Source organism: Pipistrellus hanaki (genome assembly GCF_964339955.1).
Source record: "Pipistrellus hanaki genome assembly, chromosome: 2".
Classification (NCBI taxonomy): Eukaryota; Metazoa; Chordata; class Mammalia; order Chiroptera; family Vespertilionidae; genus Pipistrellus; species Pipistrellus hanaki.
The window spans coordinates 146,714,401-146,858,579 of NC_140504.1; the positions used below are offsets into that span (position 1 = coordinate 146,714,401).

General features: G+C 38.6%; 3 protein-coding genes and 1 pseudogene across 6 annotated transcripts in view; 2 read left to right on the plus strand and 2 right to left on the minus strand.

Annotated features, from left to right (window-relative positions):
* Positions 1–255: 255 nt before the first annotated feature.
* On the minus strand, positions 256–84,105 carry MIGA1 (mitoguardin 1). Of its 2 annotated transcripts, none has more exons than XM_084872173.1 (16): positions 83,996–84,105; positions 75,549–75,662; positions 64,951–65,128; positions 63,464–63,600; positions 59,712–59,838; positions 56,907–57,040; positions 53,823–53,946; positions 34,394–34,494; positions 19,580–19,698; positions 19,241–19,313; positions 18,240–18,326; positions 17,017–17,115; positions 14,774–14,908; positions 13,115–13,168; positions 6,926–7,042; positions 256–3,973 (listed from the first exon to the last, which is right to left on the minus strand). In XM_084872173.1, exons 2-16 carry the CDS (start codon positions 75,645–75,647, stop codon positions 3,755–3,757), a joined length of 1,803 nt encoding a protein of 600 aa, XP_084728299.1. In that variant the 5' UTR covers positions 75,648–75,662; positions 83,996–84,105; the 3' UTR covers positions 256–3,754. The 2 variants fall into 2 exon arrangements, with proteins under 2 accessions (XP_084728299.1, XP_084728298.1); XM_084872172.1 differs by having other exon boundaries at positions 84,003–84,092.
* LOC311617448 (small ribosomal subunit protein uS17-like) lies at positions 25,218–26,159 on the minus strand (annotated as a pseudogene). Its single transcript has 2 exons — positions 26,142–26,159; positions 25,218–25,651 (listed from the first exon to the last, which is right to left on the minus strand). The product of its transcript is annotated as a small ribosomal subunit protein uS17-like (transcript).
* On the plus strand, positions 54,698–55,994 carry LOC311616614 (BCL2/adenovirus E1B 19 kDa protein-interacting protein 3-like). The gene is given in 2 exon segments (XM_084872198.1): positions 54,698–54,842; positions 54,844–55,994. Coding segments are annotated over 2 exon segments (663 nt in total). The 5' UTR covers positions 54,698–54,764; the 3' UTR covers positions 55,429–55,994.
* A 13,037-nt stretch (positions 84,106–97,142) lies between the features above and the next one.
* Positions 97,143–144,179, plus strand: part of USP33 (ubiquitin specific peptidase 33) — a 56,503-nt gene continuing 9,466 nt past the window's right edge. Inside the window, exons 1-20 of one of the 2 annotated variants that reach the window (XM_084872132.1) lie at positions 97,143–97,386; positions 112,313–112,444; positions 112,635–112,688; positions 113,310–113,372; positions 114,183–114,335; positions 117,821–117,923; positions 123,559–123,628; positions 125,371–125,484; positions 127,395–127,473; positions 130,118–130,532; positions 132,675–132,815; positions 134,090–134,211; positions 135,391–135,563; positions 135,688–135,758; positions 136,632–136,665; positions 138,275–138,320; positions 138,989–139,169; positions 139,882–140,008; positions 140,986–141,155; positions 143,393–143,474. In XM_084872132.1, coding sequence (XP_084728258.1) covers positions 97,348–97,386; positions 112,313–112,444; positions 112,635–112,688; positions 113,310–113,372; positions 114,183–114,335; positions 117,821–117,923; positions 123,559–123,628; positions 125,371–125,484; positions 127,395–127,473; positions 130,118–130,532; positions 132,675–132,815; positions 134,090–134,211; positions 135,391–135,563; positions 135,688–135,758; positions 136,632–136,665; positions 138,275–138,320; positions 138,989–139,169; positions 139,882–140,008; positions 140,986–141,155; positions 143,393–143,474 — 2,369 coding nt within the window. In that variant the 5' untranslated portion in view covers positions 97,143–97,347. Of the gene's footprint in view, positions 97,387–112,312; positions 112,445–112,634; positions 112,689–113,309; positions 113,373–114,182; positions 114,336–117,820; positions 117,924–123,558; positions 123,629–125,370; positions 125,485–127,394; positions 127,474–130,117; positions 130,533–132,674; positions 132,816–134,089; positions 134,212–135,390; positions 135,564–135,663; positions 135,759–136,631; positions 136,666–138,274; positions 138,321–138,988; positions 139,170–139,881; positions 140,009–140,985; positions 141,156–143,392; positions 143,475–144,179 lie in introns of both variants that reach the window. The other variant, XM_084872133.1, reaches the window with a different exon arrangement.

Sequence of the window (144,179 nt, forward strand, 5' to 3'; positions counted from 1 at the left end):
AGAAACATCAATGATGACAGAGAATCATTGATCGGCTGCCTCCTGCAGGCCCCACAGAGGGGATCAGCCCTTACAGGGAATCAAACCATGACCTCATGGTTCATAGGCCGATGCTCAACCACTGAGCCAGGCTAGCTGGGCCGTCTGTGTTTTCTATGCCTGTATATGTGAGATCTTATGGGACTGACAGTGCAACCAGTGTGACCTTGCAAACATACAAGTATTGCATAAAACATTCAATACATCAGCAAGATATACCATCACTCTTTTATTTGGCAGCAGTAGAAATACATCCATGTTATAGTGCTTATTTTGGCTAAAGAGCCAGTGCTATTTTTCTGCTACTGTAGTGTTTCACTTTTACATAAATTAGTTAGTGCAGTCCTTACATTTAGGAAACAGACACATTTACTCATATCAGCCAAGTAAAGCTAGTACATGTTTGTTCTCAAACTATGCAAAACAATATCATAATATAATCACTAGGAACCAAAAAAGGAAATCCTTATTTCCATTAATCACAGATCATACAAATTCCTATGCCTCATATACAGAGATATTTCTAAGTTTGATTAAGCAAATAACCAAAAATTTGAATTTAGCCTAATTCATATAATCACTTTGAAATGTATATTCCAAATAATTTCCAATGTGTTCGCATTACAATAAAAGCAAATTATGTTACGAACATAATTTAAATTTCTGATTCTGGAAGGTCACAGAGAAGTATGTTAAAATGTTACTTTGGCATTTCTATTTCATTCTGTTTAAAAGAATGATAAAGTATTCTTTTGTAATGCAAATAATCAATCCTCAGGTAATCATTTAAGTAGAAAATGTTACATCTCAAGGCAAGAAAAAGTTGTAAATATTTTTTATAGTCAGTTAATCCAACAAATTATTCTAATCATAGTAAATAATTGCAAAGAAAGAATATTACTTTATGTAAGTTCTTTGTAGCTGACTATAACAGTATGAAAAACAGCTTCTTTTTAAAAAGAAAATCTCCTTTTGACATTTAACAATCATATTGTAAGTCTTAGAGAAAACAACAACTAGCCTGTTAAAGAAAAAATGTTGAGAATCCAAAACAGAAAAATAAAATTACCACGTATAAATCACCTGAACATTTATCTTTGTCTTCCAGAAAACACAAGGGAAAAGAATCCATTTTCTTAGGACTAATTCAATAATTTACATGGGGAAGTGAGTGGTAGGACTCCTCTGGCAATGGCAATTTTCCAATAATGCTACCATGAGTAAATATTAAAAAGAGTTAATACTAGAAGATTTTAAACTAGTACAAATAATTTTTTTTTTTTAAATACTACTTTAATTGTTTAAGCCGATGTCAAGGCAAACTGAAATTGATGCATATGTCTTAAGAACTCTTCTGTGGTCAATAATTTAAGTCAACATTTAATGACTTAAATTATTATCTAAAGAGTTAAAACAATTTTAAAAGATGTTTCTTTTAAAAGGTCAAGTTTCTTCTCTTACCATAGAAGAGTTTTTTTCCTGTACGCATTACCTGAACTTCTGCTTGGTCACTCCTGACTCTTTTGTTAAAGGCCACAAAGAGAACATCTTGCTCAAGTAGTAGCTACTGAACTGACCAAAAAATTAATTGAATGGAAGCTCTTAATTAGACAAACCAACTTCTTGAATATAGACAACCTTCCTCCTGCAGGCCCCGCACTGGGGATTGAGCCTGCAACCTGGGCATGTGCTCTTGACTGGAATTGAACCTGGGGCCCTTCAGTCCTCAGGGTGACACTCTATCCACTGAGCAAAACCGGCCAAGGCTGGGCAACTTATTTATTTATTTATTTTAAAAAAGGTGAAATATAAAAGCAAAAAAGAAAAGAAAAACACCTTTTGGAAAGCCACTCATCTTACCTGATGAAATAAATTACTCAATTATCTTATGTAGTAGCAGCATTATTAAATAGTGCAATTTTTTCAGAATAATTTTCAAACAAAATCTTCCTCAAATAAAAGAGTCCATTTAGCACCCCCCAAACAGGAAAATTAATATAAGCAATAACTGTTTTGCCTAGACAATAATGGGAATGTGTGTGCACACATATGTGTGTATGTGTTTGAATCATTCAAGGCCAATGATATCTCATCAAGAAGCTAGAAGCACAAGATATAAATTTAAAAACTAAACATTACATAATGCAATTTTTAGCTTTGATGCTTCTAATCATACTCCTCCATCAATAATCCAAAGTATAAATAGCAAATTCTTAAATTAAGAATATATGTAAGAAAAGTCAAGGAGCTATATACTAAAAAAGGCATTAGAGCAATATTTCATATTTTTAATGCTATAATCTGTACATTATGGAACAGAGTATATGCAAATGGAGAATAATGCTGAATCTCAGTTTCTGTAACTATCGTTACCCAAACATGGCACATACGCAGATTTAAAACCATAAAAGATATGCTCCCATCCCATTTTTCATTTTCTATTCCTTAAGCAGAAACTAGGCACTTTAATCTAAAAATGCATTCTAAAAAATATATATTTAAATCCTTCTGGTAACACACTAAAATGAATAAAGCCTATTTTAAAAACGAAATCAACAAATCTAATCCATTTATATACTGAGATAGCCACTCCAAATAAGTGGTATATAATTTAGACACAACTCTAAAAGTACTTAATATACTATTAAAGAACTTTACTTACATGAACAACCCATTTGTTCATACATTTACCATAAAGGACATGAAATATATGTCTATACCATTAAAAATATTTGTTCTATATTCACGGGGGGGAAAAACCCTTCTTTAAAACCACACTAAGATTCAAATAATATTTTTAAAATATGGATGTATTTACTAAGTTCTCTGTGAGAACAACTAAAAACCAGTTTTAGAGAAGGAGAAAGGAGAAATGACTTTACTGTATTAAGATTAATAACTTCTGGTGTTGGGAAGAGAGTCTCAAAACTACACAGAAAAAAATTTTAATTGCCTGTTTTAGTTAATAAATGTTATCTTTTTAATCGATATTCATTGAAGATAAAAATGCTCAAATTTATAAACAGATAAAATAAATTTCTTAATCTCTCTATTGTAACATAGGACCAACAATATATTTTGGAAACTGCAGTAAACCTAATATAAAATTCTAACATAAACGGCTCAGTGTCAATTCATTTAAATATTTTACAATTTCTATGATTTAAATACATAAGCAAATGCACAAGCAATAATGTAAGCAGTACATATTAAACACCACTACTGTCTAAACTTGATTAAACAAATGAACAACTTTACAATTAAAAATACATTTTCAGGCAAAAGTTTGACACTATGAGTAATATATTCTTGTGTGTGCAGGCCACATAGGTCTTAGCTAAAGTGTGTTATTTCAAGGCGCAGAGCATAAAAACGGAGTTTTTGAGAATGAGACTAGACATTTCAGACAGCTTCAAGACGACAAATCAATTAACGCCCAAGTACTGGCTTCAATTCAAGCAAAATGTGCTGTGTAATATGCAACGTTTCGTGACTTCAATTATCACCTAAAGTCCGTGAAAAGCTGCTTTGGATACATTACACAGGGGTTCAATGCCAGGACTTCTGTGTGAGTACGGTACGGTCACTCATTCTTTACTGGATTTCTCTCCCTCCCTGAGACCACTTCCACCAATTCTGTGTAATATGTGTTACAGAATCAACAGTTATCTTAAGACATTTCATAGCACACCCAAGCCGTCTGATTTTAAGAGACTTATTGAACTTTGGCTTCGACCAGGCCAGTGGACACGACCTGGCCATGACTGCTGATACAGCTGCTGGTGTGCCGCAGGGCATCGGCTCCGACATAGGCCATCAGGAGCTCGGTGCGGCGCATGAGTAACTGCAGGAGGTCTTCGGCCAAGGTCTCGATGCTGGAATAGCGTACTTTCTCGAAGTCAAAAATGTCTTTGAGAAAGAAAAGAACCTGATTCTGGAAAATAAGCACAAAACAAATTGGTACTTACTAAACCAAATTTATATTACCTCTAAATAGTCACTAATGTTGTCACATACGTTGAATTAGGAGTCGGAAGTCCTGAGTTCCAAGGCTAGTTTCTTATCCCATTGGAAAGGGGTCATTGAACAAATGATTAGACCTCTTTGGGTCTCATTTTCTTTTACTGTAAAGTAAGGGACAATATTTCATGTCCTTTCTTTACTACTCAAGGTTGATGTTATGATAAAACAAAAAAACAAAAAAACAGTCTGTAGAAAATGCCTGTAAACCCTAAAGCACTGCATAAAGGTAAGGAGCTATTATTAGTCCTTTCCCAATAACCGAGTTTCCAATGTTACCTATGAGCACTGGTGCTACTTTAAACTATTTCCAATAATTATAATGTATACGTTTTAAATGTACACTTTTCTGTACAGAAAAAAACAGGATACATGCAAAATAAAAATAATTTCAGAAGCAAATGGAACAGACTGGAATCTCAGAGGGAAGGCAGGGGATGGATGGGTGGGTGAGTGGAAAGAGATCAATCAAAGAACTTCTATGCATATTTACATAATCCACGGACACAGACAATAGTGTGGTGAAGGCGAGGGTGGCCTAATAAGAGGGTAATGGGATGGGGGAAAAAAGAGGACATAATGTAGTACTCTTAACAATAAAGATTTTTAAATAATAAAAATATTTCATTGCAGTAAGTTAATATTTTTTAACTCTTTTTTTTTTAATTTTTTTTACAGAGAGGAAGGGAGAGAGATAGTTAGAAACATCGATGAGAGAGAATCATCAATCACCTGCCTCCTGCACTCTCCCTACTGGGGATGTGCCTGAAACCAAGGTATATGCCCCTGACCGGAATCGAACCTGGGACCCTTGAGTCTGCAGGCCGATGCTCTATCCACTGAACAAAACCAGTTAAGGCCAGTAAGTTAATATTTATGCTGAAACTCATTTTAAGCAAGTTGTATACTACTAAGTATTAAGTTTCTGGCTATTATGCCAAGATGAAAATTAAAGTAATTCCAAAAAGTAAAAACAGGGATATTTAATTTCTATCCTATAGAAATCAAATGTTACGAAGGACTAAGAAGCCCAGAGGGCTGGTGTGGCTCAGTGGTTGAGCGTTGACCTATGACCAGGAGGTCATGATTTGTTTCCAGTCAGCGTACATGCCTGAGTTGTGGGCTCGATCCCCAGTGTGGGGCGTGCAGGAAGCAGCCGATCAGTGATTCTCTCTCATCACTGATGTTTCTCTCTCTTTCTTCCTCTCCTTCCTCTCTGAAATCAATTTTTAAAAAAAATTAAGGAAAAAAAAGAAGTACTAAGAAGGCACACCTTTCAGAATCACCAGATGTTGTAACCAGAAGGCTCATTAGCAATTGATCTGTCAATTTTAATGAAGAAAAGGAGGACAAGGCATGATTTTCCCAGAGTCAGGCTGTTCACTATGACAGACTTAATTCCCAGGCCAGATTTTCCCCACTAAACACATAGTTTACCTTACATTTGGGAGGTCAAGTAAACTTGTCAAAAAATAATGAGTTTTAAATGATAGTAAAATAAACATTTCTTAAATCATTTACATAAATGCTATGTTAAGGCACATAAACATAATTTTATTTTTTTAATGAAGGGTATAGTGAAACAGCCAAACTTTCAAGCATCAAACACTTTCCAATTCATACTTGTTATATTTACTTTTCTATTTGTTCCTTGAAATTCAGCCTCAACTGAAGGCTACTAGAATAGTGAGACTTTCTTGGCACTGTGCCAAGCAGGAACTTCAGCAATGAGCTATATAAATTATTATTTGGCAAATTTAAACTGCTGATGGATACAACTCTAAGCTCTCATGTTATTTCTCACAACTGGGATTTTGTCATTCATATTACCTTGAACCAGAACTTCTTTCTAAATTGCCACATGAGCAATAAAGACAAATATTATTTATTTTATAAATTTCAAAAAGCATTCAGGTATGAAGAACAAGCTGTCTTCAGCAATCTATATACAGAAAACCCTAATATGCAAATAGACTGAACAGTGGAACAACTGAACAACTGGCCGCTATGATGTGCCCCGACCACAGGTTGGCAGCAGGTGGCAGAGACCGAACATGGTGGCGACAGCCATGGCGGGATGGTGGAGCAGGTGAACAGGGGCACCAGACCAAGATAGAACGCTGGTCACTGTCATTGGGCAAGCCTCTGGTGGTTACTGAAAATTCTCTGCTCCCGTGCACTGCGGTCCTGCCTGGTGCTCACAGCTGCTGCTGATGCTGGCCCTCTTTCACTTGCTGCTGGCACCTGGCACCGACCCAGATCACTTGGCGCCATCAGCGGGGGCCAGCAGCAGCTGTCGGTCACAGTCACCCCTCAGGGCTTCTCCACCTCCACCTACTCCTGAGGGGAGACTGGGGCAGCAGCCACCACTCACACCGGCTGTTAGTGCCAGCCCCCATGGCTCTGCGCCGTCAGTGGGTGCGAGTGGGGCTGGCGCTGTCAGCATGTGGGAGCGGTGGTGGTGGGAACAGGGCTGCCGGCAGACAGGGGACCAGGAGTCTCAGCGGGAGGACCTGGCGGGACACGGAGGTGGGCCCTGTGCCCACTGCAGTCTTGCAGCCCACAGTTCATTTCAATGAATTCATGCATTGAGCCCTAGTTTAACTCCAACATCATGACTCCACCCGAGATCATGCATCTATCACAGATGCTCAAGGTGATGAACCTGCATTTACTGCAGGAAAAAGCACCGAACTATATAATACCGATCTACCTGCACTAAACACTGAATTTAGGTGACATTGCAACTTCACCTTTAAATAACATTCTCTCTTCTACAAATGCAAACAAACAAACAAACCAAACAGAAAATATCTTACTGGATTTTTTATTTAGAAAAAAGAAATGGTTCAATGACTGGACATACCTTAAAGAAGCAACATAAATCATAGAGAGAATTTCTAGGGCCCAAAAAGCCCCAGGCTAGGACAGGACTGATGTGCTCACAAATGGCATAAAAATGAGCAAAAAATCCATCAGGGATCTGTTGGGAAGTAAAAGAAAATCGAGTTATTTTTACCTTTTTGAATCTGCTTTTTCTTTAGAAACCTAAATTGCTATCCATCATCTTTTGAGGGGAAACCAAATTTCAATGATGAGCCAGCCTAATAAGAAAATAAGCTTACAAGTAACTTTCAGTCATAGAATATTTTCTGTGAATTTCATAACCTAGCCAATAGTTTCAAATATGCTGAGAAGCAGTATTTCTTAAAGGCTTTTTCACTTCATAAAAAAACAATCATCAGTGTTGTAACCAAATAAAAACAAGAATGGCACAATGTTCCTTAGCAGTATAATTTTTAGGATTAAGGAGACCGCCATGGTTTCAGCTATTAAAAAATTCTACTCAAGCACTTAATCAGATTATCTGAAAAAGACTAAAACAAATTTTAAGTGATTAAGTACAAAATAGTGCTCACTAGAATCCTAACTTTTCATTAAGGAACCAACTAATATTGAAGCATTTAATTGTGAAATTGCCTCTTGTGAAACAGTAAAACATAGAGTTGTGATTTAGGAAACTCTCTAAGATTATTAATAACTTGCTGAATGCCCCTGGTTAAATAAGGTCCTATGGGATTTGTCATAGCATCTATGGCGGATAACTATGCCCTAAGGTTCTGCCTCCTGGCGGGGTTATTTTCTATTTTATAGGTTCTAGGACATCTTCTAAACCTCAATTTAAGAAACATATTATAGCAGCAATTACCATTTAACGAGTACTCATTATATTCCAGATAATGTGCTAGGTCCAGTTAATTTAATAAAACGTTCCTGAAAAAGCAGGTCATGTAAACACTTTAATATGTAAAATGTGATACTTCAGAGAGATTACCCCGCCCTAAATCACACGTAGCTTACCAATGAAGGCCAAAACGTTATATGGGATGCATTGAAGTTATTACTACAGGATGAGATGTTCTGCATAAATTAAAATTTTAAACCCTACACAGATTCTAAGCGTAATAGGCTTTCAGATAGTTAGCATAGGCTGAAGAAGAAGGGTCATGCCTCCCAAGGAATAATTGTTGAACTGAACTAAACAGCAGGTAAGATTTATTTAAGAACAAAGACTAGAGTATGGCATTCCAGGTATAGGAAATAGTTCCCCAATAGGTTTCTGTGGATACACAAAGAAGACTAAGGCCCAAGATTCATGCTTTAAAAAAAAAAAAAAGTGAGATATAAAGATAATGTTATAATTATGGAAACTATAATTATTAAAATCTTTGTAATAGTTACTCTTAATTTTATGTTTAAATTAAGCTTATTGATATAATCTCATTTCATCCTTAGAACAGCCCTATGAAAGAGCATTAACTCCATTTTGCAACAGGAAATCTGAACGTCAGCTGATAGTAACTTCCCCATCATCAATCGTATGGGCTATGTGAGAATCATACCCAGTCTACAAGTCTGTCCCCCAGACCAGTGGCTCTCAAGCATTACAGTTTATAATCATCAGTTAGGGAATTTGTTTAAAACACCAGGTGTTTAGAATCATTTTAAATAATAATTATTGGCATTCAAGCAGAATACAGAAACCCTCCCAGCTGAGACACTTCTGATCCTCATAGCCAATTGGCTTGGAGATCAACACCTCACAGTGATACCAACAACAAGTAAGGCTTAACAACAAGACTGCACACACAGTTCTCAAAGGGCTACACCAAGACTGTCCACCTCAGGTAATTGGGAGGCTGACTCACTGAACCATATAGAACATCTTAGCACACAAAGCCACCCTACCAACTCAGGGAAGCTGTGAAAATGTCAAGACAAGGAAACAGATCACAAACAAAAGAAATGGAGGAAAAGAAGAGACTGGATATAGAGTTCAAAACTACACTTATAAGGTTTTTCAAGAATTTCCTAGAGCCGAAGCCAGTTTGGCTCAATGGATAGAGCGTTGGCTTGGGAACTGAAGGGTCCCGGGTTCGATTCCAGTCAAGGGCATGTACCTTGGTTGCGGGCATATCCCCAGTAGGGGGTGTGCAAGAGGCAGCTGATCGATGACTCTCTCTCATCGATGTTTCTAACTCTCTATCTCCCTTCCTCTCTGTACAAAATCAATAAAATATATTAAAAAAAAAAAAAGAATTTCCTAGAAAAGGTCGGTAAGACCTATGAGGATATGAAAAGGGATCAACAAGAAATAATAAGGGATCAACAAGAAATAATAAGGGATCAACAAGAAATAAAGAATACATTGTCTGAAATAAAAAATATTATACAGAGTCCTAAAAAACAGAATGGAAGATCGCAAGAATCAAGTCAAAGATTTGGAACACAAAGAGCCAGAAGACACTCCTCTGCAGAAGCAAGAAGACAAAAAGAATCCAGAAAGTTGAAGATAATCTAAGAAACCTCTGGGACAACTTCAAGCAAACAAACATCAGAATTATGGGGGTCCCAGAAGAAGAGAGAGAGCAAGATACCGAAACATACTTAAAGAAATTGTGACAGAAAACTTCCCCCACCTGGTGAAAGAATTAGACTTACAAGTCCAAGAAGTGCACAGAACTCCAAACAAAAGGAATCCAAAGAGGACCACACCAAGACAAATCATAATTAAAATCCCAAGAGCAAAAGACAAAGAGAGAATATTAAAAGCAGCAAGAGCAAAGCAGGTAGTTACCTATAAAGGAGCACCCATATGATTGTCAGCTGATTTCTCAACAGAAACCATGCAGGCCAGACGGGAATGGCAAGAAATATTCAAGGTGATGAATAGCAAGAACCTACAGCCAAAAATAATCTACCCAGCAAAGCTATCACTCAGAATCAAAGGCCAGATAAAGAGCTTCACTAATAAAAAAAAGCTAAAGGAGTTCATCACCACCAAACCAAAATTATATGAATTGCTGAAGGGGGTTCTTTTGGAAGAGAAAGTAAATAAAGATAAAAACTATGAACAACAAATACGTAACTATCAACAAGTGAATCTAAAAACCAAGGGAATTAAAAAAAATAAAATCTGATGAACAATATTAACTGGTGAATAAATAGAATCAGAGGTATGGAAGGGGAGTGAACTGATAATTCTCGGGGAAAAGGGGAGAGGGGGGTGTGGGAAGAGACTGAACATAAACTGTGCACCTATGGATGAGGACAATGGGGGGTGGGGAAAGGGCAGAGTGTGGGGTGGGAACCTGGTGGAGGGGAGCAATGGTGGGGGGGATTGAAATGAGGAACATTTGTAATAATATGAACAATAAAGATTTACTTTAAAAAAAAAAAGGAAAAAAGAAAAGAAATAAATAAATAAGAATTACTCAAAGACAGGCTCACCAGAATTATTTTTAAGAAGCCCCTTCTGAAGATGCTGTGAGAACTGTGTTTTGAAAACACTGTCCTTGGCAATACCATCTCAAAGTTACAAAAATAAGACTGAGAAATATAGATATAATTTTTAAAAAATAACAACACTACAGGTAAGTATGCAAATAATAATAATAATAATATAATAACCAATACTTGCAAAATGTACTATGCCAAACATGGTTGTAAGCACTTTATCTTCAAAAACCCCATGTGGTAGATACTATATTCTTTTTGAGCGATGAGGAAACGAAGGCACAGAGAGGTTATGGTTGATAAGTGGCATTTGAACCAGCCAGCCTCCCTCCAGCGTCCATGCCCTTACCACCGGAGTGAATGCTGAGAGCAGCCTGCAGTGGGCGAGATGGGCTGAAGGGTGTACAACGTGGAGGCAGGATAGAAACTTTGAGACTTATTTTTGTGGAGCCTCTCATTTGAATAAGACAGCTATTAGAATCAAATCATTATTTCTCAATTGGATTACATAAAGTGGAAACCAGTATATTAAACAATTTTTAATTGTTTAATTCAGACTAAAAAATAATCCTATTTACCATCACACCAAAAAAAAAAAATTAAGATACCTAGGAATAAACTTAACTAAGGAGATAAAAAAAAAGTTTTCCTGTACTTGGAAAACTACAGGACACTGTAAAAAAAGATAGAGGAAGACATAAACAGATGAAAGAACATACTATGTTCATGGATTGGTAGAATCAACATCATTAAAATGTCCATACTACCCAAAGCAAACTATAGATTCAATATAATAACTATTAAAATACCAACAGCATATTTTACAGATCTAGAACGAACTCTCCAAAAATTCATCTGGAATAAAAAAAGACCAAGAATAGCTGCAGCAATCCTGAGAAAGAAGAACAAAGCAATTGGGATCTCATTACCAGATATCAAGCTATATTATAAAGCTACTGTTCTCAAAACAGCCTGGTACTGGCACAAGAACAGACATATAGACCAATGGAATAGAATAGAGAACCCAGAAATCGACCCAAACCACTGTGCTCAATATTTCACAAAGGAGGCAAGAACATACAATGGAGTCAAGACAGTCTCTTCAATAAACGGTGTTGGGAAAATTGGACAGATTTATGCAAAAAAAAAAAGAAAAAAAGAAAGAAAGAAACTAGACCACCAACTTAAACTATACACAAAAATAAACTCAAAATGGATAAAGGACTTAAACATAAGATGGGAGACCATAAAAATACTAGAGGAATCCACAGGCAGCAAAATCTCAGACATATGTTGAAGCAGTGTCTTCACTGATACAGCTCCTAGGACAATGGAAACTAAAGAGAAAATAAACAAAAGGGACTACATCAAAATAAAAAGTTTTTGCACAGCAAAAAAACCCATCAACAAAACAACAAGAAAGCCCACTGTATGGGAGAATATATTTGCAAATGTTATCACTGATAAATGTTTAATCTCCAAAATTTACAGGGAACTCATACAACTTAACAAAGGGAAGATAAACAACCCAATCAAAAAATGGGCAGAGATATATGTACTACTATATGTAATGCTTTAAACAATAAAAAAGGGGAGGCAACAAACCTAAATAGATACTCTCCGAAAGAAGACAAAAGGAAGGCTAAGAGACATATGAAAACATGCTCAAAGACACTAATTATCTGAGGGATGCAAATCAAAATGACAACAAGGTACCATCTCACACCTGTCAGAATGGCTATCATCAACAAATCAACAAATGACAAGTGCTGGTGAGGATGTGGAGAAAAAGGAATCCCCATGCACTGCTGGTGGGAATGCAGACTGGTGCAGCCACTGTGGAGAACAGTATGGAGTTTCCTTTAAAAACTAAAAATGGAACTCCCATTTGACTCAGTAATCCCACTTCTAGGAATATATCCCAAGAAACTAGAAATACCAATAAGAAAGGATATATGCACCCTTATGTTCATAGCAACACAATTCACCATAGCTAAAATTTGGAAACAGCCTTGCCCATCAGCAGATGAGTGGATTAAAAACCTGTGGTACATCTATACAATGGAAAACTACGCTGCAGTAAAAAAGAAGGAATTCTTACCATTTGCAACAGCATGGATAAAACTAGAGAGCATTATGCTAAGTGAAATAAGCCAGTCAAAGATAAATATCACTCGATCTCACTCATTTTTGGAATTTAATGAACAACATAAGCTGATGAACAAAAACAGATCCAGGAACAGAGAAGCATCAAATCAGACAGTAAAACCTTAGAGGGAAGGTAGAAGAGGGTGGAGGTAAAGGAGAGAGATCAACCAAAGGACTTGTATGAATGCATATAAGCCTAATCAATGGACACAGACACCACGGGGGTGAGGGCATGAGTGGGGGTTGGAGGGGCAATGGAGTGATAAGGACACATATGTAATACCTTAATCAATAAAGAAAAAGAAAGGCTTAAAACATCATTAAGTGGAAAAAACAAAAATCAAAACTCTATCCAAAGTTTCCAACCCTGAACCCTCTCCCACTTAGCAGAAACCCCATGCATGCCTCAGTACTTGCTATATGAACTCTACAGAAAGTTAAGGAAGAGAGAAATAATTCAAAAAAGAAGAAGCCAATCATGTACCAATAAGTCTCTCATCTAGCTTTAAAGACGGTCCTTATGACCCACCATTCCCACTTGAGAATGGACTTGGGTGTTTTTTTGACAGGAGCCTTGAATTACTTAACAAAGAAGTCCAAGGTATTTTACCTTCATCTGTTGCCTTTTCTGTTTCAGCACCGACCAACAACTTGAAGCCACAGCCTAAATATATGCAGATACAAAAAAATAAGTCTTAAATTCATAACTATATAAACTTTCCATTTAGAAAAGAGTGATTTTTATTAGAAATTCAAAATTGATGGGTCTAAAATGTTCAAAACATTAACTACTAATAAGAACTAGTCCAAGTTCCTTCTATTGTCTGCAAATATTAATATACTAGTAAAGGTTTTGTCTTTATAAATTTAACAATTAAATACAAACTCTCTAAAGAAAAAAGGCTGAACTATGGTACCAAGGACACTGGCAATTAGAATTCAACTCTCAGAGTTCTTAAGTTCTGTTCCTATGTGAAAAGAATACATATATATCTATAATAATAAAAGCATAATATGCTAATTAGACCAGATGTCCTTCTGGACAAAGCCAGGGCTGCAAGGGAAGCCAAGGTCCCGGGTGCCGGCAGCTGGGGGAAGGAAGGCCTACTCTTGCGCGAATTTTGTGCATCGGGCCTCTAGTATACGTGTGTGTGTGTGTGTGTGTGTGTGTGTGTGTGTGTGTGTGTGTGTATCTCCCCCCAGAGATGCACATATACAATAAGAGTTTTGTGCATAACAATGAAAACAAAGTACTTTTTTTTTTTTTCCTTTTTTTTTTTTTAAGAATAGCACTGCTGGAAATAACTGGGTAAAGCTAGCAGTTTTATCCAAATTAAAAACTAAAAATACAACCATAATGGTAGGGACGAAACACCCACCTGGATCCTGAAGAAATCTGACCCTACTCTGGCATGACGCCACTTTAATCAAGGTCAGTTTACCAAAGTAGTTATGGAAATGGAGATAGCATGTACCTCTTGTGGTTAAAACATACTTTGACCAGAATCGAACCTAGGATCCTTCAATCCACACGCTGATACTCTATCCACTAAGCCAAACCAGCTAGGGCTGTTTTAAAATTTAATATCAGGAATTTGCAAAATAATTATGACATAGCCCACTGAACATTTTATTAAAGGTTTCAAACTTCATCATGAATATCTATTCCTTACTTCCAGGTACACGCTTAAAGCCCAACCAAAAAAAAAAAAAAAAAAAAAAAAAAAAAAAAAAGTCAAATAGAGATTTGAGTATGAAAAACAACAGAAACTAAAAACATTCAAAATTTATAATTTAAAAACCTGTTTTTTGGGGTAGGGGCACATGCCTGCCTACTCCTTCCCCTAATTTTATAATATTTGGGAACACGAATCTCCATATTTTACTTAAAAAAAATTATATATATATATATATTGTCTTTTGACTGCAACTGCTATATTTCAGTTTAGTCATGGCGCCATTACAGTTACAGACAATTTTTTATTAGGTCCAAAGTAGTCTGAAGCTTGAGGTATTTTGTTTTTATTTTTAGATCTAAAGAAATACTGTCTATTTCAGGTCAAAGCAAGGACTGATAGAAAAGCGAAAAAGGAAATTTCATCTGAAGACATATATTCTACACATCTGATCCCAATATGAAAAGATGAATCACTGTCCACACTAGTCATTCTATAGGTAATATACATGTAAATCTTATTAATCTTCCCAGTTCTGACTGTTTTTCATTAAATTTACATGGTTGAGAAAGAAAAACACACACACTACTTACAGTTTCTTTGAAGGATGAGTTTAGCCAGCGATTATTTACTACATTCTGTATGGATGTGGGTGGGTTTTCTAAATCTTCAAAGGAATCCATTAATATAAAATCCAGAACAACATCATAAAAATTTAGATTTTTGACCTGCATTAAATTATGAGTTAAAACAGGAATTATTATTATTACATAGATCTTGAATGAAATCTGAGCCAGGGCTTCAGACTTTTATAACAGCTGAGTGCTTTTAGTTGAATCAGATTATATTTCTGACAAAAAGAGAGGAAGAGGAGAGACCAATATGAAAACAACTCAACCCCAGAAATGACACTTCCCATGACAGGTGTTCCTTCCTAGATCCATCCCATCAAGTGAAATTAATCTTCCCTTTCACTCTATGCTCGGAGTTCTCTGTTCCTGCTTTCAGTATGGTATCCACAAAGCTCACTCTGCGTTGTCACTGAGTTACTGGTGTATCTGTCCTGCCCATAACATCACGAACCTCTTGCTCTTTCATTCATTCATGCATAGTGTACCAGGTGCTCTGACTTCTACAGTAAGCAAACCAGATGCTTAGTTTAGTGGGGGAAACAAACAGCAACAAAAAATCCCACAAAAACACAGTTATAAACTGTGATAAGGACAGTAAAGGGAAAAGTACGGGGTACTATGAGAGGCTACGGTGGAGCCTCTAACCTAGACTGGATGTCACAGAGGGCTTTCTTTAGGGAGGCATCCAGGTACAGAACACACCTCAGCAAGGACTTTAAGGTAAGAAGGAACGCAGTGATGCTGTGTGCTACGGCTCGCTATAGCAGAGAGCACAGAGGCACACGGAGGAGGGGGCAGCTCCGGAGAGTTTATGGCCCATGTGGATGATTTTGGATTTCATCTTCGCAGTAATTTAGGGGGCAGTGGTGGAAGAGAGAGGGATGATTAGGTTGTGTTTTTTAAAGACCGTTTGGCAGCACTGTGAGAGTGGAATGAAGAAGAGGAAGAGTGGATGCAGGGAGGGGAGGAGTAGGCAGGGAAGACTGAGGTAGCCCAGGAAAGCCTGTAGTTACTCACACCACAATGAGGCTGGCAGGAATAGAGAGAATTTGAAGAAACTGAAACTGAAAGATATTTAGAAGTTAAAACTGACAAAAAGCAAGAGAGGAATACGATGAAGTAGGTGAGGACCAGGTCTCAGAAGGAGGTGTGAAGGGGGAGTCCCAGGTCTCTGGCCTGCACAACGGAATGGTCACCAATTCTATCACCAAGTGAGGGAACACTAGAGAAGGAAAGATTATGCCTCTGTGTCTCTGTACCTACTGTTTTCTCTGCCCAGAAAGCCTCTTTACCTCTTGCAAGCTCATTCTTTAAGCTCCCATCACAACAAAATGCTCCAGGCTCATCATGTACTTTCCCTATCCCAGTGCTGAGATCAGCCATTTTCCCAGAATTCCCTGCAGTTGTGAATGGAACTTAGAAGCCAAGATCTGTGTGCCCTTGAGGAGTCATTTCTTTAAGGTGTAGCTGCTCCCAAACCTTCTCAGTGAATAGAGCTGAGAAGTACATATATTTATTTCTATATCTATTTATACTTATTATAAACTATGAATTCATGCTATTAGCTCCAAGTCTAGCCCTAGCTTTTTATACGTCCCTTCTCCGACAGTAAGTAGCCTGACTCCAATTATTCTCAATTTACACTCAGTGGGCAGATTAATATGATCTCTGAACACATAATAATCTGGTCACCCAGTGTATATCCTATATGCAAAGGCTAATATGCAAATTTTGTTCCCTTGATCAAGAGTTCGACCAGCAGCCAGGCCGGCCAGATTATTATGCGTTCAGAGATCATAATAATCTGGCCACTCGGTGTATTGTATGTTTGATCCTGTATATGTAGCCAAAACCCTGCCCATCTGAAACCCTCTCAGCACAGGCCACCCCTACTGCTCGGCTAAGGCCTGCTCCTGACCTTCAGAAGGAAGTGAATAAGGAAGGGAAAGAGGAAGGGAAGAGAAAGGCTTTTAAAAAAAACAAATACTTTTCAACTGTTGCCCCAATGTATAAAGCCTATTGCTGCTATTGTTTATGTATCTGCCATTACTACTACCACACAATTGGTTTTACTATCATTTAACAAGGACAAAAAAACACAACCCAAAAAACCAAAACCAAAACCAAAACTCAGTGGCCTCAAATTATGTAAATATTATGTGTAAATAACCCAGGGGAATATAAGGGAAAAAAATTGAACTTACTCCTTTAGCAGCAAGTTCCATTTCAGTACTATCCCAGTGATCAGTCTGTTCTAAGAAATAGATCATTTCATCAAAAACATCTTCAAACTTCTTTGGATTCTGCAGAAGAAAACACACTTTAACCCTAAAACTCAACCTCATAACAAGGATCAAGCCTGCAAAGTACATGAGTTACTTTCAAAGTCAATTTTTGCTAGATCTCCACTCGATTAGGTTACTGAGTTAAAATACATTTCCCAGGTACACCATATTCATTTGGTTTAATATTTTGTTGCCCCAACATTTTGAAGAAGCAAAAACTACAAACATTTGTAAAATGTCATAAGCAAAGTGCCTAATACTCAAACATGTACGCTTATCTAGGTCAGCCCTTTCGGTGAAAGCCTGGTCACAGAGGACACCATCTGATGCTTTTGAGGCACTTCCACTCTTACAGGAGGACTAGTTCAAACCACCTATCCGCCATGGAAGGCCAAGAAGGCACCATAAATTGACAGTGGGAATTGCAAGTAGGTGATATCATCTTTCATTCATTTTACACTTTGTAAAAAAATTTGTGTTCCCAATTATCGTTTCTTTAATCATCATAAGAATCCTCTGAAATAGGGTACCATAAATATAATTTTCTTATTCAAATGATGGGATTGAGGTTCAAATAGACTGGGTCTGAAAGCCAGGTGTTCAAACGGTTCAAGGAAAGCCTGTTTTAGTTTGGTTTTCTTCATCATCCGGACACACCTTGCATTCGGAAAAGTGGTTCCTTATAGTTTTAAAGAAGTTCTTTTCGTTGTTTCTGACTCAGCCAGCCCCGTGAAGATGAGGGAGAGGAAGAGGCAGCTCAATTTGCATTTGCAGATTTCTGAGATCTATATTATTTCCTAGAAGCTTCTTAATGAACAGAATTAAGGGAGGTAAGAGAAGAGGTATTCAAAATAATAATAATGGTGATTGTTAGCAGATCTAATGATGATGCTCACCATAACATTCATAGATCTTATGGCAAAGTAGGAATAATTTATGATAAACAATTGGATCAAAACAGAGTGGGCTTTATACATAGAAAACAATTCAGCCCAAGCCGAAATCAATGCTCTTTGGGTTATTTTATGTGAACCTTTGCAACTATCTACAAAAACTATTTTTTTCTATTAAAAATTAAATGCATTTTAATCATCAGTCCAACAGAAACAACTATGAAAATACTTGCCAATAAAACAAGTTACCTTTCGTGCTTTCACAATTAACGCTGATAAAATTTTCCTTCCACTCTCAGCAAGGAATATCCTATTGGCTGTTTCTGAAAGAATAACCTGAAAAAATATCCATCCCCACACAAAGAAAAAAGAGATCTGTAATGAATTTGAATAGACACTTGACTATATGGCACAGTGGTCGGCAAACTCATTAGTCAACAGAGCCAAATATCAACAGTACAATGATTGAAATTTCTTTTGCGAGCCAAATTTTTTAAATTTAAACTATATAGGTAGGTACATTGTTATTAACTTAATTAGGGTACTCCTAAGCTGGCCTTTGCTAAAACCTCAAGGGGCCAAAGAGCCACGTGTGGCTCGCCAGCTGTGGTTTGCCAACCACTGGTATAGCACATCTAAGCACAAATAACCCTAATACAGTTAATGCATTGTATGTGGCACTATTGCAGACCACAGAGAAAGCTCTAATTTACTAAAATAAAATGAGTTCTTAAAACCTATAATAAAAGAAAAGATTAAAGGGAGATAAATCTGATTTTAAATTCTGTTCAATTTAATATTAGAAAGTCCAAAATAAATGATACATAGCCCCAAAATGTAAGAAAATAAAGATAATTTTGTTGTTTAACAACTTTATTTCATTTTAAGGAAACCAATAATTTTACAAATGATTCAAATAAAAAATGATCTAGAACACATAATAATTGGTAATTTTAAAAAGTAGGATTTTTATTTTAAGCAGCCATTTGTACACATCTGCAGCATCAAAATATCCTGTTTTGACAAAGTGGGGTGGGCCTGGGAAGCTATGGGAGAGGACAATGGCAAATGAAGCCAAATGAAGGGAAACAGGAGGCAGGAAACATAAACTTGGTGGACTTTATATTTGCCGTCAGGAATAACAATAACAAGAGCAAAGAGCTGTCCTGTTTATATGCGGCTGGACTCTATAGCATGGGGGGGGGGGAGTGAGTGGCTGGGTAACGTCACTTAATGTTTAAAAATAATACCTGAAAAGCCTGTCGTATGCAGTGAAGTTTGGCAAGAAAATCACTGTCTCCTAGGCACTCCAGCATTTCAGTTCTAAGTAAATAAACAGGGGAGACAACTGTTACACTGCATTCAAGATCAAGGCTACTACAAATTTGGATTCAAACAAGGCTTAACCTCAGGAACTTAACATGAAACACATGTCTTTTCAATACTGACAAAATATGTTTAAAAAAAAAATTTTTGAGCCTAAAAATATACTTTTCCCTATTCTCATTAACATTTTAAATAAATATCATACAAACATAGCAATAGTACCTTAACATTTTTCATAAGCATAAGCAAAACTGAAGCGGTACCTCAGCACTCTTGAGTAAATTTTTCCTTCTTCAACTAAATGCATGGCTTCTTCATAAAAAGGGCAGTGGCAAAGAGACTCCAGACTGTAAGAATGCCGGACTTCTCTGTGTTCTGCAAGCTAAGCATTACAGTGGGTTAGAACAGACTGCAATGATATAGGGAAAAAAACTATGAACAATAGAAAATCAGATCTCACTAACATCAAAAATACTCAATTTGATAAAGTCATAAAAACTATTCAATAAGATTTCAAAGCTATCATTTAGAATGATAAAGAACTTCCAGACAAGAAAAAACTAGAGGAGTTCATCACCACCAAATCAGTATTACAAGAAATGTTAAAGACAAAGAGCTTCCCAGATAAGAAAAACTAGAGGAGTTCATCACCACCAAATCAGTATTACAAGAAATGTTAAAAGGTCTTCTTTAAAAAGATTTAAAAGAGGTAAAAAATATTAATAAAATGATAATAAGTACTTATCTATTAACAATTACTTTAAATGCAAATAGATGAAATGCTCCAATCAAAAGACATACGGTAGCTAAATAGATAACAAAACAACACCCTTACATATGATGTCTACAAGAAACTCACTTTAGATCAAAAGACACACATACTGAAAGCAAAAGAATAGAAAAAGATCAGAAAAATGGAAACAAACAAAAAAGCTATGATAGCAATACTTAGACAAAATAGACTTTAAAACAAAGAATGTAAAGAGACAAAGAAGGACCCAGCAATTTCACTTTTGGGTATTTACCTGAAGAAACCCAAAACAGTAATTTGAAAAGACATATGCACCCATATATTCATTACAGCAGCATTATTTACAATAGCCAAAATATGAAAGCAATCTAAGTGTTCATCAATAGATGAATGGAAAAAGAAGCAATGCATATATACAATGGAATAGAACTCAGCCATAAAAAACAATGAAATCTTGCCATCTGAAATAACATGGATGGATTCTAGAGGGTATTGTGTTGATTGAAATAAATTAGACAAAGAAAGACAAATGCCAGACAATTTCACTTACATATGGAATCTATAAAACAAAACAAAACACAATAAGCAGAGCAGAAACAGAATCATAGATACAGAGAACATTTTGACAGTTGTCAGATGGGAGGGGGAATTGGGCAAATGGGAGAAAAAGGTGAAAGGACTTAAAAGTATAAACTGGCAGTTACAAAATAGTCACGGGGGTGTAAAGTACAGCATAAGGAATCCTATAAATAAAAGGCTAATATACAAATAAACTGAACAGCAGAACAACCAAACAACCGGTCGCTGTGACATGTGCTGACCACCAGGGGGCACACGCGTGGAACATAGTGAATGTTGGCAGCAGGCAGCAGAGCGTGGAGCATGATGGGCATTGGCCACGGAGGGATGGTGGAGCAGGTAAGCGGGAATGCCTGACCAAGATATGGCGCTGGTCGCTGTCATCGGGGTGAGCCTCTGGCGGTTTCTGAAAATTCTTTGCTCCTGTGCGCTGTGGTCCTGCCTGGTGCTTGCCCCTGCTGCTAGTGCCAGTCTCGCTCACAACACTGTAGGCATCGGAGCTGCCACTTGCACCCACTGCCAGCGCCTGGCGCTGGTCCTGATTGCTCAGTGTAATCAGCGGGTGTGAGCAGCAGCTGTCGGCCCCGATCACCCCTCAGGTCTTCTCCACCTCCCTCCGTGCGCCATGGTCCTGCCTGGTGCTCACACCTGCTGCCAGCACTGGCCCCACTCCACCCGCTGCCGGCACTGGAGCCACTGCTTGCACCCATTGCAGGCGCCTGACCCTGATTGCTCCTGAGGGCATCTCCACCTCCCCCTGCTCCTGAAGGCAATCAGAGCAATAGCTGCACCCGCTGACAGCGCCGACCCCATTCGCACCCACTGCTGGCGCTGGCCCCAATCGTTCCACACCATCGGCAAGTGTGAGTGGGGCCCAGCATCATCAGCATGTGGGAGCGACGGCATTGGGAGCAGGATTGCTGGCAGACAAGGGGCCGCAGCGGGAGGGGCTGGGCATGGATGCGGAGGATGGGCCGAGACCCACCCCTGTGCTCACCGCAGCCTTGCGGCCCACAGTTCCTTTCAAGGTGCACGAATTCATGCACTGGGCCCCTAATGTAGTCAATAATATTGTACTAACTATGTATGGTATTAGATGAATACTAGATTTATTGGGCTATCATTTCATAACTTATATTAATGTCTACTCATGATGTTGTACATCTAATACTAATATAGTACTGCACATCAACTGTAAATTAATTTTTTTAATAATAATTAAAAAAAACAAAAACATCAAAGTCAACCAGAGATGAGAGGTTAGGAAATTCTAAGCTTTTTCCTGCACACATGCATAGCCCTGCCACGTTTGTGGCTGTCTAGATTCCTAGAAATATGCTGGAGCTTTTCAAAAACCCGTATAAACATCTCATTGCCCAATGTTTTAAGTTTTTAGGTCAGCCTCTTGCTAGCCCTAGCTGGTATCACCAACTCAGTCAGCTGCAATGTTAAATTATCACTAATTGTTTTCAACAAAGGCCCAAGGGACAGAACTCTTTGTACAGAGCAAGCTCTAAGTTAGGTCAAATGAAAGAAAAGTCTTGAGAATGGTGCTTTGCAAGTCAAATAGTGACAATTCTCCAGGGATGGGGCTTTTGAGAAGCTTCAAAGCCACTAAGTTTCTTCCAGTGGCTGCTGAGCCTCTGCTTTCAAAGTTTCCATAGTTGTGAGACTGTTGACTTTTAAGACTACTGTGAAGAAGGAGATGGGAATAAAGCAAGTTAAGTATCCACAAAGTTCACTATTCTTGAGATTCAGCCATTTTTTAAAAAACAATGGTCCTTGAATATTTACAAGTATTTTATTAATTTTCAGAGTTCTGAAAATTATTATTTTGAAAAGTTTTGCTAATGTTTTTATGCTTTTGTGGAGATATTTAGAGGTTTTTATTCTACTATTCTAAAGTATTTCTCTACGCTATAATTCATATTCACTCATTGCTGTGCTAAATGCCTTACCCTGATTATATCATTTATCCTTTCCAATAACTCATAAAATAGATACTTTTATTATCAACATTTTACAGATAAAAAAAACAGTGATTTAGATTAGCAGGCACATGCCCCAAGTCCCACAACTAAATAGTAGAAGTTAAATTAAACCCAGGCATTTATACCAGAGCTTATACTCTTTTTTAAAAAAGATTTTGTATTGATTTTTAGAGTGGGGGGGGGGGGAGAATCACTAATGTAAGAGTGAAACATCGACTGGCTGCCTCTGCACCCCCCTACTGGGGATCAAGCCCTAACCAGGAATCAATCCTGCAATCGCAGTGCTCGGAATGATGCCCAACCAAGTGAGCTACACAGGCCAAGGCCATAGTCTTAAATATCAAACTGTACTCTCCTATCAGCTCTATTCAGAAAGCCAAGGAAGAAAAAGTTTAAGCATCATCAATATTTAAGGTAATATAAATATGACTATTAGACCAGAAGCAAAAGGGGAAAAAAGGTAAATGGAGATAATAATATCTGACATCATATATTTTCTGCTTTTAAGTAGTATTTCCCTTCACAGTTTAAGGAAAATATATTATGCTACTGGAAAGTGTTTGAGGTTAAAAAAGAACAAAAACATAACGGGTTTAAAGAAATAACTTATAATGAAAATTATTTAGATATTGAATAGTTTAAAGTTTTGAAACACTGTCAAAACAAACAGGATCTATGTACTCCTACCAGTAGGAAAAAATTTTGAGGAAACTGGAGCTCCAATTAAACTCTCCACATAAAATAATTCATACTAATAAGAAGTGAACAAATCCAACAAGATTCCAGAGTCAAGTCTTGATTTATTGGTCTACCTTGCTTATTTGTTGGCTTGGCTGAGGTGATCATTTAACTAGGTCTCTTAAAATAGGATTGCAGCTGTGAAAATACATCATACTGAAGATTGGACACTGGCTAACGTTATCATCAACTCTTCCTAAGAGACAATAACTCAGAAACATTTATTGAATAATGAATCTTGAGTTTTTTACAGCAAAAAGCAAATCTAAAACAGTGGCTTAAATTCTCATTTTAGAATATAGTTTCTAGGAAGGATTTTTTGACAAAAATTTCCAAAAACTTTTTTAAAGGCTTCCAAAAAAATTAACATTTTACTAGAGTGAGATGTATCTTCTGAAGCAAGTCAGTAACATGGTTTAAATGGGCAATTTACCATGAAAAGGGGTTCTTTTTTTTTCTAACTGAAACTTTTGAAATGTCCTTTACTTCTAAGTCATTCTTCTCTCAAAAAAAGCATATATTTCAAGAACTTATTTAAAATTTTTCAAACAGAAAAGTAATACTTATTGGTTTCTACCAAAGCACCATTCCACTTTATTAGTTATCTCCCATAGTTCACAAGTACCATAAAATGTCCATGTAAGGAATCAAGTCAATAACAACAGCAATAAAAATAGATAAAACCCGCTGAAACCGGTTTGGCTCAGTGGATAGAGTGTCAGCCTGCAGACTGAAAGGTCTCAGGTTCGATTCAGGTCAAGGGCATGTACCTTGGTTGTGGGCACATCCCTGCAAGAGGCAGCTGATCGATGATTCTCTCTCATTGATGTTTCTGACTCTCTATCCCTCTCTCTTCTGCTCTGTAAAAAATCCATAAAATATATATTTTTTTTAAAAAAAGATAAAACCCAAAGATGTACCAATGAGTACAAATAATGTTTTGGAATTAGCTGAACATTTCAAACATCCTGAATTACTTCTCCCTTGCTAGCCCTAGCTGCAAGAAGTACCAGAGAGGTTGACCCTCATCTTCCTTGGCAAGCAATGATTGTGCTGAATGTAAGGTAATATGTTTTAAAGCTTTTATATTTTTAAAAGCCTCTGAACAAACATCAAAGAAATGTCAAAAGTCTCAAAACTAGTACGGGCCATGAAATAGGCTAAGTTCCACTTTAATATGGACTATTTTTTTTTTTTTTACATGTTTACGTGTTCCTTTAAGATAAACCACCTAAAATTACAAATAGAATTTACTAGTACAGTTAAAGAAAGCAGGCTAACTATATACCGTATCTCACTAGTAGAAAAGAAATAGAAAAGAAAATAACAATAACTCCAAAGTGGCCCTCAATGATTCTCTCTTCCCAGTAATGTCTCATTCCATGCTGAACAGGACTAACATGTGTAACTGAGAGGATATTGTAGAAATGATAGAGTGTGATTTCTGAGGTGAGATCTTAATAGTCGCTGCTCCCATCTCACTCTCTTTTGGGTCACTTCCTCTGGGGGAAGCGAGGTGCCTTGTTGTAAAAACACTCAAGCAGGCCTACAGAAAAGACCATGTGGTGAGCCAGTTCAGTTTTCTGCCTTAGGCAGCACCAACATATAAGTGAGCTATCATAGAAACAGGTTCTCCAGCCTCAGTTAAGCCTTCAGATGACTGTACCCCAGCCAGCATACTTGACTATAGCTTCACAAAAGACCTCAAGCCAGATATGCCACTTCCAAATTTTTGACCCTCAGAAATGGTGAGATAATAACAGTTTATTGTTGTCATCACTGTTGTTTTTAAATGAAAAAAAGAACTTTGTTTTGTTTGGGGAAATGGGTAGGTGTCTGGTCTCAGAACTTCTGGAACTGCTTCTTAGTGCTGGCGGCCTTGGTGACCTTGAGCACAGTCAAGCAAACAGTTTTGCTCAGGGGCCAGCACTCACCAACCATGATGATATCACCCATCTGGACGTCCCTGATAGAGGGGGACAGACAGGTGTATGGATATGGCACTTCTGCAAGTGGTTGTACTTAGGGATGTAGTGGAGGTAGTCTCCGCAGATGACAATAGTCTTCTGCAACTTCATCTTGTTCAACACACCAGGCAGGACCCACCCTTGAGTGGAGACATTACCAGTAAAGGGGTATTTCTTATCAGTGTAAGTGCCCTCAATGGCCTCCTTGGGCATCCTGAAGATCTGACCCATGTTCTTGTAGTACTGTAGGAGCTTTTTCTTAATAGTTTCTTCAAGCAAGACCCTCTTCTTACTCTGAAAGGTGGTGGGCTACCCAGCCAGTGTGGCTCAACCTATGATCCAGGAGGTCACAGTTCAATTCCCAGTCAAGGCAGCACATGCCTGAGTTTCAGGATCAATCCCCAGTAGGGGGCATGCAGGAGGCAGCCAATCAATTATTCCTTTCCTTTCCCTTCCTCTCTGAAATCAATGAAAATATATTAAAACAAGGAAAATAAAGATGGTGGACTGCTCTGGATAGTCATGTTCAGTCTAAGAGTCCTCCTTATCTTATGTATACAACTTCAGAATTAAATACCTAAACAACAGGCCTTACGGCTCAGCTCTCACGGGACTAACTGTAAGGCCCAAGATCCAGAAAACCATCCACAAACCTTAAATATTAAGAAGGTAACTTCTCAAACACTTGAGCCTCCACTAACCCCAAGTGTGGAGGTCTCGGGATTTAATCTAATCTAGATTAAGACAAAGACATGTACCTCTGCCTGACAATCTCCAAATTAGGGTGCGGGGGTCTCACTCTCAAGGATGCACACATGAGGCTAAGGGCAGGCCCCTCAGCTTCAGCACCAGTCCCAAGCCTGCACCTGAATTTTATTATTGTTTTACGACACTAAATTTTGGGTAATTTATTCAACAGCAACAAATAATAGAGGAAATCATACTAAGAGCAGCAAAAAGACACACAAATTTCCCCAAACTGGAAAGCAAATGCAAGTATGTGGACAGATAACACAGATGAGGAAGCCACAATCTAGAATAAATTCAGGAGGAAAGACATTTGTTGAGGGTAGACATTTGCTAAGCAGCATCCGGAGTTGGCAGGTATGAGAGTGGGATTGAAGAAGAGGGACCAAAAATGGGAGATTAGACAAAAGTCTGTATCCAAACACCTACAGTAGTTCCACATCTCATTCTCCTCCCTGCCCCTTTCCCTCCATCCCTGTATAGGAAGGCAGTTTGTAAAAAAAAAACAAAAAAAAAACTCAGCCAAAATTATTCAAACTGAAGAGAGTAAATTGGCTAGGGTGCGTGATGGCCCTGCCCACAATAAGGCCCTCTGCATACTATATCCAGGTGTGCCCTGCCTGCTAGGCTATTTTCAGGACATTAATCCTAAAGAAAAGCCTGCCAATCAACACAACTTAACGAAGTAAATGAGCCCCATTTGCTCTCCTGTTCATCTTTTTGTGGGAAAAACAAACAGAAAACACTACAAACCCACAAAATCTACCTAAGAAAATCAATCCAGTCAACAATTACACTTTCAAATTTTTTTTTTTAAATATATTTTATTGATTTTGTACAGAGAGGAAGGGAGAGAGATAGAGAGTTAGAAACATCGATGAGAGAGAGTCATCGATCAGCTGCCTCTTGCACACCCCCTACTGGGGATATGCCCGCAACCAAGGTACATGCCCTTGACCGGAATCGAACCCGGGACCTTTCAGTCCCCAAGCCGACACTCTATCCATTGAGCCAAACCGGTTTTGGCTACACTTTCAAATTTGAGAGAGAGAAAAAAACACACAAAACTGTCAGCACAAGAATGAAAACCCAACATAAATAGACAAAATTGATTCCAGAGAAAGTAAGATAATTCAAGAAATAGAAATTTACAATGGCAGATATAACCCTCTCTTTTCAGATTATGATTATTCTGAATGTTTATCCTTGTCCCATTGTATATTATTGTAGTGTATCATTTTGAATTGTTATAAAGTGCTAGCAAGTCAGAGGGGGGTAGCAAAAGCTTTCATTAGTAGACATATTTGAATTATCCTGCACTAGAGGCCCAGTGCATGAAATCCGTGCATAGGAGAGTAAGGAGGGCCCCTTAACCCAGCCTAAGTCCTCTCAAAGTCAGGGACCCCTCAGGGGATGTCCTACTGCCAGCTTAGGCCCAATCCCCTGGGGATCGGGATCGGGCCTAAGCTGGCAGTAGGACATCCCTCTTGCAGTCCGGGGCTCTCACAGCCCAGGACGGCTGTTCCTTACCGCACACCTGCAGCAGAGGTGGGAGAGGCTCCCGCCACCACCATTGTGCTCACCAGCCATAAGCCCAGCTTCTGGCTGAGCGGCACTTGCCCTGTGGGAGCACACTGACCACAGGGGGCAGCTCCTGCAATGAACATCTGCCCCCTGGTGGTCAGTGCGCATCATAGTGACTAGTTGTTCTGCCTTTTGGTTGATTTGCATATTAAGGTTTTATCATATAGGATGGCAACTGAATCCACTGATCCCCACGGTGGAATGGGCCTAAGCAGGCAGGCAGACATCCCCCAAGGGGTCCTGGACTGTGAGAGGGCACAGGCCAGACTGAGGAGACCCTCCCCCAGTATACAAAATTTCATGCACTGGGCCTCTAGTAAAAAATAAAATTTTCTCTTTAAAGAGCAACTTTCAAAAAAAGAGCCTCCTACAATTTATGTAGGTGTTAACAAATATATACCTTAAGGAGGGGTAATTCTAAGAAAAATGAAATCTAAGGTTACAAATTGTTCTCTCTGTAATATTAGTTTCTATCTATTAACAGATGGTAGAGTTAGAAGAATACTTAATACAATGGTATCCTACCATTGAAAAGACTTTTCAGAACATGAAAACATGCTAAGTGAAACAATGTCAAATACAAAAGATCACATACTGTATAATTCTATTTATATGAACTGTCCAGAATAGGCAAATTCATGGAGATAGAAGGTAGATTGGTAGTTGTCAAGAGCTTGGGGGAAGGGAAGTGTTAGCTGAGAAAAGGGAGTAATTACTAATAGAGTTTCTTTTTAGAGTGATGAAAATATTATAGAGTTAGAAAGTGGTACTAGTTGTACAACTCTGTGAATATACTAAAAACCACTAAATGATATACTTTAAAAGAGTAAGTTTTATAGTGCTAGAATTATATCTCAATAAAACTATTATTTTAAAAATAGACTTTTCAGAGAAAAACGGCTGTAGTTCCAGACCAATGTTTGGCAAAGCTTATATAGGAAAATCCTGTTAATCACTTTCACAAACGACTGACCAGGCTTTGAGAAAAGCCTATGCCAGGACTTGTTTTAATCTAAAGAGGCAAGAACTCTTTCTGGTAATTCTGAATAAAGCTTCCAAATGATCACAAACTTTAACTTCCCAAGCAGTTCTGATATTATTTTCTTACTAACTTTCTTCATTAAAGTAGTTTTCCCTAATTTAAGGGCGTGGCATATAGTAAATGCAATTAAAAATAATTTAACAAACATTTCTTAGTAAAGAATTTATCTTGGATCACATTCTGAGATCATATATTTATACCCTAGAAGCATTCCTAGGAAGTTTCTCAGACATTGAGTCCTTCTTGTGGTATTCATGCATTTTGTTTTCCATAGGATTTAAAAAGAAAAAAAAAATGACTTACAACAAATTCAAAGTACAATGAACACTTGTCAAATATTTTCTTAAGTTGTACATTATAAAGGAACTTTAGAGCAATTAGGCATATCCTTCTTCCTCGGGGGGAAAATGCAATTATTCTCCCTATAAACCATCAAGGAGTTAAGCATCTACAGAACATAAAGATAAAAAGCACTTGACAAAATACATCCTTTAATGATAAAAACTTAAGATTTTAGGCATCGAAGGAAGGAATGTACCTCAATACAACAAAAGCCATATGTGACTAGCCCACAGCTAACATGCTCAGTGGTGAAAGGTTGAAAGCTTTTCTTCTAACAGGAACAAGACAAGGGCGCTCACTCTCACCACTCCCATTCAGCATAGGAATGGGAGTCTCAGGCAGAGGTGTTAGATAAGAAAAACAAAAAGGCATTCAAATTAAAAAGAAGTAAAACTCTCAGAACATGATATGATCTTATACAAAGAAAATCCTAAAGATTCCACCAAAAAAACATTAGAACTAATAAACAAATTCAGTAAAGTTGCAGGACACAAAATCAATATACAAAAATCAGTTGAATTTCTACACACTAACAATAATCAGAAAGAGAAATTAAGAAAACAGCCTAACTGGTTTGGCTCAGTGAATAGAGCATCAGCCTGTGGTTTGAGTTTACCACTTTCTAATTCTATTTAGAATCAAACAAAGGTTTGATTCCAGTCAAGGGCATGTAACTTGGTTGTGGGTACATCCCCAGTAGGAGGTGTGCAGGAGGCAGATGATCGGTGTTTCTCTCTCATCGATGTTTCTAACAATCTCTCCCTTCCTCTCTGTAAAAAAAATCAATATAATATATATATTTTAAAACAAACAATCCCATTGATAATAGCTTTAAAAAATAAAATACTTAGTAATAAATGTAAGTAAGGAGGTGAAAAATCTGTACACTGAACACCATTAAGATGAAAAAACTGAAAAAGACAAATAAATGGAAGGATATCACATATTCATGGATCAGAATAATTAATATTGTCAAAATGTCCATATTACCTAAATGGATGAATATTTGGATAAATCTGAAATAAATCAGATTTATAGATTTAGCCATCTATAAATTCATTGTAATTCCTATCAAAATTCCAATGGTATTTTTTTCACAGAAACAGAAAAACAATCCTAAAATGTATATGGAGCCACAAAAGACCCCAAAGAGGCAAAGCAATCCTGAGACAAAACAAAACTTGAGACGTCACACTTGCTGATTTCAAACTGTATTACAAAGCTACAGTAATCATACAGTGGTCTACTGGCATAAAAATAGACACCGAGACCAATGGAACAGAATCGAGAGCCCAGAAATAAACCCTTGTAATAGAGTCAATCAGTATCTGACAAGGGAGCCAGAGTACTGACTGGGAAAGAATAACGTCTTCACTGTGGTGGCAGAATGGCAGAACCACATGCAGAAGAATTAAAATGAATCCCTATCTTACATCACTCAACAAATATTAACTCAAAACGGAGTAAAAACTAAACATAAGACCTGAAACCAAAAAAACTCCTAAAATAAAACAGAGGGAGAAAAGCTCATTGACACTGGCAAAACAACAACAATAACAAAAAACTCCTTGACAATAATTGTTTGAATATGATCACAAAGGCATAAGCAACAAAAGCAAAAATAAACAAGTGAACTGTATCAAAGTAAAAAGCTTCTGCACAGCAAAAGAAACAACAAAAAGAGAAGGCAACTTACAGAATGAAGGAAAATATTTGCAAACCATCTATCTGATAAGGGGTTAATATATAAGGATCTCATACAACTGAATAGCAAAGACAAATAAACTCAATCTAATCTTAAAAATGGACAGAGGGTCCTGGCCAGGTGGCTCAACTGGTTGGAGCATCGTCCTGTACACCAACAGAATGCAGCTTCCATTCCTGGTCAAGGCACATACCTAGGTTGCGGTTCAATCCCCAGTTGGGGTGTGTATGAGAGGCAACTGACCAATGTTTTTCTCTCATATTGATGTTTCTCTCTCTCTCCTCTTTCCTCTCCCTCTAAAATCCATAAAAAACACATGCTCCCATAAGGATTTTTATTTTTTAAGAATATATTTTTATTGATTTAAGAGAGGAAGGGAGAGGGAGACAGAGATAGAAACATCAATGAGAGAGGATCATCAATCAGCTGCCTCCTGTGTGCCCCCCACTGGGGATTGAGCCCACAAATCCGACATGTGCCCTGACCACGAATTGAACCATGACATCTGGTTGAACTGTAACATCCTGGTTCATAGGTCAGTGCTCAACCATTGAGCCACACCAGCCAAGCTCCCATGAGGTTTAAAAAAAAAAAAAAAAAAAAAAAGACAGAGGATCCAAATAAACATTTTTCCAGAGAAGACACAAATGGCCAAATAGGTGCATGAAAAGTTGCTCAGCATCACTAATCATCAGGAAGATGTAAATCAAAACCACAAAGAGACACCACTCAGATCTGTCAGAATGGCCATTATAAAAAAGACAAGAGATAACAAGTGTTGATGAAGATTTGAAGAAAAGGGAACTCTTCTGCACTGTTGGCGGGAATGTAAATTAGTATAGCTACTATGAAAACAATATGGAGGTTCCTTGAAAAGTAAAAATAGAACTACTGGGTGATCCAGCAGTCCCATTTCTGGGTATATATCCAAAGGAAATAAAGTCACTATATTAAAAAATCTGTACTATCCTTTGTACATTGCAACATTTTTTAAAATAACCAAGATATGGAAACAACTTAAGTGTCCATCAATGGATGAATAAAGAAGATGCAATATATAGTATATATACAATGAAATATTCATCCATGAGAAAGAAGAAAATCCTGCCATTTGCAACAATATGGGTGAAACTTGAAAACATTATGCTAAGTGAAATAAATCAGACAAGAAAGACATATCACATGCACGGCATCACTTACATGTGAAATGCAAAAGGGCCAAAAACAAAACAAACAACAACAAAAAAGGCCAGTCCTATAGAAACAGAGAGTAGAATGGTGGTTGCAAGGGGCTCAGGGGTGGGGAAAATGGGGAGATATTGGTCAAAGGGTGTAAACCTCTGGTGAGAAGATAAGTTCTGGGGATCTAATGTACAGTATGGCAACTATCCTAAATAATAAAAGCCTAATATGCAAATCAACTGAATGGTGGAACAACCAGCAGAACGACCAGTTGTTGTGAAGCGCACTGACCACCATGGGTCAGATGCTCAACAATGAGCTGCCTCCAGCCCGGAGGCCCCAGGCCAGCCAAGGTATAAGCAGGGGCCCCCACATCGCCTTGCCAGTTGCCCCATTGAGGGAGGCAACCGGCTGTGGAAGCTAAGGCCGGCAAGCAGGTGGGCCAGGCCAGCCAAGGCAGGTGCAGCAGGGGCCTACAGATTGGCCCCGATCACCAGCCAGGCCTAGGGATCCTACTCGTGTATGAATTTCATGCACCAGGCCTCTAGTAGATAATAATACTGTATTATTTACTTAAAAGTTGCTAAGAGAGTAGATAGATCTTACATGTTCTCAACACACACACACACACACACACACACACACACACACGCACGTACACACAAAAAGGTAATTATGTGAGGTGATGAAGGTGTTAACCAACCTCACTGTGGTAATTACTTCACAATACATGTGTATTAAATCATCACGCTATACACTTTTTTATATTTTTATTTTTTTAAATATATTTTTATTGATTTTTTTACAGAGAGGAAGGGAGAGGGATAGAGTCAGAAACATCAATGAGCTGAAACCGGTTTAGCTCAGTGGATAGAGCGTCGGTCTGCGGACTGAAAGGTCCCGGGTTCGATTCCGGTCAGGGGCACATACCTTGGTTGTGGGCACATACCCAGTGGGGGGGGGGGTGCAGGAGGCAGCTGGTCAATGTTTCTCTCTCATCGACGTTTCTAACTCTCTATCCCTCTTAATTCCTCTCTGTGTAAAATCAATGAAATATATCTATATATATTAAAAAAAAAAAAAAAAGAAAAAAAAAGAAAGAAACATCAATGAGAGAGAAACATCAATCAGCTGTCTCCTACACACCTCCTACTGGGGATGTGCCTGCAACCAAGGTACATGCCCTTGACGGGAATCGAACCTGGGAACTTTCAGTCTGCAGGTCTATCTACTGAGCCAAACCAGTCAGGGCCACACTGTACACTTTAAACTTACACAATGTTATATGTCAATTATATCTCAATAAAGATGGAAAAAACATTTTAAAAAGAGCAGAAACATAAGCCTGTCTATATCAAATAGCAAAGAAAAAGGAAACAGCTTTTCCATAAAACCAGTAGGTATATTTTGTCTATTGCAAACTTACAGGCAAAAAAATATAACAAAAAATGTAAATAATTCAAGAGATGATACAATAAGCTGCAGTGACAATATACATATACAGAAAAATCTTGAGAGGATGAAATATTATGGTCAGTAGAAATTTTAAAAAGGCAGAAACAAGACGTAGGGCCCAGGGTATTGGGTAGCATACCTAAAGCTTTCCACACTACAGCATGAATTCAATTACAGATGTGTGATACTATTTATATTTTTAAAACAGCATTAATATCCAAAATCTATCATAAAAATTAAATTGTTCTACGATAAAATTGGCCATTGGTGATTTTTAAACCTGTCTTAAGTAGAAAAAATTTATAAAAAGATGATCACTTTGTAAGCATTCTTTGGTACAAAATTTAAATCTCAGTAGAAAACAAATTATCTATAAATTTATAATTCAGTGACCACTTTTATTTATACATTAGTGAACTTTTATTAGTCTGTTTTCTCTGCCTAAATAATTAAATACCACACACGTTTTTCTTTCTTTTCTATTTCAAAATCACATACTCTTTATATACTACCCTTCTCACTTAATACATGTTCCCATGTCATTAAAAATGATTAGGAACATATTTATGCCATTATAATATTTCAATTATGATGTTCCATAATTTAGCATTTGACTGTTTCCAGTTTTTCATTATTATTAAAATGCCAAAGTGAATGTTTTTATATATAAATCTTTGCATCTAATCACTTTAGAAATATGATTTCTGAGATAAAAAATCTTAACTATTTTAAGAATCTTGATATAAGGTCAACGGCTTTCCATAATCCATAGTATATAAAAGTGCCTATTCAAAGGATGCGTTTACATGTCCACCTCTGTACAGAGATTATGAGCTCCTGTGAGAACTTTCACTCGTGCTATTTTCATCTTTGTATCCTAGTATCTACCACGTGCTAAATAAGTGGCTACTGAACTGAATTACAGCACAATGGCAAACTGTACTCTCCAGCTGACAAAGGACGTGAATCCTCATTAGGAACACACATGACCTACCTCTGCTGCTGAAGCAAAGGAATCGGTTGAAGCAACGCTCAAGGTGTCTCGAAGGCCACAGTCGTCCACATTCCCCCTCACGGTAATATCTGTATCTTTATCTTAAAAGTAAAAGATGAAAGGTTTAGAAACTGATATTCCGTGTCACTATCATATTTTATACCCCACCGTTGGTTTTTCTTTTCTTTATTTACTCCAGCTTTTCTTTTGATAGACTATTGGGGTCTAAAAGGAAAATAATACAGCCCAACCAGTGTGGCTCAGTGGTTGAGTGTCAAGCCATGAACTAGGACAGTGGTCGGCAAACTGTGGCTCACAAGCCACATGCTGCTCTTTGGTCCCTTGAGTTTTTGGCAAAGGCCAGCTTAGGAGTACCCCAATTAAGTTAATAACAATGTACCTACCCATATATAGTTTAAGTTTAAAAATTTTGGCTGTCAAAAGAAATTTCAATCAATGTACTGTTGATATTTGGCTCTGTTGACTACTGAGTTTGTCGACCACTGAACTAGGAGGTCACAGTTCGATTCCTGGTCGGGGCACATGCCTGGATTTCAGGCTAAGTACCCAGTAGTGAGGCAGCTGGTCAATGATTCGCTCTCATCATTGATGTTTCTCTCTCTCTTCCTCTCCCTTCCCTGAAATCAATAATAAAACAAACAAACAAAAAACTTGGCCAATATTTTTTTTTTTAAGTTTGAAAAGGAAAACAATACAAATCAATGGAACATAATCTGAAAAGACTCTCAAAGTCGATTCACTGTTTAACTGATTCTGAAACACTACAAAGCAGAGAACAAAGTGCTATAAAGTTGACCTTTTTGCTTTAACAAGGAATTAAACTTAACTGTGGATTAAAACTTTTTTAATATATAATAAATTAAGATGGTATATAAGAACTGAAGTTGGATAATCTACATGGTATAATCAGCATATATCAAAGACAGTTTGAAACACAACAAGTTAGAATGAAGGTTCATTCAAATTAAAAGAATATTAACATAAAATGTTGCCTGTCCTATAGGTTGTGATAAGCTGATTAATTATAACAATTCCTAAAAGATATCTCTGAGTTCTCTTGCTCTTTAAGGCCACTTGAAAACACTAAAAGGCCAAAAATGATGAGATAGATCTAGATCCCTCACACTTACTGTGCTTACCTGAGGGTCAATGATTTTAAAGGGCTGGAAAGTTTAAATATATTTCCAAATAGTCAATGTCTTGACAGGCTACCTATTAGCAATACAGAACATTGGGAATGTGGATGCCAACATCTTCACATACTATCATCAGGAATCTGTTAACATTAAATTTTAAAAGAATATTGTACTTCCTTACAGATGTGACAAGACTAGCAAATAAATGATATGCTTCAAAATTTATCACAAGTATGAAAAAGAAAACAAAGTACATGTAGATTTTTCTTATTTTTATTCTCAACCTGTTAATTTTGTCAGAAACTTTATCTTCTTTAAAAAGAAACCAGAACTCTCTTTGGCTTTCATTTATTCAAATTTGTATTCAATCATTTTTCCTAAAATAAAATTCATTACCTTTACCCAACTACCAGAAAACACAGACATTTTGTGATTATACACAGGAAGTGTAAAGTTTTTAGAAATCCAAACCATTAATTCAGTTTAAACTAAAGTTTTGCAATCAATTTATATTCCAAGTTCTAAGCCAATCTGAAAAAGCAAATAAACCTTAATTGGCACAAGGTTGATTCCTATTAAGTATCAAAAATAACCATGCACATAGCATATTTTTCTGCTACTGTGGATGAAAGGGGCCACATGCTAACCTGACAAGCTCAGGGAAGGCCTACATGGCAGTCTTGCAAATTCAAAGACCTAAAGTAACCACAAAGGATGGTCTGAGATTAAACTTTAACTAAAAGCAAGAAGTATGTGTCTATCATTTTACTAGTTATCCAATCCCAGAGGTTTCCTCCCTTTGCTTTCCCCTGCCTCTCTACGCTGTCACCAAATGGATTTCAAGTAACACACCTATGCCTCCTCCTTTGGTTGTAATGTATAAAACAAGGTAAAAAACGGCCATTCTCCGAAGCATCATCCCAACCCGTGGAGATTCTGCTTCCTGGCAAATGTTGATAGTTTGGCTCAAGTAAATTCACAAAAATTCCTTCTAGGTTTGAATGTTTTTATGTTAACACTACTCTACATTTGGTGAGACCATACTTAACATTTCAACCATTTATCTTCTAACTTTAAATTATAATTGTTTTCAAATGAAGTTTACATCAATCCTTTTAAAATATCTAACTTGTCAGCTTAAAATCCTACTATTAAATGACTATATAATGAACCAAAGTCTGAGGTTAAACCATTCTATTTTTAAGTATACATATTCTATTAGAAATTTAAATTTTCCATCAAATTTGGTAGTTTTATTTTGTGATTGTTTTTTATTGATTTTTTAGAAAGAGAGAGGAAAGGAGAGGGAGAGAGAGAAAGAAACATTGATGGGCTGCTTCCTGCACATCCCCTACTGGGGACTGAGCCTGCAAACCAGACACGTGCCCTGACCGGGAATCGAACCAGTGACCTCTCATTGCATGAGACAATGCTCAACCAACTGAGCCACAGAATCCAGGACTAAATTTGGTATTTTTAGAAACACAATTTTATCCAGAAAGTTTTCAATTATTCTCTTTTAGTGCATATGAATTTTTAAAATGCACACACAAACAGATCAATTATTTATAAAACTGAATTGGCATTTACAACTTTCAAATCTTTATCTTCTTAATTATTTTTCCATTGTTAGTATTAATTGTGCAAAAAGAAATCACAGTACAATTTTTTTTTTCCAAAGCACTTTTAAAGCAGGATTATATTACTAGTCAATTAAGTTAAATCTTGGTTCCATATGCCTTTTGCTATTTTCAGAATGAAACACAAACATTTATCTCATGTCACTTTACCTTTCAGACATTACCCACAAGCTGTTAAAAGTCTGTTTTACTTCACTCAACAGAAACCAGCCACTCAATGTCATCCAGATCAGTTATAATGTTTGTACTTTTTTTTTTTTTTAATCTAACAAGAAAAAAAATGGCTCAGAGGAACTGGAAAGATTTATTCATTAAATCCAACTTTGTAAACCACAGACCATACCTCTCATCTCAGTACTTATTATGATTCTTGGAATGGCAGCTTAAAGCAGTAATTATGACTAGAAATAATACAGCTGTTTTTCGCACAAGCCAATAAAAAGTATAAAGAAAGAATATTGGACAGTATCTCAAACTAACTGCTTTCATGCATCCAATTAAAATGTAAAATAACTTTTGAAACTAATACAAAATAATATTGCATATAAACTGTAATTGAAAAATATAATTTAAAAATATTTTATATTACTCTTTCTAAAAAGTATCAACTCTTGATTGTAGTACTGAAAGACAAGGACAGCACAGAAAATTGGAAACCATAGTTAATATTTCAGAAATATTTTCCTACCAAATTTATCTTAGCAGAAAAAAAATGTTAAAGTCACAATTAGATATCATTACACAACTACCAGAATTATTGAACTAGAAATTTTTTTTTTGTTAAGGATGTATAGCAATGGAAATTCTCACACACTACTGGTGAAATGTCAATTGGTAGAACCATGTTGAAATTTTGGCATTATCTATTAAAGTTCAAGGCTGCTTTCTCTATGACCTAGCAATTCTATCCTTGGTGTGTTTTATAGAAATGCATGCTTATGTGCATAAGAATGTTCCTAACAACATTTATAACAGCTCCAAAATGGAAAAAACAAAACAAAACAAACCAATGTCCATATACCATAGAACACACAAACTGAGCTACATTCATACAATGAAATACCATACAACAATAAAAGTGAATGAATTGCTGCTAAATGCAAGAATATGGATGAATCTCACAACATGTTGAGTGAAGAATTACATGCATTTCATTCACATTAAAATTCAAAAACAGCCCAGGCCAGTATAGTTCAGTTGGTTAGAGTGTTGTCTCATGCACCCAAGGGTTGTGGGTTCAAATCCCAGTCAGGACACATACCAAGGTTGCAGGTTCAATTCCAAGTCCAGGTGACTACAGGAGGCAACCGATCAATGTTTCTCTCTCACATTAATGTTTTTTTCTCTCTCTCCCCCTCCTTTCCTCTCTCTCTCTCTCAAAAAAAAAAAAAATTAATTAATTAATAAAAACATATCCTTGAGTGAGGATTTTTTTTTAAAAAATTCAAAAACAGGCAAAACTAAACAGGCTACACACTTAGTTGATAAGATTATTTTAAAAGCCATGAAGTAATCAGCATTATCAAAATACCAATGGTTAATTTGGAACAAATATTGATGGGCGAGGGGGTAAACAAGGGGACTTTTTGAGAATTTGACAATGTTTTATTTTTTTACTTATATGATAGTTACACGAGGGTGTTATAAATCACTGTATTTTTTCATTTTGTGCACTTTCCTCTAGGGTTTAGAAGGAAAGAAAACAATAAATCTATACATTTTGACCCCAAATGGCTGAAAACAGAAAAGACAAATAAATACTTTCTGTATTTCAATGTTGATAGTAAAGCTGCAAATTACTATTAGACATGATAGTATTCCCTGGTAGAGGGAGCATCTATAATGATGCTAGGTTCAAAGTGAAAAGATCTGATGAGTCTGTTAAGTACAACAAATTGAAAATATTACCTGCACCCTATAGGGAAATACCGGTAGTAATAGTGGAAGCTAGTGCCACACATATATCACTCACAACCTTTTTTCTCCTAGCTCATCAATCTTTCTTTGCTATTTAGTGATTGGTTTAGAATTTTAAATGTTTGGGCGAGGATAATCAATCATTTGCAGAAGAAAGACATGGAAAATAAGAGACGCTTGCTATTTAACAATAATAAAAGTGTGAGGAGATTAATCAACACTTATTTTGCATTTATTACTTGCCAGAAACCAAGTTACATGCTTTACATATATTGTTTCATAATTCTCACAATAATCCTTTGAGGTAGGTGATATATATTTTTTTCCATTTTATATATTAAAGAACCTAAGGTACAGAAAGGTTATAAGTAACTGGTCCATATCAATACAGTTAAGAAATGGAATGGCAGGATTCAAAACCAAGTCATCTGACACCAGATTCCATTCTATGAAACTATGGAATTATGGTGTCCAATATGGTAGCTGCTAGCCACATGTCTATCAAGCACATAAAATGTGGCTGACAGAATTGAGATGTGCTATAAGTGTAAAAAACAAAATAGATTTTGAAATCTTTGTACCAAAAGATATAAAATCTCTTATTAATAAACACTAAGCTTAAGAAAATGTTATTAATATGTTATTAAAATTAATTTCACTACTTCCGTTTTACTATTTCACGTAACTACTAGAAATTTAAAGTTGCATTTCTATTATTCAGCACTATTAGAGCATTCCTTTCTCAAATCTTATCTTCAGTGCAAAGAATTTACAAATTCTTTAGCGGATTTAGATTCAACTCATATTTTTTGAGTGACTACTATGTTCCCTAGACTTCCTGCTAAATGCTTTCACAAACTATTTATTTCATTTAATATAGGTAACTGCTAAATAGACTAGCCTAATTATATACAAGAATGTCTTATAATAACTAGAACAATAAAGGTCATTTCCTAATCAAAATCTTCAATGGCTCCTTATCTGGTTTTCAAAGCTTTCCATAATCTCAGTCCAACCTACCTATACAATTTTGTTTTCTATTAATTACTGAAAGACTTCTCAGCTTTATCTGAGTAAATTTATTACACCCCCACTTACCACAGATAAATGCAATGGTTAAAAGTTTGGGCTTTGGAGTCAGCCAGCAAGCATTTGGATTCCGATCCTAGCTTTGTTGTTTACTATCTGGGTAAACTGAGGATAGCAATATTGATTTCACTGAGTTGTCACAGGATTAAATGGGAGACTTGTGTAGGCACAGTCCTTGCTACACAGTAAGTGCTAAATAATTTTTCACTAGTAGTCTCATTGACATTTGCATCCTTTACTCAAGCTTTTGGTTCTTCCTGCATCTTTTCCAAAATACAAATTTCTCTGCTTCTGATCCTTCACCCCATGCTACCCAAGAATACATACTGCTTTATAATTTGCAGCTTAAGTACTATCCTCAGTAAGTATCCTCCAAAAATTAGCTGTTTTATTCTATGTGAGGCAATACAGCCAAAGTGTTCAATCATGGGTCTGGGCCCATACAGGTTAGATTCAGATTCTGACTACTCTTTATTAGCTGTGTAACCTTGGGTAAGTTTCTTATCTCCTCTGTTCCTCAGTGTTCCTGTTTATAAAATGGGGGTAGGGGGGGAAGGGGAGAAGGGAGCAATCTACCTCACATAAAGTTGTGTGAGGATTAAACAAGTTAATATATGTAAAATAAGTATTCAATACGTGTTAGCTATTCATAGTCTTATGCAAAAGGTAAGTATGTACCATTTAATATTCTATCTGAATATTTATTTAACTATTGCCTGAATATACAACTTGTCTGTCCTAATGGACTCACACAACTTAAGTGGATGTACTTTTTCAAATTTTCTCTTTATTTTCTTTTTCTTTAATTTTTGTTTTTCCTGATGGTTCCTTCAGTTCTCAATCAAGTTTGGAACACGTTGTAAACACTTAAATATTTGTTCATATAAACAAAAAGAGAAAACTTATTATAAACTGACCATCCCCAAGTCATGGAAATCCCTAATTTAAAAAGCCTCTCATATATAATATTTCCTCTGGCTCATTTTGCCTGCTGCACGACTTTAACTTGTTTTCAGAGCCCTGTTAAAATTCTTCTGTTTCTAATAGCCAGATCTAAATTAATTAAACTTATGACACCATCTTCCAAACCTAAAATATGCACCATTAGTCCCTTAACGACTCATCATTAACATTCAATTGCCTAAAAAGAGCTTTTCACATAATTGGGTGATTAAATATGAAAAATGTGCCATGAGTTACCACACTGACACTTGGCAAGGTAGCTCTTTTTTCCCCCCTAAACTTTTAAAATCGTAAATCTAAAAAATTTTTAAAACACTTACCTGTGTCCGATACCCAGAACCTTTAAAACATTCATCCTAGACATAAACTATGTTTTTCTTTGGAAGAACATTGAAAGCATGTTTACTTTTAACTAAACAGTTATATATTTTAGGCCAAAAATCTGACTGGAATCAAGCCTTCCTCCTTCTTTCACAATTTCCTAATTCACATATTACTTAAGTTTTTTCCAAAGCAGAATTTGCCTGAAAGTTAAAAACACACACACACACACACATACAAAAAAAAAAAAAAAAAACACCTAGAAGACCCTTGAGCCCTGGCGCTTCAGGCCTAGTCCTGTTCCTTTAAACCAGTGCAAGAGGGCTTTCTGCATGCCCCGCTTTGGCCATCACTAGGCACATTCTATTTTCTGTCGCTTAGAAGGCATCAGGTCTATTTTAACCTCAGCAGATTCTAGCGGAGATTCCAAGGATGCCACTCCTCTTTTAAAATCGAGGCTGTCCCCTGTGGGTTTTGTAACGCCAGCAAGCGGAGGAAGCCTGCCAAATGTCTCAATATCCGACTTCTTTGTCAGCAGCTATTCTCCAGATGATTTTTGGCAATTTAAATCTGATTTGGAATCTTGTCTTTTCTATGGTCTTATTAAAAATGGAAAAGTTCCCTCTGCCAAGAAGATAAGCAATTTCCCAACAGTCTGCTATAATGTTAAAATAATTAACAAATCTAGGAAACTACTGCTGCTCTTTATGTGCCTTGTATGACTATCTGTCCACCCCTGTTGTGCTTACTTTTTATTCCCATTTGTTTTAAAATGCTATAGTAAAGTTTGAGACAGAGAGAAAAAAAGTTGAACATAAAAATAAAAAACAACACAATTTCAGATGAAAAAGCTAAGATCTATTTTCTTGATTCTCCTCTCGATGTACCTTGACATTGAAAGGACTAACAAAGAAATAAAAGAAAAAGTTGTCAGTTCTTGATGTGTTATGACTTACACAGTTTTGCCCATGTGAAATAATACATATACAAAAACAGCCAGCTACTATGACACTACCCAAAAGGAGCCTTCCATAAGTTATAATTTTTTTAATCCTCACCTGAGGATATTTTTCCTATTGATTTTTACAGAGAGAGAGAAAGAGAAACATTGATGCGAGAGAGACACACTGGTTGGTTGCCTCCCCGATTCACTCTGGCCAGGGCCAGGTATCAAGCATGCAACCGAGGATCTTGCCCATGACCGAGAATCAAACCCAAGACCCTTCAGTCCTTGGGCCAACACTCTAACCACTGAGCAACGGCTAGGGCAACTTTCCATATTTTATCACAACTTCCTATATGCCACAATTGGCCAACAAAACAACTATGATTCCTAACTGGGAAATACAGCTGCCAATGCAAAATGAGTAACAAAAGGAAAGAAAAAAGACCAATAGCATTTTCTACTTTTTTTTTTTTTTTTTTAGAAGAAGAAGAAAGAAGTGACGGATAACCCAAAATGTACCAAAAAGTAATCAAGGTTAAGTCTGCAGTTGTAGTCGGAACAGTGGGTCACTGGTACGCTACACAGAGGCCCCTGACCACGGTGACACGTGGCATCAGATATCCAGCCCATATTCTGGGCTTTTTTCTAAATCACACACAAAGGCCTTGTGGGGGGGGGGGGGGTGAAGGTCCTAGACTTAAAAATCCAAGTTGGTAAAATGTAACTTAAATACAAAAGAGGCAAAGGCAAGCAGCAGGCTTTTATCTTATTCCTAACACCCTGGCAATTTTGAGACTGCTCTCATCTCTGCACCTATTTTGACTTGCATGTAATGCCAGTTAGACTTCACTCTGTAGTATTATTAAGTACTTTGAAATTAAGATTATATGCGTTAGTGCATAAAAGGAAATTTACCAGGCCAAGTTTCTCGTAGGTTCTACAATTTGCCCTGTGTATATTTAGAGGTCTGAGTATACAAGTTAAGCCTATAATTCATGTCACTCCCTAAAAATAAACCCTCGGGGAGTTCATTCTCTGACCGCGGTGATTGTGCACAAAAGGCAAAGGACAAGGTCTGAGAGCGTCAACTTGGGGCTGTCTGACGTCTGACTCAAGATGATAGTTGAGGTATTTGCTCTGGCTGCCAAGCTCTTCCAATATTAATAAATGTTCTACCTGGCTGCTTACCAAAAAAGAATAACGTCTCTCCCGCGGTCAGGAGGGCCTCCTTTACAGCTTTTCCTATTCTCTGCCAGAGAATTTGTGAAGTTCTAGGCTGGAAAAATCTCTGATCTTCCCTCAGAAGATGTCTCACTATCTCAATGAAATTCTCCGCATAAAAAAGCAGGAGTAAAATATGGGTAAAATATTTAAACTGCACTGGTCAACCCTTCCACAATCTCCTGCAAACACATAAATTTGATTATGACTTCTTAGAGTTCTCAGTAGCTCCCTTTTGTCTAAAGGTACAAAACAAGGACCGTCATGATTTAGCTCCTGCCCATCTTTCTAGATTTCTTTCCCATTACTCTCCTACATCTACATATATTGTGTTCCCAAGCCATGTAAAACTGATACCGTTGTAATTAGCTAGTTGTTAATAACAGGAAAGGAGCAGAGGGAAAGCCAGGCACAGGCACATTCCCGCATAACACTGGGGGAAGGGGACTGCACGAAGGGGAGATACACACATGCCCAGTAAAGCTGAGATGACAGGGAAGATATCTGCCTGTCAATCACACCTGGGATAGAAGGTTGGGCAGAATGGGCATGGCCACTGCAAGTCCACAAAATTTGGGATACTTAACCCCTAAACAAAGAAGCTTGCTCTCTTCCAGGGGTCCTCAAACTTTTTAAAGTGGGGGCCAGATCACGGTCCCTCAGAGAGCTGAAGGGCCGGACTATATGAACTACTAATTCCAACTGTAACACTTTGGCTGCGCTCACTGCCCAAAAAACCTGGCGGGCAGGATCAGACTCCCCTGGGGGCTGCATGTGGCCCGCGGGCCGTAGTTTGAAGACCCCTGTATCTTGACTCTCTAGGTTCCTCTTGGCACACTTGGCTCATGGCTCACACTTGGCTTCCTGACACTCTCCTGTGTGACCCACAGCCATGTGGACCCCAAACACAATGGACAAATGGACTGTAACTAGCCTGATGCTGTACTGGACCTGTCTCCAACATGGAAGGGGAACTCTGGACCCTGCCTTTGCTTCTAGCTCTCCTGAAACCCAGCTATGTGTCTTTTATGACTGAACTAAGGGAAATGGGACTTTAGAAATGCAGGGATTTAATTTCATGCAAATAAAAATCACTAATTCTCCCATTCAAGTCTACAAAATTCTTTTTTGGGGGATATCATAAGATGTCCACCCCAGCAGCACCCAGTGGGGAAGAGGACCCCATTTCATTTGATATCAGAATGACTGATAGTTCCCTAAACAGGCTGTTATATACCGTCATGTGGTTCTCTCTGCTTGGAATGGCTTTTTCTCCATCATCTTCCTGGTGGACCTTCTTTCTTCAAGTGTCACACCTGTGAAGCCTTCCTTGAGCCCCATGAATAATCATACGCTTTTCCTTGATGTTTCCATAGTACTTTCTAAACACATTATTATAACATTAAATCTACTGAGCTATATATTTATTTACTATCTCCAAATAGTGTATTGCCTAAAAGCAAGGATGAAATATTTTCCACCCTTGTCTCCAGTGTCTTATGCCATGTTTGATATATACTAGGCAATCAAATGTTTGCTAAGTAATACAGACCCAAGAGTCTGTGAGTTCAGTCTGTTAAAAAAAAAAAAAAAAAAAAATGCCATAAAGAGGCCTAAAACCATATCTGAAATATGCAAAGCAATGTTGTTAAGCTATGAACATTCCTGGTTTGTTTTTAAGGGCTAAATTTGTTCCTACACATCAGTATGAAAGAATTTCAGAGTCCTTTGCTTCAGCCAAAAAAACAACATTTATTAAAGTTATGCCTTAAAGAATTTCTTGCTAATACTGCTGTTGCAAATACATACTACTCTCTTTATAGAAAATATAAGCACATAAACAATGAAGCCCAATTAATTTTAGAAGAAATCTAATGAGAGTGCAGATTAATAAGCCTGAACTTTATTCATATAAACCAGGGGTCCTCAAACTTTTTAAAGTGGGGGCCAGATCACGGTCCCTCAGAGAGCTGGAGGGCCGGACTATATGAACTACTAATTCCTACTGTAACACCTCGGCTGCGCTCACTGCCCAAAAAACCTGGCGGGCCGGATCAGACTCCTCTGCGGGCCGCATGTGGCCCGCGGGCCGTAGTTTGAAGACCCCTGAAAACCATAGCAACTAAATAATGTCCCCAATGAAACTGTGAGCAAGCTTCATTTGTTGTTAATCAGGTTAGTTTTTACACTGGTATTAAATTAAGCAATTTCGTCCTGCCCTCATAGCCTAAACAAAAGAGTAAAGGATAATCTTAATTTCTGAATGTACTAATATTGAAGTAAACTATCAAACCATGTAATAATGCATACCCTACATGATATAATGATAATAGAATTCTTCTAGAGTATAAATCATTCCTTGGTGTTAGGTTTTAATCCATTTTCTGCCTATCTCTCACTAGTGTTTATAACTAACTAGAGTCTAATTTTTACCAAAACAACTCAGATAACACAAATTTCTATTTAATATGAAAGATAAATGTACTTCTATTGTGCAATACTTGATATGTACAAAAATTACATATATACCATACATGTTTACTGAATCAAAATGCAAAAACAAACATTTGTGAATCTCCCATCCATCGCCACTTTTCAAAATACACAAAATTATTTACTTAAAATGAAAAATAATGTAATGATGCAGAAAACAGTACTGTACCTTTCTTCTTCTTGCCTGATACCTATGATATACGAATCTCCATGTGAATTATAAGAAGTCAAAGATATTCATATATTTCAGCAAAAAATAGCAGTAGATAACCAAAGGTTAACCTCATGTCCCAAAACAGATGTGACTTTTAAGTTCTTAGGCTCCTTAAACAGGCTGCAGGCACTTCAGGTAGGAAGTAGAGGAAAGAATGGAGGTGGGAAGGAAACGTTAAAAGAAGGATCTACTTTGTGGAGGGACCTTGAGCACTGAGTTTTAAGAGGTATATACCAACCTATATTGCTTTCTAACTGCTTCAAAAGAGTAAGTTACGCCGAAACCGGTTTGGCTCAGTGGTAGAGCGTCGGTCTGTGGACTGAAAGGTCCCAAGGGCATGTACATTGGTTGCGGGCACATCCCCAGTAGGTGGTGTGCAAGAGGCAACTGGTCGATGTTTCTTTCTCATCAACGTTTCTAGCTCCCTATCCCTCTCTCCTCCTCTCTGTAAAGAATCAATAAAATATATTAAAAAAAAAAAAAAGTAAGTTGTAACTGGCCAATCAGAGCAGAAGTAACCTACAGACAGGGTTTTAGCCCTCACTTATCACAGGTAAAGTACACAGTGTCAGTGGGGGTGGAGGTGCTGGTGAGGAAGCATAAGGGTTAGAAAAGAAATAAACAATAAGCCGGGACTGGTTTGGCTCAGTGGATAGAGCGTCGGCCTGCGGACTGAAAGGTCCCGGGTTCGATTCCGGTCAAGGGCATGTACCTTGGTTGCGGGCACATCCCCAGTGGGGGGTGTGCAAGAGGCAGCTGTCGATGACTCTCTCTCATCGACGTTTCTAACTCTCTGTCCCTCTCAGTTCCTCTCTGTGTAAAATCAATAAAATATATTAAAAAAAAAAAAAAAAAAAAGAAATAAACAATAAACATGTTATCATCCACAAATATGTGGTCTAGACAAAAATTCCAAAAGAACCTATGATAAATTACTGGTGGCATAACTAATAGGCAATCAGAAGGGTTGCTGATAATATTTAAATGCAAATCTCAACATTTTAGATAGCAGCAACAAAAATTACAAAATGTAAATTTTAAAATGATACCATGTTAACAAAACTATAAGGGACCCAGGAATAAAAATACATAAGACTTCCATGGAGAAAATTATTTAAAATTATGAAAGACATAACAGATTTAAGTAAATGAAGAACCACACCATAATCATGGATAGAAACATTAATCTAAATTCTCCCACAAGCTGACCTATAAATGCAATGTAATAATCAAAATCCCAGGAGGGATAGTCATGACACTTGGCAAACTCTCCTAAACTTCACCTGGAAAAGCAAGGGCAAAGAAGAGCCAAGGCAATTCTTTAAAAGGAACGCAATGAATGGACTCACCCTGCCAGGTGTCAAGACTCATAGAACTATATAAAGTGACAGTAATTAAGACACTGTGAAGCCAATGCAGGAACAAACAGACTACAGATGCACATATAAGACAACCTGGCATATGACCAGGGCATTTCAAATCAATGAGACTAAGATATATTATTCAATGAGTAGAGCAGAGGCAACCAGTTATCTAAATGTTTTTTAAAAAAATTAGTCATCATAATATACATTTAAAAAAACAAAACAAAACAGCTCCTGGAAGATCAAAAATCTGAATATGAAAAGCAAAACTTTCTAAAGAAAATACAAAAGAATTCTCTTTATACCTTCTAAACAATATACAAAAAGCACAAACCTTACAGGAAAGATTGATAAATGTGGCAACATTAAAATTAAAAATCTTGGTACAGCTGAAACCGGTTTGGCTCAATGGATAGAGCGTCGGCTTGGGGACTGAAAGGTCCCAGGTTCGATTCCGGTCAGGGGCATGTACGTTGGTTGCGGGCACATCCCCGGTGGGGGGTGCGCAGGAGGCAGCTGGTCGATGTTTCTCTCTCATCGACATTTCTAGCTCTCTATCCCTCTCCCTTCCTCTCTGTGGAAAATCAATAAAATATATATTTTTTTAAAAAAAATCTTGGTACAGCCGAAACCGGTTTGGCTCAATGGATAGAGCGTCGGCTTGGGGACTGAAAGGTCCCGGGTTCGATTCCGGTCAAGGGCATGTACCTTGGTTGCGGGCACATCTCCAGTAGGGGGTGTGCAAGAGGCAGCTGTCGATGACTCTCTCTCATCGATGTTTCTAACTCTCTATCTCTCTCCCTTCCTCTCTGTACAAAATCAATAAAATATATATAAAAAAAAAAATCTTGGTACAACCAGAGAGATGTTAAACAAAATGAAGATATGAGAAGGAACTCTCAGACACCGCTGGTGGAAGTTTAAATTGGTACAAATACTTTGGAGAGAAGTTTGGTGCTCTCTGCTAAAGCTAGAGAATAACTGATAACCCATCAATTCCATACCTATAGCAGCGTTCGCTACATGGTTCTTGGTGTGCACAGCATCTCTTTCTCTCCTTTTCTTGTCTTCTAAAAAAAGGTCTATCACTGTTGTGCTGGACCTCCCTCTCCTGAGCTGGACAAATGCTAGCTGGGCTTATAAAGCAGGCAGGAAATCCTAATGTAGCTGGCCAGGTAAGTGCACTAAGAATTTGCTCCGCATTCTCTCCACTTCTCCAAACAATTTCTTTTAGGGCAAGGGAGAAAGTGTAGCAAGCCTTAATACATTGTCTAACACAGACATTAGCAAAAAATAAAAAATAAATAAGATTCAAAATGAAGTTAATACTATTTTATAATCAATATCTGGGTCTTTTTGTATTCTCAATTTATTCAGAACCCAGAAAGACTGATGAATCTTTAAATGATACCCATAAGACCAAAAATAGCATTATTATGGAGCAGAGAAATGTATGAGCGCTTTCCTCTGGCTTGAAAATCAAAGGGTACACTGAGGAAGTAACTTCAAAGAGAGTGTGTTCTATCCGAAAAAAATGTTTCAAAGCATGCTGAATTGCGCAATGAAACAGCAAAAGAATGTAAAAATGAAAAACAAGAAAAATTTACTAAAAACCTGAAGTTGGTTATATAACTAAAATCTTAGAGAATTTTACTTCTGGAAAAGACCTATTCAAATGGCTGGGTTATATGGAAAAAGTATAACAAATAGGTCAGAAAAGTGGTTTAAGAACCTGTAGCGATAAGATGAGAGCTCTGTACAAAAAAGGTAACTCCAAAGCAAGGTATGGATGTACCAGTGGGGAGTGACTGGAGGCAGGAACCCATTTAGGAAGTTATTCAATCCAAGCAAAACATAATGAGGTTGCAGAGGAAAGACAATGAATGAGAGCTATATTATGGAGGCAGAATCAACATAATTTGCTAAATAATTGGATGTGCTGGCAAGGAGTATACCCATTATCATTTTCCCCCTTCTCTCCATGTGGCAAGATTAGGAATTAAGGAAAGATAATAGTTTTAGCTACATATAGGATATATACTTTTGCAAAGTATCAGTCCTTCAGATGGTGGTTTTCTTTTCTAACACAGAGAAAAAGTGGATTTATAACATGCATACAATTTACTTTCTTGAATAAATAATTTTAAACATGGCTTAAATACCTTGTTTCAGGAAATGCAAATTTGTTACTACTATACTATGAGAAAAATCAATAAATTCCCAGAAAAATGAATGTTGTCTAGAGAATATAATTGAGTAATATCACTATAAAATAAATTATGAACATGTGATATCCATCTACTTATTATATAATCATGCAATTTAAAAATAATCTTAGAACAGGCCTTATAGAAATTCTAGAATATAACTGCAATATAAATAGAGAACAAGTGTTTACTATGTGCCAGTACTAAAATATGACACACATTATCTCATTTAATCTTCATAATTCTATAAAGTTGATCCTAATATACTGCTGCATCTTATAGCAAAAGAAGCCAAGTCTAAGAGAGGTCAAGGCTTGCTTAGGTTTCATAGCTAATAAGAGTGATAGAGACAGAATTTCAACCTATGTTTGTTTAATTCTAATGCCACACATTCTTTAACCACTGAGCATATTGTTTATAACTGAAATCATATTGGAATTTTTTTGGTTGAGCCTTCAAAAACTACAATAACAAAATTATAAATTAACAACTGCAATTTAACAATTCACTGAAAAACAGAAACTACAATTAAACGTAACACTTCTAGATGCTGTTAGCTAGAAGAACTTGCACACTAATGGAAATTCACACCAACGCTAGATCAAGTCTGTGTGCATAACCTCCGCGCTCTGTCTCACTCTGAGTTACAGTAGCAGGTGTATAAAAAACATGCCAGGAAAAGAGTGGTAACCTAAATTTAACTTCCAAGGCTTAGAGCAGACAGAATGGCAGTTATGAGTCATAGGCATCAAATATGTAGATAAAATGTGCTGCCCTCTAGTGATTTCAACACCTCCCATTTAACACTAAAGTCTCATAAGAAAAATAATTCAAATCTTCCTTTCACTTTATGATAAGATAAATAGAATACCTATTGTTTAAGCCAAAAGTAAACTTTTGGTATGTAAGACCAAATATAGAAATATATCCAATAATAATTATTCACTAATTCAGAATGGTTAAGGGAATACCAGTACAGAACATGAGAAAGATCAATTAGTGAATACAGGGTGGTTACATTTTATGCAAGGGATTTATGTCTTACAATACAATTCAAACACTGCTTATTTCAAAGCTTTTTTCCTACAGAAATAAATGTAAAGACAGGTTGTACTACATTACAAGTATAGTACTGTATTTCTTTTTCAAGGATAGCTTTAAAGCATAATAAATTATTATAATAAAATCTGTTTTTAAGAATGCTTTTAAAAAATATATATATATTTTTTTTATTGATTTTTTACAGAGTGGGAGAGAGAGGGATAGAGAGTTAGAAACATCGATGAGAGAGAATCATCGATCAGCTGCCTCTTGTACACCTGGGGATGTGCCCACAGCCAAGGTACATGCCCTTGACCGGAATCGAACCTGGGACCTTTCAGTCCACAGGCCGACGCTCTATCCACTGAGCCAAACCGGTTTCAACTTTAAGAATGCTTTATAAACATAAAGTTTTTGTAGTAAGGTATCACTTTCATTTACTTCCAAAATATCAAAAATATTTCCTAATTTAACACAAATGACAGCTTGGTTAGGAGTACATTAGAATGGTTGTGATTTTAGAGCCAAGATGCCAGAGATTCTTAATTTAACATTAGGAGTAAAAATTATAGCAAAATAGTCATCAAGACCACGTGCAGAAGTTCCCATGCACGTACTAGTACACAACAGAATGGTTCACAGGATAGTGACAAAGAATGCTCAGTACTTCTGGTTACCAGTTAAAGTGGTACCACCTAGAATAAACATGGTTTTTAATTCACCAGGCCTACCAGCTTTGAAACAAAGTGTTTCTTGATCTTTTTTTAAAAAATTATTTTTGGGATTAGCATTATTTAAAATTTTTAGCATTAAGTGCTATTTTTCACTGTTTCAAATTCACAAAAAATATGCTTACTTGAAAGTAGCTTAACAGAATCATATTCTATGTTTCTTTTTTTATTGATTTCGGAGAGGAAAGGAGAGGGAGAGAGATAGAAACATCAATGATGAGAGAGAATCATTGATTGGCTGCCTCCTGCATGTCCCCTACTGAGGAGCCCAAAACCTAGGCATATGCCCTGAATGGGAATTGAATCCGGGACACTTCATTCTGCAGGCTGACGCTATATCCACTGAGATAAACCAGCTTGGGCAAAACTCTATTTTTAATAGCTTTCTTTTTCCTGTTAGAAAACATTACTTTTTAATTTTGTTTTGTTTTCTTTTGTAATAGCTTTATTGAAATACTAGAGGCCCATTGCACAAAATTCGTGCATGGGTAGGGTCCCTAGGCCTGACTGGCAATCAGGGCTGATCTGTGGAATGATCAGAGGGTCAATCAGGGGGTTCTCAGCACCTGCCTTGGCCAGCCTGGAGCCGTACCCGCTGGGCCCACCCCCACCACCAGTTGCCTTCCTCTGCAGGGTGACCAGCTGGGTGACAGGGGTTGACTTGTTCAAGCCTGCCTTAGCTGGTCTGGGGCCTAAGAGCAGCTGCTGTGTTGAGCGTCTGCCACCCGGTGGTCAGTGCCTGTCATAGGCCACAGGCTAATGCTCTATCCACTGAACCAAACCAGCTAGGGCTAAGATATATTTTTACTGATTTTAGAGAGGAAGGGAGAGGGAGACAGAGACAGAAACATCAATGATGAGAGAATCATCAATCGACTGCCTCCTGCACACCCCACACTGGGCATCAAGCCTGAAATCAGGCATATGCTCTGACCAGGAGTTGAACCATGACCTCCTGGTTCCTAGATTGATTCTCAACCACTGAGCCATGCCGGCCAGGCTATACTGTTTATATTTTGAATTACAAATCAGTGAAATAAGTTTTGCTGAGGTTCTAACTTTGTCAATAAGACCTAACCCATGTGCCTTCCAAAACTAAGATGATTTGCAAGGAGTATAAAACCATCTATGAATACCTAGGGCAAATATCTTACCTGCAGAAATGCTCAGCATTGGCAATATTTCCAAATAAAATGTCAAGTTACAATATATTAAAACTCTTTTTTAAAAAGTGTTTTACATTTTCCTAAATTACTAAGTAGATAAATACACATATATTTTAGTACGATATATCATGAAGTATCCTAAGATATCTTTACAATCAAGATAAAAAAATGTGAAAAGTAGAATCAGTTGAATTTATACCTGCATGAACAACAAAGTGTCTTAATAATTCTTGGTAAAGCTAATATAATATTGTTATCAACTGTAATAAAAAAAATTTTTTTAATTTTTAATAATGATTCTTGGGACCTAAGGTAACTTGAAAGTGTCATGTCTCAGATCTCTGACTCTGACCCTGTCCACTTTCAATGTGATGTTGTGATATAATACGTAATATATATATATGTATCAGGTTCCTGACACAGAACTCCTAAAATCCTTGGAATTTCCTGAGTGATGAGGTTACAGGAGCATCTTTTATTATTTACTAGAGGCCCAATGCATGAAATTCGTACATGGGGTGTGAGGGGGTGTCCCTCAGCCTAGCCTGCACCCTCTCCAATCTGGGACCCCTCGAGGGATGTTAAACTGCCCGTTTAGACCTGATCCCACTGGGTTGAAAGGGGTTTATTATCCTACCTAATAAATGGAGGTGAGAGATACACCAACCTGTTGCCTCCCATACACAACCTGACTGGCAATTGAACCTGAGACCTTCCAGAGCATGGAACAACACTCCAACCAACTGAGCCACACCAGCTAAGACATAAATTTATATCTTAAAGCCATTAAGTTCACTTGAAAAATAAAACTGAAAGAAAAAACAATAAATCTGATAGGACATTTTTGCTCTTTGCTATTTCATAAAGAATACGTAACCATATTAATATAGTTAAATGATTACAAGAATATAAGAAATAAAACCACATTTAGTAAAAACCATGTAAAATATCCATCTTACCAAAATCATTAGCAAGAGAATTAGGATCTGATGCCCCCAGAGTCGCTTCAAACTCCTCTTGGAGACGATATGCTCTTTGCAGCAGAGATTCAAGCTTATGGATAAACTCAGAGCTAATAATATCCTACAAAGAGAGAAAAGGGAACACGGCAAAATTGTATTTTAATGTTGAACTCAGAAACATTCCCAACTTTTACATGGAAGGCAGGGAAGTGTAGGATATAAAAAACTACTGCTGGTTGGTGAGAATACTGCGACAGAAGTCAGGATCCTGGGTTCTAGCTGTGCCTCTGGCTAACTCACCTCAGCTCTCAGAGACTCAGAGTCCTTGTGAAATGGTGTTGGATTAGATCAGTGATTCTCAAAGTAAGGTCCCTGGACCAGCAGCATCAACATTATCTGGGAACTTGTTAGAAATGCAAATTCTCAGGACCTACCTCAGCCCCACTGACTTAAAACCCTGGGCCTGGCTGGTGTGGCTCTGTGGTTGAGCACTGACCCATGAACCAGAAGGTCACAGTTCAACTCCAATCAGGACACATCCCTGGGTTATGGGTTCAATTCCCAAGAGGGGGTGTGCAGGAGGCAACTGATCAATGATTCTCTCTTATTACTGATGTTTCTATCCCTCTCCCTTCCTCACTCTGATATTAATAAAAAACATTAAAAAAAAAATTTTTAACCCTAGGGGTGGGTTCTCAAATCTGTGTTTTCACAAGCCTTTCAGATGATTCTAATGCATGCCCAAATTTGAGAATCACTAGCCTAGATGATCAGTAAGTACCAATCCAGCTCTAACTCAATGTGAGTTCTAAGAATATAATGGAACTTAATTAAATCCAAAGCACAAAACAGACATTTACAAATTTCTTTAGAAATCATATCTGCTTTGAGCGCCGGAGGCAGTCCCGCCGCGGCCGCCGCTCCTCCAGCCGCCCGACCATGTCGTCTCACTTAGTAGAGCAGCCACCGCCCCTGCACAACAACAACAACAACTGCGAGGAAGGGGAGTCGCCGGCCGGTGCCCCCGCCAGCCGGCCTCAACAGTTCCTGGGTGGAGTTACCCATGAACAGCAGCAATGGTAATGATAAAGGCAATGGGAAGAATGGGGGACTGGAGCACGTCTCTTCCTCATCCTCTATCCACAATGGAGACATGGAGAAGATTCTTTTGGATGCACAACATGAATCAGGACAGAGTAGTTCAAGAGGCAGTTCTCATTGTGACAGCCCTTCCCCACAAGAAGATGGGCAAATTATGTTTGATGTGGAAATGCACACCAGCAGGGACCATAGCTCTCAGTCAGAAGAAGAAGTTGTAGAAGGAGAGAGAGAAGTGGATGCTTTGAAGAAAAGTGTAGACTGGGTGTCCGACTGGTCCAGTAGGCCTGAAAACATCCCCCCGAAGGAGTTCCACTTCAGGCACCCTAAGCGTTCTGTTTCGTTAAGCATGAGGAAAAGCGGAGCCATGAAGAAGGGGGGCCTTTTCTCTGCGGAATTTCTTAAGGTGTTCATTCCATCTCTCTTCCTTTCTCATGTTTTGGCTTTGGGGCTAGGCATCTACATTGGAAAGCGACTGAGCACATCTTCTGCCAGCACCTACTGACGGCCAGGAGCCCGGAACACGTGCGCCCTGTGAAGTGGTGTATTGTCACAGTAGTTTATTTGAACTTGAGACCATTGTAAGCATGACCCAACCTACAGTCCTATTTTTACATATCCAAGCTCCAGTAACTCTCAAATCCAGTATTTTATTCAAACTCTGTTGAGGCATTTTACTAACCTCATTCTCTTTGGGCCTGTAAGACTTAGAATTTCCTAACAGAGTTTACTGTTGTTTAGAAATTTGCAAGGGCTTCTTTTCCGCAAATGCCACCAGCAGATAATAATTTTGTCAATAATGCTATTGTCTCCTTTTAGTGCCACCAGGCTTAGACCAGAATCACTCATGGTATAAATTTTACTCTCTCGAGATGACTACCATCTCGCTCATAAAACAAGATAAGATTAGCAAATGACGTAAAAGCTTTGTTGTTTTGTTTTCAAGTCAAGGGCAAGCTTCCCTAAGCTTGAGTTTATAGTTATTAAAAAATAAAGCAAGAAAAAAAAAAAACACATACAAGACACAAGAAAAAAAAAAAATCCTGGGCAATAAAAATTTATTTTAAACCAGCTTTGTCTAAGCCTCCTGATGGCACCTTTTAATTGATAGGAGGCGGTCTATATAAATGATGGGTGTGAAATAGAATAAGAACTAAAATACATCAGCAGATTTTAATACTAGTAGGTTGTAATGCTGTCTTTTCTATGGTGTAGAATCTTTATTTCTGATAAGGAATGTCTCAGGCCTAGAAATATGAAATTGCTTTTGGGATTTGTGTGTGTGTGTTTTGGGTATTTTTGTGTTTATTAGCTGCATGTGAATTTTTCGTGACTTTCTTTAAATTAAAAAAAAAGTAGTTTTTTTTTTCTAAGAAGAGGCTTTGGAATGAGGTCCAGTTTGCGGTATAAATACAGGCATATTGTTTCAGGAACCATCACCAACACTTGGAAGCCTTTAAACTCCACAGGTAATTGTTTCCGAGTTATTCCAAGCACTTATGCAGCTTTGAAAACAGACTGGGTTTGTGGGAACATTTGACACAGTTCTGAAAAGATGCCATTTGTTTTTCCTGACCTCTCCTTTTTAATGTTTACTGTATAATCTTCCCACGGTGATTCCTGCGATCCTGCAGGCACTGGTCATTCTCTCTTGTAGCCATCTTTTCAGATACATTAAACTCCTCACGTTCCAGAACTCTCAATAAAAAAAAAAAAAAAAAAAAAAAAAAAATCATATCTGCTTTAATTCTATACATTCTTAGAAAATCAGGAAACTTTATGATAATTTGAAAATTTGGAATTTAACAAGTAACTGAACAGAAAAAGTCCAATAAGTAGTAGTCCCAAATAATCCTCGGGGAGAAAATAAGCAGTTCTATTATTAAATGCCATAGAAAGCAAGTCCACTGAATCAACAATAAAAGTAGTCTGATTCCTCTAATTCGATGAAGACCACTCTCAGATAAATCACCCTTAACTTACATCTACACTTTCTTCAGCAATGGCATCTCCTGCACCCAATTTAATGGAGCTACAGGCTTCATCTTCAGCCTGCCTATTTCGAAAGGTTAGAGCTTGTTCCCATCGACGCAATGCCTCTTCAAACAATTCCATACCTAAAAATTAAGAACAGAACAATTGTAAGTAAGCAAAACCAATAATCTGGGGTCTCAAGTGTTTTTCATACTGTTATCATCCATGGCAAACAATCTGACAGTAATTTTGGCACTAAAGAATAATTTTATGCTCACATCATTTCATAGTATAATCTTAATTTCCCAATGTATTCCAATAATTCCAGTCAACCAAATATCAGAGAGAATTTTTAAAATGTAACTCAAGTGTATAAGGTGCTTAGGATTTTTCTAGAACAATATCTTGAATTCATCAAAAGTTCAACAATTATGGCAAATTTTTATAGTCACACACCTTATTTCCCTGAGTTGAAATGAAAACTGATAAATAAGTAAAAGAAACTATTTGATAAGAAGCTATCAGGTTTATAAAGGTTCTCAGAGGGAAAGAGTAGCCCTAGCTGATTTGGTTCAGTGGATAGAGCATCAGTCTTCGGACTGAAGGGTCCCAGGTTCGATTCCAGTCAAGGGCACATGCCCAAGTTGCTACTTGATCCCCAGTAGAGGGCACGCAGGGGGCAGCCAATAATGATTCTCTCTCATCATTGATGTTTCTATCTCTCTCTCTCTCCCTTCCTCTCTGAATCAATAAAAATATTTTTTTTAAAGGAAAAGCAATTCAGTGTTACAAAAGAATATTTTTAAATAAGAAGGAAGAGTAAAGCTTAGAAGAAAGATAATAGCATGGGAGTTAGAATACAGCGTTTTCTATTCTTTTTTTTCACAAAACGATCTCTTAAATGCATAAGATATCAATTTGCTGATCTGGATGATTAAATTGCTGGGCCAGAGTTACAAATATATAAGACTATGGGAAGAACCCACAAAGGATATTTCAAGTAGGAATTTCATAAGCCTGCTGATGTGGAAAAAAAAGTGGATGAATAAGTGCCTCTTTTCTTCCATATTAAAAGAGGTTTACCAAAACAAAAATATTTCAAAACTTTAAGTTTTCTAGACATATAAAAGAAAAATATCTTTAAAAGCTGCTTAAGAATCTGGGCAAGTCTTTCTCAAAATGTTTTTAAGATGTGATAGTCAAAGAATACCTCTCTTCTAAAATAATTTCTTCAATTATCTGGAGAAACTATAACTCAAAAAAAATAACTTGTCCTTTAAAAACAGTTTAGGACTCTCCTCCTTGTTTTATTTTATTTTTATTTTTTATATATTTTATTGATTTTTTACAGAGAGGAAGAGAGGGATAGAGAGTTAGAAACATGGATGAGAGAGAAACACCCATCAGCTGCCTCCTCCACACCCCCTACTGGGGATGTGCCCACAACCAAGGCACATGCCCTTGGCCAGAATCGAACCTGGGACCCTTCAGTCCGTAAGCCAACGCTCTATCCACTGAGCCAAACCGGTTTCGTTTTATTTTTTTGTAGCAAAGAATCAACCACTTACCTCTTCCTTCTAACAAATTTAAGCACTTAAAAGTCAATGACTGTATATTACTATCTACTCTCGTTTCTCAAAATCATACAATTCTCCCCCGCCCCCCCCCCCCCCCAAATCCTACAATTCTAATTCCTTCAGCCTTTCCTCACTCCATCCACTCTCTAGCCATCTGGTTATTTTGGTTAAACATAAGGAAGAATGATCTAACAACAGCATTGTCTCACTGAGGAACATGGCCCAAACTATCACATATCATCCATTTTGTAACAGAAATTCAAATATGTCACCAATCTTATTTTTATGTCATCGGTCTTGTAAAGAGCATTGAAACAATAGGTGGGGGGATATAGGGCTCTTACCAATCCTGATTCTATGATACTCAGACTCCTACCTGCTTCTCTAGTTTTGCTCTATTTCTCTTCAATATTCCAAGAGAAGCTGTGAGGTAGGTTTACTAGACACAGAGTAATCTAGAAGCATAGTGAGCTTAATGCTCTGAAGACGTTTGGAAAGGGTGGTGAAAGAGTACTCTTACACCTTTCCCACAAGCAGGAGTACCTACTGTGATACCACGGGAGATGATCAGAGTGCATTCAGAGGCACAAGTCATCATCTCCTTTACTGCTCACTGGCTGGGAGCTACATCAATACGTAATTAATACGAATTTCCTTTCATTAAAAGGAATATTAGCCTGAAATAGAGTAGAGAAGACCAGTGAAAAGCATGCTCTGGTTCTCTTTCTGAGATCCAGTGAGACTTTCTAGACATGCTCATGGTTAAGCCAAGAGATGTAAAACACAGGCCTCTTTCTATTTAAAATCTTCTCTGAATAGAAGAAGAAAACCAACGATAGCTAGGTAGAAAGGTAAATGAAGAGAAAGGCGGAAACTTAAATCAGGAGGCCACAAGCCAGAAGCCACTAGAAACCAGCAGAGACAAGAAACAGATTCTCTCCTAAGCCTCCAGAGGGAGCATGGCCCTAATGACACCTTGATTTCAGCCCAATGATGGAGATTTCAGACTTCTCGCTTCAAGGACTCTGAAATAATATATTTCTACTGTTATAAGCCATCAGCTGGTAATTTGTTACAGCATCCTCAGGTAACTAACACAATAGATTGTGTTATATACACTAGATTCAGTAGATATCAGAACATCGTAAAATTATAGCTGTTTCCCTTAGAACCATTCATAGTTCTTTAGTTTCACATTAAAGAAATATATCTTAAAACTTTATTATGTTATTCCTACCCATCAAGTATAAGTTCTCAGGCGTAGTCACAGGAATGTTAACAAGTTTAATATCATCTTCATCTGTTTTGTCCCAGGAATTAGAATTGCCACAAGCACAACTATGACAAGAATTGACACTCTGGACCTAAAATTAAGATGGATAAAAGTTACTTCAAAATCTTTTTTTTTTTTAATAGTATTTTGTAACTTTTTATATTTATAAATTATTTATATAAATCCTATTTCTGGCAAAACAATCCATATTACTTTTATTTGAATTAATAAGTCTGATTTATTTAATCAAATGTAGGAGTCATTAAGACCCTAAAAATTCTAAGTCTTTATTTGCTCAAATATAACAATATTTTTAACATAAATCCGTTATTTCCATAAAAATCAAGAAGTTTTGTATAGTTCACTGGTTTATTAAGTATTTACTTATAAATGTTATCCACACCTACTTTGATTGAGATAACTAGCATTAACCCAAAAATAAAAGGGTAATGTGAGAGGCAGCAAACATTTATTAGAGATCCATAAGTAACTCACAAACAGTCACAAACCCAAACAGACCACCAAAATGAGAAAACAAAGAAACAACCCCCAAGTGAAAGAATTAGCAAATTCTCCAAAAGAAGAGATAAATGAGACAAAGATAAGAAAGTTTTCTGAAACAAGCAGAAACCAAGATGACGACATAGGTAAACACCTATACTGCTGCCTCGCACAATTTCAAAACTGCAACTGGGATTGAATCTTGAGAGATCCAAGATGGCTGCGCCCAGGTGAACACCTAGCCGCAGCCGCACACAACAATTTAAATAAAATACAACTAAAATATAAAACAGACATTGCCCAGAACTACAGGAAGGTTGACTGACTGGAAATTCTACAGCGAGAAGCAAGGAGAAAACCAGAAGGAGGCGCGGAGGAGCTGGAAAAGCCCAAAGTACGGAGACACGCCGCACGCGGAGAGAACGGAGCCAGAGAGGAGGGGGAGGCAGAGTGCCTGGCGGGCGTTCCCTAGCGGAAAGGAGATAAAACTCCGACTGTGCTGGGCCCCCAACTGCTCTAAACCCCAGGTCTAGGCCAGACCCCAGGGACTCAGGCTCAGCCATAGGGAGCCGGGCCGAAAGGCGGAACCCCGGGGGAGCGGCGAAAGGAGGTCCCGGAGGCGCGCACACTGTGCGCAGAGAAGGGACGGTCGGCTGTGCCGCGGGATTGCCCTGACAGGAAGGAGACTGGGGCTCCAGACTGCTCTGAACGCCACCTCCAACTCCACTTCCAACTGAACTGAACCCCAATACCGGGCTCATTGGGGGAGAGCATAGACTGTTTGGCAGCAGGCAAAAAATCGAGGGCACCTTTCTCTCAGAGGCGCCGGCAGCGAGCACTGAAGGACCCGCATAGGGCGGGGCTGACGGAAGCCAAAGCTGCAGGCTCCACCCTGAAACCCCGTCCCATCTGTAACTGCGAAATTCGACAACAAAATAGATCACAAACGAAAGAAATGGAGGACAAAAAGCGTCTGGATATAGAGTTCATATCTACGCTTATAAGGTTTTTCAAGAATTTCCTAGAAAAGATGGATAAAACCTATGAGGATATGAAAAGAGATCAACTAGAATTAATAAGGAGTCATCAAGAAATGATAAGGGATCAACCAGAAATAAAGAATACATTGTCTGAAATAAAAAATATTTTACAGAGTCCTAAAAACAGAAGGGAAGATCGCAAGAATCAAGTCAAAGATTTGGAACATAAAGAGCCAGAAGACACTCCTCCACAGAAGCTAGAAGGCAAGAGAATCCAGAAAATTGAAGATAATGTAAGAAACCTCTGGGACAACTTCAAGCGAACCAACATCAGAATTATGGGGGTCCCAGAAGATGAGAGAGAGCAAGATATCGAAAACATACTGAAAGAAATAGTGACAGAAAACTACCTAATGGAGGAAAACAAAACACTGGATATAGAGTTCAAAACCACGGTTATAAGGTTTTTCAAGAATTTCCTAGAAAAGGCTAATAAATTTAATGAGACCCTCAAGGATATGAAAAAGGATCAACTAGAAATTAAGCATATACTGACTGAAATAAAAAATATTATACAGAGACCTAAAAACAGACTAGAGGATCACAAGAATCAAGTCAAAGATTTGGAATACAAAGAAGCAAAAAAACACCAGAAAAGCAAATAAGAAAAAAGAATCCAAAAATTTGAAGACAGTGTAAGGAGCCTCTGGGATAACTTCAAGCAAACCAACATCAGAATTATGGGGGTCCCAGAAGGAGAGAGAGAGCAAGATACTGAAAACCTATTTGAAGAAATAATAGAAAACTTTCCCCACCTGGTGAAAGAAATAGACTTATAAGTACAGATAGCGCACAGAACCCCAAACAAAAGGAATCCAAAGAGTACCACACCAAGACATATCATAATTAAAATGCTAAGAGCAAAAGACAAAGAGAGAATATTAAAAGCAGCAAGAGAAAAACAGTTAGTTACCTACAAGAGAATACCCATACAACTGTCGGCTGATTTCTCAACAGAAACTATGCAGGCCAGACAGGAGTGGCAAGAAATATTCGAAGTGATGAATACCAAGAACCTACAACCAAGATTACTCTACCCAGCAAAGCTATTCAGAATTGAAGGGCAGATAGAGTTTCACAGATAAGAAAAAGCTAAAGGAGTTCATAAACACCAAACCAGAATTATATGAAATGCTGAAAGGTATTCTTTAAGAAGAGGAAGAAGAAGAAAAAAAAGGTAAAGATAAAAATTATGATCAACAAATGCATATGTACCAACAACTGAATCTAAAAACCAAGGGAATAAAAAATCTGATGAACAGTATTAACTGGTGAATATAATAGAATCAGGGGCATAGAAAGGGAGTGGACTGACAATTCTTAGGGGGAAAGGGGTTTGGGGGGTGCAGGAAGAGACTGGACAAAAAGCGTACACCTATGGATGAGGACAGTGGGGGCGGGTGGGAGGAAGTAAGGGCAGAGGGTGGGGTAGGAACTTGGTGGAGGGGAGCTATGGGGGGAAAAAAGAGGAATAATTGTAATAATCTAAACAATAAAGATTTATTAATTTAAAAAAAACACTGGGAAAGAATAAAATAAAAGGCTTTTCTATTGTATTTTAAAAATAAATTATCTGAAACAGAGTTCAGGTTAATGATGTTAAAAATGCTCCCCTCGTGGCAGCACTAAGGATGTCCAACTGCTGGCTTAGGCCCGCTGCCCATGGGGAGCGAACCTAAGCTGTCAGTCAGACATCCACTGAAGGCTCCTGGACTGCAAGAGGGTGCAGACCAGGCTGAGGGACACTCCCGTCCCCCCCTGCCAGTGCACGAATTTCATGCATTGGGCCTCTAGTACTATAACAATACTCCAAAGACAGAGGTGAGAAACCCCATACTTGGCTACAGTGAATCAAACATTTTTACCTAAGCAGACTCATCAAGTGAGTTTTGTGACCTAGTACAAAGTCTGGATGCATCTTCCAGCTTTTTGCAGAACATGTAGCTTTGAAGCCACATTTCCATATCACCACCATTTTTATAGGACCCCATGGGACCACATCACTTACTCAAAAAACCTGGAAGCAAACTGACTAAATATTTAGCAAAAGGATAATTTCATTTGCCTGAAGAGAACAAGCTCAATCAGATTTTTTTAAGGTTCTTTCCATATTAAGAATAACATTTAAGCCAATAGATAAACTTAAAAGAATAATGAATTTTCGTCTTTACTTACAGAGGCCAAACTCTGTGCAGAACCTGAGTATTTACTGAAAAGTCCTCCATTAGCATAGTTACAAGACTGAGATCCTTTGTCTTTGAGAGAACTTAAAGATAATGTCAAGTTCTGTCTGCTACTGGAACAACTTGAACCTACCAAACAAACATAAATATTAAAAGTATCATAAGTCCAATGATAAATTTCAGGTAAAATTTCAAAGTTTATGCTATATTAATTCACAAAGCTGATCTTAAAACATTTCATTCAATTGTATAAATTATTAAATGTACACTAATATTAAAATCTACATCTTTATACAATATTTTTAATATTGCTAAAATCTGATTCTTAAATGAAGAACAAAACACTCATCTAATTAATTAGGGCAGCATTTGATGATCTAATGTAATTAATATAAAAATATTGAAAACTCTGAACCTCCCCTGACCGGGTAGCTCAGCTGCTTGAGCTTTGACTCATGAACCAGGAGATCACGGTTAGATTCCTAGTCAGGGCACATGCCTGAATCGTGGGCTTCATTCCCCAGTAGGGGGTGTGCAAGAGCCAGCCAATCAATGATTCTCTTTCATCATTGATGTTTCTATCTTTCTCTCCCTCTCTGAATATCAATAAAAATATAAATAAATAAAATATATAAATCATTTTCTTGTACATAATACAGTACAAGATGCACAGTGGATGCCTTAAAACATGAATAGTACTGAACTATATTTATATGTATGTATATGTGTGTGTGTGTGTGTATAAATATATAGTTTTTTCCTATACACACATACTTTATGGTTTCTCTTTGGCACATGCAAATTGTCCAATCATTACTCTTGTGCTCTGGGGTCATTATTAAGTAAAATAAGGGTTACTTGAACACAAGCACTCTGATACCGTGACAGTCAATGTGATCAGTGAAATGGCTATCAGGTGATTAAAAGGCTGGTAGCAATATACAGCGCGATGTGGGGGACAAATGGATGATTCTGTCCCAGGCCAGATGAAGCAGGACAACATACAATTTCATCACACTACTGAGATCAGCACACAATTTAAAATTTATGAATTATTTATTTCTGGAACTTACCATTTAATATTTTCTGATGGTTGACTGCAGGTAATTGAAACTATAGAAAGCAAAACCATGGATAGGGGCGACTACTGTATACAACTTTATGTCTCAATATTATCTTTATTTGTTTTTCTTTTTTGTTGTTGGATTTTTCTCAATATGATATTTAAAAGGAAATATAAATGGACATATGCCAAAATATTACCAGTACTTATTTCCGGGGAGCAAAGTTTCCAGTGGTTTTAATTTCTTCTATTTGCTCATCTGTATTTCCTAATTTGTCTAAAGTTAATCTACATTACTTGTGAGTTAAATATTAAGGAAGGAAATTTTGGAAACTAAACCACTGAAATCACTGCATTCAGTTATGATTTACATACAACATTTCCCTTGTAGACTTAATTTAGCTATTTCTACATACCTTTTTCTGATGCTGCTCTTTTAGTGTATTCAAGTATGAGGTGCTCTGGTTCCCACGGCAATATTTTTCCTTTCTTCTTCCCACGTCTTCTTTTAAAGTGATGGGCCAGAAAAATTACAGATACGGCAGTCACTGCAGTTACCACAATCAACTTTTTAGCGACCGGTGAAAACCTGATCTGGAAGAGATGCAGTTAGGTTGAGAAAAACATCTTTTATTTGTTCACTTAAAATAAAAGACATAAAATTTAAAATTATTCTTAAACTAATCTAGTACTAAATACTAACCAAGTAATATTTATTCATTCAATGCGGTTAGCTCAATTTGAATTTTAGAGCCAACCCTCCCACCAAAAAAAAGAAAATGTAGTAATTTTTTACCCACTGCTCTGAAGTTCTCAGGTAATATTACCCAATGAATCAAGAGGAGCATAACATAATTCAACCTCATTAATACTTGTTGAATAACTAAGAATTAACTCATGCAACTAAATATTCTGCCTGAATGATAGCAAGATTTTTCATTATTGGAATGATTAAATCAGACCTTCTTAATGAACCAATTTTTTTATCCATCTAGAAATTTAGACAAACATACATTAACTCAATTTCTAAAAGTGTCTGAATAAGCCATTTGATTTGTGAATTAATCAACAAATTCTCAGCATCTTACAATGTACTAGGAATGTGCTATAAAAATTAAAATAAAATCTAATTGTACTAATTATATTCCATAAGCATTTAGGGAATGCCTTTCATTGATCAGGAAGCACTGAGAATACAGAAAATACAAATCTTGCCCTGGCTGGTGTGGTTCAGTGGTTGAGCATCAACCTATGAACCAGGAGGTCACGGTTCGATTCTCGATTCCTGGGCAGGGCACATGCCCAGAGTGCAGGCTCCATCCCCAGCAGCAAGTGTGGAGGAGGCAGCTAATCAATGATTCTCTCACATCATTGATGTTTCCATTTCTCTCTTCCTCTCCCTTTCTCCAATCCTATATAATAAAGAGGTAATATGCAAATTGATCCTCATGCCCTCACAAGATGGCTGCCTACAACCAGGCCAGCAGGGGGGTTAGTGAGGGACAACCAAACAACTGAACAGCAGGTTGTGTGAGGCAACCAGGCTGGGGGGGGGGGAGGGGGGGAGCCGTGAGAGGTAACCAGGCCAGCAGGGGTGGGGCAGTTGGGGGCAACCAGGCCAGTGGGGGGAAGCAGTTAGGGTGACCAGGCCGGCAGAGGGGGGCAATTGGGGGCAACCAGGCTGGCAGGGGGGACATTAAGAGGCAACCAGGCCAGCAGGGGCGGGTGCAGTTGGGAGTGATCAGGCCAACAGGGGAGGCAGTTGGGGACGGTTAGACTGGCAAGGGGGGCAATGAGGGCCCACGGGGGGGGGGGGTGGATTTGGAGGTGACCAGGCCATTAGATGAGGCAGTTAGGGGCAACCAGGCCAGCAGAGGGGGCAGTAAGGGGTGACTAGGCAGGCAGGCAGGCAGATGAGCGATTTGAAGCTAGTGGTTCAAGATTGTGAGAGGATCAGGCCTAAACTGGCAACCAGACATCCCTCAAGGGGTTGCCTCCCAGATTGGAGAGGGTGCAGCCTGGGCCAGGGGACCCCCCAACCCCATGCACAAATTTCGTGCACCATGCCTCCAGTGAAAATATATTTTTAAAAGAGCCCTAGCCAGCTTGGCTCAGTAGGTAGAACATCAGCCTGTGGAATGAAGGCTCTCGAGTTTGATTCTGTTCAGGGACATATGCCTGGGTTGCAGGTTCGATCCCCAGTGGGGGGTGTGCAGGAGGCAGCCAATCAATGATTCTCTCTCATCATTGATGTTTCTGTTTCTCTCTCCCTTTCCCTTCTTCTCTGAAATCAATAAAAATATGTATATATTTTTAAAAGACTATCCTACTTCTAAAGTAAAAAAAAACAACAAAACTTAAAAAAATAAAAAGGTGGGGGGAGGACTAGTCCCTCTCCACTACCTCCCATGCAGCAAACTCTGGGGCTCTTGTAGGGAGAGCCTTTCTTTAAGTATACGATGCCAGTTTATAATTCCTTCAGTAAATGTGGTAATTAGCGGTATCTGGCTTCATATGTGGAATAAGGAGGTTGTTATGGTTGATGCATTTATTATGGATAGTATGAATGTAGTAGTTATTAGATTATAGATAAATAGGTTTAATAATGTTATGGTTGGATTATAAATTAAGATAGAAATTATTTATCCTATATGAGCAACAGATGAGTAAGCCGTAATTTTACGTAACAGCCTTTGATTTAATCTTCCTCAACCTCCAACTGCAATTGGTAATAAGGCTATATTTAGGAGATTTAGATTAATTAATAGGTGAAATTGTGTATAAGACGGATAAGGGGGCTAGTTTTTGTCATATTAGTAGAATCAGTCCTGATGATAGAAAACTCTTTTAGAGAGGGAAGGAGAGGGAGAGAGAAATAGAAACATCAATGATGAGAGAGAATCATTGATGGGCTGCCTCCTGCACACCCCACACTGGGGATCGAGCTCTAGTCTGGGCATGTGCCCCAACTGGGAATCGAACTGTGACCTCCTGGTTCATAGGTCGACACTCAACCACTGAGCCATGCTGGCTGGGCGTAAAATCAAAATTCTATTTATATGTCATATATTATTTTTACATAAAATTCCCATTAAAGTCTACAGTCCTAATCTCATGAAAAAAAAATAAACATTTCATGACAAATATAAGGCAAATTTCCCAGGGAAAGATGTTTATCCTAAGTAATCTAGACAACACAAGGTTTGAAAGTCTCTAATATTACTCCTATCACTTTTCATTTGTTACTTTTTCCCCTCACAGGAAAGTCAAATGCTTTATACCATTGCCTGGAACACTGGAAATACAGCATCTCATTTCCTCACCTCCAGGCGAAATGCAAACAAGACATGTGTCCTATTCATTTAACATGCATTGAACATCAACTTATGGGCCACACGCTGAGAACAAAAAGAAAGGAATAAGAGCCTGTTCCTTGTGCTCATATTGCACAATCCTCCTCACTCCATAACCTGATGCCACTGTTTAATGTTCTTGTCAGGCTTTCCTCCCTCATCTGATGTTCTCTGGAAACAGAACAGCTATTTGGTTACATACAAGTCTTCAGCTCCAATAACCTTGTTTCACTTTACATAGCATAAACTTTGCATTAGAATTAAATTGATGTATTCCATTAAGTCCAACTTACCACACACCTTTTCTTTCTTCTTCCTTTTTTGTTTTTTGTTTGTTTGTTTGTTTGTTTGTGGGAGGGTTCTAAGCTAACTCTCAGTTAGTGCAGGGACTACATCTAGATCTTGCTTAATACTTTGGAGCTTGACTGAACACAGTGATGCTTAATACATTTATTTTGTTTGTTTTTTGTTTGTTTTTTTAAATATATTTTATTGATTTTACACAGAGAGGAATTGAGAGGGACAGAGAGTAAGAAACGTCAATGAGAGAGAAACATCGACCAGCCGCCTCCTGCACACCCCCCACTGGGGATGTGCCCGCAACCAAGGTACATGCCCTTGACCGGAATCGAACCCGGGACCTTTCAGTCCGCAGGCCGACGCTCTATCCACTGAGCCAAACCGGTGCCGGCTTAATACATTTATTTTGAATAAATCTCTCTGACAACTGAATCATACCACAAGTCACAAGCTAACTACAAACTCTGGAAAATGGGGATATTGATATCTTCCTCATACGGTTGTTATAAAAGGAGATGACACATATAAAACAATATCTGACACAAGCAGACATTCAAAAAATGTGAGCTCTAGTGTAACAAACATCTTATTTCGGAATAACTTTACATTTACAGAAAAGTTGCAAAGATAGCAGAGAAAGTTCCCACATTGCTCAAAAAGTTCCCACATCTCTGATATTAATATCTACACTAATAAAAGAGAAACATGCAAATTACATCACGCCACTATGCCCAACAGCCAATGAGAGTGAGTATGCAAACTGAACTGAAAACATGGTGGCAGCCCCGCCTCCCCGCCGCTCCCAGCCTGTGGGAGTGGGAGAAGTCTGTGCCAGTGCCTGAGGCTGGCTGCAGCCAGGGAGACCAAGAACCCCCGCCTGCCCCGGGATCCTGCCAGCCGGAGAAGCTGCCCGCCCCATGTCGCCCGCCCCACATCCTGAGGGAGACGGAGAAACTGGGACCAAGTACCTGAGGCTGGTTGCAGCCTGGAAGATGAAGAAGCCACCTGCCCTGTGATCCCAGGCCACTGCCAGCAGCAGAAACCTCAAGTCCACCTGCCCCACGTCCTGGGGGAGACGGAGAAACCTGGCCCCAGCTCCTTAGGCTGGATGCGACCTGGGAGACGAAGAAGCCGCCTGCCCCATGATCCCAAGCCAGAGCCAGCTGAAGAAGCCGCCCAACCCATGTCCTGAGGTAGACAAGAAACCGGGTGCCAGTGCCCGAGGCTGGCTGCAGCCTGGGAGATGAAGAAGCCACCTGTCCTGTGATCCCAGGCTACGGCCAGCTGGAGAAGTTGCCCCCACTGCATTCTAGGGAAGATGGAGAAGCTGCCCACCTTCAGTTCTGGGCACAAGCACCTGCAGCTGACTGTGGCCTGGGAGATGGAGAAGCTGCCCACCCTGCGGTCCCAGGAGCCAGCACTTCTGGCTACAGCACAGGCAAAGCCACCTGCCCACCATCCCCTGAGTCTGCAGCCAGCCTGGGCACCTATGGCTGACCAGAGGGAGGGCTGCCCGGATCCCGGGTGCCTGTGGTTGGCTGGAGGAGGGAATCCTGGGTCCCGGGTGCAGGGCCGAGGCAGAGGTGGTTAGGGGCAATCAAGTCAGCAGGGGAGCAGTTAGAGATGATCAGGCTGGCAGGCAGAAGCAGTTAGGGGTAATCAAGCAGGCAGGGGAGTGGTTAGGAGCCAGCAGTTCTGGATTGTGAGAGGGATGTCTGACTGCCGGTTATCCCACGAGGGGTCCCAGATTGGAGAGGGTGCAGGCCAGGCTAAGGGACACCCTTCCCACCACCCTCCATGCATGAATTTCGTGCACCGGGCCTCTAGTCTTATATAATCATAGTACTCTTGTCAAAACTAAAAAATTAACATTAGCACATTATTATTAACTATAGACCTTGCCCTGGCCAGGTAGCTCAGTTGGTTATTGTCCTAATAAAATAAGGATTCCGGTTCCGCCCCCAATCAGGGCACATACAAGATGCAACCAATGAATGCATCAATGAGTGGAGCAGTGAATCAATCAATCAATCAATCTCTCTCTCTCTCTCTCATCAATTTAAAAAAGAAAGAGCTATAGCCCTATTCTACTTTCACCAGTTTTCCTACTATTGTTCTTTTCTATCCCAGGACCAATTCAGAACACCACACTGCATCTAGACAGATTTTTATATTTAAGTGTTTAGTTAATTCCTAGTCTCTCTCACTCCACTCTGATTTTGGACAATCAGCTAAACTACTTACCCTTTTGCAATGAAAAAATAAGAGTTTGTTTGTATTAACATGATACATTGTAATATACCAAAATGACTCCCATTGGGGCAGGCCAGCCAGACCCCACTCATGCACAAACTTGTGCCCTGGGCCTCTAATTTATATATAAATATTGAACTGCTGAAACAACCCAAAAACACAAAATAGAGAAACATACAATAAACTATAGTGCACTTATATTCATAAAGAATGTTTAATGACAGAAAAAATGCTCAAATATACAACTTTATAATCTTGAATAAGAACATTGGGGGTTGGAGCAGTGGGGGGGTGAAAGGGCAGAGAGACATATGCAGAAATAAAAGACCCAAAGAAAGTATAAAATAAGCTTTATAGATAAATTGTTGATAATTTCTATCTTCTCTTCAATTCTTTTCCATATTTTTCAAGTATTACTTTAAGCATATAATCCTAAAAAAGGAAAGAAAAAAAAGAAAAAAAGAAAAAATGGGTTTTGGGGTCAAAGAGGTACAACTTCAAATCCCATATTATATATGCAATTTTAAACAAGTTAATTAAGCTCTTGAAGCTTCCAGATCTATAAAATGAAGATGATAGCTAAATTCTAGGGTGATTTTGAGGATTAAAGACATCTACACTAATAAAAGAAAAACATGCAAATTGACTGTGCCTCTGCGACGCCCACCAGCCAATCAGGAAGGAATATGCAAATTAGCAAGACAAATATGATGGTGTGTCTCCTCCCCCCCCCCCCCCACCCCACCCAGCCGCTCCAGGCACAGAGCAGCTGGTGAAGCAGGACTTCTGCTATTAGGGGGAGGGCAGGAGGTGGAGGGAGATACAGGAGCAGCACTCTGGCCAGAGTGAAGCCTGCAGACATCGGCTGTAATCAGCGAAGACCGTGAAGACTCCAGCCAGAGTGAAGGCTGGGTCCCAGGTGCCAGAGGAAAACCAGTGCCAGCAGCCAGGTGAAGGAAGGCCTATTGCACAAATATTCGTGAAACGGGTCTCAAGTTATATATAAAAGACTTAAAAAAATGTCTTAAACATAGTGAACACTAAGCAGTAACTACTACACTCATTATTCTCATACATCTTACCTGTACAACATCCTTTCCTAGATATATAAACTTACACTTTGTACGTATGTTTCATCAATCTAAGAAACTTTATTTTAAGATGCAAGCAGGTTTTAGAAATGTGAGAAATGATCATCTTGGATTTGATAAAATAGTGTAATTTTAGTGAACTAAATGCTACTTTCTATCTATATATTTTTATTTAATACAATAAAAGTACAAATTGAATTAGAAACAAATATTAAGAATAAAAACACTGTTGCCATGGATAATAAACATGAAAAGATGCTCAACATCACTAGTCACTAGAGAAATGTAAATCAAAACCACAATGACCAGATACCTAAAGTTTTGGGTTCGATCCCTGTCAAAGCACATACAGAAACAGAGACTAAAAAAGAAATCCCATTTACCATCGCACCAAAAAAATTAAGATACCTAGGAATAAACTTAAGGAGATAAAAGACCTGTACTCAGAAAACTACAGGATGTTGAAAAAAGAGATAGAGGAAGATATAAACAAGTGGAAGAATATTTGTTCATGGACTGGTAGAATCAACATCACTAAAATGTCCATACTACCCAAAGCAATCTATAGATTCAATGCAATCTCCATGAAAATAACAGCATATTTCACAGACCTAGAACAAATGCTCCAAAAATTGATAAGGAACAGCCCTAGCTGGTTTGGCTCAGTGGATAAGAGTGTTGACTGAAGGGTCCCAGGTTTGATTCTGGTCAAGGGCTTATGCCTGGGTTGTGGGCTCGAACCCCAGTGGGGGGAATGGGAACATGCAGGAGGCAGCTGACCAATGATTCTTCTTTTTCTTTTTTTTAAAATATATTTTATTGATTTTTTACAGAGAGGAAGAGAGAGGGACAGAGAGTTAGAAACATCGATGAGGGAGAATCATCGATCAGTGGCCCCTGCACACCCCCCACCGGGGATATGCCTGCAACCAAGGTACATGCCCCTGACTGGAATTGAACCTGGGACTCCTCAGTCTGCAGGCCGACACTCTATCCACTGAGCCAAACTGGTTTCGGCCAATGATTCTTTTTCATTACTGATGTTTCTATCTCTCCCTCTCCTTTTCTCTCTGAAATCAATAAAAATATATTTTTAAAAAATTTATGTGGACCTAGATCTGGATGTGTTGAGTTAGTATAGCGCTGGGGTGTTGATCTGTGAGTGCCTTGGGTGGGGCCTGGATGAGGCTGGTTGACCTATTTGGAAATGTCTTTTGTGTGAAGTGTATCATTGGGCATGTGGAGGTATTATTGATATGAGAAAATGCTAAGTAACTGATTTACTATCTGAAAAGGGATTTACTATCGGGGAAAGGGAGGGAGGAAGAGACTGAACATAAACTGTGCACCTATGGATGAGGACAATGGGGGATGGGGAGGGGGCGGAGGGTGGGGTGGGAACCTGGTGGGGGGGGAAGAAATGAGGAACCTTTGTAATAATATGAACAATAAAGATTGATTAAAAAAAAAAAATTTATGTGGAATAAAAGAAGACCCTGAATAGCCACAGCAACCTGAGAAAGAAGAACAAAGTTGGAGGGATCACAATACCAGTTATCAGGCTATATTACAAAGCCACTTTTTGCAAAACTGCCTGGTACTGGCACAAGAACCAGCATACAGACCAAAGCAACCGAACAGAGAATCCAAAAACCTACCCAAGCCATTATGCTCAATTAATATTTGACAAAGGAGGTAAGAGCATACAATGGAGTCAAAACAGTCTTTTCATTAAATGATGTTGGGAAAATCAGACAGATACATGCAAGAAAATGAAACTAGACCACCAACTTACACCATATGCAAAATTAAACTCAAAATTGATAAAAAGACTTAAACGTAAGATGGGAAACCATAAAAGTCTTAGAAGAATATATAGGCAGCAAAATATCAGACATATCTCGCAGCAGTGTCTTCACCGATATAGCTCCTAGGACAAATGAAACTAAAGAGAAAATAAAGAAATGGGACTAAATCAAAATAAAAAGCTTCTACACAGTAAAAGAAACAATCAACAAAACAAGAGAGCCCACTGCATGGGAGAACATATTTTTAAATGTTACATCTGATAAGGGTTTAATCTCCAAAATTTATAGGGAACTCATACAACGTAACGAAAGAAAGATAAACAACCCAATCAAAAACTGGGCAAAGGACCTAACTAGACATTTTTCGAAAGTGGACATACAGAAGGCCCAGAGACATGAAAAAATGCTCCAAGTCACTAATCATCTGAGAGAGGCAAATCAAAATGACAATGTGGTAGCATCTCACACCTGTCAGAATGGCTATCACCAACAAATCAACAAACGACAAGTGCTGGCGAGGATGTGGAGAAAAGGGAACCCTCGTGCACTGCTGGTGGGAATGCAGACTGGTGCAGCCACTGTGGAGAACAGTGTGGAGTTTCCTCAAAAAACTAAAAATGGAACTCCCATTTGACCCAGTCATCCCACTTCTAGGAATATATCCCAAGAAATCAGAAACACCAATCAGAAAGGATATATGCACCCCTATGTTCATAGCAGCACAGTTTACAATTGCTAAGATTTAGAAACAGCCTAATTGCCCAATAGCAGATGAGTGGATAAAAAACTGGTACATCTACACAATGGAATACTATGCTGCTAGAAAAAAGAACTCTTACCATTCGCATGGATGGACCTGGAGAGCATTATGCTAAGCGAAATAAACCAGTCAGAGAAAGATAAGTATCACATGATCCTACTCATTTGCGGAATATAATGAACAACATAAACTGCTGAAAAAATATAATGAACAACATAAACTGATGAATAAACTGATGAGGTACAGAGACACAGAAGCATCAAACCTCAGAGGGAAGGAGAAGAGTTGAGGTGGGAAGCGGAAAGATAAGAGAAACCAAGGGACTTGTATGCATGGTTATATAAGCACTAGTGGCCCGGTGCTCAAAACTCATGCACATTAAAAGGGAATTAACTAGAAGAAATGTTTTAATAGTGCTATTTGCCCTTTCTCTATAATAGCAGTGTCAGAGATGAGAGAAAATTAATAAAATGTATATAAAATCTTCCTCCTGTCAGAGTCTGGGGCATGCTGCGGGACCTAGAGTCAAGTCCCCACTCACCACCCACACGCACTTTGAAAATGCAGGAGGCCCAGACCCGGCCGGATCCACCTCTATAGGGTGAGACCCAGACCTGGCCAGCCCCACCCCCGTCAAGCCCCTCTGGGTGGGGGCACAGCCTCGGTCCCCCAGTCTGGCACTGGGGTGAGGGGCACGGCCTGGGGTCCTGTCAAGCCCTGCCGTGCAGGGGATGCAGCCTGAGGTTTCCCAGCCTGGCGCTGGGGCAGTCTGAGGTCTCCCAGCCTGGTACCAGGACGGGGGTTGGGGGACACAGCCTGAGATTCCCCCATCAAGCCCCGCAAGGGGAGGGGAATAGCCTGAGGTCCCCCATCAAGCTCAGCATGCCCCCCACCACCCAACATCACGTCAGTGCTGAACGGGGACGCACACAGGCAGTGTCATGTTCCTAGCTGGGGATACAGGCAGGCTGCTTCACTTCAGCTCTGGGCAGAGACGCACACAGGCAGCCTGACATTAGCACTGGGGGTAGCAGTTCCCGTCCCCATCCCAGCCCACAGTCTGGTTGTAATTGGGTCACCGTAATCTTTATACATATTACCTCTTTATATGTATAGAATACCAATGGACACAGACAATTGGGGGGGTGAGGGCATGTGCTAGGGGTAGGAGGGAGAGGTCAGTGGGGGGAAAGGAGACATATATAACACTTTCAACAATAAAGAATTTAAATAAAATAAAAATATAAAATACAATCCCTTTTAAAAGTTATGAATTTGATAACAACAACAAAAACACAAAATAAAACCAAGTGAACTTGTAAACTAACAAATATTTTGACTGAACCTTTTAAAATATCAATTAAATTTTAAACACTGTAAGCAAAATATGCTCCGAGCAGTAAACTTATTATTCAACTTCATGTTAGTTTCATTATTATTATTTTTTACCTGAGAAAGAGAATAGTACCAAGACAGAGGGCGATCAAACGCTCTTAGTGCTGTGGTCTTCAAGGAAAACTGTGATTCGCTTACTATTTCTTCTGACATGACTCCTCTTCTAATCTTCATTAAATGAAACATAAAAACACATTAGCCACAAAGATTTCTGGTTATTCTACAAAATTAAAATTTTAACTCTATCGTGATATTAATAATTCATATTACATTTACCTGAAGAAAAGAGCATTCTGAGCCAAATTTACTTGAGCTGAATGTTTACTTATTATTAATTAAAATAGCCAAAAAGAAATTAAATTTGAATTTGAGTTCCGGTAGTAAATTTTCCTTCCAGTTAAATAAACATTTCAGCTTTTACATAATACTTTAAATCTATTGGGTCGGCAACTAAGTAATTGCGGATTTCACACATATATGGCTTCAGTTGAATTTTTAGGTTTGCAGACGTAGTACAAATGTAAAACACATTTTGTATTTGATAGTTGGCTATTCAGCTGTTAATCAGTAAAAAAAGTTTTTTGATCTGTTTTGTAGTTTTTGTTTGGCATTCGTTGAAAAATGGAAAATCAAAAGGAACATTTTCGTCATATTTTCCTTTTTATTTCCGCAAAGGGAAAAACGCATCGCAAGCTCATAAAAAGTTATGTGCTGTTTATGGTGACGAAGCCTTAAAAGAACGGCAGTGTCAAAATTGGTTTGCCAAATTTCGTTCTGGTGATTTTTCACTCAAAGATGAAAGACGCTCTGGTCGTCCAGTTGAAGTTGATGACGCCCTAATCAAAGCAATAATCAATTCGGACTGTCACAGTACAACACGTGAGATTGCAGAGAAGCTTCATGTATCACATACATGCATTGAAAATCACTTAAAACAACTTGGCTATGTTCAAAAACTCGATACATGGGTTCCTCACGAACTGAAAGAATCACAGTTAACGCAACGCATTAGCAGCTGCAATTTGCTAAAGAAACGTAATGAAAATGATCCATTTTTAAAACGACTGATAACTGGCGATGAAAAATGGGTTGTTTACAACAATATCAAGCGGAAAAGATCGTGGAGCAGGCCAGGTGAACCAACTCAAACAACATCAAAAGCTGATATTCATCAAAAGAAGGTTTTGTTATCAGTTTGGTGGGATTACAAAGGAATTGTCTACTTTGAACTCTTACCACCCAACCGAACGATCAATTCTGATGTCTACATTGAACAACTAACGAAATTAAACAATGCAGTTGAAGAAAAGCGGCCCGAATTGACAAATCGAAAAGGTGTTGTATTCCATCATGACAATGCAAGGCCACACACATCTTTGGTCACTCGGCAAAAATTAATGGAGCTTGGTTGGGATGTTTTGCCACATCCACCATATAGTCCTGACCTTGCACCATCTGATTACTTTTTGTTTCGATCTTTACAAAACTCCTTGAATGGTAAAAATTTCAATAATGATGATGATGTCAAATCGTACCTGATTCAGTTTTTTGCTAATAAAAACCAGAAGTTTTTTGAATGTGGGATTATGATGCTGCCTGAAAGATGGCAAAAGGTCATTGATCAAAATGGGCAATACATTACAGAATAAAGTTATTTAGTTCCATGAAAAAATTGTCTTTGATTTTCTTTAAAAAATCCGCAATTACTTAGCTGCCGACCCAATATTTCTTCCCATGTATTTCTTTCAAATAATAGCGGGGGTGGGTAACGGCGGATACTCAAAGGAATCTGATTGAATCATGATTCCTGGAGCTAGAAAGGAACTTTGGAGTTCACTGAACTTCAGAATTAATGCTTTTATTGTCCTACTGTCCCATTTTAAAGATCTTTAAAAAAAAAAAAAAGTGCTATATACATGCTATGAAATTTAGATATAGTTTTAATGCCTATTTCTATAGAAACCAAAGAAAAACAAGTCAGATGTCTACAGAAGAGGCAGCTGTCACTCAGAGAGACCCTTACAGGTAGCAGAACCTTGAGTGAAACATTATGGTTCAGGGTCTGGGTCTATGTTTTGAAGAGCCAGAAACCCAATTTTACCATTGTACCCAGCTGGACATAATACTAAACAAATTTACATAGTATTGCTGTGTAAATTAGTTTATAAATTTATTCATTCACAATAAGAAAATATACTGTCTAGTGAAAGAATAGTTACACTATCAAAACATACCTTTTCTGAAATAAAATATTATAGGGAGCTGAATTAATAATTGGTTAAAAATGCTGCCTGGTAAGCACAATTTAATGCACATGTGTCAAACACAAGGCCCGCGGGCCAAATCCAGCCCACCAGGCCTTGCAATGTGGCCCGCACCCCGCTGTATCACTGCAGTCCGCTGTCAGTTTATAACATTGTCAGTTTATGACTGTTCAGTAAACCATTCGGCCCGCGATTTAGGCTGGATTTTAGATTTTGGACCCTTCTCTGATTGAGTTCGACACCCCTAAAATGGGTCCTGAGGAATATTCATCCAGGCCAAGAAAAGGCCTGAGAAGACTCTCTAGTACACCTACCAAATTTAACATTTCTTTTCCTTAGATAGTGCTATATATACATTGCCAAAGAGAAAAAACAAATTACCAACAATCCCTCTATAAAACCTCATTTGCTATACTTTCTTTAAGTCCTTTATATTTCTGCATATATTTTCTCTGCTCTCTTTTTCTGGATTCCAGCAACTACTCCCTTCTGTTAATACCCACCCCTTTTCAGACAAGCATTAAAACCACTGATTAAGTAGTTTCATTTCACACAAAACACAGTAATTCTGTTAGGATGGCTTACTGCTATTACTAACACCCTATCCCCTATTAGTGACACAATGTAATTTCAATTCCCCCTCATGCATATTGGAATTAAAATGTTCAGACTCAGTATAATTAGTTCTAACTTAAGTATAGTACATTTATCCTAACAAAAACAAACAAACAAAAAAAAAACTATGATGTAGACATTATAGAGAAATACAATGGAAACCGTAAAGAAACAAACAAGGATTGCTGGCAGGGGCCACATTGTTTCTGTGCTGGGACCTCCCCCTGTTGCAAAGCTGGCTGGCAGCCATATAGCCATATCTGAGTTTCCATCAATGATTCCCTGAGACTCTGCCCCATCCAATCTACAGCCCCACTTAAGCTGTTTGTGGTGGCTTTTCCATATGAAAGATCTATCTGGCTCAGACTTCAGACTTCGCTAAAATCTCTCAAACAAGCTGCAGCAGGCATCAGCATGCCCCAAACCTATCAGTAAAAGGCCTAAGACCCAGCACTAGCACCAGCCTGCCTTGCTTCACAGCTGGGCCTCACATGGGTACTTCCAAGCCCAATACAACTAGGAGCCATCTGCAGGACTTTCTGTAGTTCCTACCCCATGCCTTAGGCAGTGGCTGACTTTGCACCTCCCAGGAGGCTCCAGAGCCAGTGCACCAGGTGGATCACTTAAGACCATGAGTAAAGTTCTAATCTCTACACATCCATGGGCAACACATTCAAGGGGCAGATTCAGTGAATACCAAAGCTCCACTGAAACAAGTCCTGCTCCATAGGAGTGTCTGCTGTATAGCAGCTCTTCCACTGTAGTCACAGCTGGTCCTCACAGCCAATTGGCCCTCAAACTAGTGCCAACAGCAATCAAGGGTCAACTACAACAAGACTGTGCACACAGCCCTCACAGGGGTGCATCTAGTGTGCCTACCTCAGGTGACTGGGGAGTCTGAACCCCTGGGCCCTACAGGACATTTACTACACAAGGCCACTTTACCAATTCCAGGAGGTACAGGAGCTCTACCTAATACATAAACTAACACAGAGAAGCAACCAAAATGTGGAGACAAAGAAACAGGTCACAAATGAAAGAAATGGAAGCAAGCAAACTCAGAGTTCAAAACAAGGGTTATAAATGCTGAAACCAGTTTGGCCCAGTGGATAGAGCGTCGGCCTGAGGATTGAAAGGTCCCGGGTTCGATTCAGGTCAAGGGCATGTACCTTGGTTGTGGGCACATCCCTATTGGGGGGTGCAAGAGACAGCTGGTCAATGTTTCTCTCTCATCAACATTTCTAACTCTCTATCCCTCTCAATTCCTCTCTGTGTAAAAATCAATAAAATATATATTTTTTTAAAAACAAAAAACAAAAATCAATGGTTATAAGGTTATTCAAGGATCTCAATGAGAGCTTCAAGGGACTTAGAATTTCAAGGATCTTAGTGATACTTTCAAAGAAAGACATGAAAAAGGACCAGTCAGAAATTAAGCATACACTAACTGAAATAAAGAATAATTTGCAGGGACTCAAACTAGAGTAGAGGATTCCGAGAATCAAAACAATGATTTGGAATATGAGGAAGCAAAAAACATCCAATCAGAAGAGCAAAAAGAAAAAAGTTAAAAAATATGAAGGATGGTAGTATAAGGAGTCTCTGGGACAACTTCAAGCATACCAACATTTGCATTATGGAGGTGCCAGAGGAGAAGAGAAAGAGAGCAAGATATTGAAAACCTATTAGAAGAAATAATGACAGAAAACTTCCTCTATCTAATGAAAAAAAAAAAAAAAAGATTTATAAGTATAGGAAGTGCAAAGCATCCCAAATAAGAGGAACCCAAAGAGGACCACACCAAGACACATCACACCAAGACACATCATAATTAAAATGCCAAGAGCAAAAGACATAGAGAGAATATTAAAAGCAGCAAGAGAAAAACAGTTAGTTACTTACAAGGGGAGCGCCCATAAGGTGATTTCTCAACAGAAATTATGCAGGCCAGAGGGAGTGGCCAGAAATATTCAAAATGATGAATAGCAAGGACCTACAACTAAGATTATTCTACCCAGCAAAGCTATAATTTAGAACTGAAGGTCAGATAAAGAGCTTCACAGACAAGAAAAAGCTAAAGGAGTTCACCACCACCAAACCAGTATTATATGAAATGTTAAAGGGTATTCTTTAAAAAGAGGAAGAAGAAAAAGATTAAAAATGTGAACAATAAAAAAAGTAATAAATACTTATCTATCAATAATTGAATCTAAAAATCAAAATAAACAAATAAGAAATCCAATGAACAGACTAAATTGGTGAATAAAATAAAATCAGAGGCATGAAAATGGAACAGACTGACAATTCTCAGAGGGAAGGGAGTGGGGGGCAGGAAGAGACAAAAGAAAGATCTTAAAGGCATATAGGCATTACCAATGGACACAGACAACGGGAAGGTGAAGCCTGGGGTAGGGGGGAACTGGATGAAGGGGGTCAAAGGGGGGAAAGGGAGAGACATCTGTAATACTCTCAACAATAAAGATTTAAAAAAAAAAGAAAAATACTGAGAGTAATTCACCCCAAGGGAATTTTTCCATAATAGGGGGTTCCAAATTTTTAAGAAGAGGAAAAAGAAAATAAACACTTCAATTTGCTGCAGGGGTTTTCTCAAATGAATTCTGACAAATCTGTGGTCTTGCATTCTAACTACCTCATTACTTTTCATTTAAAATCACTGAGGAAGTGATTCCAAACTTAATCATTAATAACAGAATAACTGCCGAAACTGGTTTGGCTTAGTGGATAAAGTGTCGGCCTGCAGAACTGAGGGGTCCCAGGTTCGATTCCAGTCAAGGGCATGTGCCTTGGTTTCGGGCTCATCCCCAGTAGTGGGTGTGCAGGAGGCGGCTGATCAATATTTCTCTTTCATTTCTGGCTCTCTATCCTTCTCCTTTCTCTCTATGGAAAATCAATCTTATCTAATAAAAGAGTAATATACAAATTTACCATACATCTGCTACACCCACCAGCCATGCCCACCAGCCATACCCACCAGCCAATCAGAATAAATATGCAAATTAACGCCAACCAAGATGGCTGCAGCCACAGAGAGCAGGAGGGAGGCTTGGGTTTCTCTGGCAATGGAGGAAGCCAAGATTTCCGCCTGCCCTTGCCAGCCTAAGCCTCCACTCAAGGCTACAAAGTTTCAATTATAGAAGGGAAACAAATCCAAACAGAAATGGCAACAGCCATGGAGCAAGCACAAGGCTTGGCTCTGCTCTAGGCTACAAAGTTTCAATTGTAGAAGGTAAATAAATTTGAGATACCAGGGCCTCTGCTTGGGTTGCGGGGTGGGGGGGGGTGGGGGGCGGCTGGCCTGCAAACCACTGCAGGCCCCTCGCCCAGGCCACCCCAAACCCCAAGGGAACCCCCACCCTGATCCAGGACACCCTTCAGGGCAAACCAGCTGGCTCCCACCCATGTACCATGCCTCTATCCTATCTAATAAAAAAGTAATATGCAGATTGACCATCACTCCAACACACAATATGGCTGCCTCCATGTGGTCAAAGATCCTGCCCCCATGTGGACACAAAATGGCCAGCACAAGATGGCCAGCACCAGAGGGCAAGTGGGAGGGACCAGGCCTGCAAGGGAGGGCAGTTGGGGGCGATCAACCCTGCAGGGGAGGGCAGTTAGGGGTGACCAGGCCAGCAGAGGAGGGAAGTTGGGGGCTGGCCTGGTCTAACTGGCAGAGAAGCAGTTAGACATCAATCAGGCTGGCATAGGAGTGGTTAGGGGGGATCAGGCTGGCAGGTAGAAGTGGTTAGGGACAATCAGGAAGGCAGGCAGGCGAGCAGTTGGGAACCAGCAGTAATGGATTGTGAGAGGGATGTCCGACTGCCCAGGATCAGGCCTAAATGGGCAGTCAGACATCCCTTAAGGGGTCCCAGATTGGAGAGGGTGCAAGCTGGGCTTAGGGACACCACCAACACACACACACACATCCCTCCCGTGCATGAATTTCGTGCACTGGACCTCTAGTAAAATATAAAAGTAAAATTAAAAAAATAACAGAATAGCTGAAACCGGTTTGGCTCAGTGGTTGAGCATCGGTCTGCGGACTGCAAGGTCCCAGGTTTGATTGCGGTCAAGGGCATGTACATTGGTTGCGGGCATATCCCCGGTAGGGGGTGTGCAAGAGGCAGCTGGTCGATGTTTCTCTCTCATCGACGTTTCTAGCTCTCTATCTCTCTCCCTTCCTCTCTGTAAAAAATCAATAAAATATATTTAAAAAATAAAAATAAAAATAACAGAATAACTTTTTAAAACCAGCCATTTCAGTGGCTTTCATAAGTATTAATTAAAATGAACATGAAGGCAGTTTCACGATCATTCACATTTGTAAAGAGAGTCTAAAACATCACAAAAAACATTGTACTATGTAATATTACTCACTTGTCTCCATTCTAACCACTGGAGAGTTAAAAATAAGTGTCACTAATAGAGATTGTTTCTTAAACACCCTAAAATTCTATTCTACAACTTGGTTTTATAATCCAAGCAAGAATGAAACTCTGGCCTAGCTGGTTTGGCTTAGTGGATAGAGCTGTGGACTGGAGGGTCCTGGGTTTGATTCCAGTCAAGGACACCCGCCCAGGATGTGGGCTCCATCTCCAGTGACAGGGGAGTGGGTGTGTGTGTGTGTGTGTGTGTGTGTGTGTGCAGGAGGCAGCCCACCAATGGTTCTCTCTGACCATTGATGTTTCTCTCTCTCCTCCCTTCATCTCTGAAATCAATATATATATATATATATATATATATATATATATATATATATATATATTTTTTTTTTTTTTTTTTTTTTTTTTTTTTTTTAATGAGCCCTTGCCGGTCTGGCTCAGTGGCTAGAGCCTCGGCCTGCGGACCAAATTGTCCGGTGTTTGATTCCAGTGAAACTCAGGTACCTGGGTGGCAGGCTCCTCCCTGACTGCCCTGGTCGGGTGCGCACTGGAGGCAACCAACCCATCATCGATGTTTCTCTCTGCCTTTCCCTCTCTCTTCCACTCTCCCTAAAAAAATCAATAGAAAAATATCCTCAGATGAGGATTAACAACAACAAAAAAGAATGAAATCCCGAAATACACCCCCCAAATGCTGACATGAAGCAAAAATGTGTATAAACCGAACTTTCAGAAGGTATACAAAGCGAAAAATGCTTAGTCGCAATAATGATAACATTAAAAAATAATAAAGATCTTTGCAACTCCAAGATCTGCTAAGAATCATCCTCCATAAAATGAATGCTGAACCCCTTTATTCAAAGAAGGGCTCCGTCAGGACTATCCGGATGCCAAAGCATCTTCTAGGAAAGTGTACTCTTCCCATCCACAAACTCCTCCCTGCTCAGACCCCTGCCATTCAAGCAGAACCCAGGACCCCCGGCTGCCCAGCACCGCCCCTCCTCCCCCAGCGCCCACCCCCTCCGCGGTCTCCCTCTCCCTTCCCGGGAGGACCAGAGAGGGAGCTCGCTCCGGCTCTGCCGCCCAGCCCACCCTGACTCAGCCCCGGGCTCTCCGTCCCCTAGCCCGCACCCGGAATCCGAGGGCCAGGGCGGCGCTGGGGCCCGTCCCCGTCCCTCCTCGCCCGCCGCCTCCGTCCCGCGGGCACCGGGACCCCCACCTGGTACCTGGCGCCGGGGGCCGGTGCAGCCGCCCACGCCTGCTTCCCCGCCGCAGCCCGAGCCGAGCGGCAGCAGCCTGGCCCCGAGGGCGGAGTCCTTCCGGGGTCAGGAGCGCGAAGGTGAAGGGAAAGCGGCGCGGCCGGCCAGCCCGTCTGCGGGAGGGGCCGCGTGTGAAGCAGCTCCCGCCATTTTTGTTTAGGGTAGACCTTCCCCCTCACATACACACTCCCCCCTCCCCCCCCACACACACACACACACTTAGGGGATGAATGTAGAAACTAGATTAGAAGAATTGCATCTTGTTACAGTGCTATCAAGAGCTGTCAAGAGCTGGTATCATAGTTCATAACCTTCATAGTTCATCACCTGTGGTGGGATCTAGGACCATTCTGCGAATCTGGTGAAAATCATGGGGCCTCTCCCTCAGAAAAATGCACATAAACACACGCTTACACAGTATTAAAAGAAAAAATTATATGCATAGATAGGGTGTCTCAAAAAATGTATACATACACTTTGAATGATTGTAAAGGCAGTGTTTATTAAAATACATTTCATTTTAAAAATTGAGCTATCAGGAAAAGAAATTGAGCTATCAGCTGTTAAAGTGTGTATACATTTTGGGGGGACTATATATAATATATATATTCAGATGTCCCAAAGTAACCCATAGATCCCAGGTTAAGGACTTCTACTACTGCTCTAGCCGGTTTGGCTCAGTGGATAGAGCATAGGCCTGCAAACTGAAAGATCCCAGGTTCAATTCCGGTCAGGGGCACATGCCCAGGTTGTGGGCTCCATCCCCAGTTGGGGAATGTGCAGGAGGCAGCCAATCCATGATTCTCTCTAATTTTGGATGTTTCTCCCTCTTCCTTCCTCTCTGAAATCAATAAAAATAATTTTTTTTTAAAAAAAGAACTGTTACTATAGACCCTCAGCCCCTAAACGAATGAATATCAGGAGACATTCCAACCCTGTATCAATAATAAAGTTATTGATTTTTTGTTATTGTTGTTGTTTAATAGGGGAGGAGCCTGCAACCAAGGTAAGTGCCCTTGAATGGAATTGAACCTGGGACCCTTTGGTCAGCAGGCCAAGGCTCTATCTGCTGAGCCAAACAGTCTACGGCAAAGGTGTTCATTTAAATTCCTCTTAAGCTTTTCTCCACATTTCCTATTGAATTAGACTACCAAATAATATGTGAATATGGCCAACTCTGAGGGGTTAGGCAGCGTGTTCATTGCTCTGAGATTCTGTTTAACACATAGTAGACCACTGGAGGAGAGGACAACAAAACAAGATGCTGTCTCTATTTGCAGTCCTAAGCCAAAACATTGTGTCAGAACTGCAGATTTAAAAGTCACTGTGGTAAAAACCCAAAATAATTTTGTAAAGATAGTTAAAACACAAGAGTAAATGTTACTATTTCTATCGAAGGACCTAAGATTAACAAATTTTTTTTCTGTCAGTTTTCAAAATTTCCATTTAGTCAAAATGGAAAATAAGGAGAATGATCATACCAATGTGTGATGTGACTAGACAATAAGTAAGATGCACAGACTGAGTTCTCTGTGGAAATATTTTACATTTATAAAGTACATGGTTCTCTTGACTGTTGAAGAACCTGGAATTTGTAAGGCTGTTTTTGTTTAATCCTCCATCTTCTCTTCTACCTCCTCCCTACTTCCACAACTTCCAAACGTTCAGTCTAAAGGGAAGAGCAGCAATGTTAACTACCACTTAAAGCAACTTTTCTAAGAACATTATCCCTTTAATTCCACAACAAACATTATGACAGAGATAATATACACTGAGTATCAATTTTACTCCTTAATAGGAGAATAAGAATTTCCATATTTTATTTTTTTTTAAATCAAAGTAATTTGCTCCAAACCTCCCATCTCCTGGATTAATCATTATTAGGTATATCAAGATCCTGTTAGCCACAAGCAAAATAAAACCAAACAAATAGTCACTTAAACCATAGGATATGGTATTCCACATGAATGCAGCTGCATATGGACACAGTTTCATATTTGGACTTGATGTCTTCTGATATCCTGGCCCAAAGGGGGGAAATAGGGCTTGGATTAATTCTAAAGGTTTGTCCCTCTCCCAGATAACCAAAGTCACCATGCAATGCTCACCAAACCAGGAAGTGGAATTCATGGAATAATACTACCCTGTTTTCCCAAAAATAAGACAGTGTCTTATATTAATTTTTGCTCCCAAAGATGCGGTAGATCTTATTTTCAGGGGATGTCTTATTTTTCCATGAAGAAGAATATGGTACACATTTATTGTTAAATGAAAATAAAGGAAATTTATTACCTGTATACGGTACGGCAGTACGGTAGTTGTCAACACAAACCAGACAAACTGTGAATCCTACAGTATCAAGAATTTACTCATTTATTCAATGACAATCATGTCATCATCTTCTGGAACATCATCATAACAATCCAATTCCTGAATTTCCTGTGACTCCATTTCTTTCAGAATCAGTGGACCAAATCTCTCATGTTTAGCCTAGGGGGGGCCTTATTTTCAGGGGGATACCTTATATTTCACTCAGAAGGAAACCTGTAAGTAGGTCTTATTTTTGGGGAAACACGGTAGTTGTTTCTACCATTCTGATATGGAAGTACTTGTCACATCAACCATTAATGAATTTGGAGGATCCCCTATATATATATAGTGTCAAAACAATAGATCTGACTGCCAGAGTTTGAATACTTTCTCTGTTACATACTAAGTAAGTGGTCTTAGGCAAGGTACTTAACCTCAGTTTCCTCATTGGTGTGTTGGGAAGTTAAATCCTATCTAATAAAGAGAGAATATGCTAATTGACCATCACACCCTCACAAAGATGGCGGCACCCACAGCCAATAAGGAAGGAATATGCTAATTGACTGTCATGCCCTCAAAGATGGCAGCACCCAGTCCCCTCAGCTCTACCAGGGCAGCAGGTGTGTGACATGGCCAGGTCCACTCCCAGGTGGGTCTGGTCACTCCGCATGCCTGCCTCCAGAGACTCCCAGTCCCCTCAGCCCCCCAGCTGCCTAGGGCTGGCCTGAGGTGCAGGCAAGCCTCAGATGGCAACTGCGCAGCCGCCCAGGGCCGCTTGAGGCTCAGGTAACCAGGGCCGGCCAAAGCTTACACTGCTAGCAGTGGCAACAGCAGAGATGTGATGGAGGCATCGCCTTCCCCTGATTGCCGGGTCGCTTCCCGCCCCTGAGGGCTCCCAAACTGTGAGAGGGGGCAGGCCAGGCTGAGGGACCTCCCACTCCAGTGCATGCACAGGGCCTCTAGTGTAATACTAAGTATAAAGCACTAAGATGCTTATGTAAGTTTTTAGCTTGGATTACTTGTGTGAAAGAAAAAGGCCACATGCTAACCTGACAAGCTCAGGGAAGCCTGCGTGGCAGTCTTGCAAACTCAGAGAACTAAGATAACCACAAAAGATGGTTTGAAAATTAAATATCTAACAGGTTATAGTAGGTGGTCATGTCCCAGATATTTTCCCAGACAAAGATCAACTTTGATCTTTTTACTGAGCCCATTTGCCTTTTTGCCTCTAAGATAACGTATCTGTGAGATGTCTGGGTAACTTGTAACTTCCCTTTTTCCGGAGCCCCTGGGGAACAATCAAATGTGGTGGGCACCAGGACAGATGCCTCAAATTCCTTCTTTATCATGTTAATTGTTCCTGCACTCACCTGAGTACACGTCCATCATTTTACTTTTATCCAATCCCAGGAGTTTCCCACTGCTTTGCTTTCTCCCGCCTCCTTACTCCATCACCAATGAATTTCATGTAACCCACCTATGTCCCTCCTTTGATTTTGGTGTTTAAATAGAGAAATGTAACCCGCCATTCTTCGGAGCATTATCTCAATCCCTTGAGGTTCTGCTTCCCGGCAATTGTCGACAGTAAGGCTCAAATAAACTCTTTAAAAAATTCTTTACAGGTTTCAATGGTTTTTTTCGTTAACACTTGTATCTCCATAGACTTTGAGGGTAAAACTCTATCCTATATAATAAAAGCCTAATATGCAAATCTACCAAAGGGCTGAACAACCAGTCTCTATGATGCACATTGACCACCAGGTGGCAGATGCTCAACACAGGAGCTGCGCCCTGGTGGTCAGTGCGCTCCCACAGCAGGAGCACCACTCAGCCAGAAGCTGGATGCTCATGGCTGACGGGCGCAGCAGTGGTGGCAAGGGCTTCTCCCACCTTTGAGGCAGTGCTAAGGACCCCTTAGGAGATGTCCACCAAGGGATCCCAGACTGCAAGAGGGTGCAGGCCAGGCTGAGGGACCCCTCCCCCGCCCAGCTCCACCTCAGTGCATGAATGTCAAGCACCGGGCCTCCATACAATTGGTTTCTTTGGTAATTCTAAATGTTTTGTCTTATGCACATAGAAGCATTACTTTGAGAAGGGGGTCCAAAGGTTTTACTAGAATGTCAAAGGGTTCAATTATAACTATAAAATGGTTAAGAACTTAGAACAATCACCAAAACCGGTTTGGCTCAGTGGATAGAGTGTCTGCCCGCGGACTGCAAGGTCCCAGGTTTGATTGCAGTCAAGGGCATGTACCTCGGTTGCGGGCACATCCCCGGTGGGGGGTGTGCAGGAGGCAGCTGATCGATGTTTCTCTCTCATCGATGTTTCTAGCTCTCTGTCCCTCTCCCTTCCTCTCTGTATAAAATCAATAAAATATATTTTCTTTAAAAAAGAACTTAGAACAATCTTGGCAAGTACTTTTAAGGTACATGACATTTTAAGTGGGACTTTGTCATGTCTTTTGGCAGCAGCTCCATAGTTGAGAAAAACAGATGCCAAGTGCCTTCTACAAAAGTATGCGAGAGCATCCAGAATATGCTAGGAGAATGCAAAGCCCATTTAGCAATCCTCCACCCTCATGTACTTCCAGGGAATGAAGTGGCAGAATTGGTTAAAAGAAAAAAAAAAAAAAAGACAAAAAAAAAAAGACTAGAGAATGAAAATGCCCAGGCGGTAGTTTTCTGGAGTGCTGTACATTTTCCTTACCCTTCCCCAAGAGTGGAGAGAAAAGAGTGCTTATCCCATCCTACCCCTACCTCAAGCCAAGCGAAGGAGCCTTAAGAAACTCAGACAGCTTGACCTCTGTGCCCTAGTTTATGTCACCTGGGAAAGTCTAAAGGCAATTGACTGTCCAAAGAGGCCTCTGATGGCAGAGCAGAGAGAGAAAATTGCAGCGGAAGTGACGTATACTTGCAGTTTTGCAAGAAAAGTTTTCCTGTGTGCCATGTAAATGCTACCAAAGGTAGCCAGGCTTGAATTATCCTAAAAACTTGTATTTCCAAACCCAAAGCTAAGTGGACCATCTCAGTGGTTATAGCCACAAATAGTTTTCCTGCTGTTAGGAAACAGAGAGAGGTCCCCAGCAAGGCGAGCAGTCATTGAGGAACCCACCGAGGAGCCCTGAAAGGAAAGAGCCATTGGTACCTTCCGCTTGGAGTGGGCCTACAAGCGGAAGGTACCAATGTCAGATTTAAGTGCCCCAACCCGGTGTATTTGATATTTTATTTAGGATGTTTAGGATCACTGCTCGCTCCAGCTGAGACAATATATGGTCAATGTACTTCATGAATTATTGGTGGAAACAGCACTTATCAAGTAACAACATTAAGCCTGACCAAAGCCTAGCACTTTGAGAAGTTAAAAACAATTACATCACCTAAGTAGATGAGTTCTTTTTAGGTAATTCATATATCCAATTACTTTTTCCATTAATCGCTAAAACCTGGCAGAGTCCCCAGAAGTAACCTAGCGCCTCCTTTCAAATCCACACGAGGCCAGAGGGTTTATACTGGCTATTGTATCTTTGTCACCCAAAAGTATTTGACAGGACTCTTCTACACATCAAAACTAAGCTAATCAAGGTATCTATTATTCAGAGTATAGTTCTAGATGCTAATTTAAAATATCTATTCTATGCACACACCCAGATATTGCAGATGCAGTTCCTCAAAATGTTAAGTATATGATCCAATTCCTCTTCTAGGTAATACCCAGAAGAAATGAGAACATACAGCTACATAAAAATTTGTACACGAATGTGCATAGCAACATTATTCATAATGGCTAAAAAGTGAAAGAAACCAAATGTTCATCAACTAATGAATTGATAAATAAAATGTGGTATGTTCATATATGGACATTTATTTGGCCATATAAACAAGTACAGTACTGGCACATGCTACACCATGGATGAAACTTAAAAACATGCTAAGTAAAAAAGTCAGTCATAAAAGATTACATATTGTACACACTGAGTGGCCCGATTATTATGATCTCTATATGCATAATAATCTCGCCACTCAGTATATATATGTATTAGAGGCCTGGTGCATGAATTTGTGCATGGGTGGGGTCCGGCCAACCTGGCCAGGGGGAGGGGACATGGGCGGTTGGCCTGCCTGCCTGCTGGTTGAACTCCTGGTTGAGGGGATAATTTGCATATTAACCTTTTATTATATAGGATATCCACTGAGTGGCCAGATTAGTATGCACTCAGAGATTATAATGACCTGGCAACTCAGTGTAATTGTATTGATTTGAAATGTCCAGAATAAGTAGATCTATTGAGATAGAAAGTAGGTTAGTGATTGCCTCAGGCTGGAAGGGTTAGGAGGAAATGGAGGTGACTGCTAAACAATATGGGACTACTACTTTTTAGACTGTGGTACAAATCTGTGGATGTATTAAAATATTAAGTTGTATACTTTATTATTTTTTATAATATATTTTATTCATTTTTTACAGGGAGGAAGGGAGAGGGATAGAGAGTTAGAAACATTGATGAAAGGGAAACATCGAACAGCTGCCTTCTACACACTCCCTTCTGGGTATGTGCCTGCAACCAAGGTACATGCCCTTGACCAGGATCGAACCTGGGACCTTTCAGTCCACAGTCTGACACACTATCCACTGAGTCAAACGGGTCAGGGCTAAACTATATACTTTAAATGTGTGAATTGTAAACTATGTGAGTTATATCTCAATTAAACTGTTACCCCCCCAAATTATTATTGCCATTTGCTTTTAAAAAAATATTTTTATTGATTTCAGAGAGGAAGTGAGAAGGAGAGATAGAAACACCAACGATGAGAGAGAATCATTGATTGGCTGCCTCCTGCATGCTTACCACTGGAGATCGAGCCCACAAGCCAGGCATGTACCCCTGACTAGAATTGAACTGGGGACCCTTCAAGTCCACAGGTTGAGCTCCATTCCCTAAGCCAAACTGGCTAGGGCATGTACTGCTATTTTTACTTGCCATCACTCAGTTGCAAAAATGAGAAGTTTTTTTGTTTTTTTTTTGAGAAGGTATCTGTTTCAATATGATCATTCAATTGTCTTCTTCCCCATTCTACCCCCACCAAGATGGCTTTAGGAGAGCTTTCAACGCCTGGCCTGAAGAACAATTCCAGGGTTTACATTTTATATCATATTTGACACAAATGGCATCTCCAGAGTTCTACTCCAGAATCAGTGTGATCTACCTGGCACCTATGGAACGTATAATCTCTCCTTCCTGACAGGGGAGTTGATAGATTTCCTTCCTTATAGCCTGTCCAGGTATTATTGAAGAAAAGTAAGGGATTAAGGGATAAAAGGATAAATGCAAATACCTTGGAGTGAGCGGAGAGGGTGGGAGTCCATGGAATTTAAAAGTAGGAGATATGCTGCACTGCCAGAGTGCATTTGCTTCATGAGGACTGGTCCACAGCAAGGACTTGCCCTGGTGTCTACAGGAGAAGCACTGCCTACTTTCATGTATCATGAGCCACACACACTGGCCTTGAGCAGCCACATCGCTTGTCTCTCTGTGTCATAGAACCCCTGAAAGAAAGATAAGCCAAAAAAGGACTTGGTTACCAGGTCCTGATACATTCTAAATACAAGAATTTTGGAACAAATGACTTTTGCCTTTTTTTGGTCTATTTAATTGTCTGACTTATTGATTTGTATATGCATTTATCACTTTATTCATATTTTAAATTTCTTCTGTTATTTGCTGGCTTGACTTTTCATCTCTTAATGGTGTCTTTTGATGCAAAGATGAGTTTTTATAGGTGATACTTAGTTTTTGGTGGCAAAGTTACTTAATAATGGAGAAAATTTCAAACCCCCTTTTTCAAAATCTCTCTTTACTGCATTCAAAAAGCATTTCACTGCCAAAGCCGGTTTGGCTCAGTAGATAGAGCATCAGCCTGCAGACTGAAGGGTCCTGGGTTTGATTCCGGTCAAGGGCATGTACCTTGGTTGCGGGCGCATCCCCGGTGGGGGGTGTGCAGGAGGCAACTGATCAATGATTCTCTCTCATCAATGTTTCTAATTCTCTATCCCTCTCTCTTCCTCTCTGTAAAAAGTCAATAAAATATATTAAAAAAAAAAAAAAAGCATCTCACTCATTTTCAAAACATCACTTTTACTTTGAGACCATGGGTTAAATATGTACATTAAAACGTTTTTATAGTTAGTATATTGATGAGAGCCACTTGTTATCACTGCAAAGATCAGAAAATCTAAAACACTTGACTTCTTTCTGTCACAAGACATCAGGGAAGAGTGATTTTTTTTTTTTAGAAGTGATTTTTTAAAAATATATATTTTATTGATTTTTTTTTTTTTAACAGAGAGGAAGAGAAAGGGATAGAGAGTTAGAAACATCTATGAGAGAGATATACATCTATGAGAGAGATATACAAAAAATATACTTTTGCACACCCACTACTGGGGATGTGCCCGCAACCAAGGTACATGTCCTTGATGGGAATCAAACCCAGGATCTTTCAGTCCGCAGGCCGACGCTCTATCCACTGAGCCAAACCGGCTTTGGCAAGAAGTGATTTTCTTGATCATTCTCTTATCTCTTTACAAAGCAGTATAAATATTTAAAACATTTAGATATTAGATTTTTTAAAATAAAAATTAACTACATTGCTGACCTCCTATAACATAAAAACTGCAATATTTTGAAATATGTTGAAAATAAAGGAAGGAGTGGAAGCACATGTACCCTCTAAATTGTGAAACTTCCATTCTTGCCCAGGGAAGCCAGGATAGGTAACCATCTGTGGTGCAACCTGAGACTTGGTGTTAACCCCTACACAGAATGTTGGCAAAGGTCCCTTTATTCCATTTTTACCATAAAAATAGACATATAAGCTCCCATATTTTCTACTTGTTTCTTTTCTTTCTTTCTTTTTTTCTTTCTTTCTTTCTTTCTTTCTTTCTTTTAATTTTTTATCCCCTTTAGCTCAATGGGGTGGCTCATTTGGTTGGAACATCATTGCTTTAACCAAAAAGGTGGTTGTTCGATTCCAGATCAGGGCACATACCTATGTTACAGATTTGATCCCTGGCTGATCACCTTAATGGGAGAGGAATTGGTCATCACAATATTTATCATACAGGAGGCTTAAAAATATCAATCATTCCAAGGAAAGAAAAAGCTAAAGCAGTTCATCACCACCAAACCAGTATTACATGAAAGAAGAAAAAAAAAAAAAGATAAAAATATAAATAATAAAATGGCATTAAATGCATATCTATCAGCAATTGAATCTTAAAATAAAAGAACAAGCAAAACAGAAACAGACTCATAGGTACAGAGAACATACTTTAAAAAATTTTAATTCTTTATTGTTGAAAGTATGACATATGGCCGAAACCGGTTTGGCTCAGTGGTAGAGCGTTGGTCTGTAGACTGAGGGGTCCCAGGTTCGATTCCGGTCAGGGGCATGTGCATTGGTTGCGGGCACATCCCCGGTGGGGGGGGTGCAGGAGGCGGCTGGTCGATGTTTCTCTCTCATCGACGTTTCTGGCTCTCTGTCTCTCTCCTTTTCTCTCTGAAAAAAAATCAATAAAATATATTAAAAAAACAAAAACAAAAACAAACAGACAAACAAACAAAAAACTGGTAAAACATAAAAAAAAAAAAAGTATGACATATGTCTCCTTTTTCCACCCTCAGCGCATGCCCTCATCCCCCTACTGTCTGTGTCCATTGGTTATGTTTATATGCACACATACAAGTCCTTTGGTTGATCTTTTACCCCCCCACCCCATACAGAGAACATTTTGATGATTATCAGATGGGAAGGGATTTGGGGAGGGGTAGGTGAAAAAGGTGAAGGGATTAAGAAGTACAAATTGGTAAGTATAGCATAGTCTTGGGGACATAAAGTGCAGCATAGGGAATATGGTCAATAATCCTATATCTTGGTATAATAAAAGCCTAATATGCAAAGTGTCCCCTTGGGCCGTCATCCTAGTGGGAAACCAGGAGTTCAACCGCTTGCTATGATGTGCGCTGACCACCAGAGGGTGGCATGGAACATGGCAGGTGGCAGTGGAGGTGCTGCCGGCCCTGATGGGTCCCTAGCAGAGCGGGACGGTGGTGGGATGGTGGAGCAAGTGAGGAAGCAGCACCAGGCCAAAGTAGAGTGCGAGGCAGGACAGCAGGGCTGGGAGGCTGGGGGCGCAAACTGGGACCCCATCCCCTTAGGCCAACCTGAGGGACCCCACCCATGCATGAATTTGTGCACTGGGCCTCTAGTATTCTAATAACTATTTGAGGCCTGGTGCATGAAATTTGTGCACAGGGGGAGGGTGTGTCCCTCAGCCCAACCTGTACCCTCTCCAATCTGGGACCCCTTGAGGGATGTCCAACTGGTAGGATCAGGCCTAAACGGGCAGTTGGACATCCCTCTCACAATCCAGACTGCTGGCTCCCAACTGCTCGCCTGCCTGCCTTCCTGATTGCCCCTAATGCTTCTGCCTGCAAGCCTGATCACCCCTAACCACTCCCCTGCCAGCCTGATGGATGCCTAACTGCTCCCCTACCAGCCTGTTTGCCCCCAACTTCCCTCCCCTGCAGGCCTGGTCACCCCTAACTGCTTTCCCCTGCTGGCCTGGTCCCCCCAAACTGCTCTCCCCTGCAGGTCTAGGCCCCCCCAACTGCCCTTCCCTCTATGCCTGGTCACCCCCAACTTCCCTCCTCTGCCAGCCTGGTCATCACTAACTGCCCTCCCCTGCAGGCTTAATTGCCCCAAACTGCCCTACCCTGCAGGCCTGGTTCCCCTTGACTGCCCTCCCTTGCAGACCTGAACCCTCCCAACTACCCTCCCCTGCTGGCCATCTTGTGGTGGCCATCTCGTCTCCACATGGGGTCAGTCATCCTTAACCACATAGGGGCAGACATCTTGTGTGTTCGAGTGATGGTCAATTTGCATGTTATTCTTATATTAAATAGGATATATGGTGTCAGATGGGTATGAGATTTATGGAGATGATCATTTGGTAAGTTACATAATATCTAATCACTAAGGTGTACACCTGAAACTAATATAATATTGTATGTCAAGTGTAATTGAAACATAAAAATATATATATATATTTTAAAAATATATTTTATTGATTTTTTTACAGAGAGGAAGGGAGAGAGATAGAGAGCCAGAAACGTCGATGAGAGAGAAACATCAACCAGCCGCCTTCTGCACACCCTCCACTGGGGATGTGCCCGCAACCAAGATACATGCCCTTGACCGGAATCGAACCCGGGACCTTTCAGTCCTCAGACCGACGCTCTACCACTGAGCCAAACCGGTTTCGGCCATAAAAAAATATTTTTAAAAGTACTAATAAGCCCTAGCTGGTTTGGCTCAGTGGATCGAGCTTTGGCTTGCAGACTGAAGGGTCACAGGTTTGATTCCAGTCAAACGCTTGGGTTGCAGGCTCAATCCCCAGTGGGGGAGTGCAGGGGGCAGCAGATCAATAATTCTCTCTCATCATTGATGTTTCTATCTCTCTCCTCCCTTCCTCTCTGAAATCAATAAAAAAATATTTAAAAAAAATACTAACAATACATTTTTTTTCATAAACAAAGGAAGCTACTTGTTTCTGATGGAGACTGAGCATTTTGCATAACTCTTGCCTACAATGCTCTCATTGTGGAGACTAAAAAAGAGGTAACAGCCAAAACTGGTTTGGCTCTGTGGATGGAGCATCAGTCTGTGGACTGAGAGGTCCCAGGTTCGATTCCGGTCAGGGGCATGTGCCTTGGTTGCGGGCACATCCTCATGGGAAGTGTGCAGGAGGCAGCTGATCGATGTTTCTCTCTCATTGATGTTTCTGACTTTCTATCCCTCTCCCTTCCTCTCTGTAAAAAATCAATATAATATATATTTTTTAAAAGAGGTAACAAACAGATTGAAACTGGAAATGTTAACCATAATTTTGATCAATGTAACTTTCTGTTGTTTGCTTATCAATCAACTGAATGCAATTTGATCAATGTAACTTTCTGTTGTTTGCTTATCAATCAACTGAATGCATTTCAACGATTACATAAATTTAGAAGGCAGGTCTCTTCCAATGCTCTAGGCCCTAAGCAGATACTAAGGTTTCAATAAATATTTTATTTGATTACCTTGATTCTGGCCTAAGGGGAAAATGGGAGAGATGAATTTCTATGATGCAGATGTGGAAAAGGAAATACAATTATTTTTAGGTCATCTAGGTCCTGAGAAGTTTGGAAAAGAAGGGAAAAACAGTGTTGAATTTAGTTGTCTAATAATATTCCTCTGCACAAGGTCAGACACCTGAGGGCTCTTCTGTGGCTACCCTGAACGCAGCCTCTGTAATCATTCAAGCAAGACCTGCCCGTGGTCCTAGTGCTCTGCATGGCTACTGTCCCTGCACCGCTAACAAATTTGGAGGTGAGCCGAAACCGGTTTGGCTCAGTGGCTAGAGCGTCAGCCTGTGGACTGAAAGGTCCCAGGTTCGATTCCTGTCAAGGGCATGCACCTTGGTTGCCAGCACATCCGCAGTGGGGGGTGTGCAAGAGGCAGCTGATCGATGATTCTCTCTCATTGATGTCTCTAACTCTCTATCCCTCTCTCTTCCTCTCTGTAAAAAAACCCAATAAAATATATAAAACAAAACGAAACAAAATAAAAAAACAAATTTGGAGGTGAGAACAGGCCTGGGTCTCCCTCCTCACCTGGGCTCCAGGCGCCGTGGCCACGCCCCCTGGGCGGGACGAGCAGTCACCGAAGCCCCGCCCCTCCCCGCCTCTCCCCCGCGACACCCGAGGCGCCTGCGGCGGCCGCGGAGCCACCGGAAGGGGCCTGGGCGGCTGCGGGAAGTGGCCGGTACCGGGGGCGGGGATCCCGAGGATTGCTCCGGAGGATTGCGGTGCCGAGCGGTTTTCCGGCCTTCGGGACGCGACACCCGCCCTCTCCGAGGCCCGGGGCGTGAGGCAGGGGCTTGCGGCGGCGCGGCTGCAGGCCCCATGGCCGCGCTGGCGGGGCCCGTGGTGAAGGCCTTGGAGGTGAGGGCGGCGCTGCCGGGAGGGGAGGGGCGCGGGGCCTCCGGGCGCCTGGACTCGGCTCCTGGGCTCCCGGGCGCCGGGCCGGGCGCCGCCGCGGCCTGTGCGGAGGGCGGGGCGGCGGCGCGCGGGCGCGGAGGGGCCTCGGCCGCTCTGGGTGCTCGGGGCGCTGCAGGGGTGATCGGGGGGCCGCCCGGGGGAGTGGGGGGGGAGTCAGCGGAGGACGCGAGCCAGTCGTGCATTTGGGGAAGGGTCCCCAGGGGGCGTCCCCCCCACCCCCCACCCCGGGAAGCGGGAGGAGAGCAGGGTGAGGCGAGTCCGAAAGAGGGGGCTCCGCTCCTTTCTTGCAGGTCTGCAGCCCCTCGCTGAGGGCGCGGGCAGCTGGGAGCCTGCGGCGCGCTGGCTCCTGGTCGCGGGGTTCACCTTGCGGCGCAGCTGGGGTGCTGGGGCCCATCTGTGCAGTCCCAAGGCTCCTCCCCCGTCATGCATGGTTGTGAGCTAGGAAAACCTAGCTGTCATTGTCCCTGGAATTTTTCTTCCGCTGGTATTGGATCCCATACTGTCTCAGAGGTTATTCCTTAAGGTCCGTCCCTCTGCAGGTTTTGTTTGGGTTCAATGTTCCGTGTTGTTTCCCTTGACTCTCATTACCAGCTACAAAACGCTCTTGGGCTGTTTAAAAGGGTGCAAGTTGAGCTGTTGGATGGGATTCTTTCTCGGTGTTTTTACATTCAGCTTGAGTATGCTTAGGTTTACATTTTCATGGGATCGGTATCAGGCTGGAAAATTGGGCCTTTAGTGAACATCCACGCAGGAGCCATAGGCTCTACACTGAGGATGAATCTTGCCACAAGGATTTCTCTAGACTTGCTTAAATGATGTACAGAATTTTTTATTTTTAAAAAATATATTTCATTGATTTTTTTACAGAGAGGAAGGGAGAGGGATAGAGAGTTAGAAAGCTCAATGTGAGAGAAACATTGGTCAGCTGCCTCCTGCATACCCCCCACTGGGGATGTGCCTGCGACCAAGGTACATGCCCATGACTGGAAATCGAACCTGGGACCCTTCAGTCAGTCGCTCTATCCACTGAGCCAAACCAGTCAGGGCAATGTATAGAATTTTTTAGTTTAATCATTATTTTTCTTCAAGAAATACTGAGTTCTCTACTTTCATTTCTTTTTAAAAAATACATTTTTATTGATTGCAGAGATGAAGAGGGAGAAGGAGATAGAAACATCAATGATGAAAGAAATCACTGATCCGCTGCCTCCTACCCTCTTACTCCCCAGCTAGGCATCCAGCCCGCAACCTGGGCATGTGCCCTTGACCAGAATCGAACCTGGGACCCTTGGTCTCCACTGAGCCAAACCAGTTAGGGCCCTACTTTTATTTCTGATGGAGACAATTATATCATCTGGAAAGGTCTGACCAAATCAGATAATAGACTATTGACTTTGAAGCTATGCAAACAAATATTGTGAGTGAATTCATACTATTAATAGTAATATAAATAAGGGGGAAAAGTAGGACTCTTACTGAAAGCCAGTGGCAATTTTAAGAAAAAGTTGTAGAAACCATGCCAGGAGCTTTATATTCTTTCATTTACTTTGGCAGGGTTGGGGGGAAAAAAAAGACAGTACAAAGAATATTCCAGGAATAAAATATTTGATTTTCTCCTAAAGGAATAGTCTACTTAAGAATGCTCTTTGGTTTTGATGTGGTTTATTGCCAGTTTCCACTTTTTTTTCTTTCTTTTTTTTTTTTTTTCTTTTTTGAGCTCTTTATAAGCTACAAATAATTAAATAACATAATAGTTTAGTTTAATGGCATTATATTTTAGTAAATAGTTTTTAAAAAAAATATATTTGAAATTCTGAGTTGAGATAATTCTTGTATTGCTGTAGAATTTTTATTGACCTTTCAAATACACAATCTTATTTGATCCTTATGACAATTCTCTGAGTTAGAAATGCCAAGATATAAAGTCTTTTCCCATGACAAAAGCATTTTGAAGTTGTGTAAGGATCAGAACTTCCTTTAAACCTGAAATAATCTTGCTGAATTAACATTTGATATTATTTGGAATTCAGACAGCTATCAGAGCACTGGGAATTACAGCAGATGACAGACAGTGGACTTTTTACAAGAAATTGAAGTATATAATTGGTCAAAGATTTTTGGTGAGAAAGTAGAAATGTAGTCATTTTTGAAAAAGAAAGGACTAACAGCCTTTTTTAGTGTAGTTTTTATTTTTATTTAAAAAAATATTTTTATTGATTTCAGAGAGGAAGGAGAAGGAGAGAGAGAAAGAAACATCAATGATGAGAAAAATCATTGATCAGCTGCCTCCTGCATGTCCATGACGGGATCGAGCCTACAACCTGGGCATATGCCCTTGGTTGGAATCAAACCCGGAACCCTTTAGTCCGCAGACTGATGCTCTATCCACTGAGCAAAACCAGCTAGGGCTAGTGTAGTTTTTTAAAGAAAATAAAAATAAAAATAAAAACGTCTACATATGATTGCAGGAGCATTTTGATAAATAGGATAGTTCCAAAGAGTCCAAGATGAGTGCAATGGTTTGTCTATTAAAAGGAGCATGAGCCTTAGCTGACTTAGCTCAGTGGATAGAGCATCGCCCTGTGGACTGAAGGGTCCCAGGTTTGATTCTGATCAAGTGCATATGCCCGTGTTGTGGGCTCGATCCCCAGTAGGCAACTGATCAATGATTCTCATCATTGATGTTTCTATCTCTCCTTCTCCCTTCCTCTCTGAAATCAATAAAAATATATTTTTAAAAAAGGAGCATGAATTTTGAACAAAATATCATATATATTAAGAGAACCAATATTTAAGAATCAGTGCATATGTAGCCCTAGGTGGTGTGGATCACTTGGTTAAAGTGTTGTCCTATACACTAAAAGATATCAGATTTCCAGTCAGGACACATACCCAAAGTGTGGGTTTGATCCTGATTGGGTGCATACAGGAGGCAACCAATTCCATGTCTCTCTCTCTCTCTCTCTCTCTCTCTCTCTCTTTCTATCCCCCCTCCTCTCTCTAAAAATCAATTTAAAAAATTTAAAAAGCAATGCATATCCTATATAATAAAAGGCTAGGTGGCGTCCCGTGAAGTCATCACAAGATGGCCACCCTCATGTCATCAAAAGATGGCCATCAAAGGTGGCTGGCAGGGGAGGACAGTTGGGGGCCATCAGGCCGACAGGGGAGGGCAGTTAGGGGTGACTAGGCCTGCAGGGGAGGGCAACTGGGGGCGACCAGGTTGGCAAGGAAGGGCAGTTGGGGTGAGATCAGGCCTGCAGACAGGTTGAGCATTATGCAGACAGAATTGTTTAAAATCTGCAGCTGCCTAGGTAGCCTTCATGCAGTTGAACCACTTCATAGCGGTGATGCTGGAGGAACCAGACATGACGCTCTCTAGAGCTGGTCAGATTTATCAATATCAATAATGGGTTGATCAGTCATGGGTCTGCAGGCCCAGGCAACAGGACAGTCTGATTCTTTACCCTGTATAATAAAGAGGTAATATGCAAATTGATCCCCAAGCCCTCACAAGGTGGCCGCCCCCATGTCATCACAAGATGGCCCCTCGTTGTCACAAATGGCCAGTAGGGGAGGGCAGTTGAGGGTGACCAGGCCTGCAGGGGATGGCAGTTGGGGGTGACCACGCTGACAGAGGAGAGCCATTGGAGAAGATCAGGCCGGCAGGGGAGCAGTTAGGAGTCAATCAGGCTGGCAGGAGAAGCTGTTAGGGGGCTATCAAGCTGGCAGGCCGAAGTGGGTTAGGGGCAATCAGGTAGGCAGGGGAGTGGCTAGTAGCCAGCAGTTCTGGATTGTGAGAGGGATGTCCGACTGCCAGTTGAATAGACTGAACATTGGATTATGGACCTTTTTCAATATTAAAAGGTTCATTAGATTACCAAGTATATATGCTGATGTGTAAATAAATATGAATAACCCAGGTGCCTATGTTTCTACAATAAAATTTGAAAATCTGTTCTTCTGTTATTAGAATGGCAGGGTCAGAGTATCGGGTTTGAAACTTGGATGTTGTACTGCTAAGATATCCCTGCCCCAAAAGTAATAACTTGAGAAGCAATTTGAATCTATAGATGGGCAATTGCGTATATACATCCAGGTATAATGTGTTATTATGCATGGTTTAAACTTTTTACTTCACTGGTATCATACAGTATGTATCATTCTGCAGCTTCCTTTTTCCCTATTCAATATTATATCCTTTAGTCCATGTTGATAAAATTATCCATCAAGTTCATGCAGTAAAACTGTTGTGTAGTATTCAGTTATGGATATACCACTTATATACTCATCAAACGATATTTTTAAGACATTTTAAAACCAATAGTGAGATTATAGATTATCTAGAAAGCAAAGAGGAGAATATTTCCATTTCATTGGCTAACATTGGTTATAAAGGAAAATGTATAAATACTTTTATTTTAAGCAAATAAAAAGTAAGAAAACTCAGAACTCATGTTTAGGGATTAAAAAAAATAAAATAAAAAACAAGTAGGACATGTAGATTAAAGATAAAACTGTAATTAATGAAATTGGAAACAAAACAAAAATAGTGGAAAGGATAAATCCCAAAGCTGTTCTTAGCAAAGACTAATGAATTAGATAACCTCTAAGAGAAGGGAAAAAAAATTGGAGTAAAAATATACAAGTTTAGCAATGAGAAAGTAAACACCTAAATATGAGTGATTAATGGGACTTTTATGCAAATTTTCTTGAGAATAATACTTGCAATGCTATGATGCCAAAATTGAAAATCAAGAGGAAAGAGATGATTTTATAGCAAAATATAAATTAGTGGAATTGACCCAATAAGTGAAAAACTTGAACTGACTTATTCCTACTAAAGGATCAAAGAGATGATGGAAGATCTGTTCTTTTTTTTTTTTTTTTTTTTGATTAAGGTATTACATATGTGTCCTTATGCCCCCATTGCGGGCGCTCCCCCCCCCTCATGTCCTCACCCCCCTGTTGTCTGTGCCCATTGGTTAGGCTTATATGCATGCATACAAGTCCTTTGATTGATTTCTCCCCCTTACCCCCACCCTCCCTGCCTTCCCTCTGAGGTTTGACTGTCTGATCAATGCTTCTCTGTCTCTGGATCTGTTTTTGTTCATCAGTTTATATTGTTTATTATATTTCACAAATGAGTGAGATCATTTGATAGTTATCTTTCTCCCAACTGATGCTTAGCATGATGCTCTCCAGATCTGTTCTTGAAAGAGGCAGCTGAGCAGATGGTGTCACAGTTGTTTCATTTAATTTATAAAGAACACTAGAGGTCTGGTGCACAGATTCGTGCACCAGTGAGGTCCCTCCGCCTGGCCTGTGAGGATTGGGCCAAAACTGGCTCTCTGACATCCCCCGGGGGGGTCCCGGATTGCAAGAGGTCACAGGCCAGGCTGAGGGTTCCCACCGGTGCATGATAAAGGCTGGGGAGGGATCACAGCAGGGCTCCAGGGCATGTTCTGCCCGTCTTGTTCAGTCTTGATTAGCTGGACCCAGCAGCAAGCTAACCTACCAGTTGGAGTGTCTGCCCCTTGGTGACCAGTGTGCATCATAGCGATTGGTCGAATAGTCGGACTTAGCATATTAGGCTTTTATTATGTGGGATAATATAATATAGGAAAAAAACCCTTTTGTGCCGAGACCGGTTTGGCTCAATGGATAGAGCGTCGGCTTGGGGACTGACTGAAGGGTCCCAGGTTCGATTCCGGTCAGGAGCATGTACCTTGGTTGCGGGCAAATCCTCAGTAGGGGGTGTGCAAGAGGCAGCTGATCGATGACACTCTCTCTCATCGATGTTTCTAACTCTCTCTCTCCCCTCCTCTCTGTACAAAATCAATTAAAAAAACAAAAACAAAAACCCTTTTGTGGTATAGAATATACAGAGCTACTTGTGCCGTGCCAGCAAGCCTGAGAATGGGCTGGTGAAGGATGAAGAAAAAGACGGACAAAGAGAATAAACTGGGTCTAGGTGGATCTTCTGTGCCTGGCTGAGGCCAAAGAACAGATCCAACTGCAAGATGATGGTTTATTTTATAGTCAGAGGTAATTTACAACATTCTTGTAAATTTCACTTGTTTTGGCAGCTTTTGTTGCTCCTCCCACAGCTCATTAGCTACCCAGGAAAGATCTAGGGAGCAGTCACAAGATCAAGCCTAATTATGCTTAGAGGGCTATGCCCTTGAAGCTGGGACTTGTGTCTTTGCCTGCAGGTCAGTCCGAGGCTTAACCCTAAACCGCTCCCTACAGCTACTCAGTACATTCTGCCAAGAACACATATTTTTATCCCTGATAAAAGTGTTCTCAAAAAGATTAGTCCCACTTATGTATAGAAATACAAAATTTCTAAATAAAGTATTAGGCAATAGAATCTAGATATGAAGCATTAGACTAATAGTACATTTGACCCAATATTGTACCATTGCAAGGATCATTAGTATCAAATTTGTTAATATAATAGATGATATCAACAAATGAAGCAAGGAGTAATAGTAAGCCATTAGTAGCTGCTGAGTAGACATTTGGTAAAGTTTATCAAGATAATTTCTAATTTAAAAAAACCAGAATAGAAGGAAATTAAGAATAGAAGGAAATGCTCAGCTGGCATGGATCAGTGGTTGAGCTTCTACCTCTGAAACTGGAGGTCACAGTAGGTGATCAGTGATTCTCTCTCCCTTCCTCTCTGAAATATATATATATATATATATATATATATATATATATATATATAAATATATATAAATATATATAAATATATAAACATATAAATATATAAATACATATAAATATATATATATATATATATATATATATATATATATATATATATATATGAGAGAGAGAGAGAAGAAAATTATAGCAGATGTCCTAAGTGGCAAAACTACTAAAACAAAGACCCAAACATGGATGCTTTTGACCACTTTTATATTGAAGATAGCTTTAGAAGTCCTAGTAAATACATTAAAACAGTATGATTATTGTTATTAATATTAGAGAATAGGAGGTAAAATGGTCATGTTTTTCATTTATTCAGAAAAGAGCCAAGGAAACTGTGAAAAGGAATAGTGAAGATTTTACAGTTATAAAAATATATAAACTTTATAACCAGATCAATATGGTGGTATAATAGATTAGTAGAGGAAAATGGTGCATATAGAAATATATTATGTTCAAATTTAATGAAGGGTAAAGATAGTGTTACTGTTTGTTCAGTGGGAAATGGATAGATTATGTAATAAGTGGTGCTGGTACAATTGTCTGCCCATCTGGAAGAAAATTGGGTTTCTGTCTTAAGACAAACTCCAGATGGATTAAAGGTTTGTAAAAAAGTATTTAAGTTTATTCTACAGCTTTAGCTAAATAAAAGATCAGGAATTCAGAGCCAATATAAAATAAGAGTTGTGTTTGATTTTATAAAAATGAAAACGTTTAATGATAAAGGACCGTAAGAGAGCTAATAGCAGGATTGGTACTAAAACAGACATAATGGAATAGCATGGAGAGCCCAGAAATAACCCCTGCATAAGGTGGGGCTAAAGTAGTTTTACATTTGTGAGTACATGAAGCACAGAGTTTATTTTTGTATTATTATTTATTACTAGTGACCCGGTGCATGAAATTTGTGCACATTAAAAAGGGATTAATTAGGGGAAATAATTTAAAATTATTTAATTATATCAATAGAAGTGTCAGAGATGAAAGAAAATTAGTAGAATGTATATCAAAACCTTCCTCCTGTCAGAGTCTGGGGCTCACCATGGGACCCAGAGTCAAGTCCCTGCCCACCAACATGCACCTCAAAATTGCGTGAGACCCAGACCCTCCCACCCCTCATTGGGCTAGATCCAGACCTGGCCAGTCCCACCCTTGTCAAACCCTGCCGGGCATGGAATGTGCCCTCAGGTCCCCTGGCCCTGTGCCAGGATGGGGGGGCATGACCTGAGGTCCCCCAGCCCAGCCCAGGGCAGGGGGCATGCCTTGAAGTCCCACCATGTGGGGACATGGCCTGAAGTCCCCCATCCTGGCACTGGGGCAGGGGGAGCAGCCTGAGGTCCCCTAGTCCAGCACGAGGACAAGAAGCGCACCTTGAGGTCCCCTGTCAAGCCCTGTCGAGTGGGTTCACAGCCTGAGGTTCCGTCAAGCCCCATAGGGGCGGGGGAGTGGGTAGCTTCAGGTTCCTGATGATTGCTTTGTTAAGGATCCTTATGGTACCTTGGCCTCATCTGTGGGTGCAGCATCTTTGTGATGGAGTGATGGTCAATTAGCATATTCCATCCTTTTAGATAGGATTATATTATTTTCCATACAAACTACTATAAACCTGCTTTTGCCCCACCCTGTATATAGTCAAATGTTTTTTGATAGGAGTGCCAAGACTATTTAATGGAAAGGGGCAGTCTTTTCAACAAAGGTATTGGGCAAACTATTGTATATCCATGTGCAAAAATATAAAGTTGAACCCTTACACCAAATACAAAAATTGACTCAGTGAGTCAAAGGCCTAAATGTAAGAAATAAAACTCTTAGAAGAAAATATATGGTGAAAAGTTTGTGACATTGATATTTGATAGTGATTGCTTAGATATAACACCAAAAGCACAAGAAACAAAACTAAATAGGTAAATTGGACTATATCAAATTAAAAACAATTCTTTATGAAAGAACACAAAGTTTGTGACATTGATATTTGATAGTGATTTCTTAGATATAACATCAAAAGCACAGGCAACAAAACTAAATAGGTAAATTGGACTATATAAAATTAAAAACAATTCTTTTTGAAAGAACACAATCAACAGAGTGAAATGGGAGAAAATATTTGCAAATCATGTATAATAAGGAATTAAATACACAGAATATATAAAGGACTTTTACAACTCAATAAAAATGCAAACAATCCCATTAAGGCAGAGCTTTCTGAGTGTTCTATATTATTCACTGTATATTATGAAGTCTTTCAACTCTGGCTAATGGGAACACAAACTTATGTTGGCTTTGAGAATTGTTCTACCTATTCCTTTCCAGTACTTTCTCCTGCTTAGGGTAGTTTAATCACATATATATGCTCATCAGTACTCAGGTGAAGACAATGGTATCTCTATAAATCTTGTGAGTTCACTCACTTTCTGTTTATTTTTATTTATTTATTTATTTATCTATTTATTTATTTATTACGTTTTATGTTCTTTTATTTTTTATTTTTTATTTTTTAAAAATAAATCTTGCCGAAACGGTTTGGCTCAGTGGTAGAGCGTTGGTCTGCGGACTGAAAGGTCCCAGGTTCGGTTCCGGTCAAGGGCATGTACATTAGTTGTGGAGTTGTGCAAGAGGCAGCTGGTCGATGTTTCTCTCTCATCGACGTTTCTAGCTCTCTCTCTCTCTCTCTCTCTCTCTCTCTCTCTCTCTCTCCCCCCCTTCCTCCTCTCTGTAAAATATCAATAAAATATATTTTTAAAATAAATCTTTATTCAGATTATTACAAATGTGTTCCTCTTCCCCCCCCCCCAATTGCTCCCCTCCACCAGGTTACCACCCTACCCTCTGTCCTTTCCCCATCCCCCATTGTCCTCATCCATAGATGCACAGTTTTTGTTCAGTCTCTTCCTGCACCCCCACTCTCCTTTCCCCCCGAGAATCTTCAGTTCACTCCCCTTCCATACCTCTGATTCTATTATATTCACCAGCTAATATCATCAGATTTTTTAATTCCCTTGGTTTTTAGATTCACTTGTTGATAGTTACGTATTTGTTGTTCATAATTTTTATCTTTATCTTCTTCCTCTTCCTAAATAACCCCCTTCAGCAATTCATATAATTCTGGTTTGGTGGTGATGAATTCTTTTAGCTTTTTTATTTTATTTGTGAAGCTCTTTATCTGGCCTTCGATTCTGAGTGATAGCTTTGTTGGATAGAGTATTTTTGGCTGTAGGTTCTTGCTATTCATCACCTTGAATATTCCTTGCCATTCCCGTCTGGCCTGCATGGTTTCTGTTGAGAAATCAGCTGACAATCATATTGGTGCTCCTTTATAGGTAACTACCTGCTTTTCTCTTGCTGCTTTTAATATTCTCTCTTTGTCTTTTGCTCTTGGAATTTTAATTATGATGTGTCTTGGTGTGGTCCTCCTTGGATTCCTTTTGTTTGGGGTTCTGCGAGCTTCTTGGACTTGTAGGTCTATTTCTTTCCCCAAGTGGGGGAAGTTTTCTGTCACTATTTCTTCTAGTATTCTTTTGGTATCTTGCTCTCTCTCTTCTTTTGGGATCCCCATAATCCTGATGTTGGTTCTCTTGAAGTTGCCCCAGAGTTTTCTTACACTATCTTCAACTTTCTGAATTCTCTTATCTTCTTGCTTCTGTGGAGGAGTGTCCTCTGGCTCTTTGTGTTCTAAATCTTTGTCTTGATTCTTGCGATCTTCCATTCTGTTTTTAGGACTTTGTGTAATATATTTTTTTTTCCCAGACAATGTTTTCTTCATTTCTAGTTGATCCCTTATTATTTCTAGTTACTCTCTTTTCATATCCTCATAGGTCTCATTTATTTTATCGGCCTTTTTTAGGATATTCTTGAATAACCTTATAACTATAGTTTTGAACTCAATGTCCAATCTTTTCTTTTCCTCCATCTCCTTCCTTTGTGTCCTGCCTCTTGTCTGCATTTTAGTTTCCCTGATTTGATGGAATAGTTTTGTGTGCTAGGTATTCTTGTAGAGCCCAGTAGCACAGCCTTCCCAGTTACCTGCGGTGGACAGTCTTGGTGTAGCCCTTTGTGGAGTCTTGTTGTTAAGCCTTGCTTATTGTTGGTATCACTGGGAAGCGTTGATCTCCAAGCCAATTGGCTGTGAGGATCAGCAGTGTCTCAGCTAGGAGAACTTCTGTACTCCACTTGGTTAGGGCGGGGTCTCGGGTAGCACAGACAATCTTTGGTTCCCTGTCAGTCTTACCTTAGAAAAGTCCTGTTCGGGTGAGTTTCGGAAGATTGGTTGCAGGTGTGCGCACCTCTTTGGTAAAGGCACAAACTTTGGATTCCGGCCAGGCCCTCCTTAGAGAAAGCCAGCCTCTGGGAGAGCTTCTGTGCTCAGCTTGGATGGAGCGGAGTCTCGGGTTGGTGCAGACAAGCTTTGTTTTCCCTTAGGCTCCTCCCCAAGTGGCTCCTCTCCTAGTCTCGCAGTAATGGCCTCTGGCTTCGCACACCTCCGAGAGATCTCTGCCCACTGCCTGACAGTCTGGCCTCTCTCTGACTGGGGCTGTCTATCAGAGCAATAGGCTGATTCTATTTTCCTCTCGAACAAGAAAGCCAGCCTCGCGTTAGCTGTCCACCCTCTCCGTGCCGGGAGTAAGCCAGCTTCAATTTCAGTCCGGCCCTCCCTCTCCATATGCCGGGAGTAAGCCAGCGCCTTTTTGCTCACACAGTTCTCTATACCTTCACAGTTCCTGAGGTTCAGTGTGCCTTCTCTCTCCTTCTCAGATGGTAGAGCCTCCTCTCAGCCAGCCGTCCGGTGCTTCAGGGAAATGCCTCTCCTGTTTTCCAGTTCTAAATTCAAATTTGTTGTGGTAGGCTGTATTCGGGTGTCTACCCTATGCCGCCATCTTGGTTTCTCTCTATGTTCTTGCTTTCACTCACTTTCTGTTTAATTCTTTCCTCTCTATTAATTGACTGTGATTTTTAGCTATCCTTGGTCTCCCTGAATTTTCAACTCTACCTGTACTGAGGCCTAGAAATTTTCTCCAACCAGTAATCTGGGACAGTCACCTTGTTTTTATCTTCTAAGGCAGTGTTTCCCAAACTTTTGACATAGTATGTGTATTCTTCTATAATTTTCGTAACGCTGAGTACCCCTCGTACTCATGAGAACGTAGAATTAGGCGCAGCTTAGCACGGTGCAGTGCATATCCCCACCAAACTCTGGTGCAATGCGTACCCCCACCAAACTCTTCCCGTACCCCTGGGCGTACGCGTACCACATTTTGGGAAACACTGTTCTAAGGGATCAATGCCTGAAAACCATTGTTTTATACATTTTGTCTGGCTTTTTAGTTATTTAATGTGAAAAAATAAATCTGCTCATTATTCCATCATGGCTGGCAGTGGAATTAATTATCTAAGAGGGAAGAGATACCTAACCACAAAAGGAAGTGAGAGGTGGGTGGGAAAGGTTGCCAAATCCTCCCCCAAATATTAAGAAATTAAAAATATTAGCAGTTATTTTAAGTTTAACTTCATGCTCTGAATGTTTGGGTCATGGCTTATTTAACAATATTATATGATAACTAGTGGCCTGGAGCTCAGATTCATGCACATTGAAAGGAAATTAATTAGAAGAAAGACTCATGTGGTAGTTACATTACTGCAAAAAAAAATGTCAAAATAGTATATATAATATACTATTATAAAATAAAAACACACATAAGATTGGTGCCAGCAAGAGCTTTATGTGCACAAGTAAACATTTATTTTTAAATTGCCAGTGCGGCCGGGACCGGTTTGGCTCAATGGATAGAGCCTCGGCTTGGGGACTGAAGGGTCCCGGGTTCGATTCCGGTCAAGGGCATGTACCTTGGTTGCGGGCATTTCCCCAGTAGGGGGTGTGCAAGAGGCAGCTGATCGATGACTCTCTCTCATTGATGTTTCTAACTCTCTCTCTCTCTCCCTTCCTCTCTGTATAAAATCAATAAAAATATATTTAAAAAAATAAATAAATAAATAAATTGCCAGTGCGCATCATATGTAACGATTGATCAGTCGGACAGATGTACAGTCGATCATTTAGCCTTTTACATATATATGTGTAATATTTAGAAATAATGATTTATTTTCAATTAGCCTCAGAGTGATGATTCCTATTGTATTTTGTAGGTAACAGTATAATATTGGACTCATTATTTTATTTTATCAAAACTTTTTGTTTAATGTTTTTACTAATGTGTTAATATTTATAACTCTTTATTCTTTCCTGGTAAGTTTCTTAATTTTCCCCTGGTATTCTCAAACCCCAAAGATGAACTAATGACATGAAAAGCCCTATTATTAAGAATTTATAGCCCAAAGAAGATGGATAAATACTGAGTTAGATTTTAGACTTTTTATTTGGAAGTCACTCTATATATCCAGTCAACTATAATTTATAAAATTTGTAATGGAGATAGATAAAATTTAGTGACTTTATAGTATTCTGATCATGCTTTTCTCATAAGTTATTATGATGTTTTGGAGAAATTAAGTGGATTGATATTGCAGAACACTTTGCCTTCTGTTTATTTTAATGAAATTGAGGAAACTTTTGAAGAATATTGGGAAAATTATAGTTAATTGGGGAAACTACCTCAGTCTTTTTTTTTTTTTTTTTTAATATATTTTATTGATTTTTTACAGAGAGGAAGAGAGAGAGATCGAGAGTTAGAAACATCAATGAGAGAGAAACATCGATCAGCTGCCTCTTGCACATCCCCTACTGGGGATGTGCCCGCAACCAGGGTACATGCTCTTGACAGGAATCGAACCTGGGACCGTTCAGTCTGCAGGCCGTTGCTCTATCCACTGAGCCAAACTGGTTTCGGCAACTACCTCAGTCTTAAACTGGTGGTCTCATGTAGAGAGAGGTATCAGACCTTATTGGTCATATTAAAGAAACACTATAAAGATGTGATGCAGAGAGCCCAATAAAATTTTATGAATATATGTATGTGCAGTACTGTGTAGACACACACACACACACACACACACACACACACACACAACATATACTACCTCATTAAATCCTTACAGTAACCCCATAAGTTAGGGATGCCATTCTGCTCTTTTTTCTTTTTTTATTTAATATATTTTATTGATTTTTTTTTACAGAGAGGAAGGGAGAGAGATAGTTAGAAACATCAATGAGAGAGAATCATCCATCATCTGCCTCCTGCACACCCCCTACTGGGGATCTGCCCGCAACCGAGGTACATGCCCTTGACTGGAATCAAACCCGGGACCTTTTAGTCCGCAGGCTGACACTCTACCAGTTTCAGCCATTCCGCTCTTATTGTTATCCTCAGGTTTGACTTCAGAGTCCTTGCTCTTATCCATAAGATATACATGTGTATTCAAGTCCTAGTTTCATCAACTGTTGACCGTGTGAACTAAGTCAGGTTTGCTTCTGTAGCCTTAGATGCAAATGAAGATAATGGTACCTACCTCACTCACAGTTGTTGAAAGGGTCATATGATAATGTGGGTCTCAACTTGGGACGATTTTGCCGCCTACAGGACATAATTTTACACTGTGTAGTGATTTTGGTTATCAAAGTTTAGAGTGGTGGTGAGGTGTTCTGGCAGAAATCCTGCTAAACATTAGGATAGCACCCCTCAACAAATAATTGTCTGGCCCAAAGTGTCAATGGTGCTAAGATTGAGAAACTTTGACATAAAGTGACTATCCTGGTATATTGCTAGGATAGCAGACAATTTCATTTATTAGCATTGTATATTATTAGAAGGGGCTGCTGCTGGTTTGAAAATGAAGGTATCCATTTGAATTTTTTTTTTCTTTTCAGTTTCTATTTCAGTATAAGTGTTCATTTTTTTTTTAGAGGATAAAAATATTTAATTGAATAACTTGAAAATTTCCCTTTCGTTTATTTGTAAAAAGTAAAATGAGAGGGAGAAAGGGGAAAAAGCAGTAAAAGTAATGGAGAAACAAACATAACATGGATTCATGAATGTCAATTTTAATAAAATATATAGTACTAGAGACATTTTCAATGTTTAAATTAACTTTATGAAAGTAATCTAAGTATATTTGAAAATATACTCTTTCGTGTGTTTCTTATTTTATCTTTTATTTTAATATCTTAGCATTTTAAAATTAACTTTTGGTCATTTTTTTATAGGTATTACCTCACTTGGAAAGCCCTGGGAAACAGGAGAAAATTTATAACAAAATGCCAGGTATTCGAAATCATTGTTTACATTTGGACTCAGTTGGCGAAATAACGAAAGAAGAGTTAATACAAAAATCTCATGTAAGAAAATTACTTTTTTTCCTTCCTTAAAAAATCATATTCACTTTCTCCTGAATGTATTTTTTGTAAATTACTATAATACTCTTGTTTAGGAGTCCAGATTTTTTACATAAGATATTATTAGTGAATTGTATGTGTTTGTCTATGTTAAGGTAATGATAATGTTGTCCATGTGATTTTTGTTTCATAGAGTACTTGTCAGGATTGTAAAGTCAGAGGACCAAATCTTTGGGCGTGCCTAGAGGTATATATATATGTTTCTTCTCAAATGTTTGATATAAAGTTTTATATCTGGATAAGGATAACTATAATAGAAGGTATTTTTGACACTTAAAACATTTCATAAATGAACATATTTTTTTAATCTAGTCTCCCTCCCTGCCTCATTCGAGGGTATGTTTTTTATTGACTTTAGAGGGAGAGGAAGAGAGATGAATGAATTATACATACATACATTGATTGGTTGCCTCCCATATGACTAGGGATGGAACCTGCAACTCTTTGACGCATAGGACAATGCTCCAACCAATTAAGGGCAAATTAAATCATTGATGACAAAAATTAAACTTCACACTTTGGGTTTTAATTTACAGTTTTTTCATAGAGTTTTAGTAAATCACTAAAATATTTTATGCTTGTTTTTTACTAGTGGTGACAACTTTTTAGCTTAGAAATATTCTGGTTTTATTCTTTTGTGCCCGTTATCTTTAGTTAAAATAACTATGAAAAGTCAGTTGATCATTAAGTTAAAAAACATGATAAAAATGATCAAAAGTTAATTGTAAATGTAATTGCGATGCTGTTATTGTAATGTGACACTTGTTCTAAAATACTTTATTTTCCTTTTTTGTATAATTATTTATAGAATAGATGTTCATATGTTGGCTGTGGTGAATCACAAGTAGATCACAGCACCATACATTCTCAGGTATGTATATAGAAAATTTTAATGAAAGGCATTTTTAAAGAAAGCCTAAAGAAGAGGGAAAGCAAATACAACATTATTAATTGAAGTTATAATTTGAACATTTGCTCCCATTCTAAACTAAGTTTCTCGAGAATGAACCGTCTTTTTTCACATTGATATCTCTACTGCATCAGCTGTACTTAAGTAGTGTTGCTCAAATCAGTTAATTAACCCTGAATACCCCGAGACCCTCAGGTATCATTGTACTTAATTAATTTACTTTTCTTCTGTGCATCTAGAGTGTTAGTGTTGTGTACCATTCTTGGTAGAAATGAGAAAATAGTTGCTCAAATCATTTTCCTTAGGGCATAATTCTCTTACAGAAACCCAGTTGAGAAAGGCTGAGTTTTATATATCTAAGATCATATATTTACTATTATTTGAGCTGTGTTGTGCTTTAACTCATGTCATGTTTATTCTTTTGCCATTCTGATCTCCTAGAATAGATACTGTGTTATTGTCAAATTTTTTTTTGTATTATGTTTACATGCTAACTGCAAAGCAGTCTTATACTGTTGTGTTTTATTTTTATAATGAATGGCGCTGAAAAATGACAGTAGAATAACTTCTAGAGAACACTTAGATATTATTATTTCACAATACTTCAGCAGTTTATCGAAAGAATGTTTTCTGGTGTTCACCTTTAACTGTTCTCTTTGGGGTATGTTGTTACTGATCAAAGGCCAGCAGTTTATCTTCTGTGCTTTTCTGAAATGTTTTCAACTATACCTAATTCTGGTTCCTCTTCTTTGTCCCTGTGAAAATATATAGGATACAAAGCATTATTTAACTGTGAACCTTACTACTCTTCGAGTATGGTGTTATGCTTGCAGCAAAGAAGTATTTTTGGACAGGAAATTAGGAACTCAGCCTTCATTGTCTCACATAAGACCACTTCACCAAACACAAGAAAACAATGTCCAGGTAATTATCTAAATCCATTTAATTATAATATAAAGTATTTTCAGATCATAATTTCAGAATTTGTCATGTAGTTGAAATTTAAAAGAATCCCACCAAACCTGTACTGTGAAAAATATCTGCAATGTGCCTCTTTTTCTCAGTTCAAATAGAGGGTGGCCTTTGTCCTTTTGTAGAATGACTGGTGAGGGTGAGACTGAAGCCCATCTCTCTGAATATGTGTTTTAAAAACTTAAAATAACCAAAAATTTAAATAGTGTAATCTTTTTCTAACAAGTCTGATTCTAGGAGAGGTGATAGGCCTTCTTTGATAGGGAATAACAAATACTAATTCAGTTCCTTTTTTCTCATTTTCTTCCCCTCTTCACCCCAATTTGTATTACTCTGAACATTTACAATTAACTGAAAACCAGATAGAATATATTAAAGCTTAGCATCAATTTTTGGTTACAAAATATGTATAGGCTTATAAAGATTGACCACTTAATTCTGAGAATTTTCCAGGCATAAAAGTACAGGGAAATGGAAAATTAAAATAGTTGGCTTCTAACTACTCTACTCATCCTTTGCTCTATATGGTTTAATTAACACATTAGTGAGTTTTTTCCACATATGTGTTATTATCATTTATAATAAAGCAGTGATATGCAAATTGACCCTCACACAAGATGGCTGCCCCCATGTGGTCAAAGATGGCCAGCAGGGGAGGGTAGTTGTGGGTGATCAGGCCAGCAGAGGAAGGTAGTTAGGGACGACGAGGCCTGCAGGGGAGGGTAGTTGGGGGGAATCAGGCTGGCAGGGGTGGGCAGTTAGGGGTGACCGGGCCTTCAGGAGAGGGCAGTTAGGGGTATTTGGACCTGCAGGGCTTAGTTGGGGGCAACGGGGCCAGCAGGGGAGGGCAGTTGGTGGTTACTGGGCCAGTGTTGAAAGGCAGTTGGGGGTGATCAGGTCAGCAGGAAAGGGCAGTTGGGGGCAATCAGGTTGGCAGGAGAGCAATTAGGCATTGGTCAGGCTTGCAGGGGAGTGGTTAGGGAGGGATTAGGCTGGCAGGCAGAAGTGGTTAGGGGCAATCAGGCTGGCAGGCAGGGCAAGCGGTTGGGAGCCAGCAGTCCCGGATTGTAAGAGGGATTGGGAGCCAGCAGTCCCAATCACAGGGATTGGGCTTAAACTGGCAGTCCGACATCCCCCGAGGGGTCCCACATTGGAGAGGGTTCAGGCTGGGCTGAGGGCCCCCTACTCCCCCTCACAAGTTTTGTGCACCGGGCCTCTAGTATTTCTATATTTGCCCTTGATACCAACTCTCTTAGATTTTTCTGTTTGTATCTTTTATTCACATTCTGATAGTATACATGTATGATAATAAATTTGCTTGCCTTCACACATTATATAAATTAAGATGACTAGGTTTTGGATAAGGTATACTTATTGCAATTCTAGATTCATAGTTTTGAATGGCTTTCGTTAATAAGTCACCACTATTACTGTTTCTCCCATTGATTCCTACTTATCATTCAAAAATGTGATTTTACCTTTTCTGGAGTGTCCTGGTAGTTTGAGAATAAGTTTTCTTGAACAATCTAAGGTTTTTAACAAAAGTTTGATAACTAAAAGTTTAATCACATAAGGAATTGCTAACAATTTTTACAAGGGCAATACTCAAAAGGTGCCTGAAATAGTAAGTGCAGATAGTTCACAAAGAAGTACAAATAAACACATTGGGAAAATGATCATCATTGACTAAAGTAAAGTAAGTTAAAATAGCCATCAGTTGTCATTTCTGCCTGAAGAGGTTACATACTTTTAGTAAATGTTGAATCTGATTGAATAAATGTACTGATACTTTTCTGATAACTTATAAATAATTCTCTGATGAGTTATATGTAGAGTACATAAAATGCATTAATTTAATTTCATGCAACTTCCTGATGATTCATTATTGAAAAAATTACAAGAGGGGAAAATAGATATTTGTACAAATTTTTTTAGAGGTATAAATGTAAAGCCTGTTTGAATAGAGTATTAGTTATAGAATAACAGTTTTGGAAACCATTCAAATATCATTAAGATTTTTCAAATAGAAATTTTTTTCTAGGAGGTAAAATGTTGAATGGTTTATTTAAAGACTCTACATTTCTCTGTATTTAAATACAACAAAATGAGAACATGAGGCCTACTCAAATGTTCAGTACCTACAGATGCCAGAAAAATAAAGTGGGTCAGTGTAAGGAAATATGCATGGATCATTGGGATGGAATAAAGCTAAACATTGGAGAACCAGAGCACATGCTGAGTGCATGCTACTATTCAGTTTCCTTCTACAAATGAATATACTTTGATCTTCTGCTATTATAAGAGAACTTGCTAAATCTGATTTTTATGTGAGCTCTTCCAATTTTTAAAATATTAGCTCAATTTTTTTTTTTTTTTTTTTTTTGTTGTTGTTAAATAGTATGGGCTAGCATTTGACATAACAGGTCACCAGTTGCAACCTCTGAGTTAAGCCAATTCTTGGGAATTAGTATTAGAATATTTTGTTTCTTTTTAAAACAAATGAATTATTTCATATGCAGAAAAGGATAAATAAGTATAATAATAAGTATCAGGAAAGATTGTAGAAGTCTAGAGATAAGTTAGCATGTTATGACGGGAAAGCTTCTTGTAAAAAACATGAAAAATCTGAAAAGACAATGTAGGATACGTACACTTAGGTCTTTTTAAAATATATATATATTTTATTGATTTTTTTTTTTTTTTCCAGAGAGAAAGGGAGAGATATAGAGAGTTAGAAATATCAATGAGAGCCCTGACTGGTTTGGCTCATTGGAAGGAACGTCTGCCTGCAGACTGAAGGGTCCCAGGTTCGATTCCAGTCAGGAATGTACATTGGTTACGGGCACATCCCCAGTAGGGGATGTGCAGGAGGCAGCTGATTGATCTTTCTCTCTCATTGATGTTTCTACCTCTCTATCCCTCTCCCTTCCGCTCTGTAAAAAAATCAATAAAATGTACTTAAAAAAAGAAAAAAAAAGAAAGAAAGAAACATTAATGAGAGAGAAACATTGATCAGCTGCCTTCTGTAAACCCCTAGCTGGGATGTGCCCACAACCAAGTACATGCCCTTGACCGGAATTGAACCTGGGACCCTTCAGTCTGCAGACTGACGCTCTATCCACTGCGCCAAACCGGTTAGGGCTGCACTTAGGTCTTTTAAGTTGTAATGTGGCCTTACTGAATTGGAGTGAATTGTGTTCAAATTCAGAAAAGTCACAAGTGATTTTGTTATTCATGTACATATGTTAATAAAGGTAGAGTGACATGCTATTAATAGGTAGAGGCCCTTATTACTTTAAAAATATTAATGTAAGTTTTATTCTAATTGATAATAAAGTGAATTCTTACTTAAAGATAACATTTCTTAATATTTAGACTGTAGTGGTATATGAGATAAAACCTAAGGATTTAAGTCCACTGTCTGTTCTGTTATCAAGGATTTTAAAATACCCAGTAACACGACATTAAAAACTCCTATGGTTGCTGTATTTGATGACCTGGACATAGAAGTGGAAGAAGAAGATGAACTTAAGGCAAGAGGTAAAATACTTCTGTGTACCCCTTCTTTATATGGTATTGCCCATCTATTATATTTAAAAGCCTTAGCGATGGGTTGACCAGTTAACCATTTCACCAGTAGCTATGACGCAGACCAACAACCAGGGGGCAGATGCTTTCACCTGATAGGTTAGCTTGCTGCTGGGATCTGACCAATCGGGACAGGGCGAGATGGGCCAGACACACCCTGGAGTCTTCCCCAGCCCCGAACATGCACCGGGTTGGGGGGGGAGGGATCACGGGTTGCGAGAGGGGGCAGGCCAGGCCAAGAGACCCCACAGGTGCACAATCTGTGAAAATTCAGAATTTCACATTACACAGTTGTAAAAGGAACTTTGAAGATGATGATAACAACAAATAAAAGAATGCAATACATCACATAAGCAAATTGAAAGACAAAAAATGCATGATCATATCAATAGATGCAGGAAAAGCTTTCAGGAAAATCCAACACTCTTTTAAAATTATTTTTATTGATTTTAGAAAGAGAGGAAGGGAGAGATAGAAACATTGGTGAGAGAAACATTGATCAGTTGCCTCCTGCAAGCCACGTACTGGAGATCAAGCCTGCAACCTGGGCATGTGCCCTGACCGGGAATTGAACTGTGACCTACATCATGGGTTCACGCTCAACCACTGAGTTGTACAAGCTGGGCCCAATATCCAGTTTTGACAGAAACTCTCAACAAAGTGGGAATAGAGGAATCATTCCTCAACATAATAAAGCTCTCTATGATAAACCTACAGCAACATCAGTTGGGCAAACACTAAAAACATTTCCCCTAAGAACAGGAACAAGATAGGGATGTCCACTCTTATTCAACATAGTACTGGAAGTCTTAGCTATAGCAATCAGGCAAGAAGAAAAAATAAAAGACATCCAAATTGAAAAGGAGGAAGTAAAATAGTTATCATTTTCTTTCTCTTTTTGTATTTTATTATTTAAATTCTTTATTTCTTAAAGTATTACATGTTTCCTTCCCCCCCCCCCCATTGATTTCTTTTAAAAATATATATATATTTTATTGATATTTTACAGAGGAGGAAGGGAGAGAGATAGAGAGCCAGAAACGTCGATGAGAGAGAAACATCGACCAGCTGCCTCTTGCACACCCCCTACCAGGGATGTGTCCACAACCAATGTACATGCCCTTGACCGGAATCGAACCTGGGACCCTTCAGTCCGCAGGCCGAGGCTCTATCCACTGAGCCAAACCGGTTAAGGCTGTACCATAGTTTTTTAAATTCATTTTATCTGCTGTTGGGACTTAGGCTGTTTCCAAATCTTAGCTATTGTAAATTGTGCTGCTGTGAACATAGGGGCACATATATCCTTTCTGATTGGTGTTTCTGATTTCTTGGGATATATTCCTAGAAGTGGGATTACTGGATCAAATGGAAATTTCATTTTTTTTAAATATATTTTTTATTGAATTTTTACAGAAAGGAAGGGAGAGGGATAGAGAGTTAGAAACATCGATGTGAGAGAAACATTGACCAGCCGTCTCCTGCACACCTCCTACTGGGGATGTGCCTGCAACCAAGGTATGTGCCTTTGACCAGAATCGAACCTGGGATCTGACAGGCCAACACTCTATCCACTGAGCCAAACCGGTTAGGGCAGAAATTCCATTTTTAATTTTTTGAAGAAATGCCACAATGGCTGTACCAGTCTGCATTCCTACCAGCAGTGCACAAGGATTCTCTTTTCTCCACATCCTCGCCAGCACTTGTCATTTGTTGATTTGTTGATGATAGCCATTCTGACAGGTGTGAGATGGTACCTTGTTGTCATTTTGATTTGCATCTCTCAGATAGGATAACATATTTGCCAATGATACATCTGATAAGGGATTAATTTCCAAAATATATAAAGTACTCATACAACTCAAGAAAAAATGACAAGCAATCTATTTTAAGAAAAGCCAGGCTGGTGTGTGTCTGTGGTTAAGTGTTGACCTATGAACCTGGGGGTCAAGGCTAGATTCCAGGTCAGGGCACATGCCTGGGTAGTGGGCTCAATCCAGAAGGGGGTGTTCAGGAGGCAGCCAATCAATGATTCTCATCATTGATATTCCTCTCTCTCCCTCTCTGAAATCAATAAAAATAAATTTAAAAAGATATGGGCAGAAGATCTAAATAAACATTCTTCAAAGAGGACATATAAAAAGCCAAAAGACATATGAAAAAATTCTCAATGTGAGTAATAATCAGAGAGATACAAATTAAAATGACAATGAGGTACCACCTCATACCTGCCAGAATAGCTATAATCTACAAACAGCAGATGCTGGTGAGGATGTGGAGAAAGGAACCCTAGTACACTGTTGGTGGGAATACAGATTGGTACAGCCAGTATGAAAGACTGAAATTTCCTCAAAAACTAAAAATGAAACTGCCATTTGACCTAGTTATCCTACTTCCAAGAATATATCCTAAGAAGTCTGAAACACCAATCAAAAAGAATATATGCATCCCTATGTTCAGAGCAGCGTTATTTACAATAGTGAAGGTCTGTAAACAGTCCAAGTATTCATCAGTAAGTGAATGGTTAAAAAAAACTATGGTACATATACACAATGGAATACTATGCTGTAATAAAAAAATTATTACATTTTGAGACAGCATGTAGGGACCTGGAGAGTATTATGCTAAGTGAAATAAGCCAGACAGAGAAAGAGAAGTATTGCATGATCTTGCTTACATGTGGAATCTAATGAACAAAATAAACTTACGAACAAAATAGAACTAGAGATATTGAAGCATTCAATGGTCTTGTATTTCAGAGGGAAGGAGAAGAGGGTATGGTGGGAAGAGATTAATCAAAGGATATATCTTACCTAATAAAAGAGTATTATGCAAATTAACCATTATTCCCCTATATCACAAGTCACGCCTACCAGCCAATCAGAATGAGTATGCAAATTAATTCCAACCAAGATGGCTGTAGCCACAGAGAGCAGGTGAGAGGCTTGGCAATAGAGGAAGCCAAAGAGATGCAAATCAAAATGATAATGAGGTACCATCTCACACCTGTCAGAATGACTATTATCATCAAATCAGCAAAGGACAAGTGCTGGTGAAGATGAGAAGAAAAATGAACCCTCATGCACTGCTGGTGTGAATGCAGACTGGTGCAACCACTGTGGAGAACAGTATGGAGTTTCCTCAAAAAACTGAAAATGGAACTCCCATTTGACTCAGTAATCCCACTCCTAGGAATATATCCTAAGAAACTAGAAAAACCAATCAAAAAAGATAAATGCACCCCTATGTTCATAGCAGCACAATCTACAATAGCTAGGATTTGGAAACAGCCTAGGTGCCTGTCAGCAGATGATTGTATCAAAAAGCTATGGTATAATACATCTCACAATGGAATACTATGCTGCCATAAAAAAGAAGGAATTCTTATCATTTGCAGCGACCTGGATGGAACTGGAGAACATTATGCTGAGTGAAATAAGCCAGTCAATGAAAGAAAAACACCACATGATTTCACTCATTTATGGATAATAAGGAACATTATAAACTAATGAACAAAAGGGTAGATACAGAGACAGTAAAAGAAACAGACTGTCAAATTACAGCGGGGAGGGGAGGGAGATATGGGGGAGATAAGAGATCAACCGAAGGACTTGTATGTATACATATAAGCAAACCAATGGACGAAAAACTCTGGGGAGGGAGCGCATGTATGGGAGTGGGGGTGGGGTGGGGATTGGTAAGGTATGTACACATATAATATCTTAATTTAAAAATATATATAAAAAGAAAATAGAGGAAGCCAAGCTTTCCACATACCCTGGCGGGCCTAGGCCTCCACTCAAGGATACAAAGTTTCAATTATAGAAGGTAAACAAATCCAAACAGAAATGGCGGCAGCCATGGAGCAAGGAGAAGGCTTGGCTCTGCTCCAGGCTACAAAGTTTCCATTGTAGAAGGTAAATAAATTCCAGATACCAGGGCCTGTGCTTGGGTCGCCAGGGGGCGTGGCTGGCCTGCAAACCACCACAGGCCCCTTGCCCAGGCTGCCCCACACCCCAAGGGAACCCCCACCCTGATCCAGGACATCCTTCAGGGCAAACCAGCCAGCCCCCATCCATGCACCAGGCCTCTTTCCTATCTAATAAAAGAGTAATATGCAGATTGACCATCACTCCAACATATAAGATGGCTGCCCCCATGTGGATACAAGATGGCCACCACAAGATGGCCAGCAGGGGAGGGCAGTTGGGAGGGATCAGGCCTGCAAGGGAGGGTAGTTGGAGGTCATCAACCTTACAGGGTAGGGCAATTAGGGGTGACCAGGCCGGCAGAGGAGGGAAGTTGGGAGCAAACAGGCTGGCAGGGGAGCAGTTAGACATCAACCAGGCTGGCATGAGAGTCTTCAAACTACGGCCCGCGGGCCACATGCGGCCCGCAGAGGAGTCTGATCCGGCCCGCCAGGTTTTTTGGGCTCACTAGCGCAGCCGAGGTGTTACAGTAGGAATTAGTAATTCATATAGTCCGGCCCTCCAGCTCTCTGAGGGACCGTGATCTGGCCCCCACTTTAAAAAGTTTGAGGACCCCTTGGTTAGGGGGTGATCAGGTTGGCAGGCAGAAGCGGTTAGGGGCAATCAGGAAGGCAGCCAGGCGATCAGTTGGGTGCCAGCAGTCCTGGATTGTGAGAAGGATGTCTGACTGCCCGTTTAGACCTGATGCTGGTGGGTCCCAGATTAGAGAGGATGTAGGCTGGGATGAGGGACAACCCCCTCCATGCCCCCGTGCACGAATTTCATGCACTGGGCCTCTAGTATACATATAGTATGCATAACTCCCATGGACACAGCCAGTAGGGTGGTGAAGGCCTGGGGTAAGGGTGGGAGCAGTGTGTAGGGGGTCAGTGGGGCAAAAAAGGGGGAGCATCTATAATACCTTCAATAATAAAGATAAAATTTTAAAATAAAAGAATTTTGAAATTCGGCCTAGTAAAATTGTATTTGCAAAAAAAGCAAACAGACAACTTCGAGTGATGCTTGATTTCTCTGGCATCACTTTAACAAAGCCTATAGTTTTTAGTCTAAACTATATATAATGGAACAAAGAATTTTGTTTTGTGCCGAAACCGGTTTGGCTCAGTGGATAGAGCATCCGCCTGTGGACTGAAGGGTCCCGGGTTTGATTCCAGTTAAGGGCATGTACCTTGGTTACGGGCACATCCCCAGTGGGGGCTGTGTAGGAGGCAGCTGATCGATGTTTCTCTCTCATCATTTCTAACTCTCTATCCCTCTTTCTTCCTCTCTGTAAAAAACTCAATAAAATATACATTTTTAAAAAATTTTTGTTTTGTAGTTGATATAAGTGAATTTTAATCCTTTACATAAGTGAATTTTAATCCTTTACATAAATATTACATATTTAAATAACTATCTGAAAATTAACACTTTGGTATAAGTCTGACTTCTCTGAGTTGCTCAGGCTGTTATTTTGTATTTCCATAACGTATTTTGTATTTTCTTAACATAGTTTGGGATCCATAATAACTATCATATATAGTTACATATTCAGTAAACACATAAAATTATTGAGTCATTGCATCATTGAATGATACAAAGCTTATACTTTGTCTTACTAGGTCTTACCGGTTTGAAAAATATTGGCAATACTTGTTATATGAATGCAGCTTTGCAGGCTCTTTCTAATTGGTAAGTAGAGAAATTAATTTTGTTTGGTTTATATAACTTTTTAAAGTTACTCTGAGCAGAAAACTATGCTTCTATAGTATAAAAAAGGGGAGGGGGTTAAAAATAGATACACATTAATAGTAATATGGGAAAGAGTTAACAATTCTATTGAATTCCCCTAGCCAATAGAATTCTATAAATCCCTACCTGTACTTCTCTCCTTGTTCCCCTCAACACATAGTTTCTTTTTCTCCCATTTTCTGAAATGCCCCATTTAGAAAGTTATATGAATGAACTAAAACAAAACATGTTATTATTCCTGAAAAGTTATTTTCTTTTTCTTGTTGGTAACTGTCAAGATAGAGTAAGCAAGAAACTGGGTTGGGTGGAATGTTCTGTTTGTGTCTAGAACATACAGAACATTATGTATGGCCATCTGGTGTTATGTGTAGCTTAAGTCCAATTTTTCCTTATTGATTTTTCTGATTGGATGACCTGTCTGTTGTTTAAAAATGGGAGTATTGAAGTCCTCTACTATTATTCTACTGCTGTCTATTTCTCCCTTCAGATCTGTTACTATATGCTCTATATATTTAGGTGCTCCTATATTGGGTACATACATATTTACAAATGATACCCTTTTGATGAATTGACACCTATATCATTACAGAATGACCTTCTTTATCTCTTGTTAAAGTTTTTGAGATAGTCTATTTTTGTCTAATATAAGTATAATTACCCATGTTTTCTCTTGGTTCCACTTATATGGAATATCTTTTTATGGTAGCTCATTTATTGTAGGCCAGGATTTGGTCCTTTGCTCAGACAGTTCCCTGAAGTGAAGAAATTTTTGGAGGTGCCCTCAAGTTAATCAAGTTCATTCATTGCCTTATAAATTGGTAACCTGAGCCATTGGATGCAGTACCGCTTACTGGGCTGTAGAAGCTTAGAGAAAACTGATTAACTTAAAAGTTAAATTTTTAAAAATATATTTTATTGATTTTTTACAGAGAGGAAGGAAAAGTCGGAAACATTGATGAGAGAGAATCATCGACCAGCTGCCTCCTGCACACCCCCTATTGGGGACATGCCCACAACTAAGGCACGTGCCCTTGACCGGAATCAAACCTGGGACCTTTCAGTCCACAGGCTGATGCTCTATCCACTGAGCCAAACCGATTTAGGCTAAAAGTTAAATTTTGAGCATGTTAAATTTGGGATACCCAAGACAGCCATATGTTTGGGTATTTGTTGTAACTCTGGAGTTTAGATGAGCTGTTTCATTTTTGTAAATTTGACTATCATTGCATGTTTGTGAAAATTTAAGATTACCCAGGGAAAGTATTTGTAGGAAGAGAGCAAAAGTTATAGGATCAAGTCCTGAGGAACCCTGATATTTAGATATCTAGTAAGAGCAGAAAGAACAATAAAGAGGAAAAAGAATTGTCATAGAGAGGTAAAGAAAAAAGATACATTACATTGGTCAAGAGAAGGGTTGCTCAAGAATGAGGGGTAAGTCACCTGTGACATGCTACTGACAGGAAAGTGAAAGGTATTAACTGGATCTGACAGCTTTAAAGACTCTGATATGGTGGAATCAAATCTGGTTTGAGCAAGAATATGAAGACATGAATGTGAAGTTATAAACAAGAACAAAAAAATAATAGATAGAGGGCTCTGTGTACTGTCAGTCAATTGCCAAGAAAGTAATCAGTGTTAAGCTTGATTACCCTCTAACATATATTTTGTTTTCTTTAAATCAGCCCACCTTTGACACAGTTTTTTCTTGATTGTGGAGGACTAGTTCGAACAGATAAGAAACCAGCCATTTGTAAGAGTTATCTCAAACTGATGACGGAGCTGTGGCATAAAAGCAGGTATGTACTTAATATATTTCTTTTCTTTATTATGTTTTTATTTTTAAAAATTATTGTTTTTTAAATATATTTTTATTGATTTCAGAGAGGAAGGTGAGGGAGAGAGAGATAGAAACATCAATGACGGAGAGAATCATTGACTGGCTGCCTCCTGCATGCTCCCTACTGGGCATCGAACCTGCAACTGGGGCATGTGCCCTAGACCAGGACCCTTCAGTTCTCAGGTCGACGCTCTATCCACTTAGCCATACCAGCTAGGGCTCTTTATTGTTTTTTAATGAATATTCTGCTCAGTTGGTTAGAGCTTGATCCCAATATGCCAAGGTTGCAGATTTGATTCTGGTTAGGGCACATGCAAGAAGCAACCAGTGATGGCATTTTATACACCAATAATAAACTTTCAGAAAGAGAAACTGAAAAAACAATCTTATTTACCGTTGCAACAATAAAAAAATTAAGATACTTAGTAATAATCTTGGCCAAGGAGGAAAAAGACCTGTACTCAAAAAACTATAGGATATTGAAAAATGGAATTGAGGAAGATACAAACAAGTGGAAACATATACCATGTACATGGATTAGAAGAATTAACATCATTAAAATGTCCCTACTATCCAGAGCAATCTATAGATTCAGTGCAGTGCTATTAAAGGACCAATAGCATATTTCACAAATCTAAAGCAATATCCCAAAAATTTATATGGAACCAAAAAAATACCATGAATAATGTCAGCAATCTTGAGAAAGAGGAACAAAGTTGGAAGGTTATCATACGAGATATCAAACTATACTACAAAGCTATTGTAAGTTGGGGAGGGAGGGGATGTGTGGGAGGGAGGGAGGGGGGCAAAAAAAATCAATAAAATATGTAAAAAATAAAATAAAAAAATAAATGAAAAAAATAAAATAAAATATACTGAAAAAAAAAAAAAAAAAAAAAGATGCTCCTATTATAATACCTTGACCACTCAGGACATACTAAAAGTTTTAGAAGCTCTGTATCAGGAATCAGAATGAAGACCAAATATATGTTTCTTATTATATCAGATGTCTGTGAATTGCTGTTTGTATGAGCATTTTAGTGGGCAAGAAGTAATGCGCATCACCACTGATATTTGTCTGGTCAATAAAGTACATCATCTCAATAAAAGTACACACCACTCCCCTCCCCCATTCCATAGGGTCCAATAAAGTTCCTTTCATATTAAACGTTAAAAAAAAAAAAAAAAGCTATTGTAAGTTACTGGCACAAGAACAGGCATATAGACCAATGGAATAGAACAGAGACCCCAGAAATTAACCCATACCAATATGGTCAATTAATATTTGACAAAGGAGGCAAGAGCATACAATGGAATAAAGATAGTCTCTTCAATAAATGGCATTGGAAAAATTGGCCAGATACATGAAAAAGAAAATGAAACTAGACCACCAATTTAGACCATACACAAGAATAATCTCAAAATGGATAAAAGACTTATATGTAAGCCTTAAATGTTATAGTACAGACTTTTAAGGATTTAAATCTCATATATTGGTTTACTTTTCACTTGTTTTCATGGGTATTTAATGTCTGGCTTTAAATTTTTAGTTAGATAGTATACTAGGTACACTTAACTTAATTACCCCAGAAATTTTAAGTAAATACATTTTTATTTTAAATAATTCAGTATTTTTAAAACATTATATAGTAGAGTATTATAATTTCATTAGGGAAGAGAAAAATAAGATATAGCTTAAATATCAGTAATAAGCTATCTGACAAACCTATGGAACATAATATTGGGCAATTTTGAATGATTTTTTGAAACATAAACACTTTTCAATTTAATACCTTTAATTCTTGATTGCTAAATTATAAATAAACAGAACATCACAAATCTCTCATTTTTTAATGTTTTGTTCCTTAGGCCAGGTTCTGTTGTGCCTACTAATCTGTTTCAAGGAATTAAAACTGTAAATCCAACTTTTCGGGGGTATTCTCAGCAGGTAAGTCTTCATTGCTTTTTCATAAAATTCATCTTTAATAAATTTGCAACATGCCATTATATATTATGCTATTATGTGGTCATATGTATTTCTTTCTATATAATTTATTTGTTCATTTATTTTTTTATTACTTTTTCTCATGCCTTTATTTAACAAGAATGATCTTTTATCTTATTTTCTGCTTATATTTTTCTATCCTTATCTTAATTTTCTATATTCCTAGAAATTTTGAGTTTTGGGGTGGGTAAACCTATATATATATATATATATACACACACATATATAAAAGACTAAGTTACTGACCAGCCATTGGCGTGACCAACTGCCCACCGGCCGGTACATATGATGCACACTAGCAATTTAAAAATAAACGTTGACTCACACATGCGAAATACATATAAAGATCTCGCTGGCACCAATCTAGACAGTGTAAGAATATTCCCACCTGAACTCGTTTTCGGACATGGTCAGTTATATGTTACTTTCTCTTGAGTTCAAAGAGCGTATGACATTAAAGTTAAAGCTGTAAATACTTCATCACAAGAGGAATTAGTCAAGCACGCTGAAAGTGTTTTTACTCTTAATGTGGTATACAGTGAGATATTGGAATAAATTTAATCACTTTATCAGTCATTGTTGTTTTTTTAAAAATATATTTCATTGAGTTTGTACAGAGAGGAAGGGAGAGAGATAGAGAGTCATCGATCAGCTGCCTCTTGCACACTCCCTCCTGGGGATATGCTCACAACCAAGGTACATGCCCTTGACCGGGGACCTTTCAGTCCCCAAGCCTACGCTCTTTCCATTGAGCCAAACCGGTTTCGGCATCAGTCATTGTTTTTATCAATGTTGTTTTTATATCATGTCTTTTTTGTTGTATCATGTTGTTATTGTTTATTAATCAATTTATATATTATTTTCATATACATTTTACTAATTTTCTTTCATCTCTGACACTTATAAAGAAAGGGTGAATAGCAATATTAAAATATTTCTTCTAATTAATTTCCTTTCAGTGTGCATAAATCTGTGCACTGGGCCACTAGTATGTCAATAATTTTAGTGCTTTTAACTTTGAAAAGTTCTACATCAGAGATAAATTTTCATCTATGCTTTCTATATTGTATGCTTTCATTTTTCAAAAATGTAATTTTTCAATACATATTATTTATTTCATATTACAGTATGATCCAAATTTTGTTTTCACAAGTAGCTAACAAGGTACCAAACTGTAACTTTTTTTTTTTTTTTTAATATATTTTATTGATTTTTTACAGAGAGGAAGGGAGAGAGATAGAGAGCTAGAAACATCGATGAGAGAGAGTCATGGATCAGCTGCCTCTTGGACACCCCCTTCTGGGGATATGCCTGCAACCAAGGTACATGCCCTTGACCGGAATTGAACCCGGGACCTTTCAGTCCCCAAGCCGACGCTCTATCCATTGAGCCAAACTTTAAGACTTATAAAATACAATTTTAAAAATGTCTTTCTATTGTTTTTTGTGCTTACGTCTTTATATTATCTCTATATTAAAAAAAAAGTAATAAGCTAATTAGACTGAGAAACCTTCTGGACGTCTTTCCGGACAAAGCCGGGGGCTTGGCCAGCCTGAAAACCACTCCAGGCCCCTTGCCCAGGTTGGCTTGCCTCCCAAGGGAACCCCCCACCCTGATCCAGGACCCCCTTCAGAGCAGACCAGCCAGCCCCTACCAGTGCACCAGGCCTCTATGCTAATAAAAGAGTAATATGCTAATTGGACTGGACGTCCTTCCGGACAAAGCCATGGTGGCAGGGCCAAGGCAGAGGCAGTTAGGAGTGATCAGGCTGGCAGGGGAGAGCAGTTAGGGGAATCAGGCTGGGGGATGTCTGACTGCTGGCTTAGGATGACATCCTATGAGGAATCTCAGATTGGAGAGGGTGCAGGCCAGCCTAAGGGACACCCCTTCCCTTTCACGAATTTCATGTACTGGGCCTCTAGTTAATATGTAAAATAGAATCTGTTTCTGGGCTTCCTAATCTGTTTCATTTACCCATATATTTTTTGTATTAGTACTATTGCAAGTTTCAATTGTTGTAGTTTTATATAATATCTTTTAGTATCAATACCTGGCCCTAACATTTTTCTTTTTCAAAACAATATCTATTCCCTGTTAATTTTTGTGTATGCAAATTCCTGGATTACCAGAGACTGTGATTTCGTAGATATGAGTTGGGGCTTACAAATTTGTATTTTTAATAAGCATTTCAGGTTGATTAAGGGTTTCTCTGTAAGATATAGTACAAAATTGGATAAAGCTTTAATTTTAAGTTAAAGTATTTGAATTTAGGACATCTCTCTGAATAGTCACACGAAGCAAATCCAGGTTTTCTTTATACCTTACTCCTCCACTTTTTAAAAATAGCAGCGCTACTAAAAGCTGACCTCCCTCCAGATCATCTTCAGTTTTATAATTACTTTTGTTTCATTTACCTAACGTTTTAGGACTTAGTGCTTCTCATCCTTCCAGTGCCTTATGTTCTACAAAGTTGTATTTCTTTAGTATAATGCTACACATTTAGTTGATAACGACATTCTGTATATTTTTCCTTAAGTTTCTGCATGCATACACATGAAGCGGTGATATCTATTTTGCTTTATATTAGGATGCTCAAGAATTCCTTCGATGTTTAATGGATCTGCTTCATGAAGAACTGAAAGAACAGGTCATGGAAGTAGAAGAAGATCCTCAAACGATGACTGAGGAGACCATGGAAGAAGACAAGAGCCAGTCAGATGTAGATTTTCAGTCCTGTGAATCTTGTAGCGGCAGTGATAGAGCTGAAAACGATAATGGCTCTAGAAGCTTTTCTGAAGATAATAATGAAACAACAATGTTAATTCAGGATGATGAGAACAATTCAGAAATGTCAAAAGATTGGCAAAAAGAGAAGATGTGTAATAAGATTAATAAAGTATATTCTGAAGGAGACTTAGATAAAGATAAAGACTCTATGTCTGAAACAGACGATTTGAACAACCAGGAAACAGTTAAAGTGCAAATACACGGCAGAGCTTCAGGTGACAATTTTAATATTTTGAAAATAGTAGTGTTTCATTGGTACACTGAGGGAAAATTAGCATGGCATGTGACTAAAATCAAAACACTTATAATTTACATGTTAATGTTCACAGTTTATATTTAGCATAATAAGAATGAAATAGAATGATTAATAATTTTAGCTTAATATTTTGTGTGTAGTATATGACATCGTTCAACCATACTAATTTTCAGGAAAGGGGAATTAGATAGTTAGGTTTGGACTTTCTGAGTAGTAGACTTTAGCAGTATTTGCATGTATGTAAGTGTTAAGTTTATGTCATTTTAAGCAGATTCTGTTAAGATCCTGGGGAAAAGCAAAGTAATCCAGTTGTATTTTTGTAAACATATATACTATTAGATTTAGGTTGCTGTTACTGGAATTGCATCAGCTCTGAAACATTTTGAATATGTGTTTGTATTAGTGTAGGACTTTAACTATAATGAGCCGTATAAGATATATTCTAATATTAATCAGTGTTCCTTTGAGAAAGAGCCAAGGGTCAGATGAAAAATGTTGAGCTAGATCTCTTTGTATTTTACATTTATTTCTTAAGTAAGTTATCTTGGCTTAATGTGGAATTTAGTTCTCCAAAGTAGATAAAATTAAACCATCAGAGGTTCAAATTTTCTGATCTTAAAATAAATGGCAGACAAGTAACAAAAATAATTTATTCTGTAATTACTGAAGAGCGAGAACCACTAAACAATTTATTTAGGTATTTGAAAGAACCCAAAATTCCTTCTTAAGTGACTCACCTCTGTATAGTGCATACATGCCTTCTAGTCAGGAAAACTTATTAGACTCCTTAATTATACTGCCCTTATGTTTAGAAGTTGTATAGTTAATACATTGAAAGACTTAGCTTTGATGCTGTCCAGCCCTTGTAAAAAGTCTGGTTAAAGAACATACTTATTCTTTCTTTTTTTAAAGTGAGTTTTTTAAAAAATATATATTTTATTGATTTTTTACAGAGAGGAAGGGAGAGGGATAGAGAGTTAGAAACATCAATGAGAGAGAAATATTGATCAGCTGCCTCCTGCACTCACCCTACTGGGGATGTGCCCACAACCAATGTACATGGCCTTGACCAGAATCGAACCTGGACCCTTCAGTCTGCAGGCCGATGCTCTAAGCCAAACAGGATAGGACCATACTCATTCTTTATTGCTGTTCTTATACATATAACTAATTGATGACCTAGAATAGGGATCTGAGCTTTTACGTTTTTTTAAAGACCCAATTAAAAAATGTGACAAAGACCATATGTGGCACACAAAACCTAAAGTATTTACTTTCTGACCTTTTACAGGAAACATTTGCCAATTCTTGACCTAGATCATAGTAACTTTATTCCCTTCAGAAAGGAGTGACTCTTTTCTCTTCTTTCACTCCAAATTTATACAGTCTGCTTTTAGTGATGCTGGAGATAATGAGAAATGCTTATGTGAAAGTAATTTATTTTGCATTATTCAGAAAAATCTCTGAAGTTGTTCTTTCAGGGTCTCTTAGGAACAGTTCTCTTCTTCAATACTTATTGAGCACAGTCCCTTACTCTGGAATGGATGTTATGTATTGAGACTGCAACAGCAACTATTCACATAGTGCTCATGGAGATTTATTTATTTATTTATAATTTAATTTATAATTTAAAAGGTTCTTTCCTGATAAAAGGGTTAATTTTATCACAGTAAGAATAAAATAATTTATAATGATTTTATGCCTAAATTTCTTCTTAGATTTTGATTACTGTGTTAGTTTGGGGAGATAATCTTTTCCCCCCACACTGTTTTAAAAGCTGTTTTTTAAAAAAACTGTCCTGAATATCTTTTTTAAAATAATAAATTAGGACAAATAGAATTCTCTTTGGCTTTATATTTTCCTCTGCTCACTTCCTGAATGTCTACAATAGAATGTGATAAAAGCATTAATTGTATTCCTAGGGGGGAAAATCACTGTTACTTCCCTTAGCACTTTCTCTATCAAGTATTTCACTCTACATTTATTAATGTGAATTGTGTTTAAAATCTCAAATGAAGAAACCTTTAACATAATTAACATTATTTGACAGGTAGAATAATTTTACTATTTAAGGTAATAACACAAATTTTTAATATTACAGAATATATTACCGATGTCCATTTGAATGACCTGTCTACACCACAGATCCTCCCATCAAATGAAGGTGTTAATTCACGTTTATCAGCAAGTCCTCCAAAATCAGGCAATTTGTGGCCAGGATTGGCATCCACACAGAAAAGAGGTAGATGTTTCAGTTACTCAGGCTACTTTGTTTTGACCATTTAAAGTATTAATTATGAAATATTATTCAGTCCTTTAAAATTGACAGCATAATTTTACACACCCATGATTTAAATTTTTGTGTATGTGTGGCACAAATTTACATACAATAGAATTCACTCTTGGTATAGAGTCCTCTGAGTTTTAATACATGAATAGATTCTTGTTACCACCAACCACAAACAGAATATAGAACAGTTCCAACATCCCAAAGAATTCCCTTATATTACTACTTGTAATCAGACTCTCCCTCCCCTTACCCTTTTCTAATCACTAGTTTTGTTGCTCTGTCCTCTATTTTTATTGTTTTGCCTTTTCCAGAATATCATATAAATGGAATCATACAGTATGTAGTCTTTTGAAATAGATTTCTTTCACTCAGTGTAATGCATTTGAGATAATAGTTATGTTGCATGTCTGAATAGTTCCTTTTTATTACTCAAACATTGTATGACTATACTACTTTTTATTCATTCACTCATTGAAGGACATTTAAATTGCTTCCTGCTTTTGGCAATTATGACTAATTCTATAAACATTTGTGTATAAGTTTCTCTATGAACATAAGTTTTCATTTGTCCAGGGTAAACACCTAGAAGTGGGATTATAAGATTTTTTGTTAGTTTTATGTTTAAGGTCGTATGAAATTGTTTTCAAGAGCGGCTGTATCATTTGCATTCCTCCCAGCTATGAATGAGAGTTCAAGTATTATAAAATGTAAAACTAGTAAACTCTTAGGAAAAAAAATAGGAAAAAACTGTAATGATGTATTAGACAAAGACATCCAAAGCATGATCCATGAAGAAAAACAAAAACAAAAAAAACTTTCTTAACAGAAGACACTATTAAGAGAATGAAAAAAAAAAAAAAAAAAGATAAGGTGGCAAAACAATATTTGCAAATCACGTAACTGACAAAGCACTTGTATTTAAAATATATAAAGAACTCTCAGAGCTTAATTATAGAATCATTTCTTCAAATATAGCTTTGTGTTGAGCCAAAAACAAACAAGTAAAAGCAAAATCGTTCTGATTGAAGTCAAGATGGGGAGACTGAATCCCTGTTTCACTTGGTTTCTCTCTCCTTTTTTTTTTTTTTTTAAAGCAATGCTCTTCAATAGTATTTTGACAAATTTCTTCAACATAGTAAATTTTACTGTTAAAGATTCCAGAGAAAAATGCTTAAAGAAAAGAGGTACTTTGGTTTTAAAAATATATTTCAACCCTTATTTCTCAGTCCTAGCTCAATCTGCATCATCCCCAAAGAGGAAAAAACAGCACAAGAAATACCGAAGTGTTATTTCAGACGTTTTTGATGGAACAATCATTAGTTCAGTGCAGTGTCTCACTTGTGACAGGGTGAGTATGAAGGAATTATAAAACACAATATTTTTTTTTGTCAAATGCTAGTTTAAAAAAAAAAACTAATAAAATGGTATGAGAAGTTGATTGTAACTCCTCATCAGTAGCAAGGAGCTGCTGCTGATTACACATGTGATTCTTGTGTTTACATCAGTGTAATTGATTCTAGATGTAGAATTGTTTTTTGGGAATAATAGCAACATAGTTGTTAAAGAATGAGTCTTGACCCATCATTGGTCGGGCACTCATTCACAGGAAGAATTAACTCCGTTCTTCATCTCTGGTCACATATAAAGGTAATTTGTTGCTTAGCAGCAAGAACTGGTAGCACCCACCTTCTCATAAGGCCGATGAAATTAACATGCTGGGAAACTGTTGCTGCTCACAGGCACTGAGCTGTGATTGTATCTTTTGCATTTGGTTATATGGCCTGTAAATATTTCCTTTGTTAAGATTGGGGCTCAGACAATAAAAGTAGTATCAGATTCATATATAAGAACATATATTAAAATTATCCTGAGTTCTTTAATAATACCTCTAAATCCCTGAATTTCTTTGAGCTTTTCTTAAGAGCAGTTTTCCTTCAGTGCAGGAATATTTATAACTACTGAAATTAAAATGACACTTCCCTCTCTTCCTCCCCCCCAATAAGACAACAATAATGCAGAAGTAAGTTTTCAATTATTGTGTTAAAATCTTAAGTAAAGCCTAAGGGCTTCTAACAGAGTAATTTTAATGTATGCTAATTTGGTACCAAATATTTAAATGGACTTGTCCTGAAATGTTTTCATCTATTTAAAAAAATCACATGCTAGGTTTTACAACTTTTTAAAAAACAACATTTAAAAACTATTATGAAGAGGTCATTTCCAAATGTAAATACAGTAGTGCGTAAGAGTTTGTACCTCCCACTGCAGTGACTGGATGTGAGGTACTTCTCTATGCCACAGTGTTCTCGAGTAATGTGATGTTAGGAGTTATCCCAGAAGGTTTATGTGAAGATTACATTTAGAACAGCACTTGGTACAGAGCAAGTGTTTTGCTGTTGTTATTACAATAAAGCAGTTTGATGTTTTTATCATAACTTGATTTGATCTTTGCAGTCTAAAATCTGTTCTCATAAATGTTTGAACTGGATTATTTTCATCCCATTCTTAAAACACAAAACAATTGTAGGTGTCTGTAACCCTGGAGACCTTTCAAGATCTGTCCTTGCCAATTCCTGGCAAGGAAGACCTTGCTAAGCTGCATTCCTCGAGTCATCCAACTTCCATAGTCAAAGCAGGATCGTGTGGTGAAGCGTACGCTCCACAAGGGTGGATAGCTTTTTTCATGGAATATGTGAAGAGGTTTGTATGCATTTTTTAAAAAATCGATTGATTGTTAAAACTGCTGTTTCTGCTGTACTGGCAGAACACTCCCTTTTTTCTTCTATTGATAATGTTTCAGGTTTGTTGTCTCATGTGTCCCTAGCTGGTTTTGGGGTCCAATAGTAACCTTGCAAGATTGTCTTGCTGCCTTCTTCGCTAGAGATGAATTAAAAGGTAAGAAATATGAAACAGTTTTTTATCTATGGCTAAATGTTGTGGGTAATCTAAAATACTAGTAGGACTGAACATAAAATGTTTTTAAAAGCTAAGTTTTAAGGAGCTTAAGAAGTACTTTCCCATATTGCTATAGTGCCATTATCTACTATGGTGATATAAATACCACAAATCATATCTTTTAAAAAAAAAATATTTTATTGATATTTTACAGAGAGGAAGGGAGAGAGATAGAGAGCTAGAAACGTCGATGAGAGAGAAACATCGACCAGCTGCCTCCTGCACACCCCCCACCGGGGATGTGCCCGCAACCAAGGTACATGCCCCTGACCGGAATCAAACCCGGGACCTTTCAGTCCACAGACCGACGCTCTACCACTGAGCCAAACTGGTTTCGGCCACAAATCATATCTTGAAATAATTTATACTACTTCCTATAGTACTAGATAAGATGACATGTGAGATGTCTTAAAACTTCTCAGGGATTCAAAGTAGGGAAAATTCAACCAATATAAACATCTTATATATCTGAACTAGTCTGTGAATCCCTCCATAATATTTAAGATGCCTCAGTATTTTTATATGTGCAGCACTTTGTGTGGACAGTCATGTAATGGGTAATCAGTACATTTGAGTGAATGAATGGAAAGGATGTTCTTTAAGATAGGCTTCCAAGGTTGAAAAGAGAGGGAAGTCAAGGGCGCTTTAGGCAAGGCATACAGTGAGCTGACTCCTGCGCAGAGACCAAAAAACGTGGGTCTTGTGTTACTGTGCTGCAAGGTCAGCATGCGGCAGACTCAGCAGAATTGCAGAACCAAAGAAAATACTTTGCTTTTCATTTGAGAGGAATGACCAGATTTGTTCTATTTTCAGGTGACAATATGTACAGTTGTGAAAAATGCAAAAAGTAAGTGTTATTGCCAATGTTTTTAATAACATGTTCTGTATTTTAAATGGTATTTTGTTGTGGTGGTGGTTAGTTAAATTGAGTTAAAATTCCACTTTATTTAGAAAAATAAAGTCTAGTGAACTTTGTCCTAATAAAAATTAAGAGGCTGGGTGTTTTATAAAACAAATTGGAAGCAAAAATGTAACAAATTTAATGCACTTATCTAAGATGTAAGAGTGTAATCCGAGATTTAAAATAAGTTTAATTTTGCATAAAACTTTCCACATACATTATAAAAGATACTGGGATGTACAACATACATTTTCATTACATTAAGTTTTGTCATCATAAATAAGGGTATTCTCTTCTGGATTACCATGTTAACAGACTGAATTCAAGAAGTGAAAGTGGCTATAAATTACGCAGTTTCAAGTCTATGTAAAATTCAGAAGGGTTATACCAACCTTGATGTTATCTGCTGTATGATGGCAGAATAGAAATACAGTTAAACAAAGAATGGGTTTTCTTTCTTTTTTTAAAATATATTTTTATTTATTTTCTGAGAGGAAAAGAGAGGGAGAGAGAGATAGGAACATCAATGATGAGAGAGAATCATTGACTGGCTGCCTCCTGTACACTCCCAATGGGGATGGAGCCCACAGTCTGGGCATGTGCCTTTGACTGGAATTGAACCCGGGACCCTTCAGTCCATAGGCCAATGCTCCATCCACTGAGCCAAACCAGCTAGGACAATAAGCTGGATGGTAATAAAAGTGTAAGCAGGCCATAGATAGTAAGACTTTTATTTTTTTAATTTAATTTTTCTTTTAAAAAATTACAGTTGACATTTAATATTATATTAGTTTCAGGGGTACAGCCTAATAGATAGTGATTGCCTTGATAAGTTGGTACCTGTGTGATTCCATACGTTGTTATTATAATATTATTGACCATATTCTCTATGCTACACTTCTCATCCCCGTGACTATTTTGTAACTTCTAGTTGTACTTTTTTTTTAATCCTCACCCGAGGATATTTTTCCATTGATTTTTAGAGAGAGGGGAAGGGAGGGTGAAAGAGAGAGAGAGAGAGAAACATTGATGTGAGAGATACATTGATTGGTTGCCTTCTGCATGTGTCCCTACTGGGATGGAGCCTGAAACTGAGATACATGCCCTTGACTGAAATCAAACCTGCGACCCTTCCGTCCTAAGGCCAACACTCAACCACTGAGCAGAACTGGCCCCTTCACCTTTTTTGCCCAACCCTTTAACTCCCCTCCCATCTGGCAAGCATCATTTTGTTCCCTGTATCTATGAGTTTGTTTATGTTTTGATTGCTCGTTTACAAAAAATTAAATTTCATCAAAGAATCACACAACTCCCTATATTTTTATTACTGATAGCTTAGTTTAAATCATTTTATACAATAAGGGACTCCAGTGTTTTATTAGTGTATATTTTTTCATGTATAGCATATAATTCATTAGTGAGCATTTTTAGTCTGCGACCTTTTGTCTCTGCATTTTCTAAAAGGGTTTATTGAATATTTGAAAATACTAAAGCTTTTTTCCATTCCTTTGGGAAATGGGTTTATTTTAATTGTTTTTCTCTTTTCTCACCTTAGGTTGAGGAATGGAGTAAAGTTTTGTAAAGTACAAAAGTTTCCTGAGGTATGGGCTTTATTATAATTCAATTTATTTTATCTGGTAGGAATTAGTAGTAAATTTTTTAGCATGGGTAAATAATGGACTGTTTCTATTGACCAGTTGCTATTTATGTCATATTAGGATTAGGATTATCCATTTTTAAAATACTGAGTTACATAGCAAGTAAGTGCCCTTACCAGTGAAACGATGTTGAGCACAGCTTAATTTGTAGGCTCTTGCAGATATAAAGTATAAATTAGAAAACCTAGTAGCTGTATACTTAGTAAGTACCATGTTTCACTATTTCCACATTTTAACACCTCTGGAATGAGGTTATCATATTGCAGAATAATGTTTAACCTTGACACTTAATTCAATACGTATATATATATATATATATTTTTCAATATATTTTATTGATTTTTCACAGAGAGGAAGAGAGAGGGATAGAGAGTTAGAAACGTCGATGAGAGAGAATCATCGACCAGCTGCCTCTTGCACACCCCCCACTGGGGATGTGCCCGCAACCAAGGTACATGCCTTTGACCGGAATCGAACCCGGGACCTTTCAGTCCACAGGCCGATGCTCTATCCACTGAGCCAAACCGGTGCCGGCTCAATACGTATATTTAATAGACTCCTTTATCTAGTATATAAAGCAGTAGAATCTTAATGTTGCCTTTCTCTTTTAGATTTTATGCATCCATCTCAAAAGATTCAGACATGAACTGATGTTTTCCACCAAAATCAGTACCCATGTTTCATTTCCACTGGAAGGCCTGGATCTTCAGCCATTTATTGCTAAAGATAGTCCAGCTCAAATTGTTACCTATGATCTTCTGTCAGTCATTTGTCATCATGGAACTGCAAGTAGTAAGTATACAGGTTTGACATATGTTCTTAGATTATATTAAAAATATTAAACATCTGAGTTGATTTTTTAAGTTAGACCTGATTGAATCAAAGAAAACATTGTAAAAGTAGAATTTTATTATTTATTTTATTTTGGTTATTAAAAACATGTTAAGCCCTGGTCAGTTGCTCAGTGGTTAGAGTGTTGGCCTATAGACTGAAGGGTTGCCAGTTTGATTCCTGGTCAAGGGAACATACCTCCATTGCAGGCTTACCAGCTCTGATACAGGTGCACGTGGGAGGCAACCAATTGATGTGATGTTTCTCTTTCCTGTCCCTCCCACCCTTCCCTTCAACTCTCTAGAAATTAATGGAAAAAATATCCTTCGGTTGAGGATTAAAATAAAATAAAACAAAAAGTCAAAAAAGTTAGGAAAGTGAATAATTTTACTCGGAAGTTAGAAATACATACTGGAAAAGTATTAAATAATAAGTACTTTAACGTGATCATATTTATCATGTTTTTTTTTTTAAGATTATATTTTCTATCCTTATGTTTCCTCAAGTGGTGGTGGTAAGGATATATACATACTGGAAAAAATTCTAGTAAAGTCTAGTTTTTGCTATATCTCAGTCTCTGCTAAGAACTTGGAATATAAAAGTAATTTATTTTCCATTCTTGTATTAATTGGTATTACTGAAATGATTAAATTTTTTTTCCTCCTAAATTCAGGTGGACACTATATTGCCTACTGCCGAAACAATTTAAATAAACTCTGGTATGAATTTGACGATCAGAGTGTCACTGAAGTTTCAGAATCTACTGTACAAAATGCAGAAGCTTATGTTCTTTTTTATAGGTAAGGAAGTAACTCACAGGCTACTTTAATAAGAAATATCTCACTTTGGGGTTATCAGTGACTTCTAAGACTTTCAGAATGGATTCTGAGTAAAAATTAAAAATTGTTTTACTCTCATTTGATTATCTGAGTAAAATAAAGTGAAAGGTTGCATGCAGAATGATCCTTTAAGAAAATGTTAAATCATTTGGTTGCATTTCAAAGAAAGGTACAGTTGACTCTTGAACAACATGGGTTTGAACTTTGTGGGTCTACTTATACATGGATTGTTTTCAATACTATATTGTTTTTAATCTGAGGTTAGGAGCTATGGATGTGGAGGGCTGACTATATGCATTGAGCTATGCTACTTTATATAGGGAACTTGAGCATTCCCAGATTTTGTTATCTTGTGGGGTGGGCAGTGGCGAGGCCGTAGGCTGGAACCGATACTCTGTGGGTACCAAGGGACAAGTAAATTTTTGTGAAGTCAAAAGTTATACACTGATTTCTGAATGCACCAGAGTGGGAGGGGCCGGTGTTGTTCAATGGTCAACTGCATTTTCTTATAGAAATATTGGTTTTAATAAAAATAATTAGGCACTTGATAGTAGGAATTAAGTACAAAATTTTCTTCTGAAATAGCTAATAAGATATTACTATAACAATAAAACTTATACTAAAAAATATCAATTTTATAAGAGTTAATATTAGCTACTGAAATAGCAAACAGATTAACTATTTAGATTGATTAACAAACATTTATTAATAAAAGTTTATGTGGATACTAGTAGTTAAGATACAATATTGCCCCTAGAGTTGTATAATGTAATATTGGGGGTTGATACACAGTATATTTCTCTTGAATAATTTCCAAGATCTAATAAGATTCACAATATTAGTGTGTAAAATTTAGTAATGAAGAGGAAAGATTCACTTAGTACTAGTCTAATGGAATAAAATGCACTTTGAATTTAAAGAATCATTGTTCTTAATAGGAAGAGCAGTGAAGAGGCACAAAAAGAGAGACGAAGGATATCAAATTTGTTGAACATAATGGAACCAAGTCTCCTTCAGTTTTATATTTCTCGACAGTGGCTAAATAAATTTAAGACCTTTACTGAACCTGGCCCTATTTCAAATAATGATTTTCTCTGTATTCATGGAGGTAAGAAATTCTTTAATGGAAAGTAGTGGTAAGAATTTGCTGTTAAATAATTGACATATTAGGAAAAACCCAAGAATTTTCCTCTTCCATTTATTTCTGATTTCCCCATGTGCAGTCCAACTTAAATATGTTTCATTCACTATGGTTCAGAAATTGGGCTTTTTCTTCTAATTGTAGGCAGTCTGTAGCCTCTTCATAGGACAGATAAGTATTGAGTACCTGTTCCAAACCCTATGCTAGAGCTGAGAATAGCAAAGACACTATTTCTGTTCTCAAAGCTCTGATTTCATAGTAAGGACAGATACATCAACAACCAGTTAAGATACACAGTGATCGCTTATATTGCACAATAGATGCCCGGTGCATGAAATTCGTGCACGGGTAGGGTCCCTAGTCCTGGCCAGACATCAGAGATGATCGGGACCAGGCCTATCGAAGCCTCCCAGCAGGGGAGTAAGAAGGGAGGTGGGGGGAACTGCAGGAGGTAAGCCTCAAGCCCTAGGAGGGAGTCAGCCCTTGGCCACCCTGGGAAAGGGGCCGAGTCTGCTTCCACCCACTCCCAGTTCCCCATCCCAGCCCAGGGCCCAGCCCCAATCAGGTTGTTGGGGCCTGCCAGCGGTGGGCAGGGACCACAGAAGGTTGGCTGGCTGGGGGAGATTGGCTGTAGGATTGCACTGACCAACAGGGGGTAGCTTCTGTGTAGAGCATCTGCCCACTGGTGGTCGTTCTGGTAGTTCAGGTGTAACAGTCACTTAGGCTTTTATATATATAGATAATTTTTCTCTGCCAAGAGGCTCCCGGCTACCAACTGTATCTGTAGCTCCTATTCCTTTTGTCTAAATCACATGTGTCAAACACAAGGCCCGCGGGCCAAATCCAGCCCTCCAGGCCTTACAATGTGGCCCGCACCGCGCTGTCATCACTGCACTCCGCTGTCAGTTTATGACATTGTCAGTTTATGACTGTTCAGTAAACCATTCGGCCCGCGATTTAGGCTGGATTTTAGATTTTGGCCCCTTCTCTGATTGAGTTCGACACCCCTAGTCTAAATGAAAGGCTTTCTCTTCTCTTGAGTATAAAAATATACTTAGAATTTAACGAAAACTCATATAGTTATTTGCTAAATATAACTTACTAGAGGCCCAGTACATGAAATTTGTGCACGGGTAGGGTTCCTAGGCCTGGCAGGTGATCAGGGCTAATCAGGGCCTTCCAGCTGCCGGCCAGGGCCTCCCTTTATTCTGTGCTGTCCCCTGGTGGTTAGCACATGTCATAGTGAGCAATTGAACTCCCGGTCAAACTCCCAAGGGGACACTTTGCATATTAGCCTTTTATATATATATAGATGCCTATGTCCTTGGCTATGTTAATGTTTGTTCCGACTAAAACTAACACTTTAGTGTGATACCTTGATTATATTTCATGATTGAAGAATTGATATTCTCATTAATTATTTTTTTCAGTGAAATGAAGAGATAGTAGGGATATCCTGTCTTGATTTAGAAACCTAAACCTTGAAAATATATCATTATGTGAATTTTTGTCTCATTTTCAAACTTGAACTACTAACATAAGGCTCCTTCTGTTCTAAATCTCCCTATGAATCTTTTTTTTTTTTTTAATATATTTTATTGATGTTTTACAGAGAGAAAGGGAGAGAGATACAGAGCTAGAAACATCGATGAGAGAGAAACATCGACCAGCTGCCTCTTGCACACCCCTCACCGGGGATGTGCCCGCAACCAATGTACATGCCCCTGACCGGAATCGAACTCGGGACCTTTCAGTCCGCAGACTGACGCTCCACCGCTGAGCCAAACTGGCTTCGGCTTCCTATGAATCTTTTATGCCATTTATCTGTGCCTGGGTTTTATTACATTTGTTTCTGTAAGTGCCTCATTTTTTCTGCTACCACATAAGCTCTATGAAGGAAAGATTGTTTCTTATTTATCTTTGATTTCTCCCCAATACATAATGAAGTCTTAGTAAATTCTACATAACTTAAATACTTGAAGATCTTGGTTTACTAATTTTTCTCTATTTCAAGAAATACACTTAGCTTTAGGAGTATAATCACCAAAAAATGCTTGTACTTAATTTTTAACTTTTTGGGGAGGAGTTTCAAGAATAATGATTGAAAAATGCCACTGATTAAACAGTTAAAACGTGAGTTTAACCTTTGAGAGTAATATAAAGCAATTTAAGAATGAAATAGATCCATCTAAAATTTTTTTTAGGTATTCCTCCACGAAAAGCTAATTATATTGAAGACCTGGTTTTGATGCTGCCTCAGAACATTTGGGATAACCTATATAGCAGGTTTGTGTTTTTTTTAAATCAAACTATATGATTTCATGAAAATAAGTTTGTAGAACTCGTTAAAATTGAATTATTTTATATATGCTTTTTGTGTTTTATGTTGCTTAAGTAGAATATTCCCTTTTTCCTTCATTTATTCAGTGTGAGTCACTAGATTTTGTAGCCTAGATAATTAATTCTAATTCTTACATTCTGATTATCTGAATCTATAAAAGTATCCTGTAATATATAACTTAAATTTTAAAGTTTTAAATTTTATTTTAAAGCATTTCACATGTAATTTCCTTATTATGTTTTCCTTAGTGAAATACTGAAAATAATTTATTCCATAAATTCTTAGTTGAGAAGTCAGGGAAAGCCTCTTTATGATTAAAAGTTGATGAAGACTATGGCTCTATCAGTAAGATTTATATGTTGTATGCTAATTTTTGAAAGCCACCTCTTTTATTTATTTATTTATTTTTTTTTGTGGCTTCAAACATATTTTTGTAGCAGAAGTAATTATAAGGGAAAGTTGAAATACAGGTAAAGCAGGTTATTAGTTAATAAGCTGATACAGTCATTGACCCTGATAAACATAATGTCAAACCATTATGATTTTTTTTATTTTTACATTAGTTTAAATATGACTGAGAATTTGTCTGTGAGGATTTATTTACTAGATATTTAGCCATTGATTAAAAGTTGGAGACAAATTTGCTAGAG

What these genes read in the sequence shown, in the direction of transcription:
- MIGA1 (XM_084872173.1), bottom strand. Translation starts at nt 75,647, where the DNA reads ATGTCAGAAGAAATAGTAAGCGAATCACAGTTTTCCTTGAAGACCACA. An exon ending in GGTACTATTCTCTTTCTCAG is followed by an intron (nt 65,129 to 75,548) that starts GTAAAAAATAAT and finishes CATCTCTTCCAG; the next exon opens with ATCAGGTTTTCACCGGTCGC. An exon ending in CTGCACAGAGTTTGGCCTCT is followed by an intron (nt 59,839 to 63,463) that starts GTAAGTAAAGAC and finishes TCTTAATTTTAG; the next exon opens with GTCCAGAGTGTCAATTCTTG.